Consider the following 144,179-nt stretch of genomic DNA (forward strand, 5'->3'; position numbering starts at 1 on the left):
CTGCCTTCAACACTATTCAGCCTCATTTATTGATACAGCGATTGATGAATAACTTTGGTCTACAAGGCAGTATTGTGGGTTGGATCTTGGATTTTCTAACATGTAGAACTCAAAGAGTCAGAGTGAATGGTAAATTGTCTGAAATATCTGTAACATCTATGGGATCACCCCAAGGGTGCGTTCTTTCTCCTTTGTTATATATATTATATACAAATGATTGTCGTAGTAACTTCGAAAATCGTCATATATTGAAGTTTGCAGACGACACAGTCATAGTTAGCCTGTTAAATAGTACTGAATCCTTGCACGGTCCTGTGGTTGATTATTTTCTAAACTGGTGTAAGGATTCATTTTTAGTTTTGAATGTTCTAAAGACAAAGGATATGTGTATAGATTTTAGGCGTGTGCAGCCCACTCCAGATGCTATAGTGATAGAAGGTCAGGAAGTTGGTCTTGTTGAATCTTATAAATACTTAGGCATGTGTCTTGATAACAAGCTGACTTTTCAGAATAATACTGACTTAATCTATAAGAAGAGTCAACAGCGTCTGTATTGTCTTAGAAAATTAGCTAAATTTCAAGTGGATCCTGCACTGTTGAGTATGTTTTATCGTTCTTTTATAGAGTCTGTGATTACGTTTTCTTTTATTTGCTGGTTCCAATCCTTGAGGGTGAAAGAGAGAAGCCTATTGAATAAGGTTGTCAGTATTAGTAGTGAAGTAATTGGGTCTGCACAAGAAACCTTACAAGATCTTTACAACAAACAGCTTCTTAGGAAAGCAAATGCTATCTTGTCTGACTACTCACACCCTCTACATGAACAGTTTCAATTTCTACCATCTGGTACATTACTTAGATTTCCCTTGGTCAAAACAAACAGATTTAAACACTCCTTTGTTCCTGCTGCCATTTCTCTTCTTAATTCTAAGAGGAACAGATAGCTCTCTTTCATTATTCATGATATGGCCTATTTATGTATTTATGTATTTATTTGTTATGTGTCTTTTGTGTTTTTATAGTATGTTTGGTGCTCCCCACTGTTGTGAAACGAATTGCCCCACTGGGGGACAAATAAAGGCTGATTGATTGATTGATTGATTGATTGATTGATTGATTGATTGATTGATTGATTGATTGATTGATTAAATATATTTATATAATAAAAACAGTATACTATACAGTGTGTCTCCACCATCCTGATGTCTCCAAGCCTGAATGTGACATGATTTTAAGTATAATTCTTAAGATTTAAGGACAGACATCACCAATTTATATTATAAATTATTATAAAGTATATAAGTTATAAATCAAACATTTACTTTTGATACTTTTAACCCCACTGTTACTTAAAGGTCCAGACTGCAAAGTTGAATTCTGGCCAAAATGTTCCATTTTGATTGCTGTTGGAGTTTCCAGATGTTTTGCTGCTGCACACACACCGTGTATCCTCTGTGTAAATGTTTTGCTGAGATAAAAATCGTCCCACTTTTTACTCTTCCAGAGATTGCCAAAGCAAGTGAGCTACAATATCGCATGACCACCTTGGGGCGTGTTTGACCTACTTTTAACCAAAACAAATCGGCATGGGCAAACACGGTGGACTCGGCGCTCCTACCAGTGGAAGAGAAAAGGAAACCCTGCCTAGTGACTGCGACTGCAATACAGAACAAGGTTAGATGAGGTGTCATTTTTCTGGACAAATCTCATCTCATCTCATTATCTGTAGCCGCTTTATCCTTCTACAGGGTCGCAGGCAAGCTGGAGCCTATCCCAGCTGACTACGGACGAAAGGCGGGGTACACCCTGGACAAGTCGCCAGGTCATCACAGGGCTGACACATAGACACAGACAACCATTCACACTCACATTCACACCTACGGTCAATTTAGAGTCACCAGTTAACCTAACCTGCATGTCTTTGGACTGTGGGGGAAACCGGAGCACCCGGAGGAAACCCACGCGGACACGGGGAGAACATGCAAACTCCGCACAGAAAGGCCCTCGCCAGCCACGGGGCTCGAACCCGGACCTTCTTGCTGTGAGGCGACAGCGCTAACCACTACACCACCGTACCGCCCTCTGGACAAATCATTCTGACTAAATCATTCTAGCTAGCGCTTAGCTATCTCAGCCTTAGAATGCATGGAGTTATACAACTAATGTTTTGATCTTACAGAGAAAGAAACGATAACACAAAAGCAGTAACAGAGGAAAGATATATTCGTCTTTTGTTTCACGGATTTATTCATGAATGTCAACCATAAATTACATCCCTGTGATTCAAAACTCTCAGAGGTTGATGCAGAGTCATGATGTTTTCGCGCGTCACCATCTTGGTGTGACGCAGTTCCATGGTTATGCTAATTAGTTAAAGCTCCTTGCGTTCGGCTGTTTCCATAGAGCCGTACTGTTTACTTCAAGAGGGAGGATATTTGGTCCCAAAATGGAGAAAAGTGGCCCTTGGGACATCAAAATGATCACATCTCGTCCGCATGATATTGTTCTTAAGAGACAGAGGAAACTGCCACGCACAATAAAAAAAAAAGTACAATTTCAGATGACTTTGCAGTCAGAACCTTTAAGGGTTTCTCCAATGTAAGACTTTCACATTTACGTTTGTGACGTCACATTTGAGTACATGCTTCTTAGTTTCTTAAACTAGAAGTCCCAGCATTTTTCTGTCTACCTAGAAGACCCACATAGGGGCCATTTGGCCCGACCGCTTTTCCCTAATACACTAATCACTCATTTTGTTATGGTAATGAGGCTGTTAGTGGCAGTGTGTGGGGTGAGGGGGTCACACTTCACACACTTCACACTTCAGTGGTGAAGTCATGTTGGCTACTTCTGTGTGAATGTGAGAATGAGGAATAAAAACACATTCTATTCTAAAATGTGAACATGTGAATGTCCCATGTGACCATAACGACTCATGTGACTGCAACCAGACAATTGTTTGATGGATAAATACCTCAGTGCACATGGACTATCGCTTCAGTTCCCTCAAGAATTTTGTGGTGAAAGAAGCTCCTCTCCAAGGAACGAAGATGCAGAGATTCAACATTCAACAGGCATTGGAAATGATCCTGGATGGAGCAAACAGCCACATTTCCATAACAAAATGAGTGTCCACAGGGGGGACTTGGGGCCAATTGGCCCTCTTGTGGGTTTTCTAGGTAAAAAGGCCAAATGGCCCCTCTCTGGGACTTCTAATCATTATCGACTCATGACTATTGGAGTTGACGTTTTATCGCCAAAAGAACAACTGTGAAATATGGAAAATAGACTTCTTGTTATTATAGCTTTGGAGCAGATTAAAAACACAATGTCTCACATTGTTTTCTCAGCTTATTTCTAATTGCTCGGTCACATGAATGAATAAACATCTGAATCAGATGACATTTTTTCAAGAAGACACATGTTAAACATTTATGAATAATTTACACTGCAGCATTCTGCCATATGTTTACCAAAATACAAATATTCCTATTGTAGTTGATAGGGTTTGTTCATCCCTCACCAGAACAATCAAGATTGAATTTGTCATGTTTCAATTTTACAGTGGAAAGAAAACATTTGCTGTACTACATTCATGCTAATCTATCATCAACAAAAAACAAAAAAGGGCGTTTGTGTTTCAACCTTGCATACTTCAGCCTCATTACTGAGTAATTAAAAGAGGCGGTATTGTAAGGTGCGGCTTTCCAACACATTGAGGTGTGACCCGTAGCCTGGGTGGAACGTACAGTTGCAAGATTGTGTGATTTATGACAGTAACAGTGTTTTTGTTGTACAACCCCGATTCCAAAAAAGTTGGGACAAAGTACAAATTGTAAATAAAAACGGAATGCAATAATTCACAAATCTCAAAAACTGATATTGTATTCACAATAGAACATAGACAACATATCAGATGTCGAAAGTGAGACATTTTGAAATTTCATGCCAAATATTGGCTCATTTGAAATTTCATGACAGCAACACATCTCAAAAAAGTTGGGACAGGGGCAATAAGAGGCTGGAAAAGTTAAAGGTACAAAAAAGGAACAGCTGGAGGACCAAATTGCAACTCATTAGGTCAATTGGCAATAGGTCATTAACATGACTGGGTATAAAAAGAGCATCTTGGAGTGGCAGCGGCTCTCAGAAGTAAAGATGGGAAGAGGATCACCAATCCCCCTAATTCTGCGCCGACAAATAGTGGAGCAATATCAGAAAGGAGTTCGACAGTGTAAAATTGCAAAGAGTTTGAACATATCATCTACAGTGCATAATATCATCAAAAGATTCAGAGAATCTGGAAGAATCTCTGTGCGTAAGGGTCAAGGCCGGAAAACCATACTGGGTGCCCGTGATCTTCGGGCCCTTAGACGACACTGCATCACATACAGGCATGCTTCTGTATTGGAAATCACAAAATGGGCTCAGGAATATTTCCAGAGAACATTATCTGTGAACACAATTCACCGTGCCATCCGCCGTTGCCAGCTAAAACTCTATAGTTCAAAGAAGAAGCCGTATCTAAACACGATCCAGAAGCACAGACGTCTTCTCTGGGCCAAGGCTCATTTAAAATGGACTGTGGCAAAGTGGAAAACTGTTCTGTGGTCAGACGAATCAAAATTTGAAGTTCTTTATGGAAATCAGGGATGCCGTGTCATTCGGACTAAAGAGGAGAAGGACGACCCGAGTTGTTATCAGCGCTCAGTTCAGAAGCCTGCATCTCTGATGCTATGGGGTTGCATTAGTGCGTGTGGCATGGGCAGCTTACACATCTGGAAAGACACCATCAATGCTGAAAGGTATATCCAGGTTCTAGAGCAACATATGCTCCCATCCAGACGACGTCTCTTTCAGGGAAGACCTTGCATTTTCCAACATGACAATGCCAAACCACATACTGCATCAATTACAGCATCATGGCTGCGTAGAAGAAGGGTCCGGGTACTGAACTGGCCAGCCTGCAGTCCAGATCGTTCACCCATAGAAAACATTTGGCGCATCATAAAACGGAAGATACGACAAAAAAGACCTAAGACAGTTGAGCAACTAGAATCCTACATTAGACAAGAATGGGTTAACATTCCTATCCCTAAACTTGAGCAACTTGTCTCCTCAGTCCCCAGACGTTTACAGACTGTTGTAAAGAGAAAAGGGGATGTCTCACAGTGGTAAACATGGCCTTGTCCCAACTTTTTTGAGATGTGTTGTTGTCATGAAATTTAAAATCACCTAATTTTTCTCTTTAAATGATAGATTTTCTCAGTTTAAACATTTGATATGTCATCTATGTTCTATTCTGAATAAAATATGGAATTTTGAAACTTCCACATCATTGCATTCCATTTTTATTTACAATTTGTACTTTGTCCCAACTTTTTTGGAATCGGAGTTGTCGTTTTTTGTTTTATTTTGTTTACTACCTCAACACTGCCCTAAGTGTTTAGGGCAGTGTGCATGTCCCACTATTATTATTATTATTCAAGCAAAATGCAAGGCAGCAGCTTTAAGGCGTGGTGCCGCAAATTTTTCAATTTGGCGCCAGCTATTTTACAGCCCTTGCTTTCACCCAAAAGGGAGAGTGGTCATTCTGAAGACAGGGACATGACGCATGCCTGTTCGCATCAATATTTCATAACGAGCACGGTTTCACAGACTCCCAACTCTTTGTTTTTTTTTTTTTTTTTTGACAAAAATTTCATGACATACGTTGAGAAGTACCAAACGGTCAACTCTATGGTACATGAGCGTCGGCCTTGAAAGGTTCTGGATGAGTTTAACCAGTAGATGGCGCTTTGAGCCATTTTCAAGCCATAAAATTCTGACTTTATAAGAATATTAATGTTGTCAGTATTAACACCAGCATTGATGTTTTATAAAATCATGTCATTTTGTTTACAGTCAAACAACAACAACAACAACAACAACACACATTTAAGTCTGCAGTGACTTTTCTAGAACATGACAATGTCCTGAATCCTGAATCCTGATGTCATGAGGGTTGTTTTTTTTTTTTGCTTTGAATGTGATAAAAAAATGACTATAGTCAACTATTTTTTGAATGACTAACAAAAACTGAAATTGGTTCAAGCCCTGTTCTAGGCCACACAACTTCTAGGGCCAAAAAAAGGTGATTGGATGCAATCTGGCAACCCAGATTATGACAGATTAAAATGTGCACCGGTTGTAATGTTTATCTCAGTTACTGAGAGGTTACTTCCCTCTATGGTGTCTCTGCTGACTAGGCTGAACTGAAAGCAGCTTTAGAAATTGACAGAATAGAGTGTAAAACTGCTGAAAAACCGGTATAAAAGTAGTTAAAAGCTCATTTCTTCTTCCTCTAAGGAGAAACTCATCCAGTGAGGTCATGTTTAATTTCTCTTTGTTGTGTTAAAATATGAAACAAAGTAAGCTGTTACTTCAAACAATCACGCGTGATCTGGTTTGAAACTATTCAATTTCAGTACAGAATAGAAATAAAATAAAATAAAAAAGGGCTGTTTGGGACTCGATGGAGCCAGTCCTGGTGAAGTTTATTGAGCGCGTGCGAGCTGAGAGCGCAGATGGACAGGATGGGATTATATCTGAGTATACAGTAAGTCACTCACTGCACTTTTAAAGCATGCTATTTTATTCATTTTAAAGCAAAAAAAAACTCATGAAATTTGGCTTTGAGAGTCTTCTAGGAGTCATGGTTTGCATGCCATGAAGTTACTTCAATTGCACAGAGCTTAAAAATATTATTGCCAATTTAAAAAAAATCATATTTGTGTCATTTTAGATCAGAAAAAAAGCAACAATGGTGCAATTCGACTATTTTAGATTTTATTAAGTGTTAGCATTTTTTCCCTAAATATTGTTACACCTTTTTTTTTTTTTTACAGTAATTTAGTGTTCTTGTATGTTTATTCTTTATTATTTAAAAATAATATAATTTCTTGTATGCATACACTACCGTTCAAAAGTTTGGGGTCCCTTTGAAATGTCCTTATTTTTGAAAGAAAAGCACTGTTCTTTTCAATGAAGATCACTTTAAACTAATCAGAAATCCACTCTATACATTGCTAATGTGGTAAATGACTATTCTAGCTGGTTTTTGGTGCAATATGTACTGTACATAGGTGTATAGAGGCCCATTTCCAGCAACTCTCACTCCAGTGTTCTAATGGTACAATGTGTTTGCTCATTGCCTCAGAAGGCTAATGGATGATTAGAAAACCCTTGTACAATCATGTTAGCACAGCTGAAAACAGTTGAGCTCTTTAGAGAAGCTATAAAACTGACCTTCCTTTGAGCAGATTGAGTTTCTGGAGCATCACATTTGTGGGGTCAATTAAATGCTCAAAATGGCCAGAAAAATGTCTCGACTATATTTTCTATTCATTTTACAACTTATGGTGGGAAATAAAAGTGTGACTTTTCATGGAAAACACAAAATTGTCTGGGTGACCCCAAACTTTTGAACGGTAGTGTAGCTATATTTCCCAGAACAATATTCCTCTATCTGTTACTTTAGATAACTCAAATTGATTATCTTTATTCGATTATGATTACTGTAAACGTAGATGACTATCGTGTGATAAGCCTTTTTTACAGACATGCATTCCTTTCTATCAAGACCTTACTGTAACTGACTGAAATTACAGTTCATGCACTGGTTCCTTATTGAGTGCATGTGAAACCGGTTGATTATTAACCTGAAGAAGTGTTTTTTCATTTGTGATTAAAAGAAAGTCCTGTGCAAAAGTCTTAGGCACGTGCAAAGAAACGCTGTGGACCAAAAATGGCTTAAAAATAATGAAACTAAATGTTTCAACATGAAAAAATACGATAAGCAGGAAGCCATAATAAAAGAAACCAAGTCAGTATTTGGTGCGAGACGACCCTTTGCTTTTAAAAAATAAAATCGCAGTCTCAGGTCCAGTGAGTGCAGTTTGATAAGGAAATGAGCTGTAGGTTTTACTCAGCATCTTACAGAACCAGCCACAGTTCTTCTGGACACTTTGACGGTCACACTCGCGTCTTAATTTTGCACCAAAACCCAGCAGCCTTCATTATGTTTTCTTGTTTAATCTGAAAAGTGCTCTCTTATGTAATATGCTACTCAGATACAAAAAAAAAAATTTTCCTGTAACATTTAATTTTGTGCTGGAAAAAACAACAACAACGAACGTTTGGAACGCTAACATGTTTTTGCACTGACTCGAGTCATAAAATAACAACGTTTGTATGACAAAACCAAAAAAAAAGTCTTTTGCACAGTACTGTACTTTATGAGGAAGTGTCAGTCCTGCACGTGGAATGCCATGGCTGAGTTTACTTCAGTACATCATGTGACATACCCGATAAGCTGAATCATCTCCCACACCTTGTTCTTGCCAGCAGCTAATTCTCGGTATGTTCATGAACTTGTTTGGGTGTGTGCAAGGAGAACACTGATCTGCTGGTTCTACCATGTGAGAGTGAGCATCAGGATGCAAGTGTGTAAATTGAACACGTGGTCCACGTTGTGGAACTCAAAAGTAATAATCATAGTCCGTAGTGAGAGTCGAAACGCAAAACAAACAAGGGACTCGGAGGGGGAAAAAATCATGGCTTTAATGTTTTATGCATGATAAGACTTCGCTACAGAAGACAGAAAGTGCAAGGATTAAAGATACAAACTAATTAGGAGAAATAGATGAACATAGTACAATAAATAATAAGAACAAGAAGAAATGACAAGAAATAGGTGAACACAGTAAGGTAACAAACAGGAAAAGGACAGGAGCAAAAAGCAAGCAGCACTCATTGTACTCGGTGATATGAAGGGTAGTATAAAAAGAAAAGTTATTGTTATTTAGAGAGAGTTTTTCATCATTTTTGTGAGCTGTTGCTTTAAAAATTGTTAGTAGGAGCATGGTCCTAGCATATTAAAAAAAAAAAACAGTATGTTTGGAGGTCATCATGAAAATTTTGTATTGTTTATACTTTATTGCTTGTTGTTGCCATGGCCTAATGGTTAGAGAAGCAGCCTTGGCACCAAAAGGCTGCTGGTTCAATTCCCTGGACCTGCAGGAATGGCTGAAGTGCCCTTGAGTAAGGCACCTAACCCCCAGGCTGCTCTGGTTTTGTTGTACATCGCTCTGGATAAGAGCGTCTGCTAAATGCCATTAAGGTAATGTTTGATATTTTAGTGTTTACATTTGAGATGTGGTGTAGTGGTTAGCGCTGTCGCCTCACAGCAAGAAGGTCCGGGTTTGAGCCCCGTGGCCGGCGAGGGCCTTTCTGTGCGGAGTTTGCATGTTCTCCCCGTGTCCGCGTGGGTTTCCTCCGGGTGCTCCGGTTTCCCCCACAGTCCAAAGACATGCAGGTTAGGTTAACTGGTGACTCTAAATTGACCGTAGGTGTGAATGTGAGTGTGAATGGTTGTCTGTGTCTATGTGCAGCCCTGTGATGACCTGGCGACTTGTCCAGGGTGTACCCCGCCTTTCGCCCGTAGTCATCTGGGATAGGCTCCAGCTTGCCTGCGACCCTGTAGAACAGGATAAAGCTGCTAGAGATAATGAGATGAGAGACATTTGAGATGTTTTTGGAACAATATTACTCGGAAAACCTTCTGGCCATGCAACCGAACATACCTCACCACCAAACAATCAGTATTCAGAGCACCATAGATACGCACAACATGGAGTTTGCGTCTGAGAGACCTGCATGTGAGGTTGGTGCAATGGTGTAGAGAGGAACACTGTGGCCTTGCAGCTCTAGAGTCCCTGGTTTGATCCTGAGCTCAGGTGTCGAGTCTCACAAATTCTCCTTGTCTCTATGTAGGATTCCTCTGAATTCTCTGGTTTCCTCCTGCCTCACAAGCACATACCAGAAGGAGGCTTGGCCCCACTAAATTGCCTTTAGGTGTGTCTGTAATGGTGCCCTTTGATGAACTTGCGTCACACCTAGGGTGTATTCATGCCTCCCAGACAGTTACAACAATTAAGTAATTTAATGAAATTATTATTTCAAATTAAAATTGCCACTGGGGTGCATAAGCGGGGTGTGCAAATTAAAAATCCAGCCATTGGGGGTCCATAAGCGTACTCTTGGTGCCAGTCCCAAGCCCGGATAAATTGGAGAGGGTTGCGTCAGGAAGGGCATCCGGCGTAAAACTGTGCCAAATCTAACATGCGGAATGAAAAGAGAAATACCATACCAGATCGGTCGGGGTCCGAGTTAACGACTGCCTCTGGTACTGTTGGACAACAGGGTGCCGGTGGAAAGTGTGCTACTGTTGCGCCAAAACGGAGAAGGAGAAAGAGAGGGGGAGGCGTGTTAGGAGAGAGCATGAAAGATGGAAGGGAAGGAGCTTAGAATTGAGGGTAGGAACACTGAATGTGGGAACATTGACTGGCAGAGCGAGAGAGTTAGCAGGTATGATGGAAAGAAGGAAGTTGGACATTTTGTGTGTGCAGGAGACAAGGTGGAAAGGAAGCAAGGCCAAGAACATTGGAGATGGATGCAAGTTGTTTTATTATGGAGTGGATGGAAAGAGAAATGGTGTTGGTATTGTTTTGAGGGGAGAGTTGGTCAACAGTGTGATTGATGTGAAGAGGGTGTCAGATAGAGTGATAGGCATGAAGTTGGAGATTCAAGGAGTGGTAATCAATGTTGTGTGTGCGTACGCCCCACAGGTTGGATGTGAGAATGAAGAGAGAGTCTTTCTGGGAAAAGATAGATGAAGTGGTAGAAAGTATACCGAGGGAGGAGCGCGTGCTGATAGGAGCAGATTTCAGTGGACATGTTGGCATGGGAAACCGAGGAGATGAGGACGTGATGGGCAGATATGGTGTGAGAGAGAGAAATGTGGAAGGGCAAATGGTGGTTGATTTTTCAAAGAGGATGAATTTGGCAATAGTCAATACATACTTCAAGAAGAAAGAGCAGCACACGGTGACGTTTAAGAGTGGAGGAAGAGCTACACATGTGGACTACATACTCTGCAGAAGGGGTAACCTGAACAAGATTGGAGACTGTAAAGTGATGGCAGGGGAGAGTGTAGCTAGACACCATCAAGCGGTCGTGTGCAGGGTGAGCTTGAAAGTGAAAAAGAGGAAGCGTGAAATAGTGGAGCTGAAGATTAAGTGGTGGAAACTAAAAGAGGTTGAACATCAGAAGGAGTTTAGGGAGGAAATGAGACAGCAATTGAGTGGTCATGGAAGTCTGCCGGAAGATTGGAATACTACTGCTGTACTAGTAAAAGAGGCAGCAAGGAAGGTGCTAGGGTGGTCATCGGGAAGGAGGAAGGAAGACAAGGAGACATGGTGGTGGAACAAAGTGCAGGAAACTATAAAAGAGAAGAGGCTAGCAAAGAAGAATTGGGACGAGCAGAGAGATGAGGAAAGCAGGCGGTTATACAGAGAGACGAGACAGAAGGCAAAAAGAGCTGTAGCGAAAGCAGATGCATACCAGGAGTTGTACGAAAGACTGGAGACCAAAGAAGGCGAGAAAGACCTGTACAGACTAGCTAGGCAGAGAAACAGGGAAGTGAGGGATGTACAGCAAGTAAGAGTGATGAAAGATGGAAATGGAAATGTGCTGACAAAGAGAGTATATTAAGAAGGTGGAAAGAGTACTTTGAGGATTTATTAAATGAGGAGAATCCAAGAGAGAAAAGGTCAGATTCATTGGAGACAGCAAATCAGGAAGCAGAGTTGGTTAGTAGGGATGAAGTGAGGGCAGCCATGAAAAGAATGAAGACTGAGAAAGCAGTCGGACCAGATGGTATCCTGATTGAGGCTTGGAGATGTTTGGGTGAGACGGCTGTGGAGTTCCTAACGAGATTGTTTAATAAGATCCTAGAGAAGAGTGTGCTTGTCCCAATATACAAGAATAAGGGAGATGTACAGAGCTGCAGTAATTACAGAGGAATAAAATTGATGAGCCACACCATGAAGCTATGGGAAAGGGTATTGGAGGCGAGATTGAGAAGAGAAGTAGCAATCTGTGAACAGCAGTACGGGTTTATGCCAAGGAAGAGCACATCGGATGCAATTTTTGCTTTAAGAATGTTAATGGAGAAGTACAGAGAAGGCCAGAGAAAGTTACATTGTATGTTTGTAGACCTGGAGAAGGCATACGATAGAGTGCCGAGAGATGAGTTATGGTATTGTATGAGAAAGTGTGGAGTGAATGAGAAGTATATTAGAGTGGTGCAAGACATGTATGAGAACAGTGAAACAGCAGTGAGGTGTGCAGTTGGAACGACTGAATGGTTCAAGATGAAGGTGGAACTCCATCAAGGATCTGCTTTGAGTCCTTTCTTGTTTGCCATAGTGATGGATAGCTTGACGGACGAAGTGAGGCAAGAGTCACCATGGAACAGGATGTTTGCGGATGATATTGTGATATGTGGTGAAAGTAGAAAGGAGGTTGAGTTGGGTTTGGAGACATGGAAGTATGCATTGGAACGAAGAGGAATGAAGGTGAGCAGTAGCAAAACAGAATACATGTGCATCAGTGAGAATGGGGATGAGAGTGTAGTGAAGATGCAAGGAGCAGACGTAAAGAAAGTTGGTAAATTCAAGTACCTGGGGTCAACTGTGCAGGAAAATGGGGGCTGCGATAGTGAGGTGAGAAAGAGAGTGCAGGCAGGGTGGAGCAGTTGGAGAAGGATTTCGGGAGTCATTTGTGATAGGAAAGTCCCAGCAAAAGTGAAAGGTAAGATGTATAAGAGAGTAGTGAGACCAGCTGTGATGTATGGATTGGAGACCGTACCCTTAACAAAGAGACAGGAGGCAAAGTTGGAGGTGGCGGAGTTGAGGATGTTAAGGTTTGCGATGGGAGTGACAAGGTTGGACAGGATAAGGAACGAGTACATCAGAGGGACAGCACATGTAGAGAGTTTGGGAATTAAGCTAAGAGAGATGAGACTGAGATGGTATGGGCACATCCTGAGAAGAGATGCAGAAGGAGAATGTTGAGGATGGAGCTGCCAGGCAAACGAAAACGAGGAAGGCCAAAGAGGAGATACATGGGTGTGGTGAGAGAGGACATGAAAGTGGCAAGTGTGGTAGAGAAGGATGCAGAAGACCGGGAGCAATGGAGACGAAAGATCCGCTGTGGCGACCCCTAATCAGGAGCAGCCAAAAGAAGAAGAAGAAGATTATTTCAAATTAAAAGATCCACACCTTCTCCGTTTTCAGTACGGTACTAATACATGGCTTGAAATTCGCGGTGGTCCGGTCGCCCGAGGCGACTTAATTTGTCATTTGGCGGGTAATTCTTGTCACTAGCCAGCCCGGCTGGCTAGTTGAAAATAAAAAATATATATGAAGCGAAGATTCAGACACACCATCAACTAAAGCTGCCACATATTAAGCGCGTGCCGTGTCTGTGTTAATCGATGTGTTTATCGGCAGGACGGAAAATACAGAAGAATTACGAATCATATCGTGTACGAGTCAGGCTGTCGTTTTTTTCACTACTGCACATGCATATAACGCATCTCGTTGAATATCGCGGTAATCACGTTATCAAATTCAATAGATGTGGCCACATTATCGCCCATTTAAACACGTGTTTTTGTTATTGTTTACATTTACATCTGCCAAAGCTACGTTGCGATGTGGAATTTTCTGAAAGGTGTACAGAAACCGCCAGAGACGGGGACAAAGCGACCTCGGTCTGAAGAGGAGAAAAAGGCCACCGATTAAGCGTACGAGAAGGAGAAACGACAAAGGACTTGTAAGCAAACGTGGGAGCAGGGTAGGCCTTGGCAGCGATACGATTTTTATGGAATAATTCATTTTTTTCAAGTTGATTCCTAGGCAATATGAAGCTCCTAATGCTTTCTCTCTCATAAATGGTTAAATACAGAAAGCATGTTGGACATATTTTGGGTGCTATAGTCATGATAGTAAGTATATTTATTTTCAATACTCGTACACCAAGTTGCCAAGTTTTCCAATACATTATTATTTGTTGATATTATATTATGGTGCTCTGTGTTGTTCTCATTTATGTATTTAACAACAATATCAAAATACTTGGGTCTTGAAATAAATGCACATTAGTCATGAACAATGGTAACTACTCTCTTTTGTGTTATTTTTGACAGAAGTAAAATTCATACATGAACAAATTTTGGCTAGTTGATTTTCTGTTTGGCTAGTTACTTTGGAAGGTAACTAGTCCGGCTAGCTGGTGAAAAAATATCTGAATTTCTAGGCCCGTAATATCAGATCTCTGAATGTGAATGCGTCAGTGACTTTCAAAATCCAGCAGAGATGGAATCAGACCCGTCAGGTTTATGTATTGCAACAGGTGTGACACTGATGGCGGTGATGTAAATGATGATGTAGCGATTAGTGATGAAACTTCTCATCCTCAGAACAACAAGCAAACATTGATAGATCCAGTGAGCGCACCGTATCCACAGGGGGATATGTTCCAAGATCTAACATGGATAGCTGAAACTACAGATAGGAGCAAACCATAAACTCCCCACTTTGGACGGTATCTTGCCCCCTCAAGCTCGGGTCCTCTACCAGAGGCCTGGGAGTTTAAGGGTCTTGCGCAGTATCTTAGCTGCTCCTAGGACTGTGCTTTTCTGGACAGAGATCTCAGATGTTGTTCCTGGGATCTGTTGGAGCCACTCTCCCAGTTTGGGGGTCACTGCACTGAGGGCTCCTATCACCACGGGGGCCACTGTTGTCTTCATCTTCCACATCTTTTCTAGCTCTTCTTTCAGCCCTGGATACTTCTCAAGCTTCTGAAGTTCCTTTTTCCTGATGTTATTGTGACTTGGTATTGCCACAGGAGTTTGCATGTTCTCCCCGTGTCTGTGTGGGTTTCCTCTGGGTGCTCTGGTTTCCCCTACAGTCCAAAGACATGCAGGTTAGGCTAATTGGTGACTCTAAATTGACCATAGGTGTGAATGTGAGTCTGAGTGGTTGTTTGTTTCTGTGTGTCAGCCCTGCGATGATCTGGCGACTTGTCCAGGGTGTACCCCACCTCTTGCCCATAGTCAGCTGGGATAGGCTCCAGCTTGCCCATGACCCTGCACAGGATAAGCGATTACAGATAATGGATGGATGGATGGTATTACCACATCTATCACCACAGCCTTGTTCTCCCGTTTGTCCACCACTACCATGTCCGGTTGGTTAGCCATTACCAGTTTGTCCATCTGTATCTGGAAGTCCCACAGGATCTTAGCTCGGTCATTCTCAACCACTTTTGGAGGTGTCCCACTTTGACCTTGGGACTTCCAGTCCATACTCGGCACAGATGTTTCTGTACACTATACCAGCCACTTGGTTATGGCGTTACATGTACACTCTTTCTGCTAGCATCTTACACCCTGCTGTTAGGTGCTGGATTGTCTCGGGGGCATCTTTGCACAGTCTGCACCTGGGGTCCTGCCTCGTGTGGTAGACCCCAGCCTTTATCGAGCCTGTGTTTAGGGCCTGTTCCTGTGCAGCTTTGATTAGTGCCTCTGTGCAGTCTTCCAGTCCAGCTTTATCCAGCCACTGGTAGGATTTTGCAATATCAGCCACTTCTTCTATCTGCCGGTGGTAGATAAGCTTGCTTTTCATGTACATACAAACCTATGATAAGGATTAATTTATAAATTACTCACAACATGACATCAACAACAGGAACTCATAATAAAATAAAACCATATACTGTAATAAAAGTTATGTGAATGACTGTGCTTTCTCTTTCCCTCTCTAAATGCTGAATATTGTGAAACAGGAAAACAACTCTATCAACGGAGACGTGATGCAGCTCAACTCATGCCATGTTGTGAACTAGCTACTGTCGGGTGAATATATTTTGGTTTTCAACAACGATGCAAGGTGGCATGGTGGTGTAGTGGTTAACACTGTTGCCTCACAGCAAGAAGGTTCTGGGTTTGCGTTCATTGGCCGATGGGGGCCTTTCTGTGCGGAGTTTGCATGTTCTCCCCGTGTCCGCGTGGGTTTCCTCCGGGTGCTCCGGTTTCCCCCACAGTCCAAAGACATGCAGGTTAGGTTAACTGGTGGCTCGATGTGTCAGCCCTGTGATGATCTGGTGACTTGTCCAGGGTGTACCCTGCCTCTCGCCCATAGCCAGCTGGGATAGGCTCCTGCGACCCTGCACAGGATAAGTGGCAACTTTTGGCCCGCAATGATAAAATAAATATTATTATTTGACAAGACACTTTTCAGTTCTCTTGATGTGCTCTGGTGTACTTTCTTGAAGATCAAACAGTCATTTCATAACAGTCCTTGATTACTAATGCAGTAGGCATGAAAGTCTTTGCAAGCATCTTCCGTTTTCACTGGTCTCACAAAACGATTAGTTCATTTACCTGACGGACTCTCTCCTTTAGCTGCACTCTCTCCTTTCATCGCTTGGCTATTTTTGTGTTTTGGTGCTGAGGGTAATTATCGAGGTGACTGACCAATGGTGGCAGTGAAGGCAGGAAATAAAGAGAAAGGTCAAAACAATGCAAAAACACTCACAATGAATGGAGAGTGTAGAAAGCAGAAGCTGAATTCTGGACATTTCTGGCCATTTTGGAATCCCAGCATTTTTCGATCCCAAAAAGAGGACATGTCTGGGACAAGGAGGACGTATGGTCACCCGAGCTAATGACTCAGCTTCTGGCTTTGGCTTTTCACAACAATGGACTTGCCGCCTCTTGAATTATACGTAATGTCCGTTCTCGCATGGTTGACACTTCCTAGCATTTTGTAAAATACAGTCAGGTAGGGAATACATGATATCTGTTACTTTTCTGTTATAGAAGACTAAGTAGGAATTAAATTTTTTTTTAGCTTTTCCATGTTGTTTTTACGTCATATAGTAATGGATTTTGTCTGCAAAAGGGGCTTAATATACATCAGTGGATCAAACTACAAACATTTCGAACCTAATCTAATATCAATCCAGCATTATTATTATTATAATACCCCCGCTCCGAAGGGGGGTACTGCTTTATTTACCTCTGTCCGTCCATCCGAAACACCCTTTTTCTCAGCAACCACAAATCATAGCCAATTGGTACTTGGTACCAAACTTCAGCTTGGGGTTCTATACCGTGTATACCGTTTTCAGGTCTGTCGCACATCAACTTCCTGTTTACCGACTGAATGCATTTACGAAACCTATATTGTGGATTTACAAAATTTTCCGAACACTTTTTCTCAGCAACTACAATTCACAACTGCTTAATATTTGGTCCTGAACTTCAGCTTGGGGTTCTATACCGTGTATACCGTTTTCAGTTCTGTCGCACATCAACTTCCTGTGTACTGACAATGTATTTACAAAACATATAGGGTGGATTTTGACGCTATTTCAAGAAGCAAAATGCTCTTTCAGAATGACAGTTTACCAGGATCCTATTTGAAATCCCTGAGGAGAGACACTGCTCTTTACTTACTTGTTTCAGGGTTAATTATTTGTTGAAGTCAACATTCATAATAAATGTCCTATTCCTTCGATTGCTTGCATTCTGATATAAGCGAGAGCCGGGGGGATACGTAAGTGAGCGGTAGCTCACAGTTGATCTTGTTATTAAACTTATCAAGCTGGTATTCTTGGGATAGCTATCGAACCACTGGAACAATCTTGATATCTTTCAACTTTCAGATCCTCTTCAGGTCTTGGAGCTTTTCAGGCTTTTCCTTGTCTTTACTATAGATTCTTGTGCCGAATGGGTATGGCACATCTATGACACAACACTTTCTGGACTCCTTGTCAAGTACTACAATATCTGGTCTATTAGCTTCGATTGGTTTGTCTGTCTGGATCTTAAAATCTCAAAGTATCTTAGTCCTTTGTGATTCGAGTACCGGCTTGGATATATGGTTATAGTTTAAAATTCCTGGAATAAACTGTCCTCCCAAACACTCTGAATATGCTGATCATAATCTACATTCATGCCAGACTGTAACAGATCTGTGTTTTTTACATGATGCAGACATTTGCATGCAACCAAACATCCTCTTCATGATCACAGCGTCAGCCTTCGTTGGGTTCATTTCAGGTTAAATATTTAAATAATATCAGCTGGCTTTGAGTGGTATATCAGATATATTCCATTCAGCTAGCATGGTATTGAACGACTCAAAGATGAGTAGCTGACTGGAATATGTCTGATAGACCATGAAAAAAGCCAATCCATCCATCCATTATCTGTAGCCGCTTAGCCTGTTCTACAGGGTTGCAGGCAAGCTGGAGCCTATCCCAGCTGACTTTGGGCGAGAGGCAGGGTACACCCTGGACAAGTCGCCAGGTTATTGCTGGGCTGACACAGAGACAACCAACCATTCCCACTCACATTCACACCTACGGTCAATTTAGAGCCACCAATTAACCTAACCTGCATGTCTTTGGACTGTGGGGGAAACTGGAGCACCCGGAGGAAACCCACGCAGACACGGGGAGAACATGCAAACTCCACACAGAAAGGCCCTCGCCGGCCACTGGGCTCGAACCCAGGACCTTCTTGCTGTGACGCAACAGTGCTAACCACTACACCACCGTGCCACCCCAAAAAAAAAAAGCCAGTCGATCTTATTATTATTATTATTATTATTATACATACTGCGACCCTGTAGAACAGGATAAAGCGGCTAGAGATAAAGAGATGAGATGAGATACACATTCCTTTTGGGTGTTCAACGCGTCTTTCTCTTTCAAAATTCTCCCAAAATCTTCCGTATTTAACGAAGCAACCCTGGCGGCCATATTTGTTTACAAATTCTTAGTCACTCGCTCGCTAGCGCGGAAGTTTTACGTCTCTGACGTGTGACGTCATGTTGTATTGACAACCTTGCAATATCGTAAACCATATTCAACGCTCATTCTTCATTGGGTTGAGTGACGTAATTCACATAGGATAAGCGATATGCTAACAATATCGTGTGCTATCAAACCAAATAAAGAATCGAATAGTATACATGTTTTTTTATTCTATTGAAAAAGTTTCCTGTATGCATCATTTCCATTATTCTGGAGCGATGAGAGTTTGAACCCTCTGACACCTTGTGTGTACATTGCCGTGCGACCTCTGACCCTATGACCTTCTTGCTTTCGTAAATAATAAGTTGTCCGTTGGGAGAAAAGTTACCGTACGGTGAATGATGAAACGGGTGCAGGAGGGGAGCCAAATCTACATGGCTTGTTGAGTCACGTGTTTTCTGACCGAAGCAGCCCAAAAGAAGCTGACTGTGTTGTCTAGTTTGTGAGTCGATCGGCACTCCAGATACGCAACACATTTAAACAGTAGGATAAACATCAGAGCCGCGACAGTACATGCTGCATGGCTATGTGCATGTTGCAATACGCATATGATAAAATGCATCCTCTAGGCAGCCTCTTATGGCACTGTGGTGACACTGAAGAACAAGAAAGTACTTATGCACGTTTTTTTTTTTTTCACTGAAGCTTCACAGGGGATCATTGCACGCTTTTTCCTCTTGTGGTTTCAAGGTTGAGTGCTTTGTCTGCTGCAGACTTGTAACAAACACAACCCACGTGCCTCTATACCTCATCTTTGACCTCGTTTCTGCCATGTCGGTGACCTGTATGTATGTGTATATCTGCCTTTTTAATGTGAGCATTGTCAGAGGCATTGTCATGGTCAGTCCAGGCTCAGAGTGAGATGAGCACATTGCACTACATGCCGATCTGTTCTCCTTTTCACACAAGGAAGTAAGAAAGACATTGTGGCTTTCAATTTGATGCACACAAAGATAACAAATCCCCTGTTTGCTCGCTTACTATTTGTCTATTATTCTTAGAACATACCGTACACGATTCTTTCTTTTGCAAGCATGAAAGTCACCTGCGATTTAAAAAAAACCAAACAAACTGCAATTAAGCCAATCGACCAACGAACGGCACACGACCAGAAACATCAGCAAGGTGCGCTGCGGAAAAATGATCTGATTCTCTCCAGTGACGTAGGTTTCATTTCAGTATTTGCAGGAGACACCCTGGTCATGACACCTGACTCATAGTATGAGTAAATAAGCCAGAAAACTCTTAAAGGCTTGCTTTTATAGGAAAATAATCAATGACGGGGACGTGTAAGGTGGCCTGACATGACATTTTCCAATAGAGATGTTTGTCACTCGAGGTGGGCGTTTATGTCATTTTTAGATTGACTCACAGCTTTCCGATGTTGTTTCTCCCCTTTTCTTCTGTCGGGAAGACGAAGGAAAACAAGCTCGAGGGTGATGTTGATTATTATCTTATTAGTGCTGCAATCTCTGTGAAAGCTAGGGCAAATGGTAAACCAGCCACTGGGGTAAACCTACCGAGCTTGATAACGTTTGGTAGCGAGAATGCGAGAATTCCCATCTATCAAGTTTCCTCTAATTCTAATAATACAGATCTAATTAGCTTGTTAAAATTAACCTTCACCCCCAGCTCTGAGGGTTTTAACATTCGGGTTTTTTTTTAATATATAAAAACTGCCATGATATCAGCGGTCTCAAAAGTAGCCGGTCACCGGCGGCAAATCGCCGGCTATGGCTTGTTATGCCGCCGGCTATTGTCAGTCGAGTCACAAAATTTAATATTAAATATTTCTGACAGCAAAAAAAGTTGTGAACGTAAATTACATCCACTATGTCATGTATGTCCGTTGCCGCGTCAACTGTGTTTACATCCTCGACATGAGTGCAGCCATTACTGCCGCCTGTGTTGCCAGATTGCGCGTTTTCCCGCCCAATTTGGGCGGTTTTAAGTGCATTTTGGCGGGTTTTGAACATATTTTGGGCTGTAAAACGTCAGCAGTATCTGGCAACATATTTTTTTACTTAATACAAGAAATTAATGGACGCCACCGTTTTTGCCAAAATGGTATTTTATTTTCCATTGTTTAGGCAGCTTCAGCATCATACTGTGAGATTCTGTTCAAATTGTTTTTTTTCTTCTATGAAGCCTGAGCCATTTATTTTATTAGTTTATAATTATTGTTTAATTTAGTCTTCAGGAGAGACTGCCTGCACACAGTACTAGTATTAATAGTTTTTTTTCTTACATGAAAGCTGAGGCATTTATATTATATTTTAAGGTAACTTCATGTTGTGCTGTGAGGTTCTCTGCACTTTAACTTTTGAACCAACAGGTGCATTTGGATAAGTAAAGCCTATTTTTCTGCAGTTTTGTAGTCCTGGTAATCTTTTATATTGGTAAAGTTGTTTATAGGACCATTTCTCAGTGTCTGTTTTTTTAATCAATAGTTTTTCAGTAATAACTTAATATTTAACATATCACTCAATTTTAAACAACCCCCGCGCCTCCCCCATAGTCTCCAAAATTTCTGTGGGAAACACTGGCGTGCGTAACAACGCTAATCAAGCTTAAGCTAGACGACCCGCCTCAAATACCCGTCCCGGGTAAATGTTATCCCAATTTTAGATGGCCTGTTCCAAACCATCCCGCCCCATGAAAAATTCGTACTTGCATATCTATCTATCTATCTATCTATCTATCTATCTATCTATCTATCTATCTATCTATCTATCTATCTATCTATCTATCTATCTATCTATCTATCTATCTATCTATCTATCTATCTATCTATCTATCTATCTATCTATCTATCTATCTATCTATCTATCTATCTATCTATCTATCTATCTATCTATCTATCCATCCCTGCACGCTTTGCATGCATTATGTCTGCCGCTGGCAGACATTTTACCATTTTGCACCCTGCTGTAAATTATTTGTACCCTGCTATTCTCCCAAACTTTGAAGCCCCTGTGATATAGAGAAGTACCAAACGGTTGATTCTTTGTCAGCGCCAGTCCTCCGACACAATCAGAAAATAAAGTACGTTATTGTACCTTTAGTGGTGCAATGGCTTGTCACTGGGGCAGGACCCTCTACGTTACTTATTTGTATCCTTTATATAGACCCCTTCGCATGTTTGTAAACAAACCGACCGTTGCCAGGATGCACACGCAGCCTGGACTCAGAAACAATGGCGCTGCCCATAGACCGGCATTATGAGCTGTCAGATTATGCAAAACAATTGTCGTTACAAGATGGAGAATGCTACATAAATAAGTTAACTCTAACAAGTGGACATCGCCTACCAGATCCGTATTTAATTAAAGAGTGGACGGACGATGTTAGTAAGTTCCCTGGTATACAATGGCCAGATATATACTCGTACCTTATTGACAAGACTTCAGTGTACACCCACGAAAAACTTCGTGCCTACAAGTCTTTAGACGCATATGATTGTTATGTGCGGGCATGTACAACTTGATTAACAATGGGACATTCATATTCATTTTGTTTTAATCAAATTATGCCAGTGATGTGATGGCAATGTGGCTTTAGCTACAACAGCAAATACCAACACTAAACAGCAATTTGCAGGAGGTAATGGCATGAAAGGAATGATAGTGTAAAGAGTGCAGCTAAGAGAAATCAGAGCTGCGTAAAAAGCGAGAGGCAGAGAGCAGAAATGAAACTGAACGGGGCGGGAGCTAGGTTAGAGCAGTCAACGTAAGTTGGCATTTAGAGTGAGGGCACACAATTTTACCTTTCCATCCTTGCTTTAAAATTGTGATTTTCGGCATACACAAATAATGATGGCACAAAATCTGGACTGCTTGAGTCAAGCGAGACCTCTCCTACAAACAAAATTGCATGCAAAGCTAAGTTAACATGCTAACAATATTCATTACATTGTGTAACTATGACCCAGCTAATCAGACAAACGTTACCAAAGTATTTTGCTACATCAATAAATGAAGACTAGAAAGAATAAAAAAGAAAGATTTAATAAATAGCCTGATCTTACCTGTGATGAAGTGGGCGCTGCAAACCCGTGCATTTTTGATGGTGCTTTCATCCCAGTCTACACGTTTGATGGCTTGTAGTCATAGACGTCGGCAATTTTTTTGGAATGGGTGAGATCTTGCTGGAATTCTGTACATTTTAACCCCATCACTGCTACGATTCTGACACCCGACAACACAACAACTAGGCATCGCTGAGTCTTTTTTGAGTCCAGGCTGCGCGCGCAATTTCCTCTTATATATGAATGACCCCTTTACTGCGAAGGGGTCTATACTGCTTGGGACCATACATTGCTGCGCAAAAGTCTTAGGCACGTGTAAAGGAATGCTGTAGACCAAAAAATGCTTTAAAAATAATGAAATTAAATGTTTCAACATTAAAAAATATTATAAACAGGAAGCAGTAAGCCATAATAAATGAAACAAAGTCAATATTTGGTGTGAGATGACCCTTTGCTTTCAACCCCTCCCCCCCCCCCCCCAAAAAAAAAAAAAAAACAGTAGTCTCAGGTCCAATGAGTGCAGTTTTTTTAATAAGGAAATGAGCTGTAGGTTTTACTGAGCATCTTCTGGACACTTTGACTGTCCCACTCGCTTCATAATTTTGCACCAAAATTATGTTTTTGTCTGAAACGTGGTCTGTTCTGGAAGAAGAAGACGACTTTATTTGTCACACATACACTCGAGCACAGACTGAAGCATTTAATCCATCTGAAGCAGTGAACACACATTAGCAATGAGCAGCTAGGGTATGCTACAGCACCCAGGGAGAAGTTGGGGGTTAGGTTCCTTGCTCAAGGGCACTTCAGCCCAACCTCAGGCCATGGCTGCCCAATGTTTCTCATGAGGGAAACTGGACCACCTGGAGGAAACCCATGCAGATACGGGGAGAACATGCAAACTCCACATAGAAAGGCCCCCGTCGGCCACTGGGCTCAAACCCAGAATCTTCTTGCAGTTAGGCCACAGTGCTAACCACTACACCACTCTGCCACCCAATAACATGCTGTATCCTGTTTTCTTTACTGACATACACACTGACATACATTTTTTCTGTAACTTTTAATTTTGTGCTAGAAAACGAATGTTTGGAAATCTAAAGTGTTTTTTTTGTGCTGATTTCAGAATGCAGAAGTCATCAAATAAAAGTCCATCACAAAGATTGTACTAAAAAACAATTGGGTGTCGAAGACTTTTGCACAGTATTGTGTGTGTGTGTGTGTGTGTGTGTGTGTGTGTGTGTGTGTGTACCGTATATATACCTTTCTGGCTCTAGAACGGTACACATTGACACCTTGGCGTCCAGTAACGAGCCCTAGGGGACACCTTGTACCTTGCGGGACAGAAATGGACTCCTACTGTACCCTTATTTCTGACAGTGAAGGTTTAGGACCATTTTCAACCCATAAAATTATAAAAATGAACCATTTTGTCAATATTAACCTCAGCATTGATGTATTTCATCAAAGTAGATTAGATTAGATAGAACTTTATTGATCCCTTTGGGCGGGTTCCCTATCATTTAGTTTAGAGTGTAAAAAAAAAAAAAAAACAGACTTAAGTCTGTAGTACCTTTATTTACTTTGCTGATTGAGGGAAGGCCATGGCCTAATTGTTAGAGAAGTCACTTTGGGACCAAAAGGTTGCTGGTTTGATTCCATGGACCAGCAGGAATGGCTGACGTGCATTTGAGCAAGGCACCTAACCCCCAACTGCCCCCCAGGCAACTCTGGGTACTGTACGTTGCTCTGGATAAGAGCGTCCGTTAAATGCTGTTAGTGTAATGTAATGATTCGAGACTTAATGCTAGCTAGCAAGCTGTTCATATTTCCGAGTGAGCTAAGATGTTAACTTGGTTGATCAAACGTATACTAGCTAGTAGATATTTTGCTATGCATGCTTTTTCAAACAGTTGTTCATGCTGCATTACGGGGGCTGTGTAAAACACTCGGAGGAAAGCACTATCTGCCCTCTTCTGCATACACGAGCTCATAGATGCCTATGATTGACTAGCGTCTCTCTGCCTGAATGGGAGATAGAGTATACACATCCAGATGTTCGTCCTTCTGGGTCGAAGATGACCATGACTTCAATTTGGTGGGTGGAGGTTGTGGGTCCCAAGGTGATTGATGAGGCCAATCCGGGCTTTGAAGGTACGTTCACATGTCAGATACGCATGGGTAGGTGCTGTAGTGGGGGTGGCGATAGTTCGAGCTAATTTCTTCTCGGCCTTGGCAATACGTTTCATCTTTGCTGGACGTGCGCCACTGGTGAGCTTTGCTCGCCGTGCTGGATGATCCTGAGCAAGCGACTCCCAGGAGTTGAGATCGATTTCTAGGGTTTTGAAGGACTCTTTGAACTTGTCCTTGAAGCGTTTCTTCTGCCCCCCAGATAAGCGCTTGCCTTGGCACAGCTCTACAGACAACAACTGTTTGGGCAGTTGACTGTCTGGCATCCTGACAACATGACCGGTCCATCTGGCTTGGGTTTTCTGCAGAGGAGTGTGAACACATCCTACACAGACAGCATGCCCAATTTTACGTTTTCCTAATTCAAGAAAACGATCTTTACACAATTTGGTGAACAGGTTTCTGTTGCAACAATTGGAAGCACCATAAACTTTTATAATTTCAATGCCCAAAAGAACATGACTGTTGGATCTGACGTGGTTGTGATTGTGTCCTCTTCCTGTTTGTTGGCCATGTCTTCTGCAGGAACGTTATACTGTAGAATCTTCGTGTATAGGGAACCGAAACATGTCCTGCATTGCAGATTGTAGCTACCACTTTCTCACAGCTACTGACATGTTAAAGTGTTAGTTTTCGAAAACCAGTGGTTCTCACCTGCTGTTGACAAATCACCTAGAAACTCAGCTTCTTAAAATATCAGTCACTCATCAGTCAGGGCTGTGTAGAAGCCATCGACAGAACAACAGGTATTTTTGTCCTTACAGAAGCAATTGGGATGCTTCTCGGTAAAAAGAATCAGTCACCACCGAGAGCAAGAACCACACAGACACTTTTTCTGTCAGTCGAATGATAGTAACGGTCACACAGAGCACAGCGAGGACAGGAAGACTGCCTTTGCTGCTCTCATGCACATAGCAGATACTGTCGAAGTCAACCTTTAAGAAGTTTCTTTGGTAAGTTAAGGCAAACGTAAACAAAAGGTCGGAAATCACAGGTTTATATTATTGCTAGGGTGACCAGATTTCCCGAGTCTAAAACCGGGACACTTTGCGCGTGACCGTGATACTCGTGCACGCACACGCGTTTTGATGTAAACATGCGCCGGCTCAAACCATGGCTCAGACAGGTGCTTTTATCATTTTGTAGAAGCTCACTTTTATCAACATTTCAGAGAATAATCAAGTATTTTCTTGTTATCTACATGTACTTCTATCACAATTCAGTTAAAGTAAGAAAATCAGACGACAGATGTGATGATAGGGAATAGGCCAATAGCCTAAATTTCATCTCATCTCATCTCATTATCTCTAGCCGCTTCATCCTTCTACAGGGTTGCAGGCAAGCTGGAGCCTATCCCAGCTGACTATGGGCGAAAGGCGGGGTACACCCTGGACAAGTCGCCAGGTCATCACAGGGCCGACACACAGACACAGACAACCATTCACACTCACATTCACACCTACGGTCAATTTAGAGTCACCAGTTAACCTAACCTGCATGTCTTTGGACTGTGGGGGAAACCGGAGCACCCGGAGGAAACCCACGCGGACACGGGGAGAACATGCAAACTCCACACAGAAAGGCCCTCACCGGCCCCGGGGCTCGAACCCAGGACCTTCTTGCTGTGAGGCGACAGCGCTAACCACTACACCACCGTGCCGCCAGCCTAAATTTCAACTGATTTATTTCATCTTTGTGAAAACGCCAAGAAAATGCATTGCTTGCATATTAACATCAACATTTTATGCGATGAACTTTTTTTTTAAACAATAGGCTATGCATTGTAACAGGAATGAGCGCATGAGCCTAATCGTTGTCACCTCCGAACCTTTACCCAAAATGCCTCTGTTTAATCTTTTTTAAAGATTTCTTTTGGGCTTTTTCACCTTTATTGGATAGGACAGTGTAGTGACAGGACAGGAAATGAGTGGGAGAGAGAGACGGGGAGGGATCGGGAAATGACCTCGGGTCGGAATCGAACCCGGGTCCCCGGATTTATGGTATGGCGCCTTAGCCACCTGAGCCACGACGTCCCCTCCTCTGTTTAATCTTAACCAGTGTCGGCTATTAACTATTTTGAAAACGTGAACCCTGAGTTGACAACAGCATCAAACAAGTCAAGACAATCTGTGATACAGATTAAAGACAGATGAAACAGATGAAAGACAACAAAAAATGTTTCAGAAACACAGCCACCCACCCTAAAGAAGATGACATTTTATTGCATATATTTACATGATGAGTGAATTTGCTCCAGTAGCGCTTTATTGCCCGAGAGCCTGTTGTGAAACTGCGAGCAAGTATCGTCGAAATTGGCCCGGGTAATGAGCAAGGCTTCGAGAGTAGGCACGGTCATGCGATTCCTCTCATCAGTCCAGGTGTTGCTCATGAGTGAAAATATTCGCTCAACTGGAGCATTGGCGCCAGGTAGGCACATTGCAAACTGGCAAAGCTGGCTGACATTGCTGTAAGGAATCTCCCTACTCTTGAAGTACGTGAACATCTCCGCCCAGCGCTCATCCGTTCGGCATTGTCGTGTAGTAGTTGACAGCCGCTAGCGAAAAAAAACGTTATAACGCGGCCTCTATATTGTAACATTGTACAAATAGATACATTGTAAGGTTGACTGCGCACACATGCTCATTGATGCTGAATTGCTAGAAGCTTTATTGACATCTCGTTGGCTATATATCATCGCTGTAACCGGGACAGTTTGTTAGTGTTTGGTGTAAACTGGGACATTTCAGCATCTTGACGGACCTTTGTCGGGACTGGGGACACACTACTCAAAATCGGGACTGTCCCGGTCAAACCGGGACGTCTGGTCACATTAATTATTGCACTTGTTCTAATACTGTAGAGTTTCGATCATAACATCTACAGGGTCTTGTATGGTGGACACTCCACATATACATTTAACAGTTATTCCATGAAATTGAGTCGTACAAGAGCTGATAGCTGATGAGGTGCATAGCACCGAGTCGGCTATAAGCCATGTACGACGAGATTGAGTGGAATAACTGTTTTATTCTATCCACATTCACTGGATTTTGAGAAACGGGGCATTTTTATTTTTTGCAAATCCGACAAATTCATTCCCACTTAGACGGACTTCTTAAAAACCTATCGATGGCTGCACGAATTGACTTTAGTGTTGTTTTTTTGTAGAAAGCGCCGTCTTGCTGTCGTGCCGAGGTATAGAATAGCTTTAGACATTTATTGAATTCTACCTTGGATGTTTCAGTTCTGTAATTGTCAAACTTCTTTGAGCTTTTGAACCAGTCTAAAAAAATAGGAAGCCAAGACTTTTGCACAGTACTGTATATTATAATTTATTCCTTTATACCACAGCAATGTCATACTTTTGATCTTTTTACAATTATATTTCATACTGTGGAACATCACTTGAATCTATTTTTTCCCCCCAAGGTTTATAATTTACAGTATTTGGCAGACACGCTTATCTTGTCCACACCAAAATCTAAATAACAAACCACATCCTCGTGTGAGTACAGATATGTACATCAGGAGCTAAGAATATCGTGGTGAGAGAGAGCGAGAGAGAGAGAGATCATCATTGAGATGCTCGCTCTACCATTTCACAAGAATCTTTTTGTCTGTAATGTGTCAGAGAAATTCAGTCCAGCTGAATACCTCCAAACCCTGTATGTATAAAGACAAGACACCATCTTGTGGTTCAATTCAGAACACAAAGTCCACACGATTACCGGATTAACCTTTAACGTATCTCATGCATCGCAGACAAAAAGTGCATGACTCCATGCATATTATGACGTTTATATTCACACACTTTGAGTTATAACTGAGTCTAATTTCAGTCCATAACCAGAAACAAGTGCAAGACAGTTATAGGAAGAACGGACAAAAGTGAATAAAAAAAACCCCACAACTTAAAAACAAGGGCTAGAGTGAATGCGAGTACTCAGGCGTGCTAATACATATATGTTATTTACCAGCTGGGAGGTCCGTATCGTGAAATACCGTGACCGAGGTCTTGAAAATACTGACTGAGGCCTCTGGGCCTCGGTCAGTATTTTCAAGGCCGAGGTCACGGTATTTCACCATACGGATTGACCTTAAGCTAGTCCCATTCTCTCATTCTCATTATCTCTAGCCGCTTTATCCTTCTACAGGGTCGCAGGCAAGCTGGAGCCTATCCCAGCTGACTACGGGTGAAAGGCGGGGTACACCCTGGACAAGTCGCCAGGTCATCACAGGGCTGACACATAGACACAGACAACCATTCACACTCACATTCACACCTACGGTCAATTTAGAGTCACCAGTTAACCTAACCTGCATGTCTTTGGACTGTGGGGGAAACCGGAGCACCCGGAGGAAACCCACGCGGACACGGGGAGAACATGCAAACTCCGCACAGAAAGGCCCTCGCCGGCCACGGGGCTCGAACCCGGACCTTCTTGCTGTGAGGCAACAGCGCTAACCACTACACCACCGTGCCACCACCCTTAAGCTAATAAATAATATATATATTTTTTTCTTTACCAAATTCTAACAGAAAATGAGAGCGCCCGAAACGGAAACCATATTTAGAATAAACCTGCTACAGGCTTGTCAAAAACACGCCCTGGCTGCTTGTGGACGGTTTCCCTTCATGAAAACCTCGACCAGCTGCCATTTACGGACCACAAGGACTTCTCGTGACTTGTTGAACTCAGGGTCCGTGAAGATATTTAGTTTCGAGCCGGACTGATTCAGATAGCGCTGGATACTTTCTTTTTTGCTTTCTTTCTTTTTTCTTTGTTGTGGACATGAAAAAGTCGCACAGCAACATGTTTAGTTCTTCGCCAGGTATGTCTTCCAGCTTTCGACCTTCATTTAGGTTTCGACAGAACTTCCCAAAGACATTGAGGTCGTAGGTCGTCTTTTTTGTTATATTTTATGCCCTTTGCTCCTCAATAAACTGCTGGATTTGCTTGGTGTTAGCAGCAGTTACAGGTTTTCGGCTTTCTCCTGAAATGTTTTCTTTTATTTCGTCTTCCTCAGGGTAGTAAAACTCGCTTTCGCTGTGAACACTGTTGTTATCGCTATCCATGCTGTAAAATTAATGCTATTATACTGAGAAACGCGAAAATAAATGTTGACAAAAAATTGCTACTATGTTTGTTGTTGTTGTGAACGAGCGAGTCGACAAAGGTCCATAACCGGGGTCCGGATCGTAGGATTCCGGACCGCTCGCCAGCCAATCAGAGCGCACGATTTGATGGAAACTGGACTGCGAAAAAAAAAGTGATATATTTAACAGTTGTTCTACGAAATCGAGTCGTACATGACCTGATAGCTGACAAGGCGCTTAGCACCGAGTCAGCTATAGTCCATGTATGACGAGATTGAGTGGAATAACTCTTTTATTCTATCCACATTCTGAGAAACAGAGCATTTTTATTGTTTGCCAATTCGATAAATGAAAACTAGAGCGGTGGCTACAGTTATCAACAGTCCATAATTATCGACACCTTTTCAGATTTAGCATTAAAAAGCAATTTTACAAAGGTGAGTTTCAGTTACAACAGTTATTATTGGTTAATTAATCAACTGCACGACCCGCCTCGCCCTTTGATCTTGTCGTCTGATGACAGCTCGTTACCCGAGATGGATTTTATTTTATTTAGCATTATCAGCAATTCAAGAAAAACCCGGACATCATCGCAGGGAAGCATGGTGGAAAGATCATGGACATGTTTTTACTAATCAAATTCACCGATATTTCATGATCTCCTTGTCGCAACCTACTTTGTTTCTTATGCTTTCATTTGACAGTCACTATTTTGTATCTAAACGCACGTTTGAGAAGTCACGTGATGTTTCGATAATGGTGATCTCTTTCACCGGTGTCCACCATTATCGACACCCTGGATTTTCATGTGGTTACAATGTCAATTGCCCATTGACATTTATTGGTAAACTAGAAATTAATAACAACAACGAATGATTAACAAGATGTGAGCTACGAAAATACTTAGAAAGTGGAACAAAAAGATTTTCTGATGCAGGTTAAACATTATCAGTTCATTGATTTGCAAACATGAGAATTACTTCCTCATTTACGTAAGCACTGACATCCATATATTTATATAAAAGATATTTTGTACTAAATATAAGTCTATGTAAAACAAAATTTCAATAAAAACTATGTTAACTTAATATCACATACTGATTTTATATATATAATATTTTTTTATAAATAATTATCTGGATATCAATAATTGTGGAACAGTGTCAAGTGATCTGATACGCTAAGTAAACAGGAATCGACTAATTTTTTTTTCCAGTGGAAGTTTCAGTAATTGGGCGGCACGGTGGTGTAGTGGTTAGCGCTGTCGCCTCACAGCAAGAAGGTCCTGGGTTCGAGCCCCGGGGCCGGCGAGGGCCTTTCTGTGCGGAGTTTGCATGTTCTCCCCGTGTCCGCGTGGGTTTCCTCCGGGTGCTCCGGTTTCCCCCACAGTCCAAAGACATGCAGGTTAGGTTAACTGGTGACTCTAAATTGACCGTAGGTGTGAATGTGAGTGTGAATGGTTGTCTGTGTCTATGTGTCAGCCCTGTGATGACCTGGCGACTTGTCCAGGGTGTACCCCGCCTTTCGCCCGTAGTCAGCTGGGATAGGCTCCAGCTTGCCTGCAACCTTGTAGAAGGATAAAGCGGCTAGAGATAATGAGATGAGATGAGTTTCAGTAATTATTCATGCACAACTTACGTATTGAAAGTCTTTTCTGTTTTTGCAACGGCCAAAAGATCGTTAAGGTGTCGATAATTGTAGCCACTGCTCTATACAAAACGTCAGATAAAATCATTTCTGCTTAGAATGTAAACAAACTGGTGAAATGACAGTAGCAATTTGTGAGAAATGTTATAATAATCTCATCTCATTATCTCTAGCCGCTTTATCCTGTTCTACAGGGTCGCAGGCAAGCTGGAGCCTATCCCAGCTGACTACGGGCGAAAGGCGGGGTACACCCTGGACAAGTCGCCAGGTCATCACAGGGCTGACACATAGACACAGACAACCATTCACACTCACATTCACACCTACGGTCAATTTAGAGTCACCAGTTAACCTAACCTGCATGTCTTTGGACTGTGGGGGAAACCGGAGCACCCGGAGGAAACCCACACGGACACGGGGAGAACATGCAAACTCCACACAGAAAGGCCCTCGCCGGCCACGGGGCTCGAACCCGGACCTTCTTGCTGTGAGGCGACAGCGCTAACCACTACACCACCGTGCCACCCGTGTTATTATAATAATAATAATAATAATTGAAAAATAAAAAAAGAAAGATGTGTTCTTACCATCACATACAACCCCAATTCCAAAAAAGTTGGGACAAAGTACAAATTGTAAATAAAAACGGAATGCAATGATGTGGAAGTTTCAAAATTCCATATTTTATTCAGAATAGAACATAGATGAAATATCAAATGTTTAAACTGAGAAAATGTATCATTTAAAGAGAAAAATGAGGTGATTTTAAATTTCATGACAACAACACATCTCAAAAAAGTTGGGACAAGGCCATGTTTACCACTGTGAGACATCCCCTTTTCTCTTTACAACAGTCTGTAAACGTCTGGGGACTGAGGAGACAAGTTGCTCAAGTTTAGGGATAGGAATGTTAACCCATTCTTGCCTAATGTAGGATTCTAGTTGCTCAACTGTCTTAGGTCTTTTTTGTCGTATCTTCTGTTTTATGATGCGCCAAATGTTTTCTGTGGGTGAAAGATCTGGACTGCAGGCTGGCCAGTTCAGTACCCGGACCCTTCTTCTACGCAGCCATGATGCTGTAATTGATGCAGTATGTGGTTTGGCATTGTCATGTTGGAAAATGCAAGGTCTTCCCTGAAAGAGACGTCGTCTGGATGGGAGCATATGTTGCTCTAGAACCTGGATATACCTTTCAGCATTGATGGGGTCTTTCCAGATGTGTAAGCTGCCCATGCCACACACACTAATGCAACCCCATACCATCAGAGATGCAGGCTTCTGAACTGAGCGCTGATAACAACTTGGGTCGTCCTTCTCCTCTTTAGTCCGAATGACACGGCGTCCCTGATTTCCATAAAGAACTTCAAATTTTGATTCGTCTGACCACAGAACAGTTTTCCACTTTGCCACAGTCCATTTTAAATGAGCCTTGGCCCAGAGAAGACGTCTGCGCTTCTGGATCGTGTTTAGATACGGCTTCTTCTTTGAACTATAGAGTTTTAGCTGGCAACGGCGGATGGCACGGTGAATTGTGTTCACAGATAATGTTCTCTGGAAATATTCCTGAGCCCATTTTGTGATTTCCAATACAGAAGCATGCCTGTATATGATGCAGTGCCGTCTAAGGGCCCGAAGATCACGGACACCCAGTATGGTTTTCCGGCCTTGACCCTTACGCACAGAGATTCTTCCAGATTCTCTGAATCTTTTGATGATATTATGCACTGTAGATGATGATATGTTCAAACTCTTTGCAATTTTACACTGTCGAACTCCTTTCTGATATTGCTCCACTATTTGTCGGCGCAGAATTAGGGGGATTGGTGATCCTCTTCCCATCTTTACTTCTGAGAGCCGCTCTTTTTATACCCAGTCATGTTAATGACCTATTGCCAATTGACCTAATGAGTTGCAGTTTGGTCCTCCAGCTGTTCCTTTTTTGTACCTTTAACTTTTCCAGTCTCTTATTGCCCCTGTCCCAACTTTTTTGAGATGTGTTGCTGTCATGAAATTTCAAATGAGCTAATATTTGGCATGAAATTTCAAAATGTCTCACTTTCGACATTTGATATGTTGTCTGTGTTCTATTGTGAATACAATATCAGTTTTTGAGATTTGTAAATTATTGCATTCCGTTTTTATTTACAGTTTGTACTTTGTCCCAAGTTTTTTGGAATCAGGGTTGTACTTTTATTCCATATTTTGTTGCTTTTTATTTGGTGGGGGGGGTTCCTTCTTTAGGGTTTTTTGGTGGTTAGCAAACAAAATTAAAGGTGCATTACTGCCACCGACTGGGCTGGAGTGTAGAACATGCGATTGTGGGGTGGACGACGACTGTATTCTTTTAGCTATTTCTGTTTCTTTTAAATACTTGATAACAATTTTTAGTCTTTTGTTTTCGAGTAGAGTTTTTATTTCGTCCTCGGTTGGTTCAGCAACACGCGCCGCCATTTTGTTTTTCTCTATTCACGGTATAAGAGCTGATATCCTAGTAGTAGAGTAACCAATCAGAGTGAGTGATTGCTCATATGTACTGACTGGATAGAATAATCTTTAATACAGTAATAATAGTTACAATCTAAACCTCTGTGTTTATGCCTGTTTTTCTTCTTCGTGTTTGTGGGTGTATACTGACACGGGTGTTTACGTCTGTTTTAAAAAAAAAAAAGAGCACATTGAAATCGACATAAATCCCCATTTGCATTCAGAGGGGAAGACCTGAGGGTTTTTTATGCATCGTCGTAGGAGTTTCTTGAAGGTCGTGAGGAAATCTGCTGAGCAAAACGATTTGCAAATAATTCCACTATCACTAAACCACAAGTATAAACAGTTTAGGTTGAGATGTACAGTAGGCCCTTGCAGTGGTGTCACCAGGAACTCCGTGTGGGCGAGATGTTTGTGAGAAGCTTATCTGAATGTCAAAAGGAAATAATAACAAAGAAAATGGCTTCAGAAATGAGAACGTTGAGAAGGACTACGGTCATGGTTCAGGCCAAAATGACAGTGATGGGAAGAAAAATGGAGTAAAAAATTATATTAAATGTTTCCAAAAATCTCCACAGTGTGTGAGAAGTGAAAATACAGTCTATAGTACTGTAAAGTCTTAAGCACCGGAGGTTTTTTTTTTCCCGTACAAACTTTGTTGTAGATTTCTATTTTATAACTTCTACATTACTGAGTCAGTCCAAAAACATTTTAGAGTTCCAAACGTTCATCATTTTTCCAGCACAAAATGAAATCTCATCTCATCTCATTATCTCTAGCCGCTTTATCCTGTTCTACAGGGTCGCAGGCGAGCTGGAGCCTATCCCAGCTGACTACGGGTGAAAGGCGGGGTACACCCTGGACAAGTCGCCAGGTCATCACAGGGCCGACACATAGACACAGACAACCATTCACACTCACATTCACACCTACGGTCAATTTAGAGTCACCAGTTAACCTAACCTGCATGTCTTTGGACTGTGGGGGAAACCGGAGCACCCGGAGGAAACCCATGCGGACACGGGGAGAACATGCAAACTCCGCACAGAAAGGCCCTCACTGGCCACGGGGCTCGAACCCGGACCTTCTCGCTGTGAGGCGACAGCGCTAACCACTACACCACCATGCCGCCCTACAAAATTAAATGTTACAGAAAAAAATGTTGTATCTGAGCAACATATTACATAAGAGACCACTTTTCAGATTAAAAAAGAAAGAAAGAAAGCACAACTTTATTCATCACACACTTGTGAAATTCCTCTCTGCATTTAACCCATCTGAAGCAGTGAACACACGTGAGCAATGAGCACACACACACACCCAGAGCAGTGGGCAGCCATGCTAACAGCACCCAGGGAGCAGTTGGGAGTTAGGTGCCTCGCTCAAGGGCACCTCAACCCAAGGCCGTCCCATCTTAACCTAACCGCCTGTCTTTGGCCTGTGGGGGAAACCGGAGCACCCGGAGGAAACCCATGCAGACACGGGGAGAACATGCAAACTCCGCACAGAAAGGCCCCCGCCGGCCGCTGGGCTCGAACCCAGAACCTTCTTGCTGTGAGGCGACCGTGCTAACCACTACACCACCGTGCTGCCCAAAAGAAAACATAATGAAGGCTACTGGGTTTTGATGCAAAATTAAGAAGCAAGTGTGACAGTCAAAGTGTCCAGAAGAACTGTGGTGACATCTCGGCACAATTCAACATTATTAAATTTGCTGTTTTTTTACCTTGTCAAATATACAAGAGGCAAAATTTTGAGGGCAAAATTAGATTTGAAAGAAAACACTTCGGGGGCGGCATGGTGGTGTAGTGGTTAGCGCTGTCGCCTCACAGCAAGAAGGTCCTGGGTTCGAGCCCCGGGGCCGGCGAGGGCCTTTCTGTGCGGAGTTTGCATGTTCTCCCCGTGTCCGCGTGGGTTTCCTCCGGGTGCTCCGGTTTCCCCCACAGTCCAAAGACATGCAGGTTAGGTTAACTGGTGACTCTAAATTGACCGTAGGTGTGAATGTGAGTGTGAATGGTTGTCTGTGTCTATGTGTCAGCCCTGTGATGACCTGGCGACTTGTCCAGGGTGTACCCCGCCTTTCGCCCGTAGTCAGCTGGGATAGGCTCCAGCTTGCCTGCGACCCTGTAGAACAGGATAAAGCTGCTAGAGATAATGAGATGAGATGAGAAAACACTTCATAGCACACCTCTTTCCAATTCCAGGATGCCAGGAACAGAATTGAGGTCAAATCACGCAACAGCACCATCTAGCAACCAGCGCAGTGCCTAGAATGTGGTTTTATGTATGCTTGTGAATAGCAGTCACTGTGCGCAGTGAAACCCTTTTTCACTTTTGGGTTGAGTACCAGGACAGTCTCGACCTATAGATTACAATATCTTCCTATTTCTATCGTTATTACTCATTTTCAGAGGGGAATAGCAGATATTTAGGTGCAGAAAGTACTCTGCATTGTTCAATTTATGGTTTTGATTTTTTTTTTTTGGTGTGCAAGTGAGCGCACAGCACTGGCGTTGCACATTGCGGCGGTGCACCATGTATCCACACTTTGAGGAAAGCCCTGACGATATAAAAAATGAATTGCAATTCTTATCATGCTGCGTAATCTTGGTTTTTCTTCATGGTAATTGTGTTGTTTAGACAGCAGAGGGTGCAATAATATACAACAGCAGGAATGCATGTGACTTCACAGTAGGTGGAAGTAACACAGCTCTAATGCTGCAAAAACGCAGAAAAAAAACCAGATCGAAAATAGAAGAGCTGTTGTGTGACTGACCATACAAATAGATTTAATGAGAAATTGGCGCTCTCTTTTTACAGACTGCTGATCGATAAAGAAAAGAGAAGCAAATGGAGGGAGTACAAATGTTCATAATTGTTTATTAAGAAAAGGCCTACTTGGTGTTAACATTTTGTTTTTAATAAAAGGAATATTGTACTTAAAACACAATTATATTTTACTCCAACGTTTATAAATGTGGGTAAATAATTATTGTTAGTTTTTAAAAAATGAAACAAAAGGGTTTTTTTTTATTATTAATTTAACAAAAGGAAGATTTAAGGTGATCAATGTTGCATTTTTTCGTCATGAAATGTTCTTCACTTAATTTGTTCGTTTTCAAAAATATCATAGGAAAATCAAATCGTGAACCACATATTATGAATCGAATCGAGTCACGAATTGTGTGGATCGTTACATGCCTAGATTCTATTTTGTAGATACTTTTTTTTAAAAACCTTTCTCTTTTTACAAAAGAAATTATCTTTGTCTCGATAACCTTTAACCTTTTGAACTCTCATAATAAATATTTCATCGACAATAGAAATGGCAGTCTTTTTGAAGATTTATATTAATTGGTGGGCGGCACGGTGGTGTAGTGGTTAGCGCTGTCGCCTCACAGCAAGAAGGTCCTGGGTTCGAGCCCCGTGGCCGGCGAGGGCCTTTCTGTGCGGAGTTTGCATGTTCTCCCCGTGTCCGCGTGGGTTTCCTTCGGGTGCTCCGGTTTCCCCCACAGTCCAAAGACATGCAGGTTAGGTTAACTGGTGACTCTAAATTGACCGTAGGTGTGAATGTGAGTGTGAATGGTTGTCTGTGTCTGTGTGTCAGCCCTGTGATGACCTGGCGACTTGTCCAGGGTGTACCCCGCCTTTCGCCCGTAGTTAGCTGGGATAGGCTCCAGCTTGCCTGCGACCCTGTAGAACAGGATAAAGCGGCTAGAGATGATGAGATGAGATGAGATATTAATTGGTATGAAAAGGTTTTTCCAAATCAGTAACCATTTTAAAGCAAACAGCATCATAATGCACCATTCTCAGCAATAACGAGCACTGAAACTCCACGTCATTCTGTTATACTGCTGGAAGTAAATACTTATTACTGTGTGTGGATTTTTTTTCATGTAAATACAGATGATTAAATATCAGAATGGCTCGCTGAAACAGAAGTACGGTTTGACTACAGCGGCTGGAGGAGTCAAAGAAAACACAAAGAAAAACCGCTACAAGGACATCCTGCCGTGTAAGTACTGTGCCACCATGCTGTGAAAGTCTCATTTATGTAACAGCTCTTCCTCCTTCTTATTCATGACCAGGCCATGTATGTGCTCGTGCTGTGGTTGATTTTTGTGGGTAAAGTCCAACTATGAATCTACTGTACTAGAGAACTGAAACACACAGACGCATGTCTGGCTCAAGGCACACACACAAATAACAGAATTTTAAAAATAGCACTTGTATAAGATGTCACAGATTCGTCAAGCTGTGACTCCAAATAGCATGCTCTAGAAAGACCGAAATCGCCGTGTTTTGCTGAAGTGTTGAGGTTAAATAATGCTGTCTTCCTTCTTTTCCAGATGACCAAACCCGCGTTGTTCTGAGTCCAACAACACCAGAATATTCCTGTGATTACATTAATGCAAATTTCATCAAGGTACTGATCTCAGGGATCTGACACTGACACGCCACTGGAGATGAGAGCAGATCGAGATTTTAACACTTCATACACATTAACACTGTAATTAGACATCTTCATAAAGCAAACCAGTACAAGATCACAGCACATATTCTCTGCATTATTATTATTATTATTATTAGTAGTAGTCATAGTATGACATGAAGACACAAGAAGAAATCTATTTTAGCTCTAGTTTGAATTACATTTCTGTAGTTTATTTTGGTAACAGGATCATGTTTGTCCACTAGGGGGGGACAGGGAGCAGGACGTACATCGCCACCCAGGGCCCTCTGAGTAACACAGTAGTGGATTTCTGGCGCATGATTTGGCAATATGACATCAAGGTGAATGAGTGTAAAGTAGATCTATCTATCTATCTATCTATCTATCTATCTATCTATCTATCTGTCTGTCTGTCTGTCTGTCTGTCTGTCTGTCTGTCTATTTACGTCAGTCCATTTTTTATTTGTTTCTGACTACCTGTCTATCTGTCTGTCTCTATTTGTCTGTCTACCCTTCTGTTTTTTTGTCTGTCCTACCTGTAGCTCTCTGTTTTATACCAGTTTATGTGTCTGTATCTGACTCTGTCTGTCTGTCCGTATCTGTCTGTCTACCCTTCTGTTTTCTGTCTATCTGATTGTGTTTGTTTAACCATCTTTCAGTCTGTCTATCTGTTTACTATCATCGTGTCTGTCTTTCTGTCTGTCTGTCTGTGTGTCTGCTTACCTGTTGCTCTTTGTTTATATGTTTGTGTGTCTGTATCTGAATCTGTCTGTGGCTGTCTGTCTATTTGTCTGTATCTATGTTTCTGTCTGTGGCTGTTTGTCTGTCTGTTTGTGTATGTCTTTCTGTCTACCGTAAGTGTCTGTCTGTCTGTTGCTCTCTGTTTATATCAGTTTGTGTGTCTGAATCTGTCTGTCTGTTTGTCTGTCTGTTTGTCTGTCTATTTGTCTGTATCTGTTTGTGTCTATGTTTCTGTCTGTGGCTGGCTGTCTTCCTGTCAGTCTATCTATGTGCCTTAAATCTATCTGTCTGTCTGTCTGTCTGTCTGTCTGTCTGTCTGTGTATGTCTTTCTGTCTACTGTAAGTAAGTGTCTGTCTGTTTATCTATGTCAGTCCATCTATTTAGTTAGGTTTCTGACTACCTCTCTGTCTGTCTGTCTGTCTATCTGTCTGGGTATGTCTTTCTGTCTACCATAAGTGCCTGTCTGTCTGTCTGTCTATTTTTGTCGGTCCATCTATTTATTTGTTTCTGACTACCTGTCTGTCTGTCTGTCTGTCTGTCTGTCTGTCTGTCTGTCTCTCTACCATAACTAAGTGTCTGTCTGTTTATCTATGTCAGTCCATCTATTTATTTAGGTTTCTGACTACCTGTCTGTCTCTCTGTCTGTATCTGTCTGTCTACACTTCTGTTTTTTTGTCTATCTGACTGTGTCTGTTTATCCATCTTTCAATCTGTCTGTCGGTTTACTATCATTGTGTTGGTCTGTCTGTCTGTCTGTTGCTCTCTGTTTATATCAGTTTGTATCTGAATCTGTCTGTATGCGCCATAAGTGTCTGTTTATATCTATTTATGTCAGTCCATCTATTTATTTGTGTTTCTGACTACCTGTCTGTCTGTCTGTCTCTCTGGCTGTCTGTGTCTGTCTATCTGACTGCCAGTCTGTGCGTCTCTGTCTGTCTGTCTCTTTGTGTCTGTGTTTGTAGAAACAGTGCTGTTACACTCTGACACTCTTGTGTATGAGAGTCTGAATGTTTGTGTGATGATGCGTGTTGTGTCTGTGCTGCAGGTGATCATCATGGCGTGTAAGGAGATCGAGCTGGGGAAGGTAACGCTCTTCTGTCTCACTCTGCTTTTGTCTTGTGGCCAACATAACGACTGCTTTAACTTAAAGGAATATTCGACTGCATCTGTACTGTGGTGATCGTTACAGGACTCGTTTAAAGATGTGCCATTCCTTTTCACACTGCTTTTCTCTGTACAGAAAAAATGTGAGGTCTACTGGTCTCCTCTCAACGATGTGTCCACATTCGGTCCCTTCACTGTCTCAACTGTAAGCACCTTGTACTACTAAATCATTATCACCAGTGCATCCGTTACTGGGTATTGTGCAAAAAGTGTGAGGTCAAGTTTGTTCTTTGCTTTGTTACAAAGGAAGAAAGTGAAAAGTCCTTCATTGACCCACAGCCGAGTGAACGCTGCCTCAGAGGAAGTGCTCAGGTTGAATTTCCTCTGCCTGTTGTTTGTTCTGTTAGGTTCAAGAGTCACCGACAAACGAGGAAGTCATCGTGCGAACACTGGCTGTGAAACACTGTGACGTAAGTGTACCATACGGATCCGTGTGTGTGTGGAAATACAGTGACAGCGAATTCTGTGTGAAAGGGAATTACCTTCCTGAAGCAATAACAGAGAAATTAGAAAATTAAAAAGAGGAAGCAAAATGGCTTTGTGCTTCAGGGTTTTTTTTGCCAGATTTTCCCCCATTTTCTCTCCAATTTGGTCACCTGCCGATTCCCACTCACCATCCAACTCTCACCCATCATACACCATCTACCAAAGAGGAATACACAATTCCTCTCGGACATGTAAAGCCAGCCAAGCGTATCATTTCAGTCTGCTGCATCACAGGGCAATGGAACCCACTCGGAGAAAAGCGCTTTCGACCCTCTTCCACATACCCAAGCTGACAGACTGGCTCGCCCATGATTGGCTAGTGTCGCTGTGAATGATGGGAGAGGGATTATCCCATCCCTCCCCACCAGACAGCATGGCCAAGTATATCATCAATATCGAGATTTGAATTTGCGCTGGTTTTATGTTTCTTTAAGAAAAAAAAAATATAACATTTTTAAATGTAAATGTTAAATATGTGTTAATATATTAATTCAGCACAGCCACAGGATCATGGATTCGATTAGAATTTATTAGTGCGGATTAGATTTGATTTGATTTGATTAGATTAGATTAGAGCAGTTTAGAGTAATTTAGATTAGATTAGTGTCGAATATATTTGATTAAACTAAATAAGACTAGTGTCGAGTCTACTCTCCATGACTGACTGCTGTTCTTTCTTTCTCTACTTCCACATCTCAATTGAAGACTTATCTTTTCCATGAGCGTTTCTCTTTCGAACCTTCGGCTCATGAAAGGCGTTAAAGAAATTATTATTATTATGAGCCCAGATTAAATTATGGCCCTTTTCCACTACCCTTTTTCAGCTCACTTCAGCTCACTTCAGCCCGACACGGCTCGCGTTTCGACTACCTCAGAGCAGCACGACTCAGCTCGCTTCAGCCCTGCTTAGCACCCAAAACTCGCACGGTTTTGGAGTGGGGCTGAAGCGAGCCAAACCGAGCCGAGTGGGGCTAGGGGCGTGAGGAGACACTCCCCTGTGCACTGATTGGTGAGGAGGAGTGTCCTCACATGCCCCCACACACCCCGCGAGCACGCTGGGATCTGTAAACACCGTAAACCCGGAAGAAGAAGAATTACGAATTACGAGAATTTCTGAAGCCTTATGCGCCTCGCCTCATCTATACGCTCTTGCCAGTATCTGTTGGCGTTGTCGGTGACAACAAGCCACAGCACCAAGACCAGCAACACTAACGACTCCATGTTTATTGTTTACTATCCGGGTCGTGAGACTACCGCTTAAAAGGTCACTTATGTCACTGTTTGCGCCGCCTAACAACATCACGTGACGTCCACCCACTTTTGCTAACTCCACCCAATGTGTCCACCCACTTCTAGCCAGCACGGTTCAGCGCGGTTGTAGTCGAAACGCAACTCCAACAGCCCCACTCGGCACGGCTCAGCCCAACTCAGCACGGCACGGCTCAGCCCTACTCAGCCGCGTTGGTAGTGGAAAAGCGGCAATAGATTAGTTTAGTTTGTCAGTCCATGCATCTGTCTGTCTCTTCCTGTCAGTCTCTCTGTCTGTATCTGACTCTGTGTCTCTCTGTCTGACTGCCTGTTTCTGTCTGTCCATCTATCTGTGTGTCTGACTGTCTGTCTCTCTGTCTGCATGTTTGTTTATCTGTCTCTGTTTATCGATTTAGATTAGTGTAGATTATTTTAGATGAAACTAAATTAAACTGATCGGACTAGGTTCAGTTAAATTAGTTGAAATTGTTAGATTAGACTAGATTCAATTTGATTAGTTTAGATTGTGTTAGATTAGACTAGATTAGCAACATAAATCCAACAGGCATGTTAATTAAAGATGGCACTGATCTGATGCACAGTACGCATCAGTGGATCAGACATCCTGTAACAAAGATTGGAATTGGATACGGAAAACAAATGCATTTTTGGAAGTGGAAATGTTTGCATACTGTATAAAAAGACTTGATTTTTTTTCTTTTGTTAGGATTTTTTTGAAACATTATTATGTATTAAGTGATTTTGCATGAAAGAGTTTAAAGCTAGACGGCCTTTCGAGTTCATAAAATCGGTGAAATTTAGTTCTCTCTGAAATTTGGTCATTGTGATATATGTTTATTTCTGTAATATCTCACAAAAATATCAGCCCGTTCTGTTCTGTGGCTGGGAAGTTATTTAATTTGAGGGGATTCCTGAGCAAATAATGTGCATGAAATCGCGTACTTCGTGCAGTCAAACAGACTGAGGAAGTGTGTGTGTGTGTGCAGGTTTACCTTTGAGCGTGCACTGACCGTTCCATCATTCTGTCGCTAAATGAACAGCTGATCACACCGAGGTGCTCGCTGACCGCCGATATTTATTTATTAGTTTGGTCCTGTGTTTCCTTTCCTTCGTATATAACATGGCGTCTTTTCTTCTCGCTTTCTTTCCGTTACTGTAGTCGGTCTTTCACGTTTCATTCGCACACTCACGTCCTCCATTTTTCTCTCCTGTTTTAAATTTGTATCCCACAATGCCTTGCACGAACGGGGAAAGACCACCATGTGACGCATGATGTAGTATCTTGAATTGGGTCATGGTGAAGCAGGAAAAAATAGCGGAGAATTTAGGGCCACTAAATGGCTCTAAATTCATTAATTGTTCTATTTAAAAAAAAAAAACTAATACAATTGGAAGTCTGTGATTTAAATTCAGTAGCTTTCAATCCACTAAACAAAAATAAAGGTGTCGGGGAAATTCTTTTTATGACCTGCACTTGAAAAATCTGGAAGACCTTTAACTGTGAAGTGCTCCAGTAAACAAACATAATAATAATAATCTCATCTCAAGCCGCTTTATCCTGTTCTACAGGGTCGCAGGCAAGCTGGAGCCTATCCCAGCTGACTACGGGCGAAAGGCGGGGTACACCCTGGACAAGTCGCCAGGTCATCACAGGGCTGACACATAGACACAGACAACCATTCACACTCACATTCACACCTACGGTCAATTTAGAGTCACCAGTTAACCTAACCTGCATGTCTTTGGACTGTGGGGGAAACCGGAGCACCCGGAGGAAACCCACGCGGACACGGGGAGAACATGCAAACTCCGCACAGAAAGGCCCTCGCCGGCCACGGGGCTCGAACCCAGGACCTTCTTGCTGTGAGGCGACAGCGCTAACCACTACATCACCGTGCCGCCCTAATAATAATAATAATAATAATAATAAAGCTCTTTTTTTTTTAAGAAGACAATATTGAATGACTGTTGATATCAGACAGGTTTTGAAAACTGGTATCGTGCTGTCCCTCATGCTCAGGGAAAATAATCAGGAATAACAATCAGGATTCAGACTGACCTGGCTTTTTCAGGTTAGTGAAATGACGTGCAGTTCACATCCGTGAGGTTGCCTCGTTTTACTCGTGTAGATTCCTGCGGGTAGCGGCTTCCTCAGTTATGTCTCAACAGCCCTCTTTAGATAAAACCCACAGATAATGTGTACTGATAACCCAGTGAAAGTGATCGGCTTTAATAATCAATTGTCCACGATCTTGAGATTCTTCTAGAAAATCTCAGTGAGTTGAGACTATGATGATGGCATACTAATGGGGAAAAAATGGAAAGGTTCAACTCAAGTGAAGAATATTCAAAGTAAAGACAAACAGTGATATATAAAGTGTGATATGTTCAGAGTGTAAATAAGAGTCCTGGAATGAGTCTTTAATCATATAGCAGACACAAATCTCCAGTATCCCGGTGAGATTATCCACTGAAGGAAGAGTTTTTTGGGAAGTGTAAATATTTCGAGTGCAGGACAGAAGCAGAAAGCAAGAAATTTTTCATTCATAATTAACCTCCTAAGGTTTTTTTGCATGCATTTTTTATTTCTCTTTGCTATTTGGGCTTATTAGAACCTGATTAGAATAAAAACTAAGCATCATCTTTTGATAAGATGTACTTTTAGAGAAAAAGTATGTCCACATATGTGGATTCTTGTTCCGAATTTCTAAAAAGTGCTGTCCACGCATGTGACCGCTAAGCCCTAGGAGGTTAAAATAAATAACAGCACTTCTACACATCCTCTCCTCAGATCTAGTGCTGGATACAAGACGCGATTTGTATTGTATTCATGATCCATTTCTACGTGCAGGAAACTCGCACCGTGTCCCATTTCCAGTACACAGCCTGGCCGGATCATGGAATTCCAGATGTAGCGGACGGCATTTTGGGAATGATGGAATCGGTTCACGTCAGACAGGGTTCTCATCCGGGACCTCTGCTTATCCACTGCAGGTCTGTTTCTGTGTCTGTCTTTTTGTCACACACACACACACACACACACACACACACACACACACACACACACGAATCAGCTGCTTCATCAACTGCTTTCTCACCCACACGCTCCATCCTCGCCTGTTCTTCACTGCTCTGACAAATGACCCATCTGCCCATGAAAATTCATCAGAGCGCGAGGCTCTGCTCCACTCCGGCCTGGACCTCCCAGGCTCCATGCATTTTAATCCCAACATTTGAATGAAGTGCGATATGTTAAATATTCAGCACCTGATGTAGCACAGTAGCAGCCAATTAACTTGCAGGCTTCTGCACAAATTCACTCATTAGCCCCTTGCTGTAATGTATGAAAAAGGTTTTGTCTGACAATATGAACCTTAGCGCTTTGGTGACCTCCAGAGGCGAAGCGGAGACAGAAATAGGCTTGATTGCGTTGAGTGATTGGTCTTGATTGCCTTTTCTTTTTTTTTCCCAGCGCTGGCTGTGGAAGAACTGGAGTGATTTGTGCCATTGATATTGTTAATGACCTGCTGCACAAAAAGGTATGAAATTTTAACCTCATGTTAGCAGTATGTGTGAGCATTTGCTTTTATTTCTTCAAGGTATAGTCATCATTCATATACAGTGGATCATAAGAAGCAGGGATGCATCAATATCGGTATACACCAGTGGTTTTTCAAACTTTTCAGACCAAGGACCACTTTATCCATAAAAAAAAAAAAATCGCAGACCACCTAACCTCCTCAGTGTTGCAGTCGAGTCACTAAACCTCGAGTCTGAGTCCAGTCTCGAGTCCACAGTGTTCAAGTCCGAGTCATTCAAAAAAATTTCGAGTCGAGTCCAACACTCCGACCGCACCATTTGATCGACCTCCTTAAAAAGCTTTTTAATGATCGTATTCACGATAGAAAATATTCAAGAGTTAAGCAGTGACAGATTTGGAAACTTTGATGAGCGTCTGCATGCAGAATTTTCACAGCACGGCCATCTGATCTGCCTACCGATATCATTTTTATCTCCTTGACACTATGGCGCTATATTTACTCGATATAAACCTGGGAAACATGGACAGAGTGAAATTAATATGTTCAATCAGATTCCTAATTGACGAATACTAAATCGGTTACTCAGTATCAGTCATACTGCTGTATGGTATTGATGCCTCCCTAATTGTAAGCGTCCTTTATAAACCATATAAGGTGCTGTAGAGATGTTTCTTGTGATTCAGTAGATCGTTTCAGGAATGTGTTGCATTTATACTCGCTCGCATGGTTCTCTCGTAGAAAATCGGAGAAGATTTCAGCATTATGGATATCGTTTTTGAGCTCAGAAGACAAAGACCATCGGCTGTCCAGACTAAGGTATAACACACGAGGAATTCAGTACCAGGGTCATGTAATAAATACACACACACACACTCTCTCTCTCTCTCTCTCTCTCTCTCGCCACTTTATTAGGAACACGCATCCACCTGCTGTTTGATGCAGTCCTCTAATCAGCCGATCCCTTGACAGCAGCACAATGCATCAAATCACGCCGATACAAATCAAGAGCTTCAGTTAATATTCAAAATGTTCAAACATCAGAACGGAAAAAATTGTGATCTCAAAGTGTGACTTTCTTTCACTGTTGCATGGGTGTTGGTTTGAGCCGGATGGACTGGTTTGAGTATTGCAGAAACTGCTGATCTCCTGTGGTTTTCACACACAACAGTCAGAATGGTGTGAAAAACAAAAACACTGAGTGAACGAGCGACAGTTCTGTGGGTGAAAACAAATGCCTTCCTTGTTGATAAGAGAGGTCAGAGGAAAATGGACAGATTGGTTCGAGCTGCCAGGAAGGATATAGTAACTCATAGCAACTCTTTACAACCGTGGTGAGCAGAAAAGCATCTCAGCATGCAACAGCAGAAGAACACATTGGGTTCCACTCCTGCCAGCCATGAACAGGCGTCTTAGAATCAAGAACATGTTCCTAATAAAGTGGCCCATGTGTGTGTGTGTATACTGGGTGCGATTTGCCGGGGGGGATGGGGGGGATCATCCCCCCCTCTGGTTTTTATCTCTGCTGAAAAAAAATCCTCTGGGACAACCCCGTCAATAAAACAAACAAACCCAAAAAAAAGTTGACATGACAGGCATGTTGTGACACAGTTTTCTATGGTCTACATTGCACTCACTTTCAAAATGACCCGAAGTGGCAGCTTTGATGTTCACGAACGTCCCCAGCAAATAGATGCATTGTAGATAACAATATCTTTGCGTTCTCATAGAACGCAAAGATATTTTTATTATGTATCAATGTATCTGCAGGGATGCAAACAGCGCGCCTTTTGGCGGATGCCGCCTTTTTCACGGCCGATTTTTAATTTTTATTTATTTATTTTTTTTTAGGGGGGGCGTTGGAGTGTCTGATTATAATTTCAAAGTAAATTCTGTATTAAAATTACTAAATAAGCAAATCCGTTACAGTCCATGAAACAGGAAGTATAAGGATGAGAAAAAAAACAGTTTAAATCGGAAAGCTGCGCACAATGTGAACTGCGCCATCAGAGCAAACTGTTCATTTAGTATTCTTTTAGTGATTATCGAGTCACTGTCCATTTAATCCGGAGGGAGAGAAACATCACAGCAACGCGACAAGCAATGCGAACTTTGTTGTGTTAGTGTTCGTGTATTTAGTCAGAGAGATAGGAAGATGAATTTACTATCTCTGGTTTAGTGTTCGTTTTCATTTAGTGTTATTCATTTGATGATATCGGATGTTATTGAGCTGTTAGCCTATTGTTACCTTAATTTTGTGACGTTTCATGATTAAAAAAAAAAAACATCCCCCCCTTCTGGTTTTCTGACAAATCGCACCCTGTGTGTATATATATTTAACAATTATTCCACGAAATCGAATCGAACATGAGCTGATGGCTATAACCCATGTACGACGAGATTGAGTGGAATAACTGTTTTATGATGGCGGCGCGCAGTGGTGCAGCGGCTTCTCGGCTCCCGGTTAGCATACGACCCCTTCCTATCTTTCCTATTAACTTGTGCAACAAACTGAGGCTGAAATACAGCGCACAGGACCTATTTACTCTGGGGAACCTGAATGTGGGACTGAAACCAGACGTCAAGGCAGTGTTAGGACGTTTTGGGCTGCTAAAGGAGAGTGGACGAAGGAAAACAAAGCAGCAGCGCACAAGGAGACAACGGTGCGCCCAGAGGCAGAAGTGGGGGAAGAGAGCCGGCCTGCTAGCTAGGCTAAGGGCTAACAACAGACCCACTCTTCCAACTCTGTTCCTGTCTAACGTCCGCTCTCTGGACAACAAGATCGACCTGTTTAGGCTGACTGAACTTCCACAAGGAGATGAGGAATTGCTGTGCTTTCCTGCTCACCGAGACCTGGCTGAATGACAACATGCCGGACTCCGTGTACCACCTGGACGGACTACTTTTCTTCCGCGCCGACCACGATCAGCTGTCAGTGAAAAGCCATGGTGGAGGAGTCTGTGCTTATATCAGCAAGAACTGGTGAACAAACTGCATCCTGGTAAGCCAGCATTGCTCTGAATCTGTGGAGGTCATGTCCCGCCCGCATTACCTGCCTCGGGAGTTTACGATAGTGCTGCTGGTGATTGTTTACTTTCCTCTGAGTGCACACGCTGGCACAGCACTGACGGAGCTGCACGCGCACGTCAGCAAGCTGCAGGATCAACACCCAGAGGCATTTTTTGTGATTGCTGGGGACTTTAATCACGCCCATCTGACGGACTGCCTGCCCTGGTTTTACAAGAACATAGGCATTGCAACCAGGGGAGGCAATACTCTGGACCAGGTCTACACCAGCAAGTGGGGTGCGTATGCTGCGGTGCCACGGCCCCACCGGGGCTTCTCTGATCACATCTCCGTCCTGCTGGTCCCTGTCCATCAAACTGTGCTGAAAAACAACCGGCCAACACGGAAGACCATCACTGTGTGGCCCAGCACAGCAGTCCCTGCACTGCAGGACTGCTTTGAGCGGACAGACTGGCGGGTCTTCAGGGAAGCTGCTACCACCGGTGAAGGTGTAGATCTGGAGGAGTACACCTCGGCCGTCTCCGGCTTCATCCAGAAATGCATCAGTGATGTCACCACCACCAAGAACATCACCATACGTCCCAACCAGAAGCCGTGGATGAATGGTGAGGTTCAGCGTCTCCTGAGAGCACATGACACAGCTTTCAGATCTGGAGATGCACTGGCACTGAGAGTGGCGAGGAGGGATGTCCAAGCGGGTGTGACACGGGCAAAAAGAGCACATGCTGACAAAATCCAGGGCCACTTTGCATCCAACGACCCTCGGAGCCTGTGGCAGGGCATAAAGGTAATCACAGGCTACAACAGGAAGAACGCCGAGTGTCCTCGGGACCCATTCCTGCCAGACGCCCTCAACGCCTTCTATGCCTGTTTTGAACCCACCCGCACCAGGCTCACTATCCCAGAGGGTGAGCTACCATCGTTCAGCGTGTCAGCAGACGACATGAGGAGGACTCTGCAGCGCGTCAACCCCCGCAAGGCAGCAGGACCAGACAACATCTCGGGGAGGGTCCTGAAGGCCTGCGCACATGAGCTCAGTGAGGTGTGGACAGACATCTTTAACACCTCCCTCTCTCAGGCTGTGGTGCCAGTGTGTCTGAAGACATCTTCCATCATTCCAGTGCCCAAGTGTGCAGCAGTGAGGAGCATGAACGACTATCGACCGGTGGCTCTCACCCCGATAGTCATGAAATGCTTCGAATGCCTGGTCATGGACCACATTAAGGAGAAGGTGGACATAAATGTGGACTCAGACTAGTACACATACAGGAGGAACAGGTCTGTAGAGGACGGCATCTCATCCATTGTCCACTCTGCGCTCACCCACCTGGAGAGCAGAGACACCTACATGAGGCTGCTTTTTCTGGACTTTAGCTCGGCGTTCAACATGATCGACCCACAGACTTTAGTCAACAAACTGCTGCCGCTTGGATTACCACCATCCCTCTGCAACTGGGTACTGGATTTACTGACACACAGGCCACAGACAGTGAGGATGCATGGCGTCTCTTCTTCTACCATCATCTTCAACACCAGCTCCCCCCAGGGTTGCGTCCTTAGACCCTTATCTACATTCTACTCACATATGACTGCTCCGCTAAACATCTGGGCAGTCGTATTGTGAAGTTCGCGGATGACACGGCGGTGGTGGGACAGATGATGATGGTCCACAGTATCAAGTACCTGGGGGTCTACATCTCTAGCGATTTGAAGTGGACCATGAACACAGCCAGCATGGTCAAGAAGGCCCACCAACGCCTCTACTTTTTAAGGAGGCTAAGGCAGGCCGGACTGAGCCCTGCGGTCCTGGGAGCCTTCTACAGGTGTGTGGTGGAGAGCACACTGACTTCCTCCATCACCTCCTGGTATGGAAACTGCTCAGCTGTGGACAGGAAGGCTCTGCAGAGGGTGGTGCGCACAGCACAGAAGATCACCCGTTGCAGCCTGCCGTCCATAGAAGACATCTCCAACAGCCGGTGAAGGAGCAGAGCGGCCCGCATCATGGGTGACTCCACCCACCCAGCACACAGACTATTCAGCCTCCTCTCCTCAGGAAAAAGACTCTGCAGCATCAGGGCCAAAACATCAAGGCTCCAGCGCAGCTTCTTCCCAGAAGCTGTGAGACTAATGAACACTAAGCCTAAGCTCTGATGCTGCCCCCCCCCACTCCCCTCATTTTGCATTTTTGTACATATTGAAGTTTTTCCTGTTCACCTGAACACTTTTTAATGATGGTCGCACTATTTTTCTATTTATTTTTCATTTTAATTCTTCTATTTATATACACTGCTGGCCCAGAGGCACAAATTTCATTTACACATGAAACATGCAAATGACAGTAAAGAACCTTGACCTTATTCTATCCACATTCACTGGATTTTGAGAAACAGAGCATTTTTATATTTTGCAAATTCAATAAATAAAAACTTTATACAAAGCGTCTGACAAAATCATTTCCGCTCAGGCAGACTTCTTAAAAACCTATCGATGGCTGCACGAATCGACATGAGTGTTTGTTTTTTTGTAGAAAGCGCCGTCTTGCTGTTGTGCCGAGGTATGGAATAGCTTTAGACATTTATTTAATTCTTCCTTGGACATTTCAGTTCTGTAATTTTCAAACTTCTTTGAGCTTTTGAACCAGTCTAAAAAAAAATAAACAAATTTTAATGCTTAAAGATGAAGAAAGTGGGCGGCACGGTGGTGTAGTGGTTAGCGCTGTCGCCTCACAGCAGGAAGGTCCGGATTCGAGCCCCGTGGCCGGCGAGGGCCTTTCTGTGCGGAGTTTGCATGTTCTCCCCGTGTCCGCGTGGGTTTCCTCCGGGTGCTCCGGTTTCCGCCACAGTCCAAAGACATGCAGGTTAGGTTAACTGGTGACTCTAAATTGACCGTAGGTGTGAGTGTGAGTGTGAATGGTTGTCTGTGTCTATGTGTCAGCCCTGTGATGACCTGGCGACTTGTCCAGGGTGTACCCCGCCTTTCGCCCGTAGTCAGCTGGGATAGGCTCCAGCTTGCCTGCGACCCTGTATAACAGGATAAAGCGGCTAGAGATAATGAGATGAGATAAATAAAGATATGCTCTTACCATCAAATACTTTCATTCCATATTTTGTTGCTTTTTTTGGGGGGGGGGTTGTTTTCGAGTAGTTCTTATTTCGTCCTTAGTTGGTTCCGCAACATGCTCCACCATTTTGTTTTTCTCTACTCACGGTATACAGTATGAGCTGATATTCTAGTAGTAGAGTAGCCAATCAGAGTGCGTGATTGCTCACATCCAGTGAATGTGGATGAGAGGGAGAGAGCTGTGGGGTTTTTTTTGTGTGTTTTTTTTTTTTTTTTAATTGTCCAGTTTTCTCCTTTTCCTTTCTCTTGAGCGAAAGAACGTTGAGGTCAGACGGTGATGTTTTGTTTTTGTGTCCATCCAGGAACAGTACGAGTTTGTCTTTCATACTGTGGCTCAGATGTTCGAGAAGGTCTTGCAGCAATCGTCACAGAATCACCAAAATCAGAGCCTGGTACGTTTCAATTTCCTAATCACATCCTGCTCATTCATCGATCATTAATTGCCTCATACTGTATATTCCGAATAAAAGTGTTCCTCTGGGCGATCACAAGTCAGATTTCTCATGTAACATAACAGATGTCTAAATGAGAAAGGGAATATGGAATAGCTAGGCTTTGTTTTCAATCAATCAGGATTTGGGTTAGTTGCGAAAAGTGTTATTGTGGCTGTAATTACCACCATCAGCCGCTAGATGGCATGTGGAGAGCCTGAGCAGAGAAAACACTTAACTGTGCGATGCGAGCGTTAAACATACACAGTTGAGGACTCTCTTAAAGGAAGTTGATATGACTATGAGTTTGTTTAATTTTTTATTTTTAACAGGATGTAGATCATTTCGGAGATAATAGTTATTTAAAAAAAACAAAAAAAAACCCCACAGTCATAAATAAGCTATCCATGGCTCAGCTGTGCATGGTTTCTGTGGTGTGGCTCTAAAACCGAAATCATGGGCCCTTTTTCATGCTATTTTAGTCACGCTTTACTTCCTCCAAGGCTTTCTGTTGCAAACATTTATAAATGAACTTCAGCAGGAAGTACCTTCACAGAGTGTGCTTCCTCTATGTAAATTTGAGCACCAGCCCGTCGGATCACTTTCGCTCATACAGCAGCGTTCACAACACAGTGCTTTTCTCCTTCCTCATCCTCTGTTTCTTTCTCTGTTGGGTTTTTATGTTGTTGTTGTTGTTGGACGATTCAGCCCTCACAGTCTCTGTACGCCAGTGCGCTGCCCCCAAAGCCAGCGCTGAGGTCATTCTCCATCGGCTGCGAAAACAAGAATACAAGGTAATAGGTCTTACACACACACCATGGCTGGATTTTTTCACATCTGACGGATTCTTATCTGCTCTTTTAAATCGTGTACTTATTTTATTTTCCACTGATTAAATCTGTCTCGATTAACAGTTCAGAAAGAATGAAATGAAATGTGCAAGAATTAATTACACACTAGTATGAATACTATAATAACTACTTTTCTGCCTTCCACTGATATTTCATCGAAATTAGATAGGATTAAATATATTAATATTTCTAATAACTTTTAAATACTGTATGTTCCAACCAGCTCAGCGCCATACGACGCCTGATAAACGATCATAGATTTACATACTGTTGTGTCTGGTAATGATAATTACTTCAAAAAGGCTGTGCAGTAGTGCCAATACTATTGCACATCCTGTTCTAATCAAGAAGAAAAAAAAAACATCAGTCATTACCAGGTGCACAAACTTGAAACTGTGTGTGTGTGTGTGAGAGAGAGAGAGAGAATTGGTTATGTGATGCACATATTTAAGTCCCAGTGCTCGTGGTAGTCGTAACAAATTCTCCACGCATCTACATCAAGAATGCGCTCAAATTCACGAATCAGATGAATCTTAAAATGAACATTATAATCGTATGTTACAGATATAATTCTTTGGGAAAGGGAACTCCCCTGACTCATTCATGAAGAAGACAGAAAGCTGTTTTGCTCATTAATAAACATCTCCTGACAGAACGTTTCACCATATCAACAATTATACTGTGAAAGAGCTGTTGCTATAGAAACAATAAGAACCCTGTTACCTTCAAGCCAGAACTGTTCTGAGAACCTGCCGTTACAGAACATTCGTCGACAACTTCTGGCCAATCGGAATCGAGAATTCAGCAGCACTGTGGTTTATGCGCCGTTTAAACGATCTAAAATAAACTGCAGAATAATCAGTTGCATTAACCCCTTCAAGGCCCTGGGATGAGTCATGTACTGTATGTCATGAAATCTTTTACCGCTGTGCATTATGGCGTACGCTGCTCATCATGGGCTACATTCACACTGCAGGCTGAAGTGACTCAAATCCGATCTTTTCGCCCATATGTGACCTGTATCCGATCTTTTATTGACAATATGAACGACACAGATCCGATTTTTTCAAATCCGACCCAGGCCGTTTGGATATGTGGTCCTAATTCCGATTCCTATCCGCTCTTTTCATATGCGACTTCAGTCTGAACCGCCAGGTCGCATTCATCCGACTTACACGTCATCAACAAGCCACAAACGTCACTATTCTGCGCTGAAGTAGGCGGCGGGTCTCTCAAAAAAAGTTACAACAACATGGCGCATAATCACGGGCGCAGATAGAGGGTGGGACGGGTGGGATTCGTCCCACCCAGATTTAAATTCACTTCGTTCGGTCCCCCCCACTTTGCATAAGGCAAACCTCACGGAAAAATCAAAAGACTAATTACCATTCGGTTTATTGAGGTGCACGGCAGTGTATACATAGTTGCAACAACTCGCATAAAACAAAACAAAGACTGATATTCGGTTGGTTGAGCTGCGCAGACTGCACAGGTTGCGAGCTCGAGCTTGGTTGCTATGGTAACCCACAACAAGTTTGACAGGCATATCGGGGTTGGGGTTGGTTTGCTGGCAGCTTTGTCCCCCCCAGTTTTTTGTCCCCCCCCCAGTTCAAAAAACGTATCTGCGCCCCTGCGCATGACATCAATGCGAGGGACGCTTCGGGCTGTGAAGGTTCTGAATCTTCTCAATGGAAGGACGCAGAGGTTAGGGAGCTGATTTCCATTTGGGGGGATGCAGCTATTCAAGCTAGATTGGATGGGTCATACCGCAACCGGGCGGTTTTACTTCCGTAAACACTGGCCATGCTCACTGCGTGTGACGTCGTCGTATCCTGCAATGCGCATGCGGAACACTTTTAGGTCGCTTTTCGTTCATACTGAGGATCACATACAAGTCGCATATATTTGTTAATGTGAACGACCTCACAAAAAAATCGGATTTCACAAAAAAATTGGAATTGAGCATTAAGCCTTGCAGTGTGAACGTAGCGATGAACACCTCCTTTTATGTACCTTACATGGCACATTACCGCGAGTTGGCCTAGTGGTTAGCGTGTCCGCCTCTCGATCGGGAGATCACGAGTTCTATTCGCGGTCAGGTCATACCAAAGACCATCATAAAAATGGTACCCAGTTACTTGGAATACATGGACCCTTGGTGTACATTGTGTTTTCAAGTACTAGTAATTCCTGTTTATGGACAGGTTCTCATTGATGAGATGTTTTTGATTACTAAAGTTATTTTTACTCTACAACAGTGTTTGTTTTTTGTGATTTTTCTAGAGAAAGATCATTAAAATATCCCAATTTTGACCTATTTTTCTCCGATATGCCCGGCACATTACAGTTAATTATGGGTGGCAGCCAAGGGGTTAAATATACAGCGCTGTGCAAAAGTCTTACGCACATGGAAAGAAATGCTGTCGACCGAAAACGGCTTAAAAATAATGAAATGAAATGTTTCAGCATTAATAAAATCCTGTAAGCGGTAAGCCGTAATAAATGAAACAACGTCGATATTTGGTGTAAGACGACCCTTTGCTTTAAAAATAAAACTAACGCATCTCCCATAACCTGGTACGGAACAGAATGGGATGGAACAGTAACGTCACGTATTTTAATGTGGTGTCACGTCTAATCTCATCTCATTATCTCTAGCCGCTTTATCCTGTCCTACAGGGTCGCAGGCAAGCTGGAGCCTATCCCAGCTGACTACGGGCGAAAGGCGGGGTACACCCTGGACAAGTCGCCAGGTCATCACAGGGCTGACATACATTTTACACTCATTGCACATAAAATACAAATATGAATCTTTTGGTAACTTACAGCTACAGTAAAGCCTTTCTCCATGAATGGTTCTATAGCTATCAGTTTTCTCAACAATTTTATGTGGGAACATGGTAAAGAGTTTGTTTTGCATACAAGTATGTAAGTGCTCTCTCATGACCCTAACATCATACTCGACAGTACACGGGTCAATGCCATGTAAAATACTGACACAGTTTGCTATGGCAAATACCCCGCAGGAATTAGTATCGAGTTGGGCTTGAACATCTACAAACTTCAAAACTAGTGACATTGATGACACTGGTGTTGCAAACTGAACCACACTTCTTAAACATGTTAACCTCAGACAGTTGCGTCCTCCACTGCCTAAGGCCAAGTTTACATTAGACCGTGTCTGTCTCGTTTTCTTCGCGGATGCACTGTCCGTTTACATTAAACCGCCTGGAAACGCCGGGAAACGGGAATCCGCCAGGGTCCACGTATTCAATCTAGATCGTGTCTGGTCCGGTGCTGTGTAAACATTGAGAATACGCGGATACGCTGTGCTGAGCTCTAGCTGGCGTCGTCATTGGACAACGTCACTGTGACATCCACCTTCCTGATTCGCTGGCGTTGGTCATGTGACGCGACTGCTGAAAAACGGCGCGGACTTCCGCCTTGTATCACCTTTCATTAAAGAGTATAAAAGTATGAAAATACTGCCAATACTGATGCAAATACTGCCCATTGTGTAGTTATGATTGTCTTTAGGCTTGCCATCCTTCCACTTGCAAGTGGTAAGTGATATGCACTGGGATCACACACACAGCGGCTCAGTCCCGAATCGTGGCTTGTGCGCTTCACTCGCGCGCTCTGTGAGCTGCGCAGGGCCGGAGTGCGCACCCTCCAGAGGGCACTCGCTGTTCAGGGCGGAGTGATTTGGAGCGCAGGATGCCTGCGGAGCCGAGCGTATCCGTGTATTGGTGTTGCTGTGTGCACGCGAATCGTGTATTGGTGTTGCTGTGTGCACACTAATCGTTTTAAAAACATTAATCTGATGATCCGCTGATACGGTCTAATGTAAACTTGGCCTAACACATCAACATCTCCATCATGGCAGTTAAAAGTGGAGACAACTATCCTGTGAGAACCCGTCCCAACGGGATGGCACTTGTTCCGCCACACGGGATTTCTTTGTGACGTCACGCCGAGGTATATTCCGTAATTGGAGTTCCGGGCTTTTAGATCAATTTCGATTGAAAATATCGTGAATATAACGTTAATACAATGTGACGAGATATAATAATACTGGATAATCAAAGAATGCATGACAGTGTGAGTACAAGATGTTAAGTATGAAACCTCTGAATATTTAGAAAACGTAACGTAATTTAACGTAATTTATTTTTTTCGCAGTCCGGTTTCCATCAAATTGTGCGCTCTGATTGGCTGGCGAGCAGTCCGGAATCCTACGATCCGGACCCCGGTTACGGACCTTTGTCGACTCGCTCGTTCACAACAACAACAAACATAGTAGCAATTTTTTGTCAACATTTATTTTCGCGTTTCTCAGTATAATAGCATTAATGTTACAGCATGGGTAGCGATAACAACAGTGTTCACAGCGAAAGCGAGTTTTACTCCCCCGATGAAGACGAAATAAAAGAAACCATTTCAGGAGAAAGCCGAGTAGCAGGTTTGTTCTAAATATGGTTTCCCTTTCAGGCGCTCTCATTTTCTGTTTGAATTTGGTAAAGGAAAAAAATTAATATATCATTTACCGGGCGGCACGGTGGTGTAGTGGTTAGCGCTGTCGCCTCACAGCAAAAAGGTCCTGGGTTCGAGCCCTGGGGTCGGCGAGGGCCTTTCTGTGCGGAGTTTGCATGTTCTCCCCGTGTCCGCGTGGGTTTCCTCCGGGTGCTCCGGTTTCCCCCACAGTCCAAAGACATGCAGGTTAGGTTAACTGGTGACTCTAAATTGAGCGTAGGTGTGAATGTGAGTGTGAATGGTTGTCTGTGTCTATGTGTCAGCCCTGTGATGACCTGGCGACTTGTCCAGGGTGTACCCCGCCTTTCGCCCGTAGTCAGCTGGGATAGGCTCCAGCTTGCCTGCGACCCTGTAGAAGGATAAAGCAGCTACAGATAATGAGATGAGATGAGATGAGATATCATTTACCAGCTTAATGTCGGTCCGTAATGTCGGTCCGTATTGTGAAATACCGTGACCTCGGCCTTGAAAATACTGACCGAGGCCCAGAGACCTCGGTCAGTATTTTCAAGGCCTCGGTCACGGTATTTCACGATATGGACCTCCCAGCTGGTAAATAACATATATGTACCGTCCTGTTCCAGTTCATACTTTCCGTACCAGGTTATGGGAGACACCAAAAATAGTAGGTTTTACTGAGCATCTTGCAGAACCAGCCAGAGTACTTCTGGACACTTTTTGACTGTCACATTTACTTCTTAATTTTGCACCAAAACCCAGTAGTCTTCATTATGTTTTCTTTTTTCATCTGAAAAGTGTTCTCTTATGCAATACGCTGCTCAGATACAAGTGTTTATTTTCTGTAACATTTCATTTTATGCTGGAACCCCCCCGAATGTTTGGAAGTCTAAAATGTTCTTGTACCGACTCGATAATGTAGAAGTCATAAAATAAAAATCAATAACAAAGTTTGTATGGAGGGGGAAGAAAAGGGGGTGCCAAGACTTTTGCACAGTACCAAGCAGAAGAGAAATCTTGCTTAAAAAGTAGTTGATATGCTGAAAGAAAACTGCAGTGCGTTTGCAAAGAAAGAGAACATGCAGTTCCTGCTTTCAATTTCATGAAAGGCTTTTGGCAAATATAAAAACGGATGATTTTGCCGCTTTCGTTTCTTACACCCAACAGTCAGCATTTCAGCCGTGGAAAACGCCTCGTCGTTCGAGAATGTTCCTCCTGAGCATTCAAGTATCAGAGTGAGAGCAAAATACCGTATAAAAGTCTTGAGAATAATATTTAGTGATGAGACATCGCAGCTAAGAGAGAACATCATCAGGACGTCCAATAAAATATTCAACAGGTCCTAATAAGGTGAGGATGTAACGTTGTGAAATGAACGTTTGTGCAATTCGTTAAACGTTTCCTGTTTGACATGGTTTACTTTGTTCTGTTGGAACATTCAGAGTTTGGAAAAAATGAAAAGGACAAATTGGAAGTGACCAGAACTAAAACTGCTAAAACTAGTGTTGTAGTTCTTGCAGAGGGGAACCGTCAGGGCTATCGAGGTGTTCAGAGAAGCCCAAACATATCAGCATTTCAAATATTATCTTCAATTGCTTTCATTCTTTCATAATTTTGTGATAATTATTCTCTTCTAATTCTAATTCGGCCTCATTTTCTGTCAAATTTGCTTCAGAAATGAAAGGGTTACTGTCCTGGAAACATTAAAATGGAGTTATCCAGTGAGATTATTTTTGTTTGTTGTGTCTAGGCTGGGGCGGCACGGTGGTGTAGTGGTTAGCGCTGTCGCCTCATAGCAAGAAGGTCCGGGGTTCGAGCCCTGTGGCCGGCGAGGGCCTTTCTGTGCGGAGTTTGCATGTTCTCCCCGTGTCCGCGTGGGTTTCCTCCGGGTGCTCCGGTTTCCCCCACAGTCCAAAGACATGCAGGTTAGGTTAACTGATGACTCTAAATTGACCGTAGGTGTGAATGTGAGTGTGAATGGTTGTCTGTGTCTATGTGTCAGCCCTGTGATGACCTGGCGACTTGTCCAGGGTGTACCCCGCCTTTCGCCCGTAGTCAGCTGGGATAGGCTCCAGCTTGCCTGCGACCCTGTAGAAGGATAAAGCGGCTAGAGATAATGAGATGAGGTGTCTAGGCTGAGAAGAGTTTCGAGCCGCTCACTCATTGGTTCGGACTTCATTGGCGGGACAGAAGGCCATGGCAGTGTATGTTTATGTAGGAAGTGGCAGATGAATTAACCATTAACCAATCAGATTTTGATTTATAGTGGGCGGGAACAAAAATGTATTGCCCTCAGCCTTCTTGAAGGCCAACGCTAGCTTACCTGTGAATCGTTCATCAGTAGTGTTAGCGAATGCTAATAAAGCGGTCAAGGCCATGCTATCGAAAGCAAGTAGCAGAAGCTAACGACTGAGAAACTAAGATTTCTGTCTCCAGACTCTTCTTCTACGCTGCACGCTCGCTACAGTATTTTTCACTCAGACTTGCGTATTTGTTTCCCTGTGTAATTTACTTAGTTACTTTTAAAATCAACATCGACAAGACACACAACGAAGCAACCTGGCAGCCTGATGCTAATCCCTTGCACAATCCTTTTCCCTGTTGCTTTTTTGGTGCCTGGCCGCGTTTTTACTCTGTCTTGTCTCGGTCTCAGACATGGAGGACTCTGGATTTTATTTCAAGACCATAACTGTGGGAGTTTTACTAAATTGCCTGTGCATTGTCTGATTTATTTGTTAACATCGTTACTGTGATTGGATGTAAAATTTCCTGCTTCAGATGCAACCAGTAACGTGACTCTTTGCTAATTTGAAATTTTTCTTCCTGTTAACTGCTGTCACACACACCGTCCCTCCCCACCCCCCTTCACACCCGCTGGTCTGGTCCTGGTCTTGACTCAGTCTCGTCCTGTCTTGGTCTTGACTTGATCTTAACCCCTCAGAGTCTTGGTCTTGTCTCGGTCTCGATACACTTTGGTCTTGGTTTAGGTGATCTTGACAGTGACGCGAGAAAAAACATTATGCAAACCTAAAAATTTTAACTGGGAAGCAAACATTTCATTATCTCGCACGTGACATGGTCTGATTTAACCAGTGAGCTCTGACAGACCAGTGGTAGGTTTCCCAAGAGCGTCTGAACTAGGAGAGAGAGCGTTCAGTTTGCTGCTCATTCTACCATTTAACGATGATCTTTGTACTGCAGTGCTTTTGGGGAAACTCAGCACAGAAGTGGTCATGCAGCTTCCTTACTGGAATTTCTGGTTTGATGTTAAAAAAAAAAGCGCCTTTACTGGGTGTTTGAGACATCTAGATTTAAGTGAGAGTAAAATGCGATAGTCATCACATTTGAAAAGTAGTTAAATTAAGCCTTCACGAGCATTGCATGAATCTCTTATAAACTACTGCTTGATGTAAGACTTTTGTCCAAGGTTTCTATTTTTCTGAGACTTCCTCTTATTATGCCCCAGCCAAATTGTTTGAGATTATAATTTATCTGTAATCTGTTATTAATTTGGCATTCGAGCTTTTCCAATTCCACAAATGTCCACCTTACCAGATACAATGTTCACTCGTGTCTTTTACTCATATTTCTCTGTATTTACTTCTCTGGTTGTATTACACAACCCAATTCCAAAAAAAGTTGGGACGCTGTGTAAACTGTAAATAAAAACACAATGTGATGATTTGCAAATCATGGAAACCCTATATTTCATTGAAAATAATACAAAGACAACATATCAAATGTTGAAACTGAGATGGTATTGTTCATTGAAAAATCTACGCTTATTTTGAATTTGATGTCAGCAACACGTTTCAAAAAAGTTGGGACGGGGCACATTTACCACTGTGTTGCATCGCCTCTACTTTTAACAACACTCCGTAAATGTTTTGAGGAAACCAGTTGCTGTAGTTTTGAAAGAGAAATGTTGTCCGATTCTTCCCTGATATACAGTTTCAGTTGCTCAACAGTTCAGGGTCTACTTTGTCGTATTTTGCGCTTCATAATGCACCAAACGTTTTAAATGGGAGACAGGTCTGAACTGTAAGCAGGCCAGTTTAGCACCCGGACTCTCTTACTACGGAGCCATGCAGTTTTAATATGTGCAGAAAGCGGTTTGGCATTGTCTTGCTGAAAGAAGGAAGGCCTTTCTTGAAAAAGAGTTTGTCTGGATGGCAGCATATTGCTCTGAAACATGGATATAACATTCAGCCATTTGCCAGTTAACCAGATTCTTTTTTTTTTTTTAACATGACACAACTGTAAGAATATAGCGGGTGCGTGGAGCACAGAAGTACGGCAGGCCAGAACTGAGTTCCAAAGAAAACTCTTTATTTGCACTTTTCAGTCGCAAATAGACACTCTCCCGGCCACACACGCATATACACGCACACAAGTCATCTGGTTGGGGAGAGAGCTCCCTTCCTCTGCTCTCTCTCTCTCTCTCCTTTTATCGGGCATGGTCACTGGGGAAGACACACAAACACAGGTTAATTGACATCAGGTGCAGTGATTCTGCCACTTCCCTTCCCTGACTCTGCCCTCCGGTCACAGACCGATGCTTGACCACGCCCCCGCTGCCATAACAACTTTTTCAGTCTTTCGTTGCCCCTGTCCCAACTTTTCTGAAATGTGTTGCTGACATCAAATTCAAAATGAGCATATATTTTTCAAAAAACAATAAAATTTCTCAGTTTCAACATTTTGATATGTTGTTTTTGTTCTATTTTCAATGAAATATAGAGTTTCCATGATTTGAAAATTATCGCATTCTGTTTTTATTGACCGTTTACAAAGCGTCCCAACTTTTTTGGAATTGGGGTTGTAGAAGCACGTAAGTCAGTAATGAAGCTTTTAAGACGTTGTCTATGAAGTATTCCGGAATTTATTGTACCTACTTCAGGCATGACCAGAATCGTGTGTGATTTACCTGAAACGACGGTTTATTGAGTTAAGAAGCTGATATGTCGGCTCAGTGAATGATTTTAAGGCCCCAAGCTCAAATGATAGTCAAATTTGCATTTAACCCATTTCACCCCATCGGTCACAATAGTGACCGTAAAAAATATTTTTATTTATAAGGCTCTAATATATAGATTTAGGCACTGCCTAAAAGTGGAGCTCCCATCTGTTTCTGGGTTGTAGAATTTCCTTATATCATAGCCAGTCTCTTTTGTTTCATTTCTTTACTGGCTAGCACTGGCCACGAGGCGGTGTGTGTATGACTGGTAATTATTAACACTGGCCACTAGGCAGTGTGTCACCTCATCTCATTATCTCTTGCCGGTTTATCCTGTTCTACAGGGTCGCAGGCAAGCTGGAGCCTATCCCAGCTGACTACGGGTGAAAGGCGGGGTACACCCTGGACAAGTCGCCAGGCCATCACAGGGCTGACACATAGACACAGACAACCATTCACACTCACATTCACACCTACGGTCAATTTAGAGTCACCAGTTAACCTAACCTGCATGTCTTTGGACTGTGGGGGAAACCGGAGCACCCGGAGGAAACCCACGCAGACATGCACAGAAAGGCCCTCGCCGGCCACAGGGCTCGAACCCGGACCTTCTTGCTGTGAGGCGACAGCGCTAACCACTACACCACCGTGCCGCCTAGGCGGTGTGTATGACTGGTAATTACTAACACTGGCCACTAGGCGGTGTGTCATCTCATCTCATCTCATTATCTCTAGCCGCTTTATCCTTCTACAGGGTCGCAGGCAAGCTGGAGCCTATCCCAGCTGACTATGGGTGAAAGGCGGGGTACACCCTGGACAAGTCGCCAGGTCATTACAGGGCTGACACATAGACACAGACAACCATTCACATTCACACCTACGGTCAATTTAGAGTCACCAGTTAACCTAACCTGCATGTCTTTGGACTGTGGGGGAAGCCGGAGCACCCGGAGGAAACCCACGCGGACACGGGGAGAACATGCAAACTCCGCACAGAAAGGCCCTCGCCGGCCCCGGGGCTCGAACCCAGGACCTTCTTGCTGTGAGGCGACAGCGCTAACCACTACACCACCGTGCCGCCTAGGCGGTGTGTATGACTGGTAATTACTGACAATAAATCCTGTCATGAAGAAAAAAGAAAGAAAAAATCTTCATATAATAGCTTTTGATTTTGGAGCCGGAAGTCAGTTTTCCTTACAAGTGACGTCACACTTAACAGCTGTCATAGAATCATCTACCAGGTAGTTGTCAAAATAATTTTCTCGCTTTGTGATTGGTCGATAGTCTTTCTTTTTCACTTTCCCGTCTTCTAAGTTTTTTTCTTCTGTTAAAATTCGTTTTCTTTCTTCACTTAAGTTTTGCTTTCTTTCTTTTTCACTTTCCCATCTTCTAAGTTTTTCTTCTTCTGTTAATTCATTTTCTTTTTCCTTTGTTCTCCTCTGCCATCATTTCCAGATGTATAATTCCATATACTTTTAAACTGGAAGTTGTTATTATTTATTTCGGCCCGCGCGATCGGAGCACCATACCTAAGAAAAAATGGTAAACCCATCAAGTCAACTAACCGGCCACTTGCTCCCGGCCGTTCGAAATTTACAAACGCTGACAAAGTTAGTTGTTTTTTGCAGACACTTTGCAGTGATTTGCTAGCTTTGAATTCCCTGGTCTTAACTTGGACCAACACAGAACGACTATTCTCGATCCTTTTCATTTGCAAACTTTTCGAAAGCAAAACTGGGCTTCCTGTGGTGGTACACGTACACGGACAAACCACAAAAAAATAGACTCGATGGGTTTACCATTTTTTCTTAGGTATGGTGGTCCACTCGCGTGGGCCGGGAGCTCCGCTATGACTGGTAATTACTAACACTGACCACTAGGCGGTGTGTATGACTGGTGGTACACGTACACGGCAAGCAAAGGGGAGTCCCATATACGATTCGTACATTGGGAGAGTGCCTGTTAGAGAGCGCACTTGTCCTGGGCCATCGGCATAGTGAGGTAGGGTGGCCAGTTCCTTTCCTCGCCGCCTTTAACTTCCCCAGTGTTTCCACCAGGTCCCCATTCACTGCTGGGTGGACAGGGAGCGAGCCCCAGATCCCCGTCGAGCCGAGGCTCGAACCAGGGACCGTTCGCTTAGCGGTCAAGCGCTCTAACCACTTGGCCACCTGCGCTCCACACGTACACGGACAAACCACAAAAAATCGACTCGATGGGTTTACCATTTTTTCTTAGGTATGGTGCTCCGCTGGGAGCGCCGCTAAAAATGTTTCTAAGTGATTTTTCAATGCATTTTCAGTAAATATTGAAATAATACAATGTTTGGATGAAATGTGTGTAGTGTCACATGTTTTGAGTAAATTGTCACATGACCAGAGCTGTTTACTTCCTGGTTGCACCTTGAGAAGAGGATGGCTGCCTCAAAGCTCCCAAAGAACAGGTTAGTAAAGTATGTTAAAATAAACATAGGACAAAGATTTTTGGTACACATTATCTTTATGGTGTCTAGTAATGATATATGCATTTGCAATTTCTCAAATTTGTTTTGTGTGTTTGCAGAATGAGTAAACATGTTAATGGTCACAATAGTGACCGGTGGGATAGCACGTTGTATCTCGGTGTACATGTACTTCTATACATACAAAATCCTTGTGGTACCTAACTTTCTACTTTTTTCTTTCTTTTAGATTCACTTTGAGTGAAGTTCTTGATATGTTGGATGAAGCTGATGGCCCAGACAAGGCATGCAACATTGCAGTTATCCCTCAAAATGAGAAAGATGCCGATTGTGATAGTGATGGGTCAGATATGGACTATGAGGGGGAGATGGGCCATTTGCCAACCAGGATGTTGAATGCAGATGCTGAACTTATGGGGACAGATCATGACAGGAACAACATTGATTATGAATTCCCCATCCCCCACCCCACTAGCTCTCCCTTACCATCTGGCCTTGTTGAAAATGAAGAGTACAAGGCCTCTACAAGCCATACCGGGCAGCCACAAGAGCCAAAGGCAAAGCTGCAGGAGATCAAAAATAAAGATCGCGATAGGAATATTATCAGTGCTAATGGCCTAACCCTCCCCCACTACCCCTTCTCTACCATTCTCTACTGCTCAAGTGCCAAGGTCCTCTAGCCGCCAGAGAGGCCAGTCTGAGGAACCTCCAAGGTCCTCTAGCCGCCAGAGAGGCCAGTCTGAGGAACCTCCAAGGTCCTCTAGCCACCAGAGGGGCCAGTCTGAGGAACCCCCAGGGTCCTCTAGCTGCCAGAGGGACAAGTCTAAAGAAGCCCTAAGGTCTTCTAGCTGCCAGAAGGACAAGTCTAAAGAAGCTCTAAGGTCTTCTAGCCACCAGAAGGACCAGTCAGAAGGTCCATGGGCACAGCCAGAGGTGGTCAAAAATAAAGACAGAGTGTTCAAATGATCAAAAAGGCCAACCACTACTACCATTCCTGAATACATAGTATACAGCCCAAATGCTGCTGAATGTGTCAAACAAAGCTGTCCTGATCCAATGGATGTTTTCCTACTAATGTATCCGCCCACCCTAAGAGAGATCACTGTTGAAATGTCCAACCTTGACTCCACCCAGACCAAGGACAAGCAACTGGATATGAGTATGGATGAGCTCCTTGCATTCTATGGGATCCTTCTGGCATCTGGCTACAGCACTGTTCCAAGAAAATGTATGCACTGGTCGCGCGACAGTGATGTACATAATGAAAGCATTTCAAATGCAATGCGGAGAAATCAATTTGATGAAATAATGGCCTCGCTACATTTTGTTGACAACACAAAGATCACCGAGGACCCATTTTTCAAGGTTAGGCCCATCTTCACCGAGCTTAACAAGTCATACAAAGTCATGCCATATCCAGAATGGTTGTCAGTGGATGAAAGCATGGTTCGATATTATGGCCGCCATGGATGCAAGCAATTCATAAAAGGCAAACCAATCCATTTTGGTTATAAGATCTGGAGCTTTGCTTCGTCCAGTGGGTACATGCATCATATGGAGCCATATGGGGGACGCCACACACTCCTCCCAGAGACTGCGTTAGGCCAGGGGCTGAGTGTCATTCTCGGTCTTGCAGACCAAGGTGAGGTGCCTCAAGGTTGTAAATTCCACCACGACAACCTCTTTACTTCCCTTGCACTCCTGGATGACATGACGAAGAGGGGATATGGAAGCTGTGGGAGAATGAGGGAAAACCGTCTCTTTAATGTTCCCTTCAAACTGAAGAGGGAATTCATGCAGTTACCCCGAGGAACCTCCGAAGTTCTAACGCAAGGAGAGAAGCTGCTGGTCCGCTGGAAGGACAACAACATTGTCACTATAGCAACAAACATGGAGAAGAACTATACTGAGACAGTTGTCAAGCGATGGAATAAAGAGTGACGTGCCTTTGACCAAGTCCGACAACCACAATGCATCAAGCAACATAATGATCACATGGGAGGTGTAGACCTTCATGACCAACAGGCCTCAAGATATAGCATCACGATCAGGTCCAAGAAGTGGTGGTGGCCCATCTTTGCATGGTCTCTCAAGAGTGCCCTCGTAAATAGCTATTACTTTTACAGAGAAGTTATGGGAGGGACCATTGACCTGCTCACGGGTGGTGGCACAGTCTCTTATGCAAAGGTTTGGCACAAAGCCACTGAGCCACGGAAGGAGATTTCTACTGGCTGCTATTGTTCAAGATCAGGCAAGATATGACCAAGACTCTCACTGGCCAATCAACACGGGGAATCGTTTCCTGAGATGCCGTCTGTGTGATAAACGCACCACCTATGCATGTGAAAAATGCAAGGCGCCACTGCACATTGAGTGCTTTAAGATATACCATGGAAAGTACAAAAGAAGATAAAAGTGAATGTAAAGGGCTGAAAGGGCCAACAAACAAAGAATATTGAAGTCATCAAAGGGTGAGGCGGAGCACTACAACAGATTAATTGGGGTTTTTTTGGGGGGAAAGAGGGTCAGTTGAGTCAAGACAAACTATATGACAGTGGGACTGACGGATCAAGGTTCAGATCATTGATTGTTTTTGTTATCCATATACATGCAGGCCTTTGTCCTAAATGTTACCTTCATGTTCTATGTTACTGTAATGACAGTATGTCTGATTGTAGTTCAAAATAGTTATGCACAAACAAATTGAGCACTTTGTTCTGAAGCCTACCTCTTTATACCTGTGTCTAATCTAACTTGGCAGAGAATATATTTTATTTTGCTTAATGAGGCCTCTACTTGTGCATTTGTATTGTGTATGTGTATTCGACAGGGAACATTGTTCCTAAATATTTTATGTTTAAGTATAAATGTTTCAATACATGTTGCACTAAAGTAACACTGTTGCAAATTATATTCAAATAAAAAAACAATGTTAACATCTCATCTCGTTATCTCTAGCCGCTTTATCCTGTTCTACAGGGTCGCAGGCAAGCTGGAGCCTATCCCAGCTGACTACGGGCGAAAGGCGGGGTACACCCTGGACAAGTCGCCAGGTCATCACAGGGCTGACACATATGCCGCTTTTTCACTACCAATGCGGCTGAGTTGGGCTGAGCCGTGAGGTGCTGAGTTGGGCTGAGTCGAGCTGAGTGGGGCTGTTGGAGTTGCATTTCGACTACAACCGCGCTGAACCGTGCTGGCTGGAAGTGGGTGGACACATTGGGTGGAGTTAGCGAAAGTGGGTGGACGTCACGTGATGTCGTTAGGCAGCGCAAACAGTGACATCAGTGACCTTTTAAGCGGTAGTCTCACGACCCGGATAGTAAACAATAAACATGGAGTCGTTAGTGTTGCTGGTCTTGGTGCTGTGGCTTGTTGTCACCGACAACGCCAACAGATGCTGGCAAGAGCGTATAGATGAGGCGAGACGCATAAGGCTTCAGAAATTCTCGTAATTCGTAATTATTCTTCTTCCGGGTTTACGGTGTTTACAGATCCCAGCGTGCTCGCGGGGCGTGTGTGGGCATGTGAGGACACTCCTCCTCATCAATCAGTGCACAGGGGAGTATCTGCTCACGCCCCTAGCCTCACTCAGCTCGGTTTGGCTCGCTTCAGCCCCACTCCAAAACCGTGCGAGTTTTGGGTGCTGAGTAGGGCTGAAGTGAGCGGAGTCGTGCTGCTCTAAGGTAGTCGAAACGCGAGCCATGTCGGGCTGAAGTGAGCTGAAGTGAGCCGAAAAAGGGTAGTGGAAAAGGGCCATTAGACACAGACAACCATTCACACTCACATTCACACCTACGGTCAATTTAGAGTCACCAGTTAACCTAACCTGCATGTCTTTGGACTGTGGGGAAAACCGGAGCACCCGGAGGAAACCCACGCGGACACGGGGAGAACATGCAAACTCCACACAGAAAGGCCCTCGCCGGCCACGGGGCTCGAACCCGGACCTTCCTGCTGTGAGGCGACAGCGCTAACCACTACACCACCGTGCCGCCCAATGTTAACATGTTAACATTTTTTGCCTTTGGTGTCAGTCTTCATGTTAGTGTTGGAAGTTCCAAGTTCCTCACCAAACACTCTATTACAGTGATTGCTGTTAGAATATAGAGCCATTTCACCCTTCTTTAAAACAAAAAAAGCACTTTCAACACCTTTAATTGAGAATAACAACACATTATCCCACTGGTCACAATTGTGACCGGTCATAAAACGCACTTTTTCATCTACTTTTCCACAATTTTAAAAAAAAATATTCTTGATTATTTCAAAGGGTTACCAATGATACATGATTTGGATATTTTTATGTCTGGGAAAAATTTGGGATTTAATGGGTTAAAACACACATTAAAGAAGCTATTTAATGAACATGAATGAAATAAACACTTAATACAGTAGATATGTTAATTTTCACAACAAACTAGTTTTACAGACAACATAACGCATGATATGTATGTGCCAAAAGTATGTGGACGCCTAACCATCGCAGCCATGTGTGCTTGTTGAACATCCCAGTCCAGATTTAGTCCCACTTTACTTGGCTGTTCTAAGAATTTCCACTCTTCTGGGAAGGCTTTCCACTAGATTTTGGGGCATAGCTGTGGGCATTTGTGATCATCCAGCTACGAGAGCATTAGTGAGATCAGGCAGTGATGTCGGATGAGGAGGTCTGAGGTGCAGTCAACGTTCCAGTTCATCCAAAAGGTGTTCGGTCAGGGATCTGTTCAGGACCCTCGAGTTCTTCCACTCCAACCTTGGCAAACCATGTGTTCATGGAGCTCGCTTTATGCACAGGGGCATTGTCATGCCCCTGTGAAGGGAAACTGTAATACTCCAGCATACAAAGACCATTCCATTTGTGGCAGCAGTTTGGTGAAGAACCACATATGGGTGTGATGGTCAGGTGTCTGTACGTATATTTTTGGACATATAGCATACACTGCGTAAAACTAGATCACGTTTTTATACGCTTATGACAGTGTTATGATGGCCAAATGTAGCTTACATCCAAAAAGGACATATATTTTAGGGACAGGTTTGACTTGAAATGGAACCATAGACAATGTCTTGGGCCATTTTAGAGTTTAGATCAGCTGACGCTGATCTACGTCAATCATTTTTTTTTTGTCAGCAATAAATTTGACACCTTGTGTGTGATTGTGACCGCTGTTCTTTCTGCTTCCTGAAAACGTTTTCAGACTAGCATTTTATTTTAGAAGATCTTCGACTTATTTATGCTTCCGTTAGACAATCACTGTCATTATTTTCTTCCTCTCTACTTAGAAAACCCCCTGCCCTCCGCCCGAGGTCCTCTCATCCTCCATCATCCATCAACATGAACGACACGTATGCAGTCGTAAACAAGATCAAGCAGCCGTCCACCATGCCACCGATTGTTTCCCATCACTACGACAATGAAAACTCAACCACCCAGAAGGCGCCTACAAACGACCTGTACAGCATCGTGAAGCCAAAAAACAGAGCTGCTCGCACGGCTCCTGTTTATGACCAGACATGGCAACGGAACCACAAGGCCTCATCAGAGATGGACTACGGTGGCTATGAACCCCTACCAGGTGAGCAGGGTTATTCTCCTGAAAGTTGACTTTCCTTAAAGCTTCTATGCCTTGAAGACGCTCGTACCCTTGAGCATCTAAAGAACACTTGTTAACACACACTTTTTGAAAAAAAAAAAAGATTCACACAGAATGTGAGTGTGAATGGTTGTCTGTGTCTATGTGTCAGCCCTGTGATGACCTGGCGACTTGTCCAGGGTGTACCCCGCCTTTCGCCCGTAGTCAGCTGGGATAGGCTCCAGCTTGCCTGCGACCCTGTAGAACAGAATAAAGTGGCTACAGATAATGAGATGCGATGAGAAGATTCACACATTAGTTGGTGTTTGTGTTTGCAGTAGACCAAACTGAGATGGTGTGAAGTTGATAAAATCGACAGGAAGTTCAGGGGAATGGACTCTGCATTTAAATAAACTCAACAAAAATAAAAACTTTACACTCGTTTCAAAGTCAATAATTTGAACATTTTGGAAAATAGGTTTGAAATAACGATTGTATTCAATTATCTTGTCATTAAAGACGCTATAGCATACAGATCATGTTTGTCATGGAATCGGTTCCACCGGAAATGCGATGACAATGTCCATGATCAAAAACTGTGAGTCACAACTTAATGAAATCATGTCAATATCGGGTGTGTCCTCCATGGGCGTTCACAACTGCGATACAACGTCTCCTCATGGATTGGATGATGCGTCTGAACACAGCTTGGGGAATGCGCCGCCATATTTGTACCAACATGGCACCAAGCTCCTGCAAGTTCTGTGGAGGGTTCCAGTGGTTCCTGTGGTGCCAGTTTGATGGAGACGTGCCTAGAGATTATGGATGGTCTGTCGACTGCATCCCATAACCCTCGCAACGTCAGTGACGGATGTTCCCGTATTCAGCATGCCAATGGCACGTTCACGCTGAATGTTTGACAGTCGTGGCATTACAAATTAACGAATAATTAACCATAAAACCTTGTTTTTCTGAGATGACACTCTACTCTGCTACCGTGAGATCAATTGCACGTGTATCAATAGGTCACGTCACTTGTGTCACGTGGAAACGTGATTTTAGCGTGCAGTGCTCTCGCACGTGCTACGTAGGCCCGACCAGTAGAATGAATGTGTGACGTAATGCCCTTGACGATGCATTTAACCATAATCACAACAAGAACTCTTTCAAGAAAAGTTTCTAAACACTATTTGAAAAATAATGAGTGTCAAGTTTTTATTTTTGCTGAGTATATGCTACCGTTCATGGCTGTTAATGGTTTGTAGCATCGCAAAGTCTCATCTCATTATCTCTAGCCGCTTTATCCTGTTCTACAGGGTCGCAGGCAAGCTGGAGCCTATCCCAGCTGACTACGGTACGGGCGAAAGGCGGGGTACACCCTGGATAAGTCGCCAGGTCATCACAGGGCTGACACATAGACACAGGCAACCATTCACACTCACATTCACACCTACGGTCAATTTAGAGTCACCAGTTAACCTAACCTGCATGTTATTGGACTGTGGGGGAAACCGGAGCACCCGGAGGAAACCCACGGGGAGAACATGCAAACTCCGCACAGAAAGGCCCTCGTCGGCCACGGGGCTCAAACCCGGGCCTTCTTGCTGTGAAGCGACAGCGCTAACCACTACACCACCGTGCCGCCCATGCATCGCAAAGTATGTTTTGTAATTTACTAGCCAGGTGTCGGATGCTTTCTAGTGTCTTGAATGAGATAAAAGAAGTATTGTTCTACACTTCTACGGGAATATGCTATTTTACTGGTCAGGAGCAATAATGGGAGATTATTGTAATAAGTCTTATTAAGGCCAGTTTTTTACTTTTATGATTTTTCTGTGCAGTTTTGATTTCAAATTAGCTGAACATTATTATTTTCAGTTCCTAGAACATTCAATCAGTCGGTTTTATAGGTGTTTCTATACATTTCTACAATGTTATTGCAACATTTTTAGCTGTGAACTAACGTGTTTATTGTGTCGGCAGGTAACGATAACTCGCGCAGTGAAAAATCACGATTCAAATTTATAACGATTTGAATGGACGAAATAAAAAATGAATCATGATCATTATCAAGCAGTGTAATCTCTTAGTTTTTCCTAGCTGTCAGTGTGTTGTTAAGATAGCAGATGACGCAATAAAGTACATTATTATCCATACAGGACACTTTTTTGATGGAATAAAAAGATGTGTTCTATTCCCTTCTAGCGGGTTTCATTTATTTGGTTTGATAGCATGCAGTATTGTTAGCATATCGCTTATCCTACGTCTATTACGTCACTCAACCCAATGGAGAATGAGCGTTGAATATGGTTTGGAAAACTGTTTGGACAGACTTTTATTACAAAGAAGCAAGCAAAAAAGCGTGGATATATCGTCTGTCAACTTCAGCTGTAATATAATAAAACAAACAGCGTTCTCTGATGTTCTTTTTTTTTTTTTTTTGCCCTTTTGTGTACAACCCCGATTCCAAAAAAGTTGGGACAAAGTACAAATTGTACATAAAAACGGAATGCAATAACTTACAAATCTCAAAAACTGATATTGTATTCACAATAGAACATAGACAACATATCAAATGTCGAAAGTGAGACATTTTGAAATTTCATGCCAAATATTGGCTCATTTGAAATTTCATGACAGCAACACATCTCAAAAAAGTTGGGACAGGGGCAATAAGAGGCTGGAAAAGTTAAAGGTACAAAAAAGGAACAGCTGGCGGACCAAATTGCAACTCATTAGGTCAATTGGCAATAGGTCATTAACATGACTGGGTATAAAAAGAGCATCTTGGAGTGGCAGCGGCTCTCAGAAGTAAAGATGGGAAGAGGATCACCAATCCCCCTAATTCTGCGCCAACAAATAGTGGAGCAATATCAGAAAGGAGTTCGACAGTGTAAAATTGCAAAGAGTTTGAACATATCATCATCTACAGTGCATAATATCATCAAAAGATTCAGAGAATCTGGAAGAATCTCTGTGCGTAAGGGTCAAGGCCGGAAAACCATACTGGGTGCCCGTGATCTTCGGGCCCTTAGACGGTACTGCATCACATACAGGCATGCTTCTGTATTGGAAATCACAAAATGGGGTCAGGAATATTTCCAGAGAACATTATCTGTGAACACAAACCACCGTGCCATCCGCCATTGCCAGCTAAAACTCTATAGTTCAAAGAAGAAGCCGTATCTAAACACGATCCAGAAGCGCAGACGTCTTCTCTGGGCCAAGGCTCATTTAAAATGGACTGTGGCAAAGTGGAAAACTGTTCTGTGGTCAGACGAATCAAAATTTGAAGTTCTTTATGGAAATCAGGGACGCCGTGTCATTCGGACTAAAGAGGAGAAGGACGACCCAAGTTGTTATCAGTGCTCAGTTCAGAAGCCTGCATCTCTGATGGTATGGGGTTGCATTAGTGCGTGTGGCATGGGCAGCTTACACATCTGGAAAGACCCCATCAATGCTGAAAGGTATATCCAGGTTCTAGAGCAACATATGCTCCCATCCAGACGACGTCTCTTTCAGGGAAGACCTTGCATTTTCCAACATGATAATGCCAAACCACATACTGCATCAATTACAGCATCATGGCTGCATAGAAGAAGGGTCCGGGTACTGAACTGGCCAGCCTGCAGTCCAGATCTTTCACCCATAGAAAACATTTGGCGCATCATAAAACGGAATATATGACAAAAAAGACCTAAGACAGTTGAGCAACTAGAATCCTACATTAGGCAAGAATGGGTTAACATTCCTATCCCTAAACTTGAGCAACTTGTCTCCTCAGTCCCCAGACGTTTACAGACTGTTGTAAAGAGAAAAGGGGATGTCTCACAGTGGTAAACATGGCCTTGTCCCAACTTTTTTGAGATATGGTGTTGTCATGAAATTTAAAATCACCTAATTTTTCTCTTTAAATGATACATTTTCTCAGTTTAAACATTTGATATGTCATCTATGTTCTATTCTGAATAAAATATGGAATTTTGAAACTTCCACATCATTGCATTCCGTTTTTATTTACAATTTATATTTTGTCCCAACTTTTTTGGAATCGGGGTTGTACTTGTATCTTATAAGCGATGTTAGCGGTGTGTAAATTAACGCCTGCGCTGTGTGTTTGGAGATGTGTGGTGCAACTACACGGTAGATGTGAGAGTAATTTAACCCTATAAGTGACTCTATTCTCCAAGAAAAAACCGCTAATGAGGCCCGTCTGTAAATATCTCACAAACTCAACCAAAAATCAAGTGATGTGATTCCTCATCGATGACTGGATCTGTGCGTTGAGGCTCGTTTTAGTTTCTCTGCTTCGACTACGTTACCGATTGTGAAATTACGCACAAAGGCCTCATTGACTTTTCCATTCACAAGTCACTAAAGGTTGAAGCAGAAGGTTATAAAAGGTTACTACAGATTTACACATGGTCTCATTAAAGCACCTTTCCAAAAAGTTGACTTTTAACTATTCCAGTAAAGATAATTATTATCCATACAGGACACTTTTTCCATGGAATAAAAACGTGTTCTATTCCCTTCTAGCAGGTTCCATTCATTTGGTTTGATAACATGCAATATTGTTAGCGTATCACTTATCCTACGTGTATTACGTCACTCTATCCAGTGGAGAATGAGCGTTGAATATGGTTTACGATATTGCATGGTTGTCAAGACAACATGACGTCACACGTCAGAGACGTAAAACTTCCGCACTACGGAGTGAGCGACTGTGAGAATTTGTAAACAAACATGGCGGCCAGGGTTGCTTCGTTAAATACGGAAGAATTTGAGAGAGTTTTGAAAGAGAAAGACGTGTTGAACACCCGAAAGGAATGTGTATGAATAATAATAGTAATAATAATAATATTGGCTGGCTTTTGTCGTGGTGTATCAGATTTATTCCACTCGCCCCTTTCACATATCTGACAATCCACTGCGCCGTTGGGAACTTCCAGCAGCCAGGCCTATGCTGCTGATAACAGTAAAGAAACCAATATTGGGTTATATAATGAGTTTCGATGTTCAAATATCAGATATTTAAACATTATTACAGGTTTACATGGTCTCACGGATTTTTTCAAGATTAATACTGCTCGAAATGATTCCACATTTACAGTTTGTGAAAGGGGTGAATGGAATATATCTGATATACCACGAAAAAAGCCTATTGTTATTATTATTACTACACCTACACTACCGTTCAAAAGTTTGGGGTCACCCAGACAATTTTGTGTTTTCCATGAAAAGTCACACTTTTATTTCCCACCATAAGTTGTAAAATGAATAGAAAATATAGTCGAGACATTTTTCTGGCCATTTTGAGCATTTAATCGACCCCACAAATGTGATGCTCCAGAAACTCAATCTGCTCAAAGGAAGGTCAGTTTTATAGCTTCTCTAAAGAGCTCAACTGTTTTCAGCTGTGCTAACATGATTGTACAAGGGTTTTCTAATCATCCATTAGCCTTCTGAGGCAATGAGCAAACACATTGTACCATTAGAACACTGGAGTGAGAGTTGCTGGAAATGGGCCTCTATACACCTATGGAGATATTGCACCAAAAACCAGCTAGAATAGTCATTTACCACATTAGCAATGTATAGAGTGGATTTCTGATTAGTTTAAAGTGATCTTCATTGAAAAGAACAGTGCTTTTCTTTCAGAACTAAGGACATTTCAAAGTGACCCCAAACTTTTGAACGGTAGTGTACGCATTCCTTTCAGGTGTTCAATGCATCTTTCCCTTCCAAAATTCTCTCAAAATCTTCCGTATTTAACGAAGCAGACCTGGCGGCCATGTTTGCTTACAAATTATCACAGTCGCTCGCTAGCACGGGAGTTTTACATCTCCGACGTGTGACGGTATTTTGTCTTGACAACCATGCAGTATCATTAAAAAAACAGCCAATATCAAAAACAGAACTTGTTTTCTTCCTTTTTTTTAAACGAAAGCTTTAATTTAAGGAACTTACTTTCTGCAAAAAAAGTGTTATGAATAAGGAAATGCTTTGTATTTATTTGCATTTCTTCTTCTTCTTCTTAATAATAATAATAATAATAATATTATTATTATTATTATTATTATTATTATTGCAAATGATGGCTTAAACGTGATCTTGATTGAGTTTTTTTCGAAACAAGTGTTAAAGTTTGATGCAACTGGTTAAACTTGGAGATAAACTTTGGGAGACTGTATGCTTGCTGTGATTGCGCAGCCCCGTGGAGACCCAGGTTGTCTGAAATTACTCCTGTAATAAGAGGTCGTGTGACTTAAACATGTTTGTCATTGAGTTTTGTGTGTGTGTGTGTGTTTGTAAGTGCTGATCAGATAGCACGTCTTTTGTCCTCAGTTTTACTTCTCTTTGTGAATTCCTCTCTTTCATGTAATCATCATGGAGGCGGTTTGGCCCGATGGTTATTTTCTCAGAGGACGAAAGTAATTTTAGTCACTCATCACTCCTGTTTTATAACATGTCCAGTCCTGTGCAAAAGTCTTAGGCACATGGAAAGAAATGCTGTGGACCAAAAATGGCTTAAAAATAATGAAATGGAAAGTTCCAACATTAAAAAAATACTATAAACAGTAATCAGTAAGCCATAATAAATGAAACAAAGTCAATATTTGGTGCGAGACGACCCTTTGCTTTAAAAAAAATTAAAAAATAGTAGTCTCAGGTACAATGAGTGCAGTTTTATAAGGGAATGAGCTTTAGGTTTTACTGAGCATCTTACAGAACCAGCCACAGTTCTTCTGGACACTTTGACTGTCACACTCGCTTCTTCATTTTGCACCAAAACCCAGTAGCCTTCATTATGTTTTCTTTTTTAAAGGGGAACTGAAGTCATGTTTAAACTTGCTTTATTTCTTAATTAACATGTTATTCAAGTGCGTTTTCGGTTTTAGTAACCTTATATCGTGACTCGTATTGGCAACTAATCGCAATTAAATATTCTACTTATCGGCCTATTCGGTTTTTAGCCGTGTTGAATTTAGTTCGTTTGGTCCACGGCAGGCGTCGCTTATCCGCGCGATCTTCACGAGACTTGTGCGAGACTTCGAAACGTCAAGTGTCAGCCAGGTGTCAGTGCCGCCATTTTGAAAACTGTTTTCCAAACGAAGTATTGCACAAAAACGAGTTTAAATGACGATTACTGCCTACTTTTTTCAAACTTTCCAGATCGCTATCAAAACAAACAAAACTCCCGGCTTGATCACGTCAGCATTCGAAAGAGAGCACGCGCGTCTTTTGACAACGTTAGCAGATGTCGGTCGCTTTGATTTCCGCTGTACGTTTTACTTCCGTCCTACGATGTCTCGCACAGGTCTCGACGAATCTCGTTTACGGCCGTCGCTTTGACATACGGACTGATATATTACAGAGCATATTTCAAACACTCATAACTTGCTCTAGCAGCGACAAAATAGCGATCGAAAATGCATTCCGATATTTAATAAAATGAGAGAAATAGAATTTTGATTATAAAAAAGTTGCCTTCAGTTCTCCTTTAATCTGAAAAGTCCTCTCTTATGTAATATACTGCTCAGATACAAACTTTTTTTTTTTCTGTAACATTTAATTTTGTGCTGGAAAAAAAAAAACCCTAAAACGAACGTTTGGAACTCTAAAATGATTTTGTACCGACTCGATAATGTAGACGTCATCAAATAGAAATCGCTAACAAAGTTTGCACGCAAAAGAAAAGAAAGGGGTGCCAAGACTTTTGCACAGCACTGTATATTAAGATTGAGAAGACTTCTTGTTATTGTTCACCAGCCACCAGTTTCAGTTCAAACCATGTTATGAAATCAGACAGACCTACGGAATGGACAGCACATCAAACAACCAGTTTACGCACTTCCTGAACTTCGTTTAAAAATCTGTATTTATTTTAAATGCGGGGCGGCACGGTGGTGTAGTGGTTAGCGCTGTCGCCTCACAGCAAGAAGGTCCTGGGTTCGAGCCCCATGGCCGGCGAGGGCCTTTCTGTGCGGAGTTTGCATGTTCTCCCCGTGTCCGCGTGGGTTTCCTCCGGGTGCTCCGGTTTCCCCCACAGTCCAAAGACATGCAGGTTAGGTTAACTGGTGACTCTAAATTGACCGTAGGTGTGAATGTGAGTGTGAATGGTTGTCTGTGTCTATGTGTCAGCCCTGTGATGACCTGGCGACTTGTCCAGGGTGTACCCCGCCTTTCGCCCGTAGTCAGCTGGGATAGGCTCCAGCTTGCCTGCGACCCTGTAGAACAGGATAAAGCGGCTAGAGGTAATGAGATGAGATTTTAAATGCACGTTAAATGTTAGACATGTTGGACACTGTAGTAAATGGTGTTCCAGGCTATACATTTTGAGATTCTTCTCATCTAAAAACGCTGGATGGGCGGTACACCTACACAGTAGGGTTCGTTTCACACTCACATGAGACGAGCGACATTCGCGACTTGTCACTCGCTAGTGTGAACGCAGGGTTTGACAGTGGCAGCATCACCTGCTGGTGATGATTTATTTAGTTGTGATTTTCATCATGCGATGATCACTTGCAGCTCGATTTCCCTTCACGCGACTTTCCTCCTCTAATGAAATGACCTACTTTTTTAGTAGGGCATCATCTAACCGCGAAAACTCAACTATCTGCTGATTTAATTATTGAAACTTGCCGAAAGCTACGCAGTGATCCAAAACAACAATGTCTCAAAGTCTCCTTAATAATCAAACAAGCTCCACATGAAAGCAAAAGCTGGTTAGGTGTGTGTGTGTGTGTGTGCTATCTCAGATGGCTTTCTGTCGATTATTTACATGTGTATTTTTCTTTTGTAGGGATGTTCCAGATGAGAGACTCACAGGTAACGTGCACTTTTACTCTACACTTCATTCTTTCACCAGGAAGTGCAAACCAGTGACTGTATTTCGTTTTGCAAGAGTAATGCACTGAAAATTATTCAGCATTTAATTTCATGAATCATGTATGACTCGATGCTGATCCAGATTCACACGGAGCCACACCCAAAATCTCACGAGACACTTCGTACAGAAAATCGGACGTATTGAGATTTATCGTAAAGCTAATCAGCACTTTCTCATGTGCATGTTGTTTCATTCTTCCAATAATTATTCCGAATAAATGTGAGTTAAATGTGTGTTATTTGCTCATCTGTCCATAAGCCTGATGAGTTATTGCCATGGCGTGGCGTCCGTCGTCTGTCCGCCTGTCCGTCGTCCACGATTCAGTTAAATCGTATCTCCTCCGTCGGTTCTCCACGGATTTCCATTCCGATTGTTTTGTTTGAAAGAACTCATTACTTTGCACAAAACTCGGTTGTTGTTTTGTCAAATTTTTGACTAACGAGTTAGTAATTAAACCAAATTTACACGTTTTCCAGGCCTCTCACTAGAATGTCTGATTTCTCATCCGATTCCAGTTCTGATCGATGTTGGTTGTTGATTTTCCTGTTGTAAACAATTTGTTTATTTTCAGTTAAATCGTGCCTCCTCCTTCCCTCAGTTCTCAGTGGATTTCAGTTCTGATTGTTTCGTTTGAAAGAACTCGTCCTCCTGCACAAAACTTGGTCATTGTATTGTCAAATTTTTTTGCTAACGAACTGCTAATTAGGCCACCTTAACGAGTTTTCGGACTTCTCGTTCGAATTGTATCTCCTCTCGCAGTTCTCACCCGATTCCAATTCTGATCGATGTTTTGGGTCGATCTTCCCTCGAGGAACAAAACTTGGTCCTTTGTTTGTTGAATTTCTTGTTGTATTTCCAGTTAAATCGCGTCTCCTCCCTCCTTCAGTTCTAAAGGGATTTCGGTTCTGAGTGTTTTGTTTAAAAGAACTAGACCTTCTGCACAAAACTTGGTCATTGCATTGTCAATTTTTGCAAGCATGTTAGGTCAGCTTAAAGCTAGACTGCCTTTCAGATTTTTTCAAATGTAGGTCATAAAAAGAATTTTCCCCGACACCCAGTTATTTTTGTTTAGTGGACCGAAAGCTACTGAATTCGAATCACAGACTTCCAAAACTTTTATTAGTTTTTTTTAAATAGAACAGTTAATGAATTTAGGGCCATGTGGCCTTAAATTCTCCGCTATTTTTTCCTGCTTCACCATGACCCAATTCAAGATACTATGTCATGCATCACATATACCCCTTTTCCACCAAATCAGTTCCAGGGCTGGTTCGGGGCCAGTGCTGGTGCTGGTTCACAACTCGTTCAACTTGCGAACCAGCTGAGAGCCAGTTTGCTTTTCCATAGCTTGGGGTGCTAAGGGGAGCCACGTCATTACGTCACTGTATACGTCAGTTACGTCGCTGTATACATCAGTTACGTCGCTGTGTTTGCATAAACCTTGGCACGAACATTGAAGCAACAACAACACGGAGAAGAAGAAGCAACAACAACAATAATGGATGACTGCTGCTTTACTGCATCCATGATATCTCGTTGCTTATTTAAAAATGGCACCCTCTCGCGGTCTTGCTATTGTTGTTGGTCTTAACAACTCTGCCCCCCCTGCTGATGTAAGCAGTTCTTTCCTTTAGCCCAGCAAAGAGTTGGTGCTACCCTGGAACCAGTTTTTCTGGCCCAGAGCCAGTTCTTTGTCAGTGGAAACAGAAAACCCGGTTCCAAACTAAGCACTGGCCCAGAACCAGCCCTGGAACTGATTTGGTGGAAAAGGGGTATTCGTGGGCTTTCCTCGTTCGAAGGCATTGTGCATGCATGTCAACCTTTGGTCAATCAAACCTGTATAACCAACCTCCAAAATCCGTATTTCCCTTATAAAATCCGTATAGATGCAAATTAAAATAATTTACCTAAAATTTGAATGATAATTAACAATGATATATCCCAGTTACTTTTTATTCAATATTAATAACAATAAACCTTCAGAATGAATACAAAGCTCCAATGTTTGACAAAAACACAAAGTGTTATCAGCGTAGTTACGAAGGAAATACTTTGTTGTTTGGAGACAGGTTTCACCGAGCAGCTATTACGCGCGAGACTTCATATTAGCCACAAAGTCAGGAAATTCTGTTCGTAAAATTACGTTATAATGACCAAATACAATGAAAAGTATTTTTCCAGTCTCACGTGTGAAAGGTAATCCCATGTGATCTCGTTTGGACGGTAAACCTGTTGGTACAGTTAAACGCAGCACATGAATGAGGCATCTTTATTCTTGGCTACTGTCTAGACGCTATACCAGAGACGGTTGAAGAATCTCCACTTTGCCACATCCAATATGGCGGCGAGGATGACGTATGATTCTACGCAGAAGGCGGCGTCTATGTTTATATGTCTATGACTTCACGGTTGGCGGGATTCTCGCAATGCGGTGTGCGCATGATCAAAAGTGGAACGAAGTCTCGCTACCACAAGATAACGCGCGATTTCATAAGACTCTTTACTGGCTGTCTGTGCTGTACAGTACGTTTGTAAATGTTATGCGCTCTTTTATCATCGTGGGAATTGATTATAGCTCTAAATAAATATTGAAGTTTTTTTAAAGAATCCGTATAACTTTATTTATACGCCCGTATACTACGTTTACTGAATCAAATCCGTATAAAATACGGACATTCCGTATAGGTTGACATGTATGATTGTGGGATACAAATTTGAAACAGGAGAGAAAAATGGAGGACGCGAGTGTGCGAATGAAACGTGAAAGACGGACGACAGTAATGGAAAGCAAGAAGAAAAGACGTTATGTTATAGACCCCTTCGCATGTTTGTAAACAAACCGACCGTTGCCAGGATGCGCGCGCAGCCTGGACCCAGAAACAATGGCGCTGCCCATAGACCGGCATTATGAGCTGTCAGATTATGCCAAACAATTGTCGTTACAAGATCGAGAATGCTACATAAATAAGTTAACTCTAACAAGTGGACATCGCCTACCAGATCCGTATTTAATTAAAGAGTGGACGGACGATGTTAGTAAGTTCCCTGGTATACAATGGCCAGATATATACTCGTACCTTATTGACAAGACTTCAGTGTACACCCACGAAAAACTTCGTGCCTACAAGTCTTTAGACGCATATGATTGTGTTATGTGCGGGCATGTACAACTTGATTAACAATGGGACATTCATATTCATTTTGTTTTAATCAAATTATGCCAGTGATGTGATGGCAATGTGGCTTTAGCTACAACAGCAAATACCAACACTAAACAGCAATTTGCAGGAGGTAATGGCATGAAAGGAATGATAGTGTAAAGAGTGCAGCTAAGAGAAATCAGAGCTGCGTAAAAAGCGAGAGGCAGAGAGCAGAAATGAAACTGAACGGGGCGGGAGCTAGGTTAGAGCAGTCAACGTAAGTTGGCATTTAGAGTGAGGGCACACAATTTTACCTTTCCATCCTTGCTTTAAAATTGTGATTTTCGGCATACACAAATAATGATGGCACAAAATCTGGACTGCTTGACTCAAGCGAGACCTCTCCTACAAACAAAATTGCATGCAAAGCTAAGTTAACATGCTAACAATATTCATTACATTGTGTAACTATGACCCAGCTAATCAGACAAACGTTACCAAAGTATTTTGCTACATCAGTAAACGAAGACTAGAAAGAATAAAAAAGAAAGATTTAATAAATAGCCTGATCTTACCTGTGATGAAGTGGGCGCTGCAAACCCACGCATTTTTGATCGCGCTTTCATCCCAGTCTACACGTTTGATGGCTTGTAGTCATAGACGTCGGCGATTTTTTGGAACGGGTGAGATCCTGCTGGAATTCTGAACATTTTAACCCCATCACTGCTACGATTCTGACACCCGACAACACAACAACTAGGCATCGCTGAGTCTTTTTTGGGTCCAGGCTGCGTGCGCAATTTCTGCTTACGTATGAATGACGTTTGCTGCGAAGGGGTCTATATACGAAGGAAAGGAAACGCAGGACCAAACTAATAGATGTATATCGGCAGTCAGCGAGCAGCTCGGTGTGATCAGCTGTTTGTTTAGCGACAGAATGATGTAACTGAGCAATTCCAACGTTATGGACGTGACACTTGAACTCAAAATGGCAACAAATGACCCAGTGCATGTTTTATTGTCTCCCAGTATTTAAACAGGTGTTGCATATTTTAAGGCTGTACCATACTGGAGAAGTGATAGAACAAGAACAATTCCCATAGTACATCTAGGGCATGCCAGAAAATGCCAATAAAAGATGCGTTATGGATGTGACAGAAAAAGTATCACTTTTCTTGGGTGACTGTACATTTTTATCAAACTCTGTGAAATCGTAAACCTAATGTCGAAATGGAGATATCCGTTTGATAGAGGGGTCCAAGGTGAATATTAAAAAATCTTTGTTTAAAATATTTTGTATTTCATGCAGAGTTTCGGAAGGAAAAGTCAGCGTTATGGATGTGACGAAATTCCGTTATGGATGTGACGCGTCTGAAATAGACATGGCATATGTTTAGAAAATCAGCAATTTAACCACCATAACCCTTTGAAAAACTCTCTAAATATCAGCTAAAACTATCAAAGTTCTTAAATAATATTTAGGATGGCTATTGTTTTGCTGTTTTGTGGATTTTAGCATATATTTCTGTGGCTTGTGGCAATAATATAGAATTGTACATGATCAAAGTTGATTTTAGCTTGGGTTGACAGTGACGTATTAAGTTGGTTACAAATTGGTTCAACTTATTCACATCTGTAAAATACAGGCCTAGGTGATATCTCTGGGAGTGGTTTTTTTTTTTTTTAAAGATATTTTTTGGGCTTTTTCACCTTTATTGGATAGGACAGTGTAGAGACAGGACAGGAAATGATTGGGAGAGAGAGACGGGGAGGGATCGGGAAATGACCTCGGGTCGGAATCGAACCCAGGTCCCCGGATTTATGGTATGGCGCCTTAGCCACCTGAGCTATGACGCCCTGCTGGGAGTGGTTTTGATGTATTACATGTTGCTTTATTTTTGCATGGTGAGGTTGACATTTACATGGAATTGACCAACTGTCAGTGCACGGTCAAAGGTAAACCTGCGCCACACACACACACACACGGACTTCCTTTGTCTGCTTGACTGCGCGAAGCGAGCAATTTCATGCACATTATTTGCTCGGGAATCCTCTCAAATTAAATAACTTCCCAGCCACAGAACAGAACGGCCTGATATTTTGTGAGATATTACAGAAAGAAACATATCTCACAATGACCACATTTCAGAGGGAACTAAATTTCGCCGTTTTTATGAAATCGAAAGGCCGTCTCGCTTTAATGCATTTTCTTCTGACTAGAATTGTATCTCCTGTCTCATTTATCATGCGAATTCAGTTCTGATGGATGTTTTGGGTAGATCTTCCCTTGAGGGACAAAATGTAGTCCTTTGTTGATTTTCCTGTTGTAAACAATTTGTCGTGAAGGTTGGTCCTCTCTCACATTTCAGTTCTGTTTGATGTTTTGGTCGTCAGCGTTGTTTTGATGGCAGGCCAGATGAGCGACTACGTCCTTGACGTTCTGGTTCCTTCATTCATTCATTAACTCCAGATTGAGTAACTAACACAGAGCGCTTTTCCTGTTAGAGTTAATATTTGACTTCTAAAATCCTCTCTTGTAGCCTTCAACCCTACCAAAAGGTTTATTTTGAGTACCGGTCTTCTGAATCTTCTAGATTTTGAACGTATGGTAAGGGTCTTCGATTTGAGATGCAGCTCATGACAACAGTCACGACGACAGCAGAATGTTGAGTGTGCATGAAATCGCTAAACGTTACAGCTCGACTCGGAAGCCAGATGCACAGGGATGTTTTGGCTCTGACGGGACATCTTGTGGATGTTGCTGTTAATGCTCCAGATGTTCACATTGCTGCTGTTTTTGCATGTGTCAAATATAACCCGGCCTTTAGAGGAGGCAGCGACAATCCGGCTACGATGAAGCGGTATCACTGGGACTGGAGCTCATTTCCCCTAGATGAGAGTGGGATGTTTGTGGAGAGGAGGCATGATGTCATTTTTGGATTTGTGCGCGAGTTCAGTTTGACGTGATCAGAACTCAAAGGCAAGAAAAAAAAGTCAGTGCATTTTAGTGGAGGAATAGTGATAAAGCAGAACGATGTCCTTTAAGAGACTGATGAGCTACAAGGATTAAACAGAGAGTTTTTGGTTTTAAGTTGTTCTTAAAGTTACCTGAGATACGTTTCGTCATCGAACTGAATACGACCAAATTTGTAAATCATTTGAAGGACACAAGAAATGTCCAGTTTTGAGGAAAAAAAAATGTACGGAGTTTATCAAAATTTGTAATTAAATTCACATCAGTTACACATAAACGTAATGAGAATTTTGCTGTAAAATCATGTGAATGACTTTAAAAAGTTAGCATCCAAAAATTCAGATAAATTATTCAGTCAGGACTAAAGTAATGGCGTCCTTAAAAGGAGGAGGAGTTAACGTGTCTATATTCACCGACACGTTGCAGTGGCTGAGCTGCATTACTAGAAAATTCAGTACAGTCCATACCTGGGGTGACTATTTTTTCTGCATCCGAAATCTTTTTTCAGAGAGTCCTGGTGTTTTGTTTGTTTTTTTTGTCCGGCTGCTCTGAACGCTTCTAGTTGAAAATCGTCGAACTTTTCAGAAAGGCGCTGCCGTCGTCACTGTTGCTCCTTTCCAGGCAACCGATTATACGGGCGGGGCTCGTTACCCTGGTAACCAAAAAACGGAGAAGCTTGCTGTCGGCGTGTCTGTCTATCCCGAGCTGTAGAATGTTTCAGATGGAAATGATCACAAAAAGATTCTAACATCTCATCTCATTATCTCTAGCCGCTTTATCCTGTTCTACAGGGTCGCAGGCAAGCTGGAGCCTATCCCAGCTGACTACAGGCGAAAGGCGGGGTACACCCTGGACAAGTCGCCAGGTCATCACAGGGCTGACACATAGACACAGACAACCATTCACACTCACATTCACACCTACGGTCAATTTAGAGTCACCAGTTAACCTAACCTGCATGTCTTTGGACTGTGGGGGAAACCGGAGCACCCGGAGGAAACCCATGCGGACACGGGGAGAACATGCAAACTCCACACAGAAAGGCCCTCGCCGGCCACGGGGCTCGAACCCGGACCTTCTTGCTGCGAGGCGACAGTGCTAACCACTACACCACCGTGCCGCCCGATTCTAACATTATATATAATAAAAGCAAAGCAAAGCGGCGATGGTAGTCTGTCATACAATGGCGGTTCGAGTGGCGATATGTTGTCAAGACATTGTTGTCGTAGAAACGGAGAAAAATCTGCCAAAGAAATGTGCTATATGGACACATGGCCTTCGAAGGTGCTCGTTCACCGTTTCGTCATCATTTTATCCTTTAGAGCTCTGTGAGCTTTGCCTTTTAAAGAGTTTTATAAGCATTACGAAATGAAAATCATCAGTACTGAGAACACTCATGGTCAGTTCTGACTGATTGAGATTTATTAACGTGCAAAAACGTGCGAAGAACATCAACATTACCAAAACTTTTGTAACTCCGAGTTCTGTATGTCCGACGAAAACACTGACACGTAGCTTTACTACAGGATTAATAATAATTCCCGTGGTTTTATTGTCTTGTTTTTCTTTCCTTTTTCTGCACACTTCACAATGTCTAATGTTCCTGTCGAAGGAAATAGAGAAGCGTTTATAGTTTGTCATTTTGTGGTTGAGTGAGTCCGAAACACAGACAGGATGGATTTGTATAGTGTAACTCAGAAAATACATTAATAAATTCCTGTCCAGTCAGTAGTTCTTCTGCCAGAGTTTATTGGATCTTTTAATGGATTTGTTTACACTCCGAGATGAAAAGTGCTTTAAAAAAAAAAAATCAGAAATGTTTCTGAAGTTCTGATGTGGATTGTTGTGTATCTTTACAGCTGTATCCATCTCTGCCACAAGGACCTGGTGAGTACTTTACAGATTATATACTTTCAGTTTTCTGTTTTTCGAACCACAGTTTAAAGATGATAATAATAATAATAATAATAATAATAATAATAATGTTATTGTTATTATGTTAGTCTAAATATTAACGTGCATATATAAACATAATATATATATATATAATATATTTTTTTAATTTACTCACATAATAGATAAATCACACAACTCACTACTACTACTACTACTACTACTAATAATAATAATAATAATAATTAAAAAATGTTCTTGTAGTTATGTTAATGTACATCTAAAAATGCATACAATAATAATTGTATGCATTTGTTTTTATTTATAATAGTATTACTACTACTACTACTACTACTAATAATAATAATAATAATAATTAGTTATAATGTTAGTGTAAATATTAACATGCATATATAAATATAATAATGACAATAATAATGATATATAGTTTTTTATTTATTTACTCACATAACAGATAAATCATACAACTCAATAATAATAATAATAATAATAATAAAATTTTCTTGTAGTTATGTTAATGTACATCTAAAAATGCATACAATAATATTAATTGTATGCATTTTTTATTTATAATAGTATTGCTACTACTACTACTACTACTAATAATAATAATAATTATTGTTATAATGTTAGTGTAAATATTAACATGCATATATAAATATAATAATGACAATAATAATGATATATAGTTTTTTATTTATTTACTCACATAACAGATAAATCATACAACTCAATAATAATAATAATAATAATAATAATAATAAATGTTCTTGTAGTTATGTTAATGTACATCTAAAAATGCATACAATATTAATTGTATGTATTTGTTTTTATTTATAATAACACTACATAATAATAAAAATAATAATAATGATAATAGTTAGTCTAAATATTAACATGCATATATAAGTATAATAACTACAATAATAATGATGTTTTTTATTTGCTTACTCACATAATAGATAAATCACACAACTCAATAATAATAATTGTTGTTGTGTTAATGTACATATTAATATACATCTAAAAATACAAACAGTAATATTAAGTGTATGTATTTATGCTTTATTAATAGTAGTAATAATCATCATCATCATCAACATCCACATTATTGGATGTGCATATAAATATAACAGCAACTACAATAATCATGATATATTGCTTATTATTATCCATACAGGACACTTTTTCGAAGGAATAAAAACATGTGTTCTATTCCCATCTAGCGGGTTTCATTCATTTGGTTCGATAGCATGCAATATTGTTCTCATATCGCTTATCCTACGTGTATTACATCACTCTACCCAATGCAGAATGAGCGTTGAATATGGTTTACGATATTGCACGGTTGTCAAGACAACATGACGTCACACGTCAGAGCTGATGCGAATAGCCAGTGAGAAAGTTTTCCGCTGCGCAGAAGCATTTCTGTGTTTGCTGCGAAAGAGAAAGACGCGTTGAACACCTGAAAGGCTACCAGAACTTCATTCGATATTCTTTACATATATTTACAAGAGAAAAACATACCAACGGACATAGAAAAACTGGAAAAGAGACACATCAGAGATGTGAAACTTCTGTGCTAGCCAGCGACTGTGACAATTTGTAAATGAACATGGTCGTCAGGTTTGCTTCGTTAAATACGGAAGATTTTGAGAGAATTTTGAAAGAGAAAGACGCATTGAACACCTGAAAGGAATGTGTATGTGTAGTAGTAATAATAATAATAATAATATTGGCTGGCTTTTTTTCATGGTATATCAGATATATTCCATTCAGCTACTCGTCTTCGATTTGTTCAGTATCATGTTAGCTGAATGGAATATATCTGATATACCACTCAACATTATTTAAATATGTAATCACAATAATAATAATAATAATAATAATAATAATAATAATAATAATGTTATATCCCGTTTTTATATATTTGCGATGTATTGCCATGATGGGGGGAAATGGAAACACAACATATGTGGCTGTCACAACAGAACAGAACTGTGTAAATCTTTTATGAAGCCATGGTGCAGGATTTCTAAAAGGTTTGTGTTAAAACTCATGAAGTGACACAGTGACTTGTGCAACCTTGTGTAGGTCATTTCCAAATGAAGATCAAGTGTCACCCCAAAATATTGTGCAGCTCTGAATTACCTAGATTAGCCAGAAGGTGTGTGTGTGAGAGAGACAGACAGACAGACAGACAGACAGACAGAATTGGATTGCTGGTGCGGTCGTTCCTCCTCTGGAGACTTCCTATCAGCTTCCCCAGTTTGAAGTGCTGTGAAGAAATAAACAGGAAGAGCTGTTAGATTAGTTTCAGTCTCTGTCTCGTTCTTGCTCCCACATCTCTCTCTCTCTCTCTCTCTCTCTGTAACTCTGTTCCCTCTCTGCCTCTTTTCATCTCTCTCACACACACACAACTCCATCCTCTGGTTTCACGACTCTGATGTTCTGACCTGTTTTCCTTGTGTGTGTGTGTGTGTGTGTGTGTGTGTGTGTGTGTGTGTGTGTGTGTGTTTCCTTCACAGCAGACAGACACAACAATTCAGATGATGACTATGAGTACGTCTCAAACCCAATCAAAGAGAGCGGCAGCAGCCAGTGCAACCCTGGAGGCATCGGTCAGTAGCGCGCGCGCGCACACACACACACACACACACACACACACACACACATTAGGACCGTGATATTCCAGGACCACCACTGAACCCTGTATGAATATTCTGGAAGCCAGTGCACATATGTGTCACTCAGACATGGGGGAGAGCTGAAGCCGATGCTGACGCTGACTCTGATGCTGAAGAAGAACCAGCTTTAGTTACAACTCGGTGAAATGCGACATGGAACAGTGAACACACAGCTTCTTCGTCGTGGTTTTTGGTTCCCCACAGTAGTCTCCATCGTACACGTTTCTATAAATCCGCAGGTTATGCGGTTATGATGCTTTCGAGGAGTTTCACACGAACGTTAGTTCATTTGGAAAAGTGTGAACACAAGCCAGAGCAGAAATCTTACCACAATCATCAAAGACAAAAAGCATTTAATTAAATTTATACTTCAGTCGTGTTTTTTCTTTCTTGGATCTATTTGAGCCATGAGGTTCTGTCCAGTTCGAGCCTTTTGAGCCAGATCCAGAGATCCAATTCCTGGTCTCTTAAGGTGATGATACACGAGGCAACTTTTTGGGCAATATTGCCGGGCAGTTGCGCTTCGACACTTCCCATTAAAGCCTCGGTCACAACCGGCCGTACGTGCTCCTACGCTCGGTCTATGTGCAAAAAACGCAAGAAACGCATGGAGGGCGCGCGTGTGACGTGCTGATTTTCGAGCCGCAGACCGGCCGCAGAGGTTCTTTGTCATGTCAAACAAACTCTACGGGCGCTTACGTTTTTTTCAGGTTGCAAGACAAACTTACAGCCAACGCGCGTCTTTCTCCACGAACAAAAAAAACCGCAGCGATTTGGGAAACGCCAAAAATCGCACGGCCAAAAAAATCGTACGTCCGGTTGTGACCTAGGCTTAAGACTGGCCAATGTAATTTCTATCTGAACAATTTTGATCATTTTGGGCAACTGTTTAAGATCATCCGATCAGAGTACGAGCAGCGAATTTTGATTCTAAGCATCAAATGCTTACAAAACCAACAGGTATCTACTTTGACGTGTGCAGGTTGTAATTAAGACATCAATTTTTTTTTTTTCAGCCAAGTGTAAACGAACACTGTTAGCGAACCACCACTCTATCGAGATTGAATGGGATTTAGCTAACTAGCGGTGTTTTTTGCTAACATAGCTAGCTGAAAGTTATCCCTAGCTGTGTTGGCTCTCTTGCGTCAAGTTACAAATAACGGGCGATTCATTATTTTTTTTTTTTTGTGAGTTGTAATAGAGATTACAAACGAAGGTGCCCCAGATCAATCTTGAGCGAAATAATAAAGGCTGAAAATGTTTGTGTCCATCTTTGTGCTGTCTGTCTCCCTGGCAATAGATTTGCGCTTATCTGATTGGTTGTTGCCAATTGTCTGTTGCCTTAATTAGTTGCCCCGTATCTCACCTGGTTGCCCATTGCCCGGCAACGTTCCCCAAATAGTTGCCCCGTGTATCATCACCTTTAGGATGCTTTCACGCTTGGTCCAAATACTCAGGAGAGATTCTGGGCTTGTTTGGAAATCCTTCCGTACCTCACATTTGTCTATGCGGATTTATAAAATACTTTGTACTTTGTTCATTCATTTGCTGCTTTTTAATATTTTTCGGTCGTACCAACTTTCAAGCGGCAAAGAAAAGCACTTTTTGGATGCAGGTTTTATCGTCGTCGTCATCATCAGCAAGGAACTGATCTCGTATGTAGGCAGACACAAGACTTGGCTTATTCGCTGTGCGAGAGCTTGTTCCACCATAATAACCTTTCAAGGACAAACAGGAACTGATGTGACGAGACTCAGTCACATTAATACTTGGCACACGTCCTGGAGTGCAAATAGCTTCCACACCTTATATAGACTGTGCCATGGTTCGACTGAAGCAAACCTCAGACCACCATTTTTAAGAAAATCAGGGATCAGATCTCTGGACCACTTCAGGATGCAAAAACAGTGTTCATCACTTTCACCAATCTTGGTGTGAAATAACCTTTAAAATGATGGTGCGGGGTTCACTTCAACCTACCCACCTCATGCCAAGTAACCACATTAGTTTCATGTCTCATGTGCCTTCTTGTTTCTATTTTATGATCATGGGGAACGAGTTATTACAGTTATTGACGTATTAAACCAGACACCAGGACTGAAGCTCTTTAATTAGCCATGGTTTGGAAGGACTTTGTCGATGTAAACCCTAACTGGCGATTATGAACCCCGCCCGTGATTGAGCCCCGAGTCCAGACTCGAGTATTCAGGCCAACCTTAAAATAAATTTGCTTGGTTACATAAACAGTAATTCATATTGCTAGTTTTTGCTGGTTTCTCCAATCACACTGTTTTGTAAATCAGTTCAGGTGTAAGTACTTCACTGAGTAATAAATGACCAGTTCTTGTACAATGTATAGTGGGGTGTTTAAAGTTTTTGGCAGGGGTAGGAATGGTAACAATTCTCCTTGTGCTGACTTTTAACTTTACAATATATTCTCGGAAAAACTTCGGTAATTTATTCACTCAGTGGTAGAAGAATCGGTGCAGGGGGTTGTGTGAGTTGTGGTGGCTCACTGGATTAAGGAGAACTGAAGTCATTTTTAAACTTGTTTTATTTCTTAATTAACGTGTTATTGAATTACGTTTTCGGTTTTAGTAACTTGATCATGACTCGTATTAGCAACTAATCGCAATTAAATATTATACTTATCGGCCTGTTCGGTTTTTAGCCGTGTTGAATTTAGTTCGCTTGGTCCATGGTGGGCGTCGCTTATCTGCGCGATCTTCACGAGACTCGTGCGAGACTTCGAAACGTCAAGTGTCAGCCAGGTGTCAGTGCCGCCATTTTGAAAACTGTTTTCCAAACGAAATATTGCACAAAAACGAGTTTACATGACGATTACTGTTTACTTTTTTCAAACTTTCCTGATCGCTATCAAAACAAACAAAACTTCCGGCTTGATCACGTCAGCATTCGAAAGAGGGCGCGCGCGTGTTTTGACAACGTTGGCAGATGTCGGTCACTTTGATTTCCGCTGTACGTTTTACTTCCGTCCTACGATGTCTCGCACAGGTCTCAATGAACCTCGTTTACGGCCATCGCTTTGACGTATGGACTGATGTATTACAGAGCATATTTCAAACACTCATAACTTGCTATAGCAGCGACAAAATAGTGATCAAAAATGCATTCCGATATTTAATAAAATGAGATAAATAGAATTTTGATAATAAAAAAATTTGCCTTCAGTTCCCCTTTAAAGTGTATGTAATGCCCCTAAACCACACTTTTCTCCTTGTACAAAGCAACAATCATTATGTTGATTGACCACGTGTTTTCGAACCATAGCTGATCCAAAAGGCCATAAATTAGTGGATAATCAATAAAGTCGCCGATTTTCACGGAATCCGCCGAGACTGAACCGGAAGATCCCAAAGGGGTGCGTGACGTCACATGCGTAACAAAGATCCAGGTATCAGTTTCATTCCCGTGCGCAGCAGTGGTTAGACCGGTCTCGATATGGAATCACGTTTTTGAGAGAATTCTGATAGTGATTGGGATTCTTGTATGTCGAATGAAGGGGTGGATGATTATCAAGGATATTCCAGAGTAAATGGTGATCTTTTCAAGCCCCCAAGATGAGAAACAGATGCCAATTCACTCAGTTCACGACAGTCCCGCTCACCGCCGATAGCGCACCACCAGCCAGAGAGATTTGGAAACACAGATTGGTTTGTGGATTTTTATTCTAAGCTGGCCACTGCAAAATATCGGGAAAATATTTACATGTACCTCAATAAATATAGAAATATAATCTTTAAAACGTACACTTATTCAGTGTAATTACTGACAGAAAATATGAAGTGGGTGATAATAGGGGAATCGACAAACTGTCCAAATGTCAGATCAAATGTTAATTAAAGAAATGGGTTCCTTTTTTGCTCCAATAATTCCCATGTCGTCGTTCTGGTTGTGGTGAACACTTAATGAATCGGATTTAGTATTAGTAGGTGACATGAAATCTGCCTGCTTCGTTTGCACAAACCTCACACACTGTCATTTCTTGGAAATTCGTGAACTAAATGTCCTGTTCTATATGGATTTGAACATGAGCAATTCCAGCGTTATGGACGTGACACTTGAACTCAGAATGGCAACAAATGACCCAGTGCATGTTTTATTGTCTCCCAGTATTTAAACAGGTGTTGCATATTTTAAGGCTGTACCATACTGGAGAAGTGATAGAACAAGAACAATTCCCATAATACATCTAGGGCATGCCGGAAAATGCCAATAAAAGATGCGTTATGGATGTGACAGAAAAAGGATCACTTTTCTTGGGTGACTGTACATTTTTATCAAACTCTGTGAAATCGTAAACCTAATGTCGAAATGGAGATATCCGTTTGATAGAGGGGTCCAAGGTGAATATTAAAAAAATCTTTGTTTAAAATATTTTGTATTTCATGCAGAGTTTCGGAAGGAAAAGTCAGCGTTATGGATGTGACGAAATTCCGTTATGGATGTGACGTAATGTGGAAATCCCGACATCCAAACACAACTCGGCACTTTCACATCATTATTTTTGTAATATTCCAACAACAGTAGATGAACGGATGACCCAGATGAACGGAAATGACCCAGATAACCGATGTTCCACACGTGACGTCATGCGAGATTAGCCCTGAGGCAAGGCTGCCTTTGTCCGAGATCCGGAAGCCGCGATTTATCACTAGTTTTGTGCTTGATAATAAAATAACAAATAATTAATATTATTTCCTTCCCTGCTTTAGTAATTCATTTTGGTCGTTACTAATGATATATATTAATTTTAAAACATCACAGTAAGGCATTATATACACTTTAAGTTTGAGTCACAGGTCAGAAGGTTGTGTGTTCAAATCCTACCATGACTAAACTGCCATTGTGGGGTGCTTCAGCAAGACACTTAACCTACTTTTGTATCCTGCATCAAACAAATGTACTTATCTATCTTTTTTTATGATTATTTTTATTTTATACTAAATTTTTATTATTTTATTATTCATTTTATTATTTTTAAATGTTTTTTACGATTATTTTTATTTTTTACTATAATTATATCTGCAAGTATTTTATTTGTAAGATTTACAGTATATGACTGGGAACATACAACAATATACTGTAAACTTAACAGTTACACTGCAAAACCGCTATAACAAACTCTTTTACTATGAACTTTCTTATATAACGAACTAATTTCATGTCCCTTACCTTAAGTGATCATGAGTCAGTGTCTTCAAAACAATAAACAAAACAAACAAACAAAAAACACTGTCTCACGCCCATATGCACTGGCACTCGGAGTGCGCCTTGTGCCATGAGGACTAATTACCATGCACCTGTTCCGGATTAGGGTGCAATCACAGCATGCGTTTATAAAGACTTTCTCAACACACAGACTTGGCAAAGTATACTTGCTGTACCGAGTGTCTCACATTACCAGGCCTTGTATCTGTGTATAGAGATCTTGCATGTGACGTCACAGCCGATCCAGATTGTAACAGACGCCATCTTGTAGGTCAAACGCCATATTCCGCCTTCTACTTCTACTTCTGGTTCTACTTCTGCTTTTACTTCTACCTTTTCTTCTGGAAAACCCTACTATATACAATTCTACTACAACGGCTGCAAGCTCTCCCTACCTGTGCACGGTTTTTATGTTTTTTGTGTGTATTTTTGCGTGTTGTTCGTCTGTACCGGACTTCAATATCCACTACAACCGTATGGACTTACTGGACATTGGTTTCCAGCAGAAAATGACGGTTTGTAGTGATTTCCATCGCATGCACAACATTCCGGACGAGAAAAAAAAAAACATTCCAGACGAGACCAGATTGCGAGACCAGCGGGGTCTCCGTGGATTGTTATCGGAAGCAAAGCGAAGGAGGCAGCGCCGGGAGCCGAAGCAGAAGCGAGGCTACAGGCAGAGCCGGCCTGTTGACTAAGCTCAGAAAACAGCTACTCAAATCTCCACTGCCAAGCCTCTACCTCTCCAACACCAGATCCATGTAAACAAGATGGACGATTTGGAATTACAGCATTCTATTCTATAATCGGCTGGTCAGTGCTATACTCAATACTTAAGTGACTTACCCATCCAGTGAGGATCATTTTCTTGTTTACAAGATGCCACATCTGAGTCGCTGACAAATCCTGAATTTCTGGAAAGATAACTGTCCAGAGATTTATAAGCACGCAGTGCTTCACCACTGAACAGCGAGGGAAAGTTAATGAGGTAATTATACACGTCCGGGTATTCCGCTGGCAGTTCAAAATCCGGTCGTGAAAACTCCGTCCGGAAAGCCATAAGGGTCACAAATCTGTAGATCGTTTATTTTAGACATATATCTAGTTATCTGTTCATTAGAAAAATGAGCCGTGTAGTCCGTCGGTTGAAATTGATCCATTCTGTACACGAGTGCAGCAGTATTCTGCTGTGTTTTTGACCGACACGATGGCGGTTGTGTACTTTCCGGTCACGTGACTGCAAGATCTCTATAGCCTTTCTGGTTTTGACTTTGTTTTGTGTATTTGGGCTCTGCCTTTCGTCTTTACCTCGACCATTCCCTGCTTCACGCCCCTGCCTTTGTCTTACGTTTTTGAACTGCTTGTAAATAAACATTCTTCCTGCAATTACATCCATCATTCGCCTGCGTACATGAACATGACACACTGAGCCATGCGCTCCTCTTTCCACCCGAGACAAGCAAGAAGTAATCAAGTCCGCAGTCAAGTTAACAATACATGTTAACGCCATCAAACAAAGGCTTAACGAGCCTGGCGTAGGTGTTGATCATTTCCACTTATCGAGAACAGTGGTCAAAGGATCGATAAAAGGATTAAATGCGTTAAACTTAATACCTAGTTAAAGCATACTGGCCGTGTTTTTATATCCCTCGCCCCGCCCAGCCCTGTGGCGCGACATAAATAACATCACCAGTGATTTGCAACACATGAATGAACTGAATGGTGAAGATTTCCAAAACATAATGAGTCGGTAGGTAGACATTGATAACAATACACCAGTAACCTCCATCATTTCCGTTGAAACGCTGAAAAAGTTAATGCGCACACCTTTCTGTTTTAGCCAGCATTAACTTTTTCAGCAATTTGTGCGACAGTAGCTCTTCTGTGGAATCAGACCATGTGGGCTCACCTTCGTGCCCCGTGCTCAGACCCAATGAGTCTTCGACACCCATGACCAGTGTTGTGCAAGTTCACACTTTTTTTGAACTAGTTCAAGTTCAGTTCAAACATGTTAAAAGTGAACTGTTCACGTTCATAGTTCAGTTTTAATTCTGAACTAGTTCAAAGTTCAGTTCGTTTTACTTTTAGGCGGGATATGAAAATAAAGACTAAAATCATATGCTACATTCTAGCTCAAAACTACTCACATATTATAGATATTATATTCTATCACACAAAATGGAAGTTATTGTACATACTATATATGGAAAAAAGGACAAAATATTTTGATTTCTTCACTGACTCAACCACTGCTACCAAAACGTTACACGTGACTTCAAACAAATGCTTTCAGTTTCAACTAACAGTAACTTCTAATAAACGACAACTAGACTTCCTCATAAATGTGTGTGTTTCTAAAAACATGACTGCCAATATGTATATACACTGAAGGAGTGCTATTTTAAGATCCATATCAACAGCATTGACCATATCAACCATATTGATCAGACAGAGGGATGCATGCTCAAGGGCTTTTTATTTCTCAAAATACAAAACAGGAAAACTTCAGATAGCCTCATTCTTCAGTACACATCTGTGTATGCACACAACAATCAAATTTCTAAAATTATTTGGCATTGTACTCATCCGTGTTCTCCGTGCCGCTACTTGAACTTTCACAGGCCATGTTGCTGTGAGTGTGCGCCGGCTGTGGTGTGCGCGCTGTCTGCTGCCTGTAGCCAGCGTTGCCAGATACTGCTGACGTTTTCCAGCCAAAATATGTTCAAAACCCGCCAAAATGCACTTAAAACCGCCCAATCTGGCAACACTGCCTGTAGCTAGAGAATGCTGGGTTACGCCTACTCTGTTCTGCTGCGTCATGGGTAACGTAGTATGGAGCCAAATCATAGAGCCATCCACTATCTCCGGCTTCACATTACGTTATCCATGATGCATTGCACACACGCGGCACCTCAGGGCAGTGAGTGACAACAACATCAGACTGACAGTGAAGTAGTAGAACGTAAAATATCTTGCAAGTAGACGTGCCACTCGATTCATCAGGTTTCATGTTTCGTTCATCTTCATGTTTGTCGTTCATGTCGCATAATTTGAACGAATTCACGTTCAAGTTCTTTCATTACAAAGTTGTTGCGTTCAGTTCAAAGTTCTTGGAAAAACGAGCGTGTTCAGTGAACGCGTTCTTTTGAACGCGTTCATGCACAACACTGCCCATGACCCCGTCACCGGTTGACCGGTTGTCCTTCCTTGGACCGCTTTTGATTTGTACTAACCACTGCATACTGGGAACACCCCACAAGACCTGCCATTTTAGACATGCTCAGACCCAGTCATCTATCCATCACAATTTGTTGCTTGTCAAAGTCGCTCACTTACGCTTGCCCATTTTTTCCTGCTTCCAACACATCAACTTCAAGAACTGACTGTTTTCCTGCTGCCTAATATATCCCACCCCTTGACAGGTGCCACTGTAATGAGATAATTAACAGTTATTCCACGAAATCGAGTCGTACATGAGCTGATAGCCTATGAGACGCGCAGCACCGAGTCGGCTATAAGCCGTGTACCACGAGATTGACTGGAATAACCGTTTTATTCTATCCACATTCACTGGATTTTGAGAAACGGAGCGTTTTTTATTTTTATTTTTCGCAAACTTGAAAAATAACTTTTTAAAATTTCAACAAAATTGAATGCTTAAAGATAAAGAATGTAAACAAACCAGCGAAATGACAGTAGCAATTTGTGAAAAATGTTAGAATAATAATTCATCAAAAAAAAAAAAACATACGTTCTTACCAGTAAATACTTTCATTCCATATTTTGTTGCTTTTGTGTGTGTGTGTGTGTGTGTGTGTGTGTATTTTTTGGGCGTTTTGTTTTCAAGTCGAGTTTTTATTTCGTCCTCGGTTGGTTCAGCAACACGCGCCGCCATTTTGTTTTCCTCTACTCGCGGTATATGGGCTGATATCCTGGTAGTAAAGTAACCAATCAGAGTATGCGATTGCTCATATCCAGTGAATGTGAATAGAATAAACAATGTTATTCACTTCACGTCAGTGGTTTTAATGTTATGGCTGATCGGTGTATCTCATCTCATCTCATTATCTCTAGCCGCTTTATCCTTCTACAGGGTCGCAGGCAAGCTGGAGCCTATCCCAGCTGACTACGGGCGAAAGGCGGGGTACACCCTGGACAAGTCGCCAGGTCATCACAGGGCTGACACATAGACACAGACAACCATTCACACTCACATTCACACCTACGGTCAATTTAGAGTCACCAGTTAACCTAACCTGCATGTCTTTGGACTGTGGGGGAAACCGGAGCACCCGGAGGAAACCCACGCGGACACGGGGAGAACATGCAAACTCCGCACAGAAAGGCCCTCGCCGGCCCCGGGGCTCGAACCCAGGACCTTCTTGCTGTGAGGCGACAGCGCTAACCACTACACCACCGTGCCGCCCTGATCGGTGTATACTGTACATAATACAGTAATATTCTTGACATTCACGTGCGTAACGTTTTTTGTTTGGTTTTTTTGCTGCAAAAATATGTCAATATTATCCGGAGACTTGCTGCATTGAATTAGCGTCTTGATTTGTGTGATATTAGGGTAATGATCTCAAGTGATTTGGAGGTGATTTATAACTTTTATATTTTTTTTTAAAAAACAGCCTTAAATTGGTTGACTATCGATAGCTGTATGGTTATCAAATGGTGAAATATCGAGAATATTCCAGAAGCGCGAGCATAATATTGTCTCAAGAAAATAATAATAACAACGTGAAAGTTAGACTTTGCACTTTCTTTGCACTTCGAAAGCAATTTGCAAACGTCAACTCTTTTTCTGTTTATATGCTTCAAAAAGTTTCACATCAGTTTTATCCGGTTGTTTTTTGTCGACTTGTAGGTTTTAAATGCAGAGTAAGGAAACCCAAAGGACCCAGAGACCCGCCTTTACAATGGAATCGACCAGAGAGATGAAACTATTCCAGTAACAACGTTCTCTAAAGAGCTACATATTCAGCATTTATTTGATCCATGGAGTCGTTTTATTTTGTGAAAGAGGTGATGGTTTGGTGTGTGTGTGTGTGATTGAGTGGGTGTGTGGGTGCAAGTAATGTAAGAGTTTATTACAACTGTAATGTACATGTTTAATTTATTGTAATAAATGTGTTTTCCTTGTGTCTGGTTTGTCCAGTGTGCTGCTGTGATACACTGCATGACCCAGTAGAGGGCACTGGTGAGGTTTAGCTCGAACCCTTCAGGAGCCAAGAGCTGGTAAACTGGGTCACGTGAATAATCTGAGCTCTTATTTGGATAGATGAGGGTGTGTACCGTGTTACGAGATACATGTGCAACTTGTATATCTAAAAAATATTATATCAAAATTTATGAGCCTATTATAAATTTAATTCAGCCCAGAGGTTTGAAATAGAACCTTCTGGAAGGATTTGCAGCTGCAGAGATTGACCTGTGACTCTGCTGCTATTAAATTTCTGCCATCGGGTTTAAGCTCAACTTTAAATACGTAACCACAGACACCAGATCAGATTCTGGGACTGGATTAAACCAAGAGCTTATACACAATAAAAAAAACCTTCTGATCTAGGATCAGTTTCATAATAATAAACAAAAAAAATGACACAAGAGCAGCACTTAATTCTGAGCTACACAGAAAGAAAGACTAATTGCATTGATTAATCATAATTCATGAATTGATTCTGAGAGAAACTGCACTGGAGCTACAATAAGTAGTTATAATACAATTATTGGCACCCCTTGTGAAGATCGGTAAAAAGCTGAAGTCGCTTCATCTCACTGAAAAAATGAGCAAAATCCAACCTTCAACTGAAATACATTTATTCAAAGCAAAAAAAAAAACCTCATCAAGGAATAATTACTGTATTTTCAACAAAAGACGTCCCACTATTATTGGCACCCTGGAAATGATCGTGAACACAATATAACTGAAGCATGTTTCCCATTTAAATTACACATTTCTGAGTTGATTAGAGTGTGTAGGAACTTTCAAGCTGTAATCCATGACTTCCTGATTAACTGGGGGACAAATACGAGGTGACACAAAGGCCAAATTCCCATACGCTGTGCCCAAAATCACTCATGACTCACTATATCGTGGACTATATAGTGAGTTCGGTATTTTGTAGTGCTGTACGAATGTACGAGTATAGACCCTTTTCACTCACGTGACCTTCGTAAACGCGACCGCCATTTTGGACATGAAGAAATAACGGTTTATGGCACAGACCCTTTCGGTTCTCGCTCATCTAGCTGCTACAATGACTGCTTAGACTGCAACAATAATACCTAACACACACATTTAAGTATCCGTCGTAAAGACGTGAAACTCGTCGAGTGATGAGTGTGTTCATTGATAAGCTAACACAATCTAAAAGTAGACATACCATCACACTGCCCTGGCGCTGTGTACAGTTTACCTTCTGTGGTTTGTGCACTCACTATTTGCCATTACTTTCTCCAACCCAGTGTTCGAACTATGCCAATATTTTCGGGGGGTCCCTTTTTTTCCCTTGGGGGAGGTGCTTGTGCTTGTCTCAGAGCGCGGATCTCCAAACACATGAGAAGCCTATCTTACGCACGTCACGCGGACTCCACACCTCCACACACGCATCGCGTCTGAAGTCATAACTCATCAGGGGAAATTGTGTCCGCATTGGCATGTTCAAAAAACAACCTCGCGTCAACAATGATACCACACGCAAGAAAAAAAAAACAGTCAGGCTACTCAACACATCTGATCCACAGCAGCACCAAAGCATCACTGGAAATCATGTCAACAACCAATCTTCCATTTCAACACGCGTCAACAAACAAATGGCACCACAAACATGAACGAATCGGTCAGGCTACCGATTCCAAACCCACAGCAGACCAATAATTAAATGCATCTTACCTTAAAGCAGAATCGACCACAAAGGAAGTCTGTTGGCACACTTCCTTTCTACTAGTTTGTGTCCCCAACCTGGCAGCAGCAGTCGTTGTCATATCGGTTTATTTTATCTTTGATGTAAGCACAACACTTTGGATATGCAAATGCTTCCCGTTACACACGATTGCTATGTCAATAAACATCATTTTGCCAATATTTTAGAGACCATCCATCTTCTCCATCGGTCAGCATCTGTCGGGATCCGATAAAATGTTAAATCTTGCCTTGTGTGTTGATGGTTACTACATCCAGGTGCACAACAATATAATGGCATGATGGAAGTCTTGCTGAAAGTAAAAACTTTCTTTGATGGCTATATTCTTTTCGATGCTTTGCCCTCGTTCCTCGTTGTTGGCTGTGGTAGACTACTGGTAGTTCATGTCCAAAATGGCGGCCGCGTTTGTCGTGACGTCACGTGGGAAGGGTCTATAGAGAGAATTATTACAACTTATATAGTGGACTCATAGTATCCCATAATGCACTGTGAAAAGTAGTGTACAACCAACCGATGGTCACTAACCAAGCAATATATACCATCGTGCATTGCGGTCGCACTGAAAGAAAAAAAAAAGTGTGTTGGGGTGAATGGACAGAGGAAGAAACACATTATAAACGGGCATTCGAGTACAATTAAAAATAGTAAGGGAATTTAAAAAAAAGCTAAAAGAGAGATAAAATGCAAGAATAAAAGTTTTAGTTCAGAGTGAGGAATTAATCAAAAGCCTCAAATTTGATTTAATAAAAGGCAAAGAAGAAAGAAAGTATTCAGCCTTGATTTAAAAGAACTGAAAGATGCAGCAGACACAAAGCACTTTGTCTTGATTCATGTGGGAAATACGCTCAGTATAATATATATTTAATTTAATTTTATTTTTTTGAAAACCCACCAGCCGACTGATCTGGCACGTTTTAATTGTGCGACAGTAATGACGTAAATAACGGCGTGGCAGAGTAGTGTCCGAAAGTGGGGTTTTTTTTGTTTGTCTCATCTCATTATCTCTAGCCGCTTTATCCTGTTCTACAGGGTCGCAGGCGAGCTGGAGCCTATCCCAGCTGACTACGGGCGAAAGGTGGGGTACACCCTGGACAAGTCGCCAGGTCATCACAGGGCTGACACATAGACACAGACAACCATTCACACTCACATTCACACCTACGGTCAATTTAGAGTCACCAGTTAACCTAACCTGCATGTCTTTGGACTGTGGGGGAAACCGGAGCACCCGGAGGAAACCCACGCGGACACGGGGAGAACATGCAAACTCCACACAGAAAGGCCCTCGCCGGCCACGGGGCTCGAACCCGGACCTTCTTGCTGTGAGGTGACAGCGCTAACCACTACACCACCGTGCCGCCCCTTGTTTATTTGGTTTTTTTTTGTAATTTTATCAATGAGCTCACTATATAGTCCTCATAGTGAGTAGGGAGTAGTGAATGAGTGAGTGATTTCGGACGCAGCCTGAGCCATCCATCAATATGGGAAAGATAAGAGAACACACAAAACAAATGAGAGAGAAGTGTGTTTATATATAATATATAAATTACAGAATAATTCAGAATAAATAAGAAATCATTGCAGATGTGATACATTCAACTTGTGTCTAATATAAGATTTGAGTTAAGGCATTAACATGTATTTTGCCTTGAATTAATGACTCAAAAATGTTACTTTTTGAAAAGTTTGGTTTGATAATAACCAAATACATTTTTTTTAAAAATCACTTTTTTTAAGAAAGGTACAGTGGTGCTTGAAAGTTTGTGAACCCTTTAGAATTTTCTATATTTCTGCATAAATATGACCTAAAACAACATCAGATTTTCACACAAGTCCTAAAAGTAGATAAAGAGAATCCAGTTTAACAAATGAGAAAAAATATTATACTTGGTCATTTATTTATTGAGGAAAGTGATCCAATATTCATGTGGGAAATACGCTCAGTATAATATATATTTAATTTAATTTAATTTTTTTGAAAACCCACCAACCTACCAACCACAGATTACTATGTACCTGGACGACTGAGTATCTTCACAGATATATATCTGTGAGTGGCAAAAGTATGTGGGATGACAATCAGGTGTGAGTGGGCACCCTGTTTTATTTAAAGAACAGGGATCTATCAAAGTCTGATCTTCACAACACATGTTTGTGGAAGTGTATCATGGTATAAACAAAGGAGATTTCTGAGGACCTCAGAAAAGGTGTTGATGCGCATCAGGCTGGAAAAGGTTACAAAACCATCTCGAAAGAGTTTGGACTCCACCAATCCACAGACAGACAGATTGTGTACAAATGGAGGAAATTCAAGACCATTGTTACCCTCCCCAGGAGTGGTCGACCAACAAAGGTCACTCCAAGAACAAGGCGTGTAAGAGTTCGCGAGGTCACAAAGGACCCCAGGGTAACTTCTAAGCAACTGAAGGCCTCTCTCACATTGGCTAATGTTAATGTTCATGAGTCCATCATCAGGAGAACACTGAACAACAATGGTGTGCATGGCAAGGTTGCAAGGAGAAAGCCACTGCTCTCCAAAAAGAACATTGCTGCTCCTCTGTAGTTTGCTAAAGATCATGTGGACAAGCCAGAAGGCTATTGGAAAAATGTTTTGTGGATGGATGAGACCAAAATAGAACTTTTTGGTTTAAATGAGAAGTGTTTGGAGAAAGGAAAACACTGCATTCCAGCACAAGAACCTTATCCCATCTGTGAAACATGGTGGTGGTAGTATCATGGTTTGGGCCTGTTTTGCTGCATCTGGGCCAGGACGGCTTGCCATCACTGATGGAACAATGAATTCTGAATGATACCAGCGGATTCTAAAGGAAAATGTCAGGACATCTGTCCATGAACTGAATCTCAAGAGAAGGTGGGTCATGCAGCAAGACAACGACCCTAAGCACACAAGTCATTCTACCAAAGAATGCTTAAAGAAGAATAAAGTTAATGTTTTGGAATGGCCAAGTCAAAGTCCTGATCTTAAACCAATCGAAATGTTGTGGAAGGACCTGAAGCGAGCAGTTCATGTGAGGAAACCCACCAACATCCCAGAGTTGAAGCTGTTCTGTACGGAGGAACGGGCTAAAATTCCTCCAAGCCGGTGTGCAGGACTGATCAACAGTTACCGCAATGAAAATCTGATGATGTTTTAGGTCATATTTATGCAGAAATATAGAAAATTCTAAAGGGTTCACAAATGTTCAAGCACCACTGTATTTTGATAAGATATGCGTTTTAAATGAGCAGTAAATCTGAGAGTTTATTAAATTACAAAACAAAACACGATTTCGCTTAAGAACCAAACTAAAAAATGAAAATTCATTGAAAATAAAAGGTTATTAAAAAAATAAACTATAAAAACATAATACAGACAAGATTTATGTGTATAATAATAATAATAATAATAATAATAATAGATAAATGATAGAAGTGATTTCCAGTTCAGTTGCACAGTAATGAGTGTGTTATATAAGGTCCAGGGTGTGAAATATTGTTTCATATACTCCTCAGCTGTAGCAGGTCAGATGTGTAGATAATGCAATAAGCAGAGAATCCTGCGGCTGTTGGATGTAATTGTTTCTCAGCCAATAAACAAAGACAAACATTTATTGCTATAAAAAGCTCTGGTGCTTTAATTGTGCCATAACTGTGTGAGGAGCCCTGTTTCATTTATAAAATGTAAGTGGATGTGCGTCGGGTCACTCGGGCTAGGAGTAAAATATAAGAGTGCTCATCATTGGCAAAGAAAGCCTGCCATTACATGAAATGATACTTCAGTGAGTGTTTAGCGTTATGGCTTTTTGAATGGAGGAGCGCTGGTTGGTCGAGGCTCTTTTTCCCTTTTGTTCTGTGAATGTGTGTGTGTGAGAGAAAGAGAGAGAGAGAGAGAGAGAGAGTTGTACGTAGGGGTTCAACTAATGACTGTTCTGATAGCACCGTGCCTATAGGCTGTGTGTGTGTGTGTGTGTGTGTGTGTGTGTGTAGTTTGATGTCCTCTGGGTTCCTCTGGCTGGGTAATCCCATTCAGTACATGCTAATGTGAAACTAGAATCTAATGACCTTCTGCCATGGCTTTTCAACCTCACCCTACAGCAACACCACCCCCTCAAACACACACATGCACAAGCAACCTATTGTCGAGAGACTCACTCGTCTTAAAGTTACAAAGAAACAAACCAAACCACTCAAACAGTACAGCATTTTCTTCAGCGATTTTTTTTCCCCCTCACAATTGACAGACAACAGCACAAATAATCTTATCGACTCTTTCCCTCAGCCTGTCATGTCATCTTTACTGTACACATCACAGCACACGGAAAGTTAACACGACCCGGGTCAAGTTAACACAACGTCGTGTCGTGGTGGCCTGCCGTGTTTCCCTCTTCAGAAGAACTCCTCGTGTTCGTCAGCACGCTAAAAATCGATGAAAGTGGTAAAAAGCATTTACTGTCCTCCCCGTAAACTCATTCATCATCCTCCTGACCTCCCACAATCTTCCCCTCTCTCCCGGCACTGACAGTACACGCAGTGTTCGAGGAGACAAAGCGTCCCCGTTGTCCTCAAGGGGCTGAGGAGCTCACGCTGGCCCTCGGGCTGTTCTCCGTCCAGGAGAAGAGAGGAGCCAGTGTTCAGCCGAGCGCGTGGATATCGATCCACTCGGCGCCATGTTTCTCCCCATCTGTTTGGGTGAGGGCTGCGTTCCCGCCGTCCCGCTGCTCCCGCCACCTGTAGCCATGGAGACCCATCCATTTATCTGACTGGATTACCACAACCAAAGAAGTTTGTTTAGCGAAGCAAAATGGTGCCTGTTTTGTTATTTGTCATTTTTAGTTTTAACCTGAATGTGATTCCATTAGCGGTAACACAAAGCCAGTGTAGTGTTCGTGTTGTGTACTTCACCTAAAAGGAATATTCCAGAGTTTTCATCCTAAACTTTTCAGCCAACCAATGACATCTGCATCATATTTACACTTACCTCAGAAATGAATTTCAATACTTTGTTCTAAACTCCAAAATAATTAGGGCTTAATACAGTGATAATGAGGCATCAATAAATGCTATCTGTAATAAATATTGTCTGAAACTACTTAGGAACAGCTATGAGAACATTTTTGTTCATCTCTGCTTTATTCTAAAGTGCAGCGGTTACTGTATATCATTGCCACCGTCTTGGTGGTGGAGTGGTTAACATCGTTGCCTCACAGTAAGAAGGTTCTGGGTTCGAGCCCAGTGGCTGACGGGGGCCTATCTGTGTAGAGTTTGCATGTTCTCCCCGTGTCTGTGCGGGTTTCCCCAACAGTCCAAAGACATGCGGTTAGGTTAACTTGTGGCGGCCTTGGGCTGATGTGCCCTTGAGCAACTGCTCCCTGGGCACTGTAGCATAACTGCCAACTGCTCTGGGTGTGTGTGTGTGTGTGTGTGTGTGTGTGTTCACTGCTTCAGATGGGTTAAATGCAGAGGATGAATTTCACATGTAACAAATAGAAGAAGAAGAAGAAGAAAAAACCTTTATGTCGCACACACACTTCAAGCACAGTGAGATTCATCCACTGCATTTAACCCATCTGAAGCAGTGAACACACGCGCACACACCCAGAGCAGTGGGCAGCCATAGTACAGTGCCCGGGGAGCAGTCAGGGGTTAAGTACCTTGCTCAAGGGCATTTATATAATAAATAAAGCCCTCTTCTTCTTCTTCTTCTTCTTCTTCTTCTTCTTCTATATTTAGTTCATCCAGCTGACAGGCGATGAGTTTATGCCATCATGTGTTGTCCGTCATCCATTTGGCATCATCCACATTTCACAAAAATCGCTTCTTCTGTCCCAGTTCTTCACTGATATTTATTCTTTTTGGCAGGAAGGTAGGTCTGCCTGGGGTGCATATAGATAGCTTCTACCATGAAGATATGGATTAATTAAGCCCTAACGAGCAGTTTCCACACAAATCGCTTCTTCTCCCTCAATTCGTCCCCCATTTTGATTCTTTCTGGCATGAAGGCAGGGGTACCTAGGGTACACTTCTACCCAGATTTGCTTAATTACAATTATTAATAAAGTTATGGACTAATTAAGTCTTAATGAGCAGTTCAACAAACATTGCTTCTTCTCGGTCAATTCTTCCCCATTTTGATTCTTTCTGGCATGAAGGTAGGAGTGCATATAACTTCTACCCACCCCGGCCCTGTCTAGTCCAGAAGGAACGATCTAAATTGGGCCACTTTGCACAGTTCTACTCTCAAATATTTGATCGTGACTGGTTGAGAGTAGAACTGTGCAAAGTGGCCCACTTCTGGACTAGACGGGGCCGGAGTGAGCTACGCCGTCACTGACGGTCTCATTGTACGCTCTCCATCAACGCCAGTAGAAACACCTGTACGCGTGCACATTCATGCAATGATCCGATCAGCCAATCACGTGGCAGCAGCGCCAAGCATCAAAGGTCAAGAGCTAAAGTTAATTTTCACATAATCTCTGTGTCTTTGATCTTGGCAAGGTTGTTGGCGCGAGGTTTGAGGCTACGTCCATGTTCATACGTTTTAGGTTTTAAAACACATCACTTTTGCGATGTTTATGTTTTAATACTAAAACGTATTAACATGGATGTAGCACAGAACATTCTCTAGAGTTTCAACAGAATGGTGTGAAAACCAAAAAACACATTTTTGATGAGAAAGGTCCAACCTGACTGGAGCTTACAAGAAGGTTACGGTAACTCAAATAAGTTAACAGTAACTCTGTAGATCCGTGGTGAGCGGAAAAGCATCTCAAAGTGCAAAACACGTCAAACCTTGAGGAAGATGGGCTGCAAGAGCAAAAGACCACATCAGACGTCACTTTTGTCAGCCAAGAAGAGGAATCTGAGGCGACACTGAAACTGGACAGTGTGCTGTCTCTTCAGTCCGAGTAAAGGAGGTGTGATCAAGCACAATTCTAGAGTTTAAGGGTTAAAGAGGCTCAGGATCCAATGCATCATGTGCAGACGGTGAGGAAACTGAAAGCCATTCTCCTGTACCGAACTGCAAAAGGGTGCTCTTATGTTTGTGGATACATGGTTGTGGTGTGTGTGTGTGTGTGTGTGTGTGTGTGTGTGTGTGTGTGTGTGTGTGTGTGTGTGTGTGAGACTGTGTCTATAGTGTATCACGTTTCTCTCCAACAGGAAATATTTCAATGTCAGCTCGTATGGTTGGTTAAAACCGTGATTAACATCAAATAATTAATTATTGTTCCCCAAAACAAAAACAACATAAGGGTGCTTTATCTCAAACTGGCAAACAGCAAGAGATTCAAAAGGAAAGGCGATTAGTTCGAAGGATTGACTGAACGTTCGAGGGGACTTGCGATGAAGGGGGGGGGAGCTTAAACAGGGTCTATGCATCAGATTATTGGTCACATATTGAAGTGTGTGTGTGTGTGTGTGTGTGTGTGGGAGTGAGCTGAGGTAGTGCAGTGTACAGTAGGAGAGGGAGGGGGTTTGGGTTTGCTTTGGCCTTTTGATGAGTGCTTTTGGATTCAGATGAGAGAGAGTAGCGCTGAATTGAGCGTTTTTACAGAGATTCCTGAGCCAAATCCTGGAGCAGAGAGAGAGAGAGAGAGCGAGAGAGAGATAATGAGAGAGGGAGCGAGTAAAAGAAAGAGGAAGAGAAAATGAGAGAGAATGAAAGGGGGGGTGCGAGAGGCAGGGAGAGAAAAAGAGATGGAGACAAAATGAAGTGCCATGAAAATGAGAGAGTGTGAAAGAGAATGAAATGGAGAGAGAACAAGAGAGGGAGAAAAAATGAGAGGGAAAACAGAAAAAGGAAGAGGGAGAGGAAAAAAACGAGAGATGGAGGGAGAGAGGACAAGAGAGAAAGGACAAAAAGAAAGAGAGAGAATGAGGGAGAACAAGAGAGAGAAAAAACAGGAAAAGGGAGAGGATAAGAGATAGGGAATGTGAAAGAGAGAGAGGGAGGGAGTAAAAGAGAGAGGGAGACAAATTGAGAGAGAATGAAAGAGGGGGAGATGAGAGAAGCACAGAGAGAAAAAGAGATGGAGACGACATGAAATGCCATGAAAATGAGTGTGTGAAAGGGAATGAAATGGAGAGAGAACGAGAGAGGGAGAAAGCGTGAGGGTAAAAAATGAGAGAGAGAGAGAAAACAGAGAGAAAGAAAGAATGAGACATGGACAGAGAGAAAAAGAAGGAGAGAGAGAATGACAGTGAGTGAGAACAAGAAAGAAAGGAGAAGAGGAAAGAGAGAGAACAAGAGAGGAAGAAAACAGAGGAAACGAGAGAGGAAGAGATAGTGTGTGAGAAAGAGAGAGAGAGAGGTGGTATGAGTGAGAAAGAAAAGGAGGAGAGAATGAAGGAGAACAGAAAGGAATCTGAGGAGAGAGAGAGAGAGATAGGGAGAGAGAACAAGAGAGAGTGAGGGAGAACAAGAGAGAAAGAAAACAGGAAGAGAGTAAGAGATAAAGAATGTGTATGTGTGTGTGTGTGTGTGTGTGAGAGAGAGAGAGAGAGAGAGAGAGAGAGAGAGTCTAAGGGGGAGAGAGAAAAAAGATGGTATGAGAGAGAAAAAAGGAAGAGAGAATGAAGGAGAGAAAGGAATCTGAGGAAAGAGAGAGGGTATGAGATAGAGAATGTGATACACACAGAGAGAGAGGAGAAAATGAAAGAGAGAATGAGGGAGAATAAGAGAGGAAGAAAACAGAGGAAAAGAGAGAGGGTAAGAGATAAAGAATGTGTGTGTGAGAGAGAGAGGGAGAGAGAGAGAGAGAGAGAGAGAAGATGGTATGAGTGAGAGAGAAAAGGAAAAGAGAATGAAGGAGAACATGAGAGAAAGGAATCTGAGGAAAGAGAGAGGGATAGAGATAGAGAATGTGATACAGAGAGAGAGGAGAAAAAGAAAGAGAGAATGAGAGAGAACAAGAGAGAAAGAAAACAGGAAAAGAGAGGGTAAGAGAGAATGTGTGTGTCAAAGAGAGAGAGATGTTGTGAGTGAGAGAGAAAAGGGAGAGAGGGATAGAGAAGATGTGATAGGGGAGATGAAACAAGATGACAAATAAGCAAAAAAAAAAAAAAAAAGAGCTTGTCTGGTTTGAAGAACCTGGAGGGCTTTAAGACCCTGAAGTGTGCCTCTGTCATCCAGAAGCCAGGGTTCAATAACTGTAATGATATCCTGATAATGAAGTGACATACAGCTTTAATACAACACATTACACCTTCATCACTTAATCCATGTAACCTCTCTCTCTCTCTCTCTCTCTCTCTCTCTCTGTGCAGCAGTACATTGATGAGATTTTCAACTAAAAACACAACCTTTTATACCAAACCAGGGATGAACCCATATCCTTCACCACACCAAGTTTAATTACGCATGTCTTTGTCTTAATTGGCCTGTCATGCTTTTGTGACATTGCACACTTTTCAAATTTCCTTTCAGTGGGCCTGGAATAATGCTTCTCGCACCACAGGTTGGGCTCCACTTCAACATATTCATCACATCTCATTGTTGTCCCGTCCTTCAGGAAATGAGCGCTGCATTATGAGCTGCTACAAAGGAACTTTAAAACACAATTACACCTATCAGGGAAAACAAAAAGACCTTAGTGAGGAGAACCGACGGATAACAAAACGCCACACCCGGACTGAATTATAAACCTTCGCACAAGGACACGCAGGCAGTTCATTACCACTTTCTCGCCTACTTAAGTGTGATTGGTTAGATGTTATTTGGTATGAATGCTTTGTGTTAGTTGGGTTTGTTATTAGAGGGACGCAGAGACACGACAATCATGTTGGCCTGAACATACGGATAGATAAATCTATTTTCCAGTCTAGTGCACTAGACTGACATTTTGTTTTTCAGACAACTGTTCCTGTTATCAAGGATTGTTATGATTATTTTTCTGTCACAGCACATCCCAAATAATGAGCAAGGATGATAATTCATATTCATTTTAAAAAATGACACATTTGCTTACATTTATTTTTAATGTTGTGGAAGATCCACGAAGCATTATAGTCCCTGTTATCACTTATATTATAGTAGCTACAAACATCCATTCCCTCACCAACCTCTCATCTCATCTCATTATCTCTAGCTGCTTTATCCTGTCCTACAGGGTTGCAGGCAAGCTGGAGCCTATCCCAGCTGACTACGGGCGAAAGGCGGGGTACACCCTGGACAAGTCGCCAGGTCATCACAGGGCTGACACATAGACACAGACAACCATTCACACTCACATTCACACCTACGGTCAATTTAGAGTCACCAGTTAACCTAACCTGCATGTCTTTGGACTGTGGGGGAAACCGGAGCACTCGGAGGAAACCCACGCAGACAACATGCAAACTCCGCACAGAAAGACCCTCACCGGCCACGGGGCTCGAACCCGGACCTTCTTGCTGTGAGGCGACAGTGCTAACCACTACACCACCGTGCCGCCCGCTTTCTTGAAGTTAATAAAGCAAAATAATAATAAATAAACGTAGCTTAGCAGCCTCTTATCAAGCAACCATAACACCTCCAAACTCCCTGAAGACTTTCCTGTGGTGGAAAACAGACTATTCCAAAGCTCTGACACTGGAGACTCCTTCCATAATGCAAGGTAGAGCGAGACGGTTTTTATTGTGGAAAGAAAGAAAGCCCAACAGGTTGATGCAGGAACAGCACGCTGTACATTATCTCACTTATTACATGGCTACTTACTAAAGAAATCAATAATTTGTCACAAAATATTGACTGAAAAATGATTTTTTTTTTGCTTCCGCTAAAATACAGTCCCTTAGATTCTACAGTTGGAACTGCATCCATGGCCAAGTAGACTCCGTCACCAACTCCACACAGAAAGGCCCTCGCCGGCCCCGGGGCTCAAACCCAGGACCTTCTTGCTGTGAGGCGACAGCGCTAACCACTACACCACCATGCCGCATATATATATATATATATAAAAATGTCTTGACTATATTTTCTATTCATTTTACAACTTATGGTGGGAAATGAAAGTGTGACTTTTCATGGAAAACACAAAATTGTCTGGGTGACCCCAAACTTTTGAACGGTAGTGTATATATATATATATATATACATATACAGTACACACACTCACCGGACACTTTATTAGGAACTTGTTCTTGATTCTAAGACTCCTGTTCTTGGCTGTAGGAGTGGAACCCAATGTGGTCTTCTGTTCAGCTGTTGCATGCTGAGATGCTTTTCTTCTCACCACGGTTGTAAAGAGTTGCTATGAGTTGCTATATCCTTCCTGGCAGCTCGAACCAATCTGGGCATTTTCCTCCGACCTCTCTTATCAACAAGGCGTTTGTTTCCGCTCACAGAATTGTCACTCACTCACTCGGTGTTTTTTGTTTTTTGCACCATTCTGTCTGTGTAAACTCCAGACACTGCTGTGTGTGAGAACCCCAGGACATCAGCAGTTTCTGAAATACTCAAACCAGCCCATCTGGCTCAAACCAACACTCATGCCACAGTGAAAGAAAGTCACACTTCACTGTGAGATCAGAGTTTTCCCCATTCTGATGTTTGAAGTGAACGTTAATTAACTGAAGCTCTTGATTTGTATCGGCGTGATTTGATGCACTGTGCTGCTGTCAAGGGATCGGCTGATTAGAGAACTACATCAAACAGTAGGTGGATGGGTGTTCCTAATAAAGTGGTTCCTTGTAAAGACAAGACTTTTGCACGGTACTGTACTTTCCTTTTCATTTTGTTCCTAATTGAACACCTCACAGTTGTCACAGTTATGTACTTTATGATGAAAAAGTGAATAAAATACAGTAAGCTAATGCTTTAAAGTGCATATCATGGGTAAATTCAGGAGCAAGATCAATGTAATTCTCCTATTTTATAATTAAAGTTTGGTCAAATATCTGTCACATTTCGCATTTTGTGCAGTTTTTTTACCTTGCGCAAGACCAGAAAAATTCAGTTGAAATCAAGCCATTTGAGGCGAATTGGTCCGCCTCTGAAAAAACTTGGCGTTTGGATTTCCCGGCAAACATTGATTTTCGTGACGTCATGTGCGGGACGCCTCCCTCTGAATCCTACGTCAGCGCTGGTTTGTTTATGAGAAAACGACCGTATTACTTACATCCCCGGTAGACCCCGAAGCCGCCGCCAGGCGCCGCTAAAACCGCCATTTAGAATTTGAGCCGCCACCAGCCAATAATTTTGTAAGCCAATTTGAGCCGCTATCTAATAAAATTTGGCTGAGCCACTAAGAATTGTGTACATCAAATAATGGGTTTATCCACATCATGAGCTACAAGAAAAGTGACACAAACATGATCAACTGTACACACTAGTAGTAACACAATAGAGACGTATAGGCATACACTGTAGAGATTTAGAACTGATATCACAGCACAGAGAGCCACCACAAGCTTGCCATTGTGACTACCTGTCTGGCTTCCCGCCCCTCACACCGTTACCACGATACACTGGGGAACCCGGGAACCCACCCAGAGCATCAATCGACTCCGATATCGACAAGATGGCTGCATTCTTTGCCGCTGCTGAGGGAAAGTGTAAAGGTATTTTTTTTTGTTTGTTTGTTTGTTTCACATACTTCGAGATTGATAAAAAAAAAAGTACTCCACCACTCTACTTTCATCATAGTAAGATAGCTGCCAGTCCTTCACTGGTCATTGCTAGTGAGAGTAGATAGCTAGATGCCTTCCTCGAACAAGCCAGATTAGCTTATTATTAGCATTGAACTACAATCTTGCTAGATTTATATTTACAATGAAGTAAGAGACCAGGGGACCTGTGGTAATTTGCTATTTATTCCCCCCATTTGTTTGATCCGTTCGCCCGGATATATGCCACACAGTGACGTCCAGTATCAGCCATTTGTAGCCATAAACATTTTGGTGGCTGCAGCAGCCATTAAGGTTTTGGCTGAGTCAGCTAGCCAGCCAATAATTTCATCAGCCAGCCATTATCCTGAAAACAAACGGCTTCGGGGTCTAATCCCCGGTGTTGTCTCCGTCGTCTTCACTACTTGAATCATCACCAAATCCAAACAGATGAAGCCCCAATTCTGACATCGTATTATATTCTTCATCCAAAGGTGAAGTAACATTGCGCTCAGGTGACAATTCCATATTTCAGTGCAAAATCGCTAGCTGCTAAACTTGGTCTACACAGGCTGTGCACTGAAACCGTGCAAGCTCTCTCAGCCTGCTGGCGCTTCCGCAGGTAACGTCAAGAATCTGACTCCAGACTCCCTTGGGATTTTTACAGACACGTTTTGTTATTTTATTTTTTTCTGCTGTAGACAGATGGCCTTGTGCAAAATTACCCTTCTGGATGAGTGTGTAAAGGGACGTACTTTCATATAAAAAAAAACAAAATTGGTCCAGAATATGCACTTTAACCTTCAGGTGTCTTTGGCGATTTTTGACATCCAGCTTTAACAGATAATAATAATAATAATAATAATAATAATAATAATAATACATCCATTATCCGTAACTGTTTATCCTGTACAGGGTTGCGGGCAAGCTGGAGCCTATCCCAGCTGACTATGGGTGAGAGGTGGGGTACACCCTGGACAAGTTGCCAGGTCATCACAGGGCTGACATATAGAGACAAACAACCATTCACACTCACATTCACACCTACGGCCAATTTAGAGCCACCAGTTAGCCTAACCTGCATGTCTTTGGACTGTGGAGGAAACCGGAGCACCTGCAGGAAACCCACACAGACACAGGGAGAACATGCAAACGCCACACAGAAAGGCCCTCGTCGACCACTGGGCTCGAAACCAGAACTTTCTTGCTGTGAGGCAACATTGCTAACCACTACATCAATAATAATAATGCCTCTATTTCAAATAGATATGTGGTGTTTTATATCAAGTGTCAATAAAAAGCTAAACCAATCGCCCATTACTCCTACTGAGATGGAAATTTGACCCATCCGTATGGTTTATAGCACCATATGGATGGGTCAAGAGAGAGTTCAGGCAGGGCGGAGCAGTTGGAGAAGGATTTCAGGAGCCATTTGTGATAGGAAAGCTCCAGCAAAAGTGAAAGGTCAGATGTATCAGACAGTAGTGAGACTAGCTGTGATGTAGGGATTGGAGACCGTACTCTTAACGAAGAGACAGGAGGCAAAGTTGGAGGTGGCGGAGTTGAGGATGTTAAGGTTTGCGATGGGAGTGGCAAGGTTGGACAGGATAAGGAACGAGAACATCAGAGGGACAGCACATGTGGAGAGCTTGGGAATTAAGCTAAGAGAGATGAGACTGAGATGGTATGGGCACATCCTGAGAAGAGATGCAGAGCATGTTGGAAGGAGAATGTTGAGGATGGAGCTGCCAGGCACACGAAAACGAGGAAGCCCAAAGAGGAGATACATGGATGTGGTGAGAGAGGACATGAAAGTGGCAGGTGTGGTAGAGAAGGATGCAGAAGACAAGGAGCAATGGAGACGAAAGATCTGCTGTGGCGACCCCTAATCGGGAGCAGCCAAAAGAAGAAGAAGAAGAAGATATGATTTATAGCACAAACACGTTGCTGAATGACCAGACTGTTGATTGGTGTAGATTAATCAAAAGGGTGGCACAGTGATGCAGCAGATAATATTGCTACCTCCATTGCCCTGTCGCTTCCCCAATTCAATCCTGAGCTCAGGTTGACTTTCCCAAGTTCTCCCAGTGCCAGAACGTCTTGTTGACATTTACTCGCAGCATCATTGGTCTCACAATGGTGACTGAAAACAGACTGTTGCTTTCTGAGAGCTGCAGTTACCTCATGTACCTGGTATATCTGGAAGTGCCTCATATTCTGTTGGTCATATTTTTTAAACCAAGATTGCTTTCATCATGCCATTGAATATTAAATTCTCTAGTAACAGCCACTTGGTGTGAGCAAATTAAACAAATGGGTTTTGTGGTTTATTTCCCAGACGTACATTTCTCCTGCAACACTTGATATTCAGACTCCACTGTATGTTTATTCAACGAAGACATTTTCCCCAGTGCACTGTATAATTCTAGCCTGTTTGTGTACATTAGCCAGTATGCGCTCCTGTGGATGGGCAAACGGTGCCAAATAATGCCAAAGGTCCTCTAGTGCAATGGTTCTCAAACATTTTTAACTTCTTAAACTGTAAAATAAACTCCATGGACCCCCATAGTATAGATCTATCTTGTGATAAAAAATTCCTGACATTTCCACTGATAGAAGACGTTACGTCTGAGTTGTGTTTGATGCTTGGACCCCTAAATATAATACTGTAACTTTGAACATATGATGTGACAATTTCCAACGATTTTCAAGTCACGGACCCTCTGGATTTGCTCCAAGGACCCCTTTTCCAAGTCCCCAGACCCCATTTTTCGAACCAGTGCTCTAGCTGATAAAGTAACTGTGTCTGGGCAGCAATCAAAGACATAAGATAGCAACTAGTAGATAATATCATGTACCATTATGAGTTTTTCCGCCGTATTAGACCCATCATTCCATAAACTGTGTATACTTTGCACCCCTGCTTTCGACCTTTGTGATAGGAATAGAGATATGGGCCATTTGGATAAATCTGTAGCTTTGGATAAAACAAATGTGCATTGACAGGAGCTGGATAGGAACTGGTATCAAAAAAAAGGGGGAAAAAAGGGGGATTGGAACATTCCTACTATTTATTAATGTGCTCTGGAAGCAGCTAGGTTTCTAACACCGAAGCTATAGGCAGTAAAGCAGAGGAGTGTGGGATTTGAGGACCTACAGTTAACTACAGATTATATTCCCCAGGGGACTCAGGGCTGCATAGCGTGCTGTAGCTACCCTTCTGTTCGCCAATCATCTCTCTCTCTCTCTCTCTCTCTCTCTCTCAGAAGGTGGTTGGCGGTATCCGAGAGGCAGTGCTGCGTGGCACAGGCCTAGTTGGATCTCCCTCTGGAACTGGGTGTTGGCGAAAACGAGTGGAAGAGAGACCACAGGCATGTGTGAATATGGAGAGAGAGAGGAAGAATAGCATCTGCTGTTCAAGCTGAAGCCTCCAAACTCATTCAGTTTTCATCTCCAACTCCACGATTCATTTGGACAAAGAAAGCGAGGCAGCTCAAACCCACGTCCACTCGATCACACTCACACTACTGTTTCTTCCACGTCCCAAACACCTGTCTCCCGTTCTTTCGGTGTCTGCTTGATTTATGAGTGCAGTAACACCATAGGTACATTTTGTAACTGAGAACAAATGTGAAGCAGACTGTGAGTAAGTGGGAAAAAGCCATACGAATGCGTGTTCTATTTCAGGAGGAGAGTGTTTACCGCCGTGTCAGAGCTGCTATAGCGGCGCCCAGCCCAGGCCTGTTCACTCAGCTCACTCGGAGATGCGCTCAGAAGAAAGCTGAAAAACTCTCATCCAGACGCCGCAGAGACATGCCAAGACCTGGCACAGGCGACATGCAGCAAAGCCTGTTTTCCCCCCATCGCTCTGTCTCTTCATCCCCATCTCCCTCGCTTGCTCACTTTGCTAGCTTTCCATCTTTCTTGCTTTCTTTCGTTTCTTTGTCTCAACTCATTTCTCTCACCCTACACTATTGTTTCTTTTTCCTCTTTATTTACTCGATCTTTTTTCCCCTTTCTCCTTATTCCTTCCCCTTTAGCTTTGCCTCACATTGTAGAGTTATGCATGATTCAAAATGAGGTCCATTACTGTCTCGTAATGTGTTGTTTGTATTTTTCTGACACTGGAAAATACAAACAAATAATAAAAGAATTGGATGATGTAATGCGTAGAGATGATTCCTCAGACGGAGCACCAGTTTGTCATATATATATATATATAAAATTTAATAAATTTGTTTTTATCTTTATTTATTAAATTAATTAATTTTAAGTTTATTGTAAAATTTTTACAATTTATATATCCATAATTTCTAAAATTTTACATTTTTTTACATATTTAAAATTAAATTAAAACTGTATTAAATTAGTTTTTATTTTTATTTCTTAAATTAATTAATTTTAAATTTATTTTAAAATTTGAATTATTAAAACGTTACAAATTTTATTATGAAAAATATTAAAATTTATAATATTGATTTCATAAATTAATTAATTGTTATATTATTATTTTATGGCTTTATTGATGATTCAATGTGTTGTTAATTGTTTTCATTAACTTACTGCTATTTATTTATTTATTTATTTATTCCGAGAACTTACTTTCTTCCAAAATTATGAATCTCTCTTATGATTTTATTATGATTTCTCAATTTGAAGTAGAAGTTATTTCGATGTTACTTCTTATTTAATGCAATTCCCATCACAGCACCTATAACTACATTTCACAAACAAGTACAAAATGAAGCAGCGGGGCACTTTTTCACTAATCTGTCCCATAATGCACCACAGAATGAGAGTTGCTTGTGGCAGATGGTTACTGCAGTTGCCTTCTGTCTTCATTTCAGAACTGTAATTGTTAATGAGCTGTACATTATCAAAAAAAACAAAAAAAAAACCCTTGTGTTCCTTTTAGCTAACTAACTAATGTCACGTAGCAGTGAATGCAATCTCAGTCTGACACTCATGTTAAAATTCTACATCTACGTTTTATTTTTAACATTGTTTTCCTGAAATATAAAACAGTTTGTAGTTGAATATTGTCTCTAGTCGCCGAGCTGCATTACTGGAAGGTTTAGTGTGTGCCATGCTGAGAAGGTACCCTTTCACTGTTAGGTTGTCATTTTGTTATTTTCATTTCTCTGTGTGTGTGTTGCCTTTTCTGGAAATTTATGGGTGTCACTAACTGTAATTCCTCTGGGAATTTTATGAGTGATCAGGATGCGCACATTAATATGAAGAAAATCGGTTTGACAGGAACATTTGCAAAATTTTGAGCTTGCTTTAGCTAGGCCTATTATGAGACAAACAAAATGTTATTACAGGATACAGGAGTTTTTAGAACATTGCTGGAACTTCTATCTTACTTACATTAAAGTGTAACCTTCTTAGAACCTGACAAGTACTTTAGGAATACTTTACAGAACGCTCTAATGGCGCAATATTTTCTCTTATCAATATTAAAAAGATAAAGTAGATGATTTCATCAAAACGTTTCCATATTAGATCCAGATTTTTTATTTTTGTGTGGATGTGCGAGTCAAAGTGTGTGAGTATCAGCGTGAATCAGGTTGTAAAAAGCTGGTCATCATTATCTTCGCCAACTTTGTTGGAGGGTTTCATGTTTTCGCTTTTGTTTGTTTGTTTGTTTTTTCATTTTGATGCAATTTTTTTTGGAAAAGTGGGCCATGGGTCAAGGAACAATTGATTACATTTTGATGCAAATCCAAATATGTATGTGGATCCAGAATTTTTGTTTTTGGTTGTGCCCAACGTAATTCAAAAATTAATGCAGGGATTTTGATGAAATTTGGTGGAAAGGTAAGCCATGGGCCAAGGAACAACTGATTACATGTTGATGCAAATCTGGATATGGATCCAGGAGGTTTTTGTCTTTTCTCAATGTAACTCATAAAGTATTGAACAGATTTTGATGAAATTTGGTGGAAAGGTGAGCCATGGGCCAAGGAATTTATTGATTACAGGTTGATGCAAATCTGGATATGGATGTGGGTCCAGGATGTTTTTGTCTTTTCCCAGTGTAACTCAAAAAGTAGTGAACAGATTATGATGTGGGTTTTTTTTTGGAAAAGTGGGGCATGGATCAAGGAACAATTGATTAGATTTTGATGCAAATCCAGATATATATGCAGATCCAGGATTTTTTTTTTGGCTGTTCCCAACATATTTCAAAAATTGATGCAGGGATTTTGATGAAATTTGGTGGAAAGGTGCACCATGGGCCAAGGAACAAGTGATTACATTTTGATGCAAATCTGAATGTGTTTGTGGATCCAGGATCCAAATATTTATGCAGATTCAGAATGTTTTTGTCTTTTCTCAATGTAACTCAAAAAGTAGTGAACAGATTATGATGATTTTTTTTGGAAAAGTGGGGCATGGATCAAGGAACAATTGATTAGATTTTGATGCAAATCCAGATATATATGCAGAGCCAGGATTTTTTTTTTTGGCTGTTCCCAACGTAATTCAAAAATTAATGCAGGGATTTTGATGAAATTTGGTGGAAAGGTGCACCATGGGCCAAGGAACAAGTGATTACATTTTGATGCAAATCTGAATGTGTTTGTGGATCCAGGATCCAAATATTTATGCAGATCCAGAATGTTTTTGTCTTTTCTCAGTGTAACTCAAAAAGTAGGTAACAGATTATGATGATTTTTTTAAAAGTGGGGCATGGATCAAGGAACAATTGCTTAGATTTTGATGCAAATCTAAACATGTATGTGGATCCAGGATCCAAATATTTATGCAGCTCCAGAATGTTTTTGTCTTTTCTCAATGTAACTCAAAAAGTAGTGAACAGATCATGATGATTTTTTTTTTTATTTTAATTTTTTGTAAAGTGGGGCTGTGGCAGCGGGGGCGTGGTCAAGCACCGGTCTGTGACAGGAGGGCGGAGTCAGGGAAGGTAAGTGGCAGAATCACTTCACCTGAGAGCAATTAACCTGTGTTTGTGTGTCTTCCCAGTGACCGCGCCCTATTTAGGGAGGGAGAGCGAGAGCAGAGGAGATCTCTCCCGAACCAGACACCTGATGTGTGTGTGTGTCTGTGTCAAACATATTGTGTTCACTGAAAAGTGTAGCAATAAAACTATTTGTTGAACCTGATCTCTGTCCTGCCGTCCTCTGTGCTCCACCCACACCTAGGGAAAGCTACAGGGGCATGGATCAAGGAACAATTGATTAGATTTTGATGCAAATCCAGATATACAGTGGTGCTTGAAGGTTTGTGAACCCTTTAGAATTTTCTATATTTCTGCATAAATATGACCTAAAACGTCATCAGATTTTCACACAAGTCCTAAAAGTAGATAAAGAGAACCCAGTTAAACAAATGAGACAAAAATATTATACTTGGCCATTGGAGCTTACTTTTTCTCTCCTCCTGTGTAAAGTCCACAAGCGGAGGCCATCTGATCTGCTTTAATATCAACAGATCTTCATTTAAGGTACGTGAATCTTTTCATCATGGCACACCTTCAGCCTGTTCAGTGTGCTGAGTGCAGGATGTTTAGTCATTCTTCCTCCGTCACTAGCGATAGCTCTATTAGCTTTACTTGTGATAAGTGCAGATTAGTTAGCTCTCTGACGGAGAAGATTTCAGTGCTAGAAGCGCGTGTCCAGGCTTTAGAGCAGGTTAGTGAGCGTGAGAACAGTGTAGTTTCTGTTAGGGAAAGTCTGGACGCCCTAGGTGGAGTTAGCAATCCCCCAACTCCGGCATTAGAGCCCTTACAGCGGGGCGAATGGGTGACGGCTCGGCGGCATAAACGTAGAGCCAAAGCTACCGCTGAGGCTCGCCCACGGGAGCACCACTCCTCTCCGCGTCACGTGTCGAACAGGTTTGCTCTCCTTAGTGATGCACCCACTGAGAAACCTGAAAGAGCTCTGGTTATAGGGGACTCTATCATACGGCACGTGAAATTAGCTCAGCCTTTAGGGGCACCAGCAGCTTTAGTCAGGTGTATACTGGGAGCCAGGGCGCCGGACATAGCAGGTAATCTTAGGGTCCTAGGCAAGCACAGGTTCTCAAAGATAGTTATCCATGCAGGAGCTAATGATATACGCCTTCGTCAGTCTGAGGTTACTAAGAGTAACTTTGTAGAGGTGTTTAAATTAGCGAAGGCGATGTCCGATGCTGTAGTATGCTCTGGCCCCATCCCAATGCGGCGTGGCGATGTAGCTTACAGCAGGTTATGGTCGCTGAACTGCTGGCTGTCCAGGTGGTGCTCTGAAAACAGTGTGGGCTTTATAGATAATTGGGCTAATTTTGAGGGCACTGCTGGCCTGTTAGGGCGGGACGGTATCCATCCCACTCGGGAAGGTGCTGCTCTCATTTCCTGCAGCATAGGTCATAGTCTCAGAACAGGCCTAGTTAATTTCTGACAATCCAGAGCCAAGGCCAGGGAGCAGACGAACAGGCTAAACCGACTGTCTGCTAGCTGCACAGAGTCGTCACTCAGGGCCCACTACATCGAGACTGTGTCTGTTCCCCGAGCTCAACAAAAAGGTAGAAATTTTCAGAGAGTTTGTTCCAGTAACCTAATCAATATAAAATTAGATCAGACTGACTGTACAGCTGCTGCCAGCACCTTTGATCTAAAGGTGGGGCTATTAAATATTAGATCTCTTACATCTAAAGCGCTAATGGTTAATGAACTCATTACTGATCAGGAGTTTAATGTACTGTGTTTAACAGAAACATGGATTAAGCCAAATGAATATATAGCATTAAATGAAGCGAGTCCTCCTGGATACAGTTATATACACCAGCCTCGTCTAACTGGCAGAGGAGGAGGCGTCGCGGTTATTTATAACGATTATCTAGGTGTAACACACAAACCTGGTTATAAATTTAATACATTTGAAGTTCTTCATACTCATATAATGTATGTAGCCTCGAAAAATAAGTCTACCCAGTTAATTCCATTGCTTATTATTTACAGGCCCCCGGGGCCATATTCTGAGTTTCTTTCTGAATTTGCAGATTTTATCTCAGATTTGGTTATTTCCTTAGACAAAGCTTTAGTTGTCGGAGATTTTAATATTCACTTCGATAACCCAGAAGACCCTTTAAAAACAGCGTTTGTGTCCATCTTAGATTCAGTCGGGATTAAGCAGAATGTCATAGGACCGACCCATAATGGTGGTCACACCCTTGATCTAATACTAACATTCAGATTAAACGTAGACAATATAGTCATACTTCCACAGTCTGAAGTTCTCTCAGATCATTGTCTCATCTCATTCAAAATATGTCTGAGTAATAATATATGCACCTCACCACGCTACTGTATTAAACGTACTTTCACGTCAACTACTGCACAGAGCTTTATAAATTATCTCCCAGAGCTGTCAACTTTGATTGGGTCACTGTCAGCCCCTGCAGAACTTGATCAGGCAACTGAATGCTTAGAGTCAACATTCCGCCATACTTTAGATAATGTAGCTCCTCTAAAAAGGAAAATGGTCAGAGACAAAAAATTAGCACCCTGGTATAATGATGACACTCGCACATTAAAACAGACCACTCGAAAATTGGAATGTAAATGGCGTCAAACAAAATTGGTAGTGTTCAAATTAGCTTGGAAGGAGAGCTTCCTGAAGTATAGAAAAGCTCTTAGTGCTGCGAGATCAACATATTTCTCCTCCCTTATAGAAGATAACAAAAATAATCCTAGATTCCTATTTAATACTGTAGCAAAATTAACCAGGAATAAGTCCACTATCAACACATGCACACCTGCAGTATGTAGTAGCAACGACTTCATGAATTTTTTTAATGACAAAATTGAGAATATCCGACAAAAAATTCAAACTACTAATTTAAGGTTAGACAATGAAAGTGACCTTGTAGTTAACAATATAACTGTATCAGATCATCAGTTAGAATGTTTTACTCCCCTAAAAGAAACTGAATTACTTTCATCAATCTCTACATCAAAAGCCTCAACTTGCGTACTAGATCCCTTACCGACACATCTATTCAAACAGATAATGCCTGGAGTAATTGAACCGCTTCTAAAAATAATAAATTCTTCTCTTATGATTGGCTATGTACCCAAATCCTTTAAACTAGCAGTTATCAAACCCCTGATTAAAAAACCTGACCTTGATCCCTGTCAGCTGTCCAATTATCGGCCAATATCAAACCTCCCCTTTATCTCCAAGATCCTTGAAAAAGCTGTGGCACAGCAGTTATGCTCATATTTACATAGGAATAACATCCATGAAATGTATCAGTCAGGATTTAGACCTCATCATAGCACAGAGACAGCACTGGTTAAAGTAGTAAACGACCTACTGTTGGCGTCTGATCAGGGCTGTGTCTCGCTACTTGTGTTGCTTGACCTTAGTGCAGCATTTGATACCATTGATCATTCCATTCTTCTGGATAGACTAGAAAATGTTGTGGGAGTTAAGGGAATGGCCCTCTCCTGGCTCAGGTCTTATCTAACTGATCGTTATCAGTATGTTGATATAAATGGTGATATTTCTAGACGTACCGAGGTAAAGTTTGGTGTTCCACAAGGTTCTGTCTTGGGTCCACTGCTTTTTTCTCTATATATGTTACCTCTGGGCGATATTATTCGTAAACATTGTATTAGTTTCCACTGTTATGCTGATGACACACAGTTGTATGTCTCTGCAAAACCTGATGAGAGACACCAGCTTAATAAAATTGAGGAATGTGTTAAGGACATTAGACACTGGATGCTTATAAATTTCCTTCTGCTTAACTCTGACAAGACTGAAGTACTTGTGCTAGGACCACATGCAGCTAGAAGTAAGTTTTCTGATTACACAGTGACTCTGGATGGCCTTTCTGTTTCTTCACGTGCAGCAGTAAAAGACCTCGGAGTGATTATTGACGCCAGTCTTTCATTCAAAACTCACATTGATAACATCACCCGGATAGCTTTCTTTCATCTCAGAAATATTGCAAAGATAAGAAATTTAATGTCATTGCACGATGCAGAAAAACTAGTCCATGCTTTCGTTACCTCCAGGTTGGATTATTGTAATGCCTTACTGTCTGGATGTTCCAATAAGTGCATAAACAAGCTCCAGTTAGTTCAAAATGCTGCAGCAAGAGTCCTTACTAGAACTAGAAAATATGACCACATCACGCCTGTCTTATCCACACTGCATTGGCTCCCAATCAAATTTCGTATTGATTATAAAATACTACTATTGACCTTTAAAGCACTAAATGGTCTCGCACCACAGTACCTGAGTGAACTTCTGCTCCTCTATGACCCGCCACGCCTACTTAGATCAAAAGGTGCAGGCTATCTGCTGGTACCTCGTATAGTGAAGGCTACATCAGGGGGCAGAGCCTTTTCTTACAAAGCCCCACTGTTATGGAACAGCCTTCCAAGTAATGTTCGGGAATCAGACACAGTCTCAGCATTTAAGTCTAGGCTGAAAACATATCTGTTTAGTCAAGCCTTTTGTTAATGGTGTTTATGAGGTAAAGGAGTAGATCTGGAGGGTCCTCAGACATAGAGTGTTTTGGTAAACTGGGATGTATGGATGCTGTCAGTCCCCACTCGCTTGCTCACTCGAGTTTGTTGACGGTGTAGTGGCTGGCTGCTTTATGTCCCGGGGCTCCCTCATGCCTGTGTTACCTTCTGGCTCTCTCCTTTTAGTTATGCTGTCCTAGTTAGTTGCCGGAGTCCCTGCTTGTACTCGCTGCAATATGTATACTGTTCCTACTTATTCAGGTGACATTGGGCATACCTAACCACCTGTGTTTTCTTTCTCTCCCCCCCACCCCAAATCTGTCCCTCTGAGTTACATGGAGTCAACAGGAAATCTTTTGGTGGAGACGGTGGGGACCTCGACTGGCTATCGTAGCCTGCAGGGAATCGGCCGTCAGACATTCTGTCGCATGTCCCAGACCCGGTGAAATGTAACTGAATTGTCTTGGCCAGGCCTAAGGGTCCCATCTGCATCTCATCATTGCTGAGGAGTGTGCTCCCATCACCCAATCAAGCATCCAGCCAGAGCAGGTCATGATATATTTTTTACCATATTAACATGCCATTGTGTGTTATGCCTGATGTAAAGACTCTCGTCTCTGCGAGCCTACCACACAGATTTAATACTTGTCATTTTTAGGGCATACCTAACAACGTGTTTTCTTTCTTTCTCTCTCTCTCTCTCTCCCCCCCCCATCTGTCCCTCTGAGTTACATGTTGATCCTGGGATTGAGATGCTGGCCTCTTCTGCCCCTCGGACCTGCTTGATCCATCCTGGTGCCCTGTGTCTGGTCGGAGTTTTATCGCCCCACTCCTGTGAAGGACGGCCCCATGAGGACAGTTGAGGGTTATACCTGTTAAAACTGTTAATATTATAGTCAGGCTGTCTGTTGTTGCCCAAATGAGGATGGGTTCCCTTTTGAGTCTGGTTCCTCTCGAGGTTTCTTCCTCATGTCGTCTGAGGGAGTTTTTCCTTGCCACCGTCGCCACAGGCTTGCTCATTGGGGATATATTAGGGATAAAATTAGCTCATGTTTTAAGTCGTTCAAATTCTGTAAAGCTGCTTTGCGACAATGTTTATTGTTAAAAGCGCTGTACAAATAAACTTGATTTGATTTATTTATTGAGGAAAACGATCCAATATTATATATCTGTGAGTGGCAAAAGTATGTGAACCTTTGCTTTCAGTATCTGGTGTGACCCCCTTGTGCAGCAATAACTGCAGCTAAACGTTTCTGGTAACTGTTGATCAGTCCTGCACACTGGCTTGGAGGAATTTTAACCCATTCCTCCATACAGAACAGCTTCAACTCTGGGATGTTGGTGGATTTCCTCACATGAACTGCTCGCTTCAGGTCCTTCCACAACATTTCAATTGGATTAAGGTCAGGACTTTGACTTGGCCATTCCAAAACATTAACTTTATTCTTCTTTAACCATAATTTGGTAGAATGACTTGTGTGCTGAGGGTCGTTGTCTTGCTGCATGACCCACCTTCTCTTGAGATTCAGTTCATGGACAGATGTCCTGACATTTTCCTTTAGAATTCGCTGGTATCATTCAGAATTCATTGTTCCATCAATGATGGTAAGCCGTACTGGCCCAGATGCAGCAAAACAGACCCAATCCATGATACTACCACCACCATGTTTCACAGATGGGATAAGGTTCTTATGCTGGAATGCAGTGTTTTCCTTTCTCCAAACATAACGCTTCTCATTTAAACCAAAAAGTTCTATTTTGGTCTCATCCATCCACAAAACATTTTTCCAATAGCCTTCTGGCTTGTCCACGTGATCTTTAGCAAACTGCAGATGAGCAGTAATGTTCTTTTTGGAGAGCAGTGGCTTTCTCCTTGCAACCCTGCCATGCACACCATTGTTGTTCAGTGTTCTCCTGATGGTGGACTCATGAACATTAACATTAGCCAATGTGAGAGAGGCCTTCAGTTGCTTAGAAGTTACCCTGGGGTCCTTTGTGACCTCGCTGACTATTACACGCCTTGCTCTTGGAGTGATCTTTGTTGGTCGACCACTCCTGGGGAGGGTAACAATGGTCTTGAATTTCCTCCATCTGTACACAATCTGTCTGACTGTGGATTGGTGGAGTCCAAACTCTTTAGAGATGGTTTTGTAACCTTTTCCAGCCTGATGAGCATCAACAGTGCTTTTTCTGAGGTCCTCAGAAATCTCCTTTGTTTGTGCCATGACACGCTTCCACAGACATGTGTTGTGAAGATCAGACTTTGATAGATCCCTGTTCTTTAAATGAAACAGGGTGCCCACTCACACCTGATTGTCATCCCATTGATTGAAAACACCTGACTCTAATTTCACCTTCAAATTAACTGCTAATCCTAGAGGTTCACATACTTTTCCCCACTCACAGATATGTAATATTGGATCCTTTTCCTCAATAAATAAATGACCAAGTATAATATTTTTGTCTCATTTGTTTAACTGGGTTCTCTTTATCTACTTTTAGGACTTGTGTGAAAATCTGATGACGTTTTAGGTCATATTTATGCAGAAATATAGAAAATTCTAAAGAGTTCACAAACTTTCAAGCACCACTGTATATGCGGATCCAGGATTTTTTTTTTTTGGCTGTTCCCGACGTAATTCAAAAATTAATGCAGGGATTTTGATGAAATTTGGCAGAAATGTGCACCATGAGCCAAGGAACAAGTGATTACATTTTCATGCAAATCTGGATATGTATGCAGATACAAGACTTTTTTTTGTGGCTATTCTAATATGTGGCTTGGCGGAGGTATGCACTCTACCAAGTGCCCTTCTAGTGTTTCTCTTTCATTGCTCTAAACAGCAAACCTAAAGCATATTACAGTTATTCCAGTTCACATCAGCTACACTGGCTGATTTCAGTTTGATAAGGAACTTCAGAATAGACTCAACTCTGATCATCAGTTGTGAAAATAAGGTCACCTTTCCACTGTTTATAGTGTGTGTGTGTGTGTGTGTTTGAAGTCGGTCAATAGCCTTAATGAAATAAGATATGAATAGTGTAAATGGTTTCATTTTAATAAAGGCAATGTTGTTTCTGCTTGTAATTGGGTACATAAAGAAGAAAAGGAAGAAAACGATTATAATATAATATAATATAGGGGGGGCGGCACGGTGGTGTAGTGGTTAGCGCTGTCGCCTCACAGCAAGAAGGTCCAGGTTCGAGCCCCGTGGCCGGCGAGGGCCTTTCTGTGCGGAGTTTGCATGTTCTCCCCGTGTCTGCGTGGGTTTCCTCCGGGTGCTCCGGTTTCCCCCACAGTCCAAAGACATGCAGGTTAGGTTAACTGGTGACTCTAAATTGACCGTAGGTGTGAATGTGAGTGTGAATGGTTGTCTGTGTCTATGTGTCAGCCCTGTGATGACCTGGCGACTTGTCCAGGGTGTACCCCGCCTTTCGCCCGTAGTCAGCTGGGATAGGCTCCAGCTTGCCTGCGACCCTGTAGAACAGGATAAAGCGGCTAGAGACGATGAGATGAGATAATATAGGGGTGTTCCCCTCAAGGGTACGTCTTTCATACCTTTAGTTAGACGTAATTGGAGAGGAACAACATTAAAGTACTTAAAGTTAATGAGCACTCTTGTACATATAAGGGTACATTTACTTTTCTCTGTTTCTATCAAGCCATCTAAACAATCTCAACTACTTTTGGGTTAAAAAGGAATTTCAAAATAGGTAGCAATTACAATTTGATGGAAACAAACCAAAAATACTAACAGTCTTGAATCCTTGAGTTTGGTTCTGAAATCATGTACCATTTTGACTCACATATCAAACTCCTGGCTCTGTCCCAAATGCATATGTAAAAATAGGACGCCACCACAAGCAGTATGCAATTTTTCTGTTTTAACCTAATGATATTCTTAGAGTCTGTTTTGTGCTAGCACGAGGATATGTTTTCCATAACAGACTATAAAACTGTTCTGTACATCACTCTGAACTAAGGACGCTAAAGGCAAACAATTTGTGTTTCAGGAAATCAATCAGTGGCGATTAAAATAAAGTTGTAAGCATCAGCGATAGTAGCTTGGTGTGTGGTTAATAGATTCATTCTGCTTTAAATTTCATCAAACCACAAACTATGGATGTAAATGGTCTCAAAATGTAGGAAACATTATTACCTCGCCCGCGACGGAGGAAGCGGTAATCAGTGCGGTTTGTTTGTGTGTCTGTCTGTTAACAATCTAGCGTCTAGACGGTTGCACCGATTGACTTCAGATTTTCAGGGTAGGTGAGCAATGGTCTGTAGATTACCTGATTAAATTTTAGGGGTAATCGGGTCAAGGTGAAGGTCAAGGTCATCGGAAAGATCAACCTTTCGGTCAAAATAACATATTTTCCATTATAACGCAAAAACAGTTGCTGATAGACAGATGTTTACTATTATGAGCAAACAGGAACTCCCATATGGCCTTTCATTTGGCACCATGATCTTTAACCTTGAGTGACCTTGAAAGGTCAAACTGAAAGTCATGGGTTTTCAAAGGGCTATAACTTTAAAATGGTTCATGATAACCAGACGTTTACCATTATCAACATATCAGAAGTCCCATACGGGCTTTCAGTTGCCGCCATGACCTTTGACCTTGAATGACTTTGAAATGTCAAACTCAAGGTCATGGATTTTCATAGGACCATAACTTGACAGCTGATGATTGAGAAATATTGCCATTATCAACATATGGGTATAAAATAAGTGCTGGTGGGGGAGGTTTGTTTTGCCCTGCAACACTTGTTTCCTTTGTTTTTGTTCCTTTGTTTTCCAACTATTAAAATGTTTACAGGAAATGGTGATGCTTTTTATTAAGATTCTGTTAGCTAAGATTATTGAATACATTATTTAACATGAATGTACTAATTACTGTAAAAAACATGGACGTCTAAGCATGTAACGTCTCTAAAGAATGAAGCAACCATAGCTCTATCGCCTCCTACTGACTGGGTGCAGTATAATGTGTAGCTCCGCCCATCCCCAAGTGTTCCAATGACAAAATCAACTGTCTAATTTGAACAGTTAGTTTTCCCTATGCTGATATCTGCACGTTTTTTAAATTTTTCTCCAGAAAGTATTAATAAAATTGGCAATGCGGTAGACCTTGGTATTGGGAGAAGGGGGCGGGCCTACCAAACTCCCGTCCCTACTGCGCAAACTCGAAAGGGCATGGAACCACGCCGTCCATGTTTTTTACAATCATTGGATCAAAAGAACCATAAACATGATATTTACACCATAAGTAACATTAACATGTGTCTTCGTTGTTGTTTTTTTTAAATACTAATCCAAATAGTCATGACATGTAACTTTATTGTTAATAAACCATAAGTACTGTTAAGAAACAAATTAAGTTGTGTTTCTGCGTTCAAGGTAATTAATTATCTCATGTAATTCACACTCTGAGTTAACAGATGGGCCAGTGGGATTAACTCTGGGATAAACTGATAAGTTAGTGTTTCTATATCAGAAAGGGTTCCAAAGAGAACCAATTTAGGAAGCTAAGAATCTTTAACTATCCAAAATGATGCAGACACCCACATTCACTTCCTGATTGGGTCTCATTAGATGCGACGTATCCTTTCCTGATTTATCACGTGACCCTTTTCTTTCTCGTCTGTCCCCCTGAGTTACATGCCAATGCTGAGATCGAGATGCTGACCTCTTCTGCTTCGCAGACCTGCCTGATCCATCCTGATGCCCTATGTCTGGTTGGAGTCTCATCACATCATTCCTGTAGAGGACGGACCTATATGGACTAGACCCCGAAGCCGCCGCCAGGCGCCGCTAAAACCGCCATTTAGAATTTGAGCCGCCGCCAGCCAATAATTTTGTAAGCCAATTTGAGCCGCTATCTAATAAAATTTGGCTGAGCCACTAAGAATTGTGTACATCAAATAATGGGTTTATCCACATCATGAGCTATAAGAAAAGTGACACAAACATGATCAACTGTACACACTAGTAGTAACACAATAGAGACGTATAGGCATACACTGTAGAGATTTAGAACTGATATCACAGCACAGAGAGCCACCACAAGCTTGCCGTTGTGACTACCTGTCTGGCTTCCCGCCCCTCATACCGTTACCACGATATACTGGGGAACCCGGGAACCCACCCAGAGCATCAATCGACTCCGATATCGACGAGATGGCTGCATTCTTTGCCGCTGCTGAGGGAAAGTGTAAAGGTATTTTTTTGTTTGTTTGTTTGTTTCACATACTTCGAGATTGATAAAAAAAAAAGTACTCCACCACTCTACTTTCATCATAGTAAGATAGCTGCCAGTCCTTCACTGGTCATTGCTAGTGAGAGTAGATAGCTAGATGCCTTCCTCGAACAATCCAGATTAGCTTATTATTAGCATTGAACTACAATCTTGCTAGATTTATATTTACAATGAAGTAAGAGACCAGGGGACCTGTGGTAATTTGCTATTTATTCCCCCCATTTGTTTGATCCGTTCGCCCGGATATATGCCACACAGTGACGTCCAGTATCAGCCATTTGTAGCCATAAACATTTTGGTGGCTGCAGCAGCCATTAAGGTTTTGGCTGAGTCAGCTAGCCAGCCAATAATTTCATCAGCCAGCCATTATTCTGAAAACAAACGGCTTCGGGGTCTAATATGGACAGTTGAAAGTCACACTTGGAGGACGCTCTGGACACTTACAGTGATGCTTTTATGGTTGAGGACTACAGTTGACTTGCTAACTTTAGGACTGCAGTTATCATGAACAGTTTTGTGCTCAAGTTCCCATCAATGAACAGTTTATAACTTCAACAAAACAGACTTCATGTTAAAACTGTTAAAAATGTTACCAGTATAATCATGTTGTCTGTTGCCGCCCAAATGAGGATGGGTTCCCTTATCTGTGAAGATACTCAGTCGTCCAGGTACATACAGTAGTAATCTGTGGTTGGTAGAAGAGAGCAACTGGACTTGCTTGAAAAGTCTTGAAGACGTTTCGCCTCTCGTCCGAAAGGCATCCTCAGTTCTGTCTGTCTAATAGGGAGTATCAAGTATTTATCCTCTCATGGATCATAATAGAATCCAAATCAGAATGCTGATGGCTGCATTGAAGGTGGCTGATAGATGTCATAGACACCCACCTCTGTTCAGTGATGGTCGTTCCAGGTGACAAAAATGAACGATCCTCTCTGGCTAAGATGTCTGCCAGTTTTCTGGAAGTCCTCTCATACTCCCGCACTAGTCGAAGGGATCTCATCCCAAAGTGCGTAGAAACATATCTGTGAAGATACTCAGTCGTCCAGGTACATAGTAATCTGAGGGAGTTTTTCCTTGTCACCGTTGCCACAGGCTTGCTCATTGGGGATAGATAAGGGATAAAATTAGCTCATGTTAAAGTCATTAAAATTCTGTAAAGCTGCTTTGCGACAATGTCTATTGTTGAAAGCGCGATGAAAATAAACTTGACTTGAACTTTGCTGAATTTTCGGAAGAAAACAAATGGCGTCAGTTGTTTATACTGGCACACACATGCCCAGTGAACGTGAATGATCATGTGATATATGTTTTCAGGCGTGTTTGCATGGACGGAAATGATTTCTGATACAGAGATAAAACACTCGTCTTGATGGAGATTGCAAGCTTTTAGATATTTCAAAGCAGACTAATTGTTTTTTTTCTGCTGTGTTTGTTAAACATTTTCAGAAAAATATTTAAAAAATTATGTTTTCTTCAAATAAAGGTATCTTTTTGTTGCCTAGCTAGATTAAAAAGTCAAAGTCCCTCCCATGCCAGGACTTCCCAGGCAGTCTCCCGTCCCAGGACTAACCAGGCGCATTGGGCGTCGTCGATCTCCATTTCTATAGCCCTCGGCCTGTCGCCTATACAGCTAGGGTTAGAGTAGGAGGCTGGTCTTCTGGTAACGGCAAGAGTTTGACTCCCCACTCACATCTGTATTGCAGCGTGCCTTGCCAGGCAGCAGTAGGTACCATTTTTTTATGATGGTCTTTGGTATGACCCAACCGCAAGTAGAATTCATGATCTCCTGGTCAAGAGGCAGACACACTAACCACTAGGCCAGCTCCCAGTCTAGCTAGATTAGCTTATGAGTTATTTCTAGGCAGCATTATATTCCATCCATCCATTATCCGTAACCACTTATCCTGTACAGGGTCGCGGGCAAGTTGGAGCCTATCCCAGCTGACTATGGGCGAGAGGCAGGGTACACCCTGGACAAGTTGCCATATCATCGCAGGGCTGACACATAGAGACAACCATTCACACACACAGACATTCACACCTACGGCTTGGACCCAGAACCTTCTTGCTGTGAGGCGACAGTGCTAACCACTACACCGCCGTGCTGCCCAGCATTATATCCTTCATATGTATTCGATTTTTTATGTATGTAACTCAATTTCTATGTGTGATAAACTATTATTGATTGAGTGATGTCAAAGCAGAGAGGGTTTTTTGTTTAATTTTTGTCTAAACCTGATTTTGTTTCTTTTTTGGCTGTTTTGAGGTGGAATTCACCTTTAGTGACACCCAGTGGGTTTTCCCCAGATCAAAATAAAGTGACTGTTGATTATTATTATTATTTTCTTTAGTTTGGTCCATATTTTCTGCCGTATGAAAACACTTGAGCAGGAGACAAAGTGAGCTTGGATATAAGTCTGGTATTGGATTTGAGTTGGATATGAGGGTCCTGATGTGAGCTTTCCATCGCTTTCATAACTAATTCCCTGAGGATCACCCCACTGACAAGACGAGAGCAAAACCGCTGCTGGGCTCCAAAATATTGTTGCTTGGCAACTGTTTGAGCTGCACTTTGACCTTCTTCATCTTCTTCTTCTTGTTGTTGTTCTTCTTTAGAAGGTGAATAGAGCAGCAAATGAAAACGACTGAATGATAAAACAACAATAAGGCACCACCCCTGACATGCCAGTCTACGTGGCTCCGGCAAATATGGCCCCAGTATAATCATTTCAGATTCAGTGTTTAGTGTTAAAAAAAACATTACAAAACAAATAAATGATTTTCGAGGTAGATGAAAGGGCAAAATAAGAGGAATTTAGAGATACAGGGCGTACAAGATGGGGGTTGAAAGAACCCTGTCATCAGAATTGAAGAGAGAGAGAGAGAGGCGTTTAGTGAGGGAGGCTGTGCATTCTGTGGTGAGGGCCCACCAAAACACACTCACACTCACACACATAATTTGAGTAACAGCTGCAGTGGCTTTATAGAGGCCAGATGTGCGCCTCAGCGCTCATGGAGGAATAGAGCAGCTCTGTCAGGGGCCTTGGAGAGAAAGAGAGAAGGAGAAAGACAGAGAGAGAGAGAAGTGAGCCATTGTCATGCATGCTGCTGGCATTTTTATGGTGCCTTCAACAAATTAGAGAGGAGTAGGCATCAATTTTCACATGGTGCTCCGTCACGCCTGGACACCCGAGAGGAAACTGTAAATGCATGCATGAGGAAAACACAACATGTATTTGTGTTAGTTTTGTTTTTTGGTTCTGGAGTACAGTGGGCTCTGTGATTTCTTTTGAGTAAAAATCACAGCCCGATATTATTAAAGTTATTAATTTTTATACAGGGTGTTTCAAAAAATTTGATATCATTTCACAATCGAATAACTTTGCCAATTCTCGTTCAACTGACCTCAAATTTTAACAGCATGTGTGGAAACAGGTCAAAATTTTATGTTTAAAGGAGAACTGAACGTACATGTCAACCCCTTTGGGCGTCCACCTGTAGAATCAGAGGAAGAAATCCATAAAATCAACATAAAATCCTTATAGCCTTCGAATCGCACCAAACTTAATAAATAAATAAGTAAATATAACTTGCCTGAGAACTTTGTCCAGCATGTCGAAAATCGCCTCGCCCGTGCCGATATTGCACACGGGCATGTCTATGATTCTTGCAGTGGCGGCTGGTAGTCTTTCAAACAGGGGAGGCTGGTCGGTTACGATATTTCCAGATTTTAAAAGAAAAAAGAAAAAACACATCAATTTTGCCTATACTCTTGCCTCTGATCTGGCTGATTGTTGGCAGGGTCACAAACTGTGAAATAACAGGTTCTTTTGGCCCATTAGCCTCATCTCATCTCATTATCTCTAGCCGCTTTATCCTTCTACAGGGTCGCAGGCAAGCTGGAGCCTATCCCAACTGACTACGGGCGAAAGGCGGGGTACACCCTGGACAAGTTGCCAGGTCATCACAGGGCTGACACATAGATACAGACAACCATTCACACTCACATTCACACCTACGGTCAATTTAGAGTCACCAGTTAACCTAACCTGCATGTCTTTGGACTGTGGGGGAAACCGGAGCACCCGGAGGAAACCCACGCGGACACGGGGAGAACATGCAAACTCCGCACAGAAAGGCCCTCGCCGGCCCCGGGGCTCGAACCCAGGACCTTCTTGCTGTGAGGCGACAGCGCTAACCACTACACCACCGTGCCGCCCCGGCCCATTAGCCTACTGTCCAATATACATGATGGTGGTGTTGGGGGGGTATATTTTAACATTTTATATTTTAAAATTGTGGCATGTTGTTTAAAAATTGATCATTATTGAAAGCAGCTCTTTGTCAGGAACCTCAGCAGTAACAGCAGAGTGTTCTGGAATAGGCACAAGCACTGACCTTGGGGAGCCAAACATAGAGCTGGGTGCCACACATTTCATTCAATGACACTTTCCCTATATTTTACTTATTTTGACTGAGAAATGTTTTATTGACAATTTTGATAACCCTTCACTTTTAATCCAGGTCTGTAGTGTGAAATGTTCTCGGCTGTGTTTTTGTTTAAAAATGTTTTCCAAATTGTAGCTGTGTTTAATTCATATCCAGAGAAATATATATTCCAATATAATATACTCAGCATAAACATTTTAAATAGATTCTATATTTTTGGTCCATCCATGACATATTACTAAAGTAGCCTATTTACTGTTGTTGATGTGGGTCACTTGCTGTTAGCCAATTCACTTTCTCGTACCAGGAGAGCTGAAAGGAACGAGTATTATTCCCTACCTTTTTCACCAAGTCAATTTGAGGCGTTGGTCTACCCTGCTCTTTAATTTTAATTTTTTCCTTGAAAGGAAGACTGGCAAATGGCTTCGCCAAAATTAAATCAGCAATGCTTGGCATCTGTGCGCAGCTTTCTTGCTAGCTGACTAGCCCCCTCAAGTTCAAGTTCAGTCACTCAAATAAACGAAATTTCTGGAACTAAGATAGCAAACTTGACAACACTATATTTACACTTTATTTACAATGAAAATATATACAAACTAAAAAAGCTGGTAGAAACCGTATGTAATGAATGAAATCGAAATGTAAGCTGATCTCTTACAATATACCACAGCACTTGCGAATCCGCATGGGACTGAACTGAAATTCACCGCTGCCTGTCTATATTTGAAACGAGCTGTCAATCAAAGAAAATATCCGGCCGCTTTCACCAATCACCAGTCTCCTCACGGAAAGCTTTGCCAGGTCCCTCCCACTGTGAGGCTGGGAGTCCGTGGGCGTGCGTTTTCGCAGTATTTGTCCAATAATCGTCTTGCATTTTGATATTGAAAAGCGCATAGCTCCCAATGCCATTGAAGTCCACTGAGGCTGGGAGTCCGTGGGACTCCGTGGGCGGGCGTTTTTGCAGTATTTGTCCAATAATCGTTTTGCATTTTGATATTGAAAGCGCATAGCTCCCAAATGCCATTGAAGTCCACTGAGGCTGGGCTGCATCGCGTTGTCACGAGGGGGAAAAACTCACGCACACATTAGGCGAACTGGGGAAAGTTATAATGGAATGATTTCGCACTGTAGTTGGGTTGAGCACATATATTTCTATGATTCTGGATCTGAAATAGCAATGTTATAAGGTTGGCTATAACATAAGCCTAGCGCAATTCATCCTATACGATGTTCGTCATTTTTAGAGGAGGCTGAGCCTTCCTCGTTGTCTTAGAACAATCGCCCTTGGATTCTTGACTTCGCCCCTCTGTTTATGTTGAAGACCCGCACCAAAACGGCCAGTCGCTTGTCCGTCTTTTTGTCATTGGATTCGTCGATCATCAAGGAAAATGGCGACGTCCGGCAGTGCTGGATGATCGGTAGTGTAACTTCGGGGGCCAAGCTCTTTTTGATTATTTGCGTTGTTTTGGTGCGCCTACAGCTGATAGATTTCGCAATCGTACTGTCCGTGCAAATTCGCGGCAACAGTTCTGTCAGGTGGTCCGCAACAGCTAGCGGCAAATTGTGCTATTTTAAAAATATACTCCAGGTCGTCCCCCTTTCCTCGCCTTCTTCAGCCAGTGGCCCCATGCGTGATGGAGATGTGACACACTTCTGAATTGTTCCAGGAAGTTGTTGAAAAGAGTATTGAGACCACTGAGCTCTAGCGCTGGGCCATTTCCGGGAAATAAGGGTTTGGGTCATGGCGACAGCGTGTGTATGTCAGCCTCGGTTCGGAGGTTTCAGTTTCGAAAACTGTAAGAGGTAAGATTAGAATAATATAAAGTACAGACACTTGGTGTATTTGACTTCTGTGATTTTTAAATTGTTCATTTTTGGATTACGCTTCATTTTTGTGGCTCCTGCCTCATAGAGTAAATCAAAGTCCTTCCCACGCCATGTGGCGGCGCCGATCTCCATTTCCATAGCCCTCGGCCTCTCGCCTATTACATAGCTAGGGTTACAGTGAGGGGCTAGTCCTCTGGTAACCGCGAGAGTTTGACTCCCTACTCGCATCTGTATTGCATTACGGCGCCATTTTTATGATGATCTTTGGTATGACCCGACCGTGAGTAGAACTCACGATCGAGAGGCGGACATGCTAACCACTAGGCCAACTCGCGGTTCACTCATAGAGTACACTACCGTTCAAAAGTTTGGGGTCACCCAGACAATTTTGTGTTTTCCATGAAAAGTCACACTTTTATTTACCACCATAAGTTGTAAAATGAATAGAAAATATAGTCAAGACATTTTTCTGGCCATTTTGAGCATTTAATCGACCCCACAAATGTGATGCTCCAGAAACTCAATCTGCTCAAAGGAAGGTCAGTTTTATAGCTTCTCTAAAGAGCTCAACTGTTTTCAGCTGTGCTAACATGATTGTACAAGGGTTTTCTAATCCTCCATTAGCCTTCTGAGGCAATGAGCAAACACATTGTACCATTAGAACACTGGAGTGAGAGTTGCTGGAAATGGGCCTCTATACACCTATGGAGATATTGCACCAAAAACCAGACATTTGCAGCTAGAATAGTCATTTAGCACATTAGCAATGTATAGAGTGGATTTCTGATTAGTTTAAAGTGATCTTCATTGAAAAGAACAGTGCTTTTCTTTCAAAAATAAGGACATTTCAAAGTGACCCCAAACTTTTGAACGGTAGTGTAAATATATATGCGATATTTACTGTATGGACATGGTATCAGAAAACTGTTTTATTTATAAGCAGTAGCCACATGTATGCATAGGTTACCGTTTTTTGTTTTTGTTTTTTTTTTCTTCTGGGCTTAATCTAGAACCCAAAAACTAAAATGTATAAATAATGTTTACTTTGATAACTTCGAAACAACAACAACAACAACAACAAGTAGGAAATGCTGTTAATGTGATAGACAGGGTTTCAAATCTACATCTGGATGAGTGGAAAGATCAGGAATAAAATGCTCTAATGGTTTGAATAAATGAATATTATCCCTGTTATTCTTTAAAAAAAAAAATCTCGTACGTATCCAGCTGAAGTGGAAATCACTTATATCCTGCCTGGACTAAAGTGTGTGATGGTGGGAGGGAAAGAAATGCATAGCGAGGAGATCAAACACCTTTGATTATCTATCTTTAGCTCTTAACCTGATTTGCACGTGGCTTTTTAATGAGGGGGGAAAAAAATGTCAAAACAAAACAATGGAAAAGAAGCTCATTTAAATAAAACGACCCCCAAACCATCTAAGGCCCTGTCCACACGGCAACGGATTCAGGTGAATCTGATAAAATTGTTTATCGTTTCGGCCTGGCGTCCACACGGCACCGGCGTTTTGGGTGCCCCAAAATGATATTTTTTGAGAACGGGTTCCAGAGTGGAAAAATCTGGCAACGGCGCCGTTGCGAAGTCGTCTGGATGAGTAGAACGGATTTGTTTACGATGACGTCACAACCACATGACTAGAACAAGCAGCACTCTCGCGCGCATCATTCGTAACAACAGCAACACTGGATAAGAATCTTTTGAAATTGTTTACAATTTACAATTGAAATTAACCTTTCTGACCTGCCAGACAGACAATTTACACCTGCTTTGATGAACAGAAAGTACAGCCTTCCACACAAAGCAACAGTTATCTGACTATAATGGAGGCAGAGGGGAAAAGGGTCAGAAGACCCTTCAACAGACTGTTTTGTATGAACCACTGCATTGCGTTCACTTTTGTATACAGCTTTTCTTTTAAATAAACAAGTAACTGAGCCATTTCTTGAATTTCTTTTTTTTATTGGATAAGACTGCTTTTCAAAATGTTCACACACAATATGAAAAGTTATATAAATTATATAAAAATGCTTTTCAAAATGTTCACACATAATAAGAAAATTAAGTTATATAAAACTATGCACACTAATAAAACTAATTTGTACACACAGAAGGCACGATTTCCTCGCGTAGTCGCAGCCATCTTCTTCTTGTTGTTGTGTGCTTGTTCCTGTGAGTGCTTCACGCCGGGTAGAAGAAGGGGTTTATGCGCATGCGTCTACTTCTTCTATTGTTCTGGTGTCTCCGATGGGACCGTCTTACAGCGCACATAGAGGTGTGGCATGTGTATTGCATCGTTTTCAGCAAGCATTGCGTTGCCATATGTACCTGATATTTTACTGATCCGTTGCCCATGTGGACGCGATATTTTTTTTACCCGCTAAAAAAAAATCTCATTGCCGTTGTCGTGTGGATGTAGCCTAAGAGCTGCTGGTAAAACAGTGAGTGTGTGCTGAGAGACAAAACTAGTGTTGGAGTCTCTAATGTAGGGAATAAAACATGACTGGGTGTGCTGTTATAGGAAAATAAACAATGATGCGTGTGATGTGATGTGATGTGATACAGAGCTGCTGTTACCAACCTGAAGCTGATCGGTTTGGCTTTGACAGCATGCCCTGAAGAGTTTTATTCCTTTTATACCATCAAAATTTCCCAACAATTACAATGATTTAGTGATTAATGAACAATGCATTTCACATTTCGTGATATTTTATATTCTGGAAATCCTGTGAGATAAGATTGTTCCTGTTATTACTTCTGTTAAAGAAGTTCTACCCTGACTACTATCTCTATTTTAGAATTATTATTTCCATCTTGTTGTATTATATTACATTACAGGTATTTAGCAGACGCTCTTATACAGAGCGATGTATAACATACCCAGGACAATCCAGAGAGCAGTTAGGGACCTGGGCACGTCAGCCATTCCTGTTGGTCCAGGGACTCAAACCAGCAACCTTTTGATTCAGAGTTAAATCTAGCACGAATTGGGGTTTGTTAAGATCTCAAATCTTGTGTCTACACAGCTGCAACTCTTTACCGGATGACATTCAATCACTGTCAACTATTAAGAAATTTAAAAGAGCAGTGAAAAGTTCCTTCATAGTAAATAATGACGCTTTGTTCTTTTTATTTATTTAATTTTTAAAAAATGCTTTTAATATTTATTTTTTCAACATGATTGTTATTTTTTGTTATTATCTTGTTCTTTTTATCATCTCATCTCATCTCATTATCTCTAGCCACTTTATCCTTCTACAGGGTCGCAGGCAAGCTGGAGCCTATCCCAGCTGACTACGGGCGAAAGGCGGGGTACACCCTGGACAAGTCGCCAGGTCATCACAGGGCTGACACATAGACACAGACAACCATTCACACTTACACCTACGGTGAATTTAGAGTCACCAGTTAACCTAACCTGCATGTCTTTGGACTGTGGGGGAAACCGGAGCACCCGGAGGAAACCCACGCGGACACGGGGAGAACATGCAAACTCCGCACAGAAAGGCCCTCGCCGGCCACGGGGCTCGAACCCAGGACCTTCTTGCTGTGAGGCGACAGCGCTAACCACTACACCACCGTGCCGCCCACACACATATATATATATTATATATATATATATTTTTTTTAAAGTTAGACTGCCTTTCAGATTTCTCAAGTGCAGGTCATAAAAATAATTTTCCCCGACACTCAATTATTTTTGTTTAGTGGATTGAAAGCTACTGAATTCGAATCACAGACTTCCAATTTTATTAGATTTTTAAAAATAGAACAATTAATGAATTTAGAGCCACGTGGCCCAAAATTCTCCGCTATTTTTTCCTGCTTCACCATGACCCAATACAAGATACTACGTCATGCATGACGTGGTGGGCTTTCCCCGTTTGCGCAAAGCATTGTTGGATACAAATTTGAAACAAGAGAAAACAATGGAGGACGTGAGTGTGCGAATGAAACGTGAAAGACCGACTACAATAACAGAAAGCGAGAAGAAAAGACGTTATGTTATATACGAAGGAAAGGAAACGCAGGACCAAACTAATAAATAAATATTGGCGGTCAGCGAGCAGCTCGGTGCGATCAGCTGTTCGTTTAGCGACAGAATGATGGAACTGTCAGTGCACGCTCAAAGGTAAACCTGCGTATGCACACACACACACGGACTTCCTCTGTCTGTTTGACTGCGCGAAGCGAGCGATTTCATGCACATTATTTGCTTTAATCCCCTCAAATGAACTAACTTCCCAGCCACAGAACAGAACGGCCTGATATTTTGCGAGATATTACAGAAAGAAACATACATCACAATGACCACATTTCAGAGGGAACTAAATTTCACCGGTTTTATGAACTCGAAAGGCCGTCTCGCTTTAACTTTTCCAGAGCCCGAATGAAAATCATATTGTATGTCGTAGGTCTTCTAAATAAAGATCAATTGAGGAAAATGAGTCAGTGAGGAACTGTAAAACACAAACTGCTCTCTTTCTGAAAGCCAGTAAGCTTTTACAATTACAATTTAAATTCGCAAAATTAAAAGAAAAATTCAGCAGAAACTATGATGAGAGCTGCTGTTATAGAAAATTAATCAACACTTTTTCATGAATCCGAATGGGGAGTTCAGCAGCGCTGTGGTGTAACTACAGTATAAACATTTAGACTGGAAAAAACAAGCTCTGTGTCTGTGTGTGTGTGTGTGTGTGTGTGTGGGAGAAGGGAGGGTGGGCTTGAGTTTGAAAAAGGCGTCCAGTTCCTCGAGATTTAACACGAGGTAAAGACTGAGGTTTTGGACGCCGTAATGAGCTTTGAATGATTTTCATACAAAAGGAGAGAAAAGTCAGATCGGAGGAAATAGATTCCAGATGACGGCTTAATGGAAAGTGTAAAGCAACAGTACAACAATTTTTGTAATTGTTTTCCAGCTCATATGCATTTAATGGAAAAGAATTGTGTGCCAGTCACAGTAGCCCCCCCCCCCCCCCCCCCACACACACACACACACAAAACCTG

The 144,179-nt window shown here is 42.0% G+C and overlaps 2 protein-coding genes across 5 annotated transcripts; both read left to right on the forward strand.

Moving 5' to 3' along the window:
- The first annotated feature begins 6,216 nt into the window (after window positions 1–6,216).
- ptpn18 (protein tyrosine phosphatase non-receptor type 18) lies at window positions 6,217–119,298 on the forward strand. Of its 4 annotated transcripts, XM_060932403.1 has the most exons (18): window positions 6,509–6,595; window positions 15,730–15,799; window positions 38,121–38,229; window positions 38,564–38,640; window positions 38,913–39,008; window positions 40,455–40,493; window positions 40,650–40,718; window positions 40,921–40,983; window positions 45,180–45,322; window positions 45,801–45,867; window positions 46,609–46,686; window positions 52,317–52,406; window positions 53,154–53,239; window positions 70,486–70,778; window positions 79,585–79,610; window positions 87,645–87,672; window positions 90,228–90,320; window positions 118,399–119,298. In XM_060932403.1, exons 3-18 carry the CDS (start codon window positions 38,121–38,123, stop codon window positions 118,536–118,538), a joined length of 1,497 nt encoding a protein of 498 aa, XP_060788386.1. In that variant the 5' UTR covers window positions 6,509–6,595; window positions 15,730–15,799; the 3' UTR covers window positions 118,539–119,298. The 4 variants fall into 4 exon arrangements, with proteins under 4 accessions (XP_060788383.1, XP_060788384.1, XP_060788385.1 ...); XM_060932400.1 differs by lacking the exon at window positions 15,730–15,799 and having other exon boundaries at window positions 6,217–6,595; XM_060932401.1 differs by lacking the exon at window positions 15,730–15,799 and having other exon boundaries at window positions 6,217–6,595; window positions 90,231–90,320.
- Window positions 63,584–67,673, forward strand: LOC132893355 (piggyBac transposable element-derived protein 3-like). The gene is made up of 2 exons (XM_060932404.1): window positions 63,584–65,184; window positions 65,432–67,673. Exon 2 carries the CDS (start codon window positions 66,259–66,261, stop codon window positions 67,141–67,143), a length of 885 nt encoding a protein of 294 aa, XP_060788387.1. The 5' UTR covers window positions 63,584–65,184; window positions 65,432–66,258; the 3' UTR covers window positions 67,144–67,673.
- Window positions 119,299–144,179: the final 24,881 nt, after the last annotated feature.

This window comes from Neoarius graeffei, chromosome 10, assembly GCF_027579695.1.
Source record: "Neoarius graeffei isolate fNeoGra1 chromosome 10, fNeoGra1.pri, whole genome shotgun sequence".
NCBI classification, from domain to species: domain Eukaryota; kingdom Metazoa; phylum Chordata; class Actinopteri; order Siluriformes; family Ariidae; genus Neoarius; species Neoarius graeffei.

What these genes read in the sequence shown, in the direction of transcription:
- ptpn18 (XM_060932400.1), top strand. Translation starts at nt 6,512, where the DNA reads ATGGAGCCAGTCCTGGTGAAGTTTATTGAGCGCGTGCGAGCTGAGAGC. An exon ending in CCTCTGCTTATCCACTGCAG is followed by an intron (nt 45,323 to 45,800) that starts GTCTGTTTCTGT and finishes TTTTTTTCCCAG; the next exon opens with CGCTGGCTGTGGAAGAACTG. An exon ending in TCCAGATGAGAGACTCACAG is followed by an intron (nt 79,611 to 87,644) that starts GTAACGTGCACT and finishes GTATCTTTACAG; the next exon opens with CTGTATCCATCTCTGCCACA.
- LOC132893355 (XM_060932404.1), top strand. Translation starts at nt 66,259, where the DNA reads ATGGATGTTTTCCTACTAATGTATCCGCCCACCCTAAGAGAGATCACT.